Genomic DNA, 124,892 nt, shown 5'->3' on the forward strand with positions numbered 1-124,892 from the left:
TATCAAGCCCTTTTTCTCTGGGTGAGTTTAGCAAATCCTAAGTCTCCCTGTGCACAGACTGGCCATAAAAATAAGTTCCACAAGTTACAACAGAATGCTTTGTGTTGTGTCAGTGTAGCCTCTGTATGGCTTAGGCCTTAATCTTTCCTCCCATCTGCCTTGGACTTCCAAGTAGTTCATAGATATTTTATAAGTCACTTCCAACTCTACCCCTAACAAAAATTCAGTTTTTTAATGATTTGATACATAAGGTTCTGTTGATAAAATTTGTTTAAATTTGTAAAGCTCACCTGTAAGAGAAGTGTGGCTGTAAAAGAAAAATTATATTCTGGTAAAGCTATTTAAAAAGAAAATAAGGTAGAAATTTTTCTAAAAAAGTTGCTGTTTTTACAAGCATATACTCAATGTTTTTATCATGTCCATACAACAGTTATGGTGTGAGTCATAGCACAGGCATATGTTTCCTGACTGATATCCTTCTCATCTACCTCTTCCACAAATGCTAGTGTTCAATGTGTCACTGTAGTGTGATCGCTAGATTACAATGACAATCAAACCAATAACTTATAAAAGCAAAATGTAAGCTCTAAGGACTCAAAATATGAAATAGTTTGAATCCAAAGATATCTTTGATCAGAGTTTGAGTTAATAGCTATTCCTGTAGCTTTGTGATCTGCTTCAACACCTGTGCGTGTGAATCAGATTTGAGACAGCAGCACAAGAAATACTTAGGAGCAGATGATGCACGTATAAAACTTGTCATTGTAAAATTTGAGAAGATGAGCAAGTTTGTTGGCCAGTGGGTTGATCAGTGATCTTCTGAAGTAAGAGCTTTTGGTTTCTTTTCCCAGCTTTGATGTTGACTAACTTTGTTATGTTTTGAATTTCAGCTTTGTAAAGTGCTTTCAAACTTAATAGTAAGGTGTTACTTGTGGTTGCATCCATTACAAGGCAGGTACTTTCCAAACACTTAAGAAATTCATAATTCAAGTGATAAAGGAAGGAAATGGAAAAAAAAATACGATTAAGCTAGATGTAAGTAATACAAGTAACACACCAAGAAATGGTTTGTGAGAGAATTGGGGCTTGCTGATGAGACAAGTGTAAGTGTGCAGTGAGAAAGTGAATATGAGAGCACAGAGATGAAGGGCAAAACATGAGGATTCCTCACTGAAAGTGTTTGTATCAGCTTTTCGTGGTGTGTGGCCAAACACATCTATGTTTCAGCTCTGTACTGACTCAAAGGAGAAAGGGGGAATCCCATTTGTGTCATCTTTCTTTCCCTCCTTCTTCCATGACTGATGAACTGACTCAAGTGGTGCCTGCTGCTCTTGCCCAGGACAGGGCACTGCAGTCTGAATTGGTGGTGGGAGCTACAAGAAGTCAACGGAGAAGGACACTCCAGGAGGAGCAGGAAGGCTGGGTGCCATAATGTGCATCTAGGGCTTCAACACGAATGGATCGTCCATGGCAAATCACTCTGTCTAGTGGTGAGAACATAGGGCTCACTTTCCAAATGCAAGGTATCTCTATAATTCTGTGAGGCAGTATGTGACCTGTAATTATGTCCCTATGCTGTTCTATTAATTTACACTCCTGCTTTGCTTTGCTTGTGTTCAAGCAGATCCATATTATGATGCAAATTTACCAGCAGTACTCCAAAACGAAGGCCAAGTTTCAAGTAAGTGTTCATAAGTGAGTTTTTGTCATACCTGTTTGAATAGCAAGTCAGGGAAAAAAAAAAAGAAAACATGTATTCAAATAATTAATTTAACATGTTACTACAGATCTAGATTCATTAATACAAGCTTGCTGAACACCAAATCTTTGCAGTTTTTCTGGGTACGAACTTAGGTTTCATTCACCTGTATGAGAGTTTTATCCCTGTACCTCTCTTTAGAACAGCTTCTCATGGAATAAAATTCCCAATATAGGCATGGTTCTAATACAAACCTGCTGTTGCCAGTAAGAGCTATGTTTTGCTTCTAACAAATTGACTATATTGCCTGAAGTTCATCTATATAGAGCATATGGCTATTTCCAAATACAATAAACTTTATGTCATGATGTGTTCAGCAGCTTTGTTTCCTAGGAAAGGTGAAGAAAATGGTGTATTTGGACATTGTAGTTCATAGGATTGCAACTGAGGTACTAGAAATCTCAAATATTTTGCATTAAAATATGGTTTCCTTTGTAAGGATAATGATTAACTTCTGTCTCTGTGTCTGTAATTACAAAGGGCATTATCTGCAAATCACTATCACACCTGACATTTGTTCTTCTGACATACAGGCACAGATGTCCTCCGATTTCACAGGCGTGCGCACCAGAGGAGGGGTGGCAACTTTCCCAACTCTGCCAACTTCATACACCATGTCTTTCTGTGGTGGAAAGCACAAGGCATGCAACTGTCCTCAGGGAGCTGAAGGGAAGAGGACAGTGAACTGATAAATGATTCAAAGACAACCTTGCATCTCCAAGGGTGCCGTAGCTATGCTGTAATTGGGGTTAAGAGGGTAAGAAAGGCCTTGGATGAGACCTGCAGCTCACCTGGCCCTGTGCCATGTCTCTGGCCGTGCTCTGTGTGGGGTCACCACGTGTGAGAGGCCACTTCCACAGACCCCCCTGTATTCTGACTCCCCCAGCACAGACTACTGGTGCTCTGTCTGTTTGTGGACCTGTCATCACTAATTTATCTAATCCTGTTTCAGACCAGTTGATACAATTTGCCCCTCTTCTCCTGTGGCAACAAGTTCCTGGAATGTGTTACCTGTTGTGTAAAGTAACTTTTAACTGTTCCAAGCCAATCTCCTACTACCTTGAATTGATGTCTCCTAGTTCCCTATTTAGGGATTTGGCGAGTTTCATGTTTATTTTATCTCCTTCCTTCATGGTAGGTATGAAACAGAAAACTTAATCCTGACTACCGCTGGAGGACTTGGTTCAGCTGGTGGGCATCTGCTTTCTTCCGTGGGCAGAGGCCCTTTAAATCTCTTTCTAGACATTTCTCCCTCTGCTGTAGTTGGTAAAATAGGAATAAAACCGTGCTGTCATAAACATAAGGCAGCCATGAAAACGCTCCAGTTGCGAGGGCAGAGAAAGGGCAGAGTAGTGCCCAAGTGCCGCTTGGCTTTGGCTACTGCTTCAGGGGCGGGCAGGGGGGACAGAGCTGCGGAGGGGGGGGGGGGGCGGGGCCGGGGGCTCCCCGTTCCGCTGCGGAGGGGGGGGGGCTGGAGTTCCCTGCCCGCGGCGGAGGAGGGGGCCGGGGGTCCCCGGCCCCGCGGGGCTGGCGTGGGCGCTAGGCGGGCAGGGCTTCCCCCCCGCTCCCCGGAGGTGCTGTTCTTCATGTTGGTGTTTCTCTGCAGGTTCCTCCCGCCCCCTCCCCACCCCCTTAACGCCCGTGGCAGCCGCCGCTCCCCTTCGCGGTGGGGTGGGAAGGGCCGCCCCCCCGCCCTTGGCTCTCCTCCGCGGCTGCCCTCCGCTTGCGACGGTAATTGAACGACTTTTCCGTAGGAAACTAGAAACAGGGGTGAGAGCCAGGAACGCGTGAAACTTTTCCGCGATGATTTTGGACGTAAACAGCCGGGAGCAGCCACCGCCCGCTCCCCGATGGCGGAGGCTCGGCCCCCGCCCCCCCCCGTTGCCCCTCCCCTCCCTCCCGGTCCCACCAGCCCCCCCAAGGGAGACACAGCGATTGTCCCAGCAGCCCGCCCCCCCCCCCCCCCCCCCCCGAACCCCGCACAAAGCACGGTCGGCTCCGAGCTCGCCTTCGGAAAAGTTCGCTTTATTTACAAGGGAGGTGCGGGGGGTTCCCCCCTCTTTACACACACACACACGCACGTATTTATAAAACTAGCCAACCCCCCCCTGCCAAAAACGCAAAGGGGTGGCCGAGCAATAAATAAACCTCTCCCACCGCCCGAGGCGGAAAGGCTTCGCGGCCAGCAGACTTCTCCCCGCCAAGGCCGGCCCGGGAAAGCCGAGGCAGGGCGACCGTCGGCGGGGGCTCAGGCGATGCTGCTGCAGAACTCGTGGAAGTCCCTCTCCATGAAGAGCTCGCTCTCCATCACATCGTCCTCGGAGGGGAAGTACTGCTGGCTCTCCTCCGGCGGGGGGCCGGCGGCGGGGCGGGCGGCCGGGGGCCGGGCAGCAGGGCCGGGCTCCCCCGCGCACTCCATCAGCGCCCCGCGGGCGTTCTCCAGCACCCCCAGGTAGGAGTCCATGTCCAGCGGGTCCATCTCGCAGTCCGACCCGCCGCTCTCTGTGCCCACCGAGTCCGAGCGCAGGTGCATGAGCTGGTACTTCTCTCGCATGAGGAACTGGTTGGTGTTGCGGGGCGCCCGCATGCCCGGTGCCCGCCGGCCCAGGACGTTGACGGGCCGCAGGGAGAGCAGCACCCGCGGCCGCGCAGGCCGGTGGCAGCGGCGGAAGGCGCGGCAGTGCTGCTGCTGCAGCTGCTGCTGCTGGGAGTGCTGGAGGTGGCTGTGCGTGCGGCTGCCCAGCAGCTTTCGCGAAACGCCGGGCTGCCTCCCGCGCCGCCCGGGGGGCCAGCGCGACCGGCTGCCGCCCCGCCGGGGCTCGCCGCCCTTCAGCGGCGGCGGGAGGGCGGCTCCGGGCAGCCCTTCGCCGCGGGCGGGCTCCCAGGGGGGGCGCCGCGCTCCGCCGCACACCATCAGCTCCGCGCGTCGCAGCATCGCGGCCCGTCGCTCTCACATGCTCCTCGCCGCCGGGAGAGCTGCCGGGACACCCCCGCCGAGTCAGTCCAGCGCCGCCGCCGCCCCGCTGCGCCTTCTCCCCTCCTTTCCCTGGGCTGAGCTGCCGGTTCCCCAAGAGCCCTGCGGCGTCCCCGCTGGCGGGGGCCTCCCCGGGCGCCTCTACCTTTTCACGATCCGCTCTGTTTTTTTCTTGAGCGGAGCCCCTTTACCGCGCATAGCCTGGCTGAAGGGCTGCGGGCTGGGGGGCAGCTTGACCGGCTCCAAGCCGCCGCCGCGGAAAGATGGTCTCGCCCACTCCCCAGCCGGCCGCGACCGGGGCTGGCAGCGCTGGGCCGGGGGTAGGGGGAGGCGGCCGGGGCAGGGCCCGGGAGGCAGCGAGCGAGGGGAGGGCGCGGGGAAGGCGCTGAGCCGCACGCAACACACACCGCCCGCCACCCCACGCCGACTGCTGCCGCGCACCCCCACACCCCCTACTTATAGCGCCCGGCGCAGCCCAACTGCCGCCGCGCCGCGGGGGGGGGGAGGAAGCACGGCTTGTCTTCGCCAAACCTCGCCCTCCCTGCCCGGGGAGCGCGGGCGCTCTGCGCCACCACCAGCCGCTCCCGTCTCCCGCGTTAATCCCGAGATCTTTCCCCCCGGCCGCCGCGTTTTGGTTTGGCCCAGCGCTCCCCGAGCGTTATTTTGTTCATCCCCTATTCACGAACAGCGTTTGCGCTCAGTTTCCCGCGCAGGCGCGGTTGTCCTCCTCTCCGTTGCAGTGGCAGTACGTAAACTGCTTAAGCGGCCCGTGAGGCGCGGAGTGGGGCCGGAGTTGGGCGGGCGTAATGGCTGCGGGGGCGGCCGGCGCTCAGCGGGGCTGCTCGGGCCGGGGGGAAGGGGTCGGCCCGAGCCGCCAGCGGCCGGGGACCCGTGACCGAGCGCTGGAAAGGCGCGGTGCTCTGTGCCGGCGCCTGTTGCCCCCCTTCCCCCGTAACTACTGAGTGGGGCCGGCGCCACCCGCGGGGAAGGGGGCCGTCCCGCCCGTAGCCCCCAGCGTGGTGCCTGGGCCTGAGCGGCGAAGGAGACACGCCCGGGGGGCGTTTTGGCGGGGGGGAGAACATCGCTTGACCGGCGGCGATAACCGGCACAACCCCGAGGCGGGGGCGAGGCCCGGTCCCCACCCCACGGCAGCCGCCGCTATGGGGGCGCGGGGCCGGGCGGGCGGTGCTGAGGCCTGGCCGAGGCCCGGGCGCGGCCTGTACCGGGGAGAGGAGTCGGGGTGTGGGGAGGTTTGAGCTGGCGTTTAGCTAGAGGGGAGGGGGAGAAGGAGGGGAGTCCCCTCTTGAGGCCGCCTGGGGTTTTGTTTCCTCCCTTTAACCTTCCCAGATGAATCGGTGCTTTTTAAACAGAATTTTGTGAAAAATCAGCAGACATATTCATTCCTGAAGTTTAGGGGCTGTCCTAGTTACTCGTGCTGGGCCTTCATCCCTCTGCTACAAATTTCCCCTGGTTTTCTAATCCCTTTTTTTGGCTCTGTGCACTGCAGTACTAAATCTGACAGTGACTTCCCTCTTTACCCCTTCTTTATGGTCAATTTGTTTAAGAAAAACGAGCTCAGTGTTGTGGCCCGAATGGTTTCAGCTAAAGGTGGTGAGCAGATAAGGACAGGAGACTTTCACATAGATAACAGCTTATTATTCTTTACTAGTGAAGGGCAAAGAAGTACAAAATATACAGGGGGGAGTAAAGTGAAGATCTGGATGTGGTAACTGTAGAGTCGACATCAACAACAAATTGTCAATGTTTGTATTTCATTGCTTAATTTTAAGCAGTGTTTGTTTTAAATTCCATTCAGAAATTATATGGTATTTCATTTAAAGTCAACTGGCCTCATCACCTACGTGTTTTACAAACTCAACTCCAACATTGAAGGAGTTGGCACTGCAGCAAGCACAAGTTACAGTTGTCAAAAAAAATGCAACCTCTCTAATCTGAAGGAATGTGAAAGCAGGGGGAGGCTGCAGTGCCTTCAGATTGGATAAAGTGTTTATAAAGAAATTGCTCATGAAGTGGTCTGAACCTGTTTGGGATTTTTTTCAAGTAAGCTTACACTACTTGGGGAAAAAAGTTCAGAGAAAATTAACAGAAGCCACTCTTAAATTCAATTCAAGTCTTCCTGAAAGGAATATCCATCTGTCTGCATAGCAAAGCTTTCTGGGTATAGAAAAGGTCCATAATAGTAAGATGAGTAAATTCTCTGAATTAGTTATTTTCTGCATTTTATTCCTCTCTTACCTACCTGTCTTCAGTCTTGAATCACACTTACTAGATTTTCTTAAAAAAAAAAAAGCAGAAAACCCAGAACATGACAAAATCAAATGCTCAGCTGAAGGAACGCTGCATCAGGTGGTAGAATCCAAGTCCTCCTCTTTTTGATTTTGAGTTGTTACAGGCTTTTTCAGAGCTTTAGATGCATTAGAAAGCAATATGGGTTAAAGACATTGCTGCCACTTCCAGCTTCCCTCCTGCATACAGAACATCCCGGATCCTCACAGGCAGGAATCTCTGCATTGTGTTTGTGCTGGAGATCTCTCCTGGCAAGCACGTGCACCCAGTCTCTCCCTGTCCTGTTGGTCAGTCCTGCTTAGTCTGGGCTCAGTTCACATTGCCTGTGTTGTTTCTTAAGTTGGATGCAGATTGACTTCCCCTTGTAGCTATTCTGGAGTCATGTATGAAATTCAGTGTAGAAAATAGTCTTGTGCTTCTTTGTACAGGTGAGGATTCTGTCTAACATGACACACTTCGCATCGGGATGTGTCCCTCCTCTGCTGACTGAGACACTGCCCTGTACGGACCAGTGAGTTGATCTTGTACCTAGTCCTGAAAATCAAAACCAAAGCTAGCTTTTTTTGATTACCTACATTTGTATTGGTATAGAAGTTTTAAGAGCAATTGAAATTCGTTACATGGAGGCAGCTGAACTGTTTGGGCCATTACTGATCTGACCTTCCTTCCCCACGATCTGTTTTGGTGAGGGGTTCAGGTGAGCAGATGTACGGTCTAGAAAGAGTTACCCATTTCCCTTCATCACATCCCTGGAGTCTACCATTTTCCAGTGTCGTGAGCCCTTCCACAGCAGTTTTCAGTGCTTTCTCTAGGTGGATGGAAATGTTTTGTAATTTCACAATGCTGTGGTTGCCAGCCAGTAATAATATTTTTTTCAAATTTTTAAGTTTCCTTTGACACATGGGAACCCATCTAGAAGGTTTTTTTTCTAGTTGGGAGTGCAGCAGTAAGGAGGGGACTTCTGTGGTATTTAGAGTCTTAAGAATTGGTATCTCGACATATTTAAACAGTATTCCTTTAACGGAGGCAAGGTCAAGCTTCCGAGATGTGTGTGGCGGCGTCTCCTGCCCCGGATCTCGCTCTAGGCAGAGGGCTTAGGCTCGGGGCACGCTGCTGGAAGTCTGCCCTGAACTCAAAGTTCAAGTTTCTGTCACTCTTAAGATTTTAGAGGTTTTTCTTTTTTGTGTGTGCAAGGGGAAATCCTGTGGCCGAGGGAGAATGTTTTCGCTTGCTGCGTTCCAAACCCAGAGGCACCGCAGCGGGCCGGCCATGTCAGCGCGTCCCCAAACGGAGGTTTCCCTCAGCCAGGAGCCGCCTCAGCCGACGGCGCTGCGCTCCCTGTGCGCAAACGCAGCGATGGCAGCCACCGGACATTTTAAAAAGCCATTTTAGTTTGTGAACGGACCGTAAGCCACTAAAGCCGGAGCAGGATTTCCCCTCCCCAGTTACGCTCGGCCAACACGCTCCCCGGCCGAGCGGGCGGCAGCCGCTGCCCCCTCAGGGCAGGGGGAGCCTCAACCCCGCCCCCAGCCGCCTCTGGCCAATGAGAAGGCAGGCTGGGAGGGCGGGAAGGGTTTCCCGGCCTGCCCCGCGCCGCCGTGACCTGGCGTTTCCCAGAGAGCGGCCTGCCCAATGGGAGGCCGCCTTATTGCACCCTAAGCGTGCCGCGCGCTGATTGGCCGCCGCTGCCGGGTGTGCCTGCCGGTGCTTCCTGTCATGCTTTCCCGGGCGCGGTTGCATCATTGCGGGACGGGCGGTCCTGAGGTGAGCGGCGGCGGGACCGGGTCCGGCCCGGCCCTTGGGACTGCTTTCCCGAGGCCCCACATCTCTTCTCCGTCCCTCGCCAGCTGAGGGAGAGTGTTACTGAGGCGGGGCTCGGCTCGGCTCAGAGGCCTGAGGGAGGGGCGGTGCCGGGGCCCCAGGCGGGGCGCGGGGTTTTCGGGGGCGCTTCGTGCGGGTGCTGGGGCCGGGCGGTGCTTTTTAGGGTTTCACAGAAAGCCGGCGACTCGTATGCAGGGTGCCGGTCCCTCTGGCTGCCCGCCCCGCGTCGCTCAGCGGAGGGTCTCCCGGTGCTGTTTGTGGCCCTGCTGGTCCCTCTCCTGTCACCACCCGGAGCTCTGAAGCGCCTGAACGTCCAGCTCTGTGGGCAACCGGCCGGGCTGGCTGCTTCGCTGCTGGGCTTTGATGTTATTGACGCCTTCTCAGGCGTTGGAGCTAATGTATTCCCTATCTCTAACGTTACATTCATGTATAAGATATTTTACTCTTGGACTTCCCTGGGTGCTCTACCGATTCTTTGCTTTTTCTAGAATTTAGTGATTACTTAAAATAGGTACTTATTAAAGATTAACCGATTTCGTTATTGCAGAGTTTAATACCGATCGAGGCTTAATGTCATTAATTAGTTGAACGAATAACCTAAGATGCCTTGCAAAGTGTAATATGTCTTAAGCACTCTACTTCAGCATCCTTTTAATAGAGGGAGATTTTTGAGGGAGGCACACTCTTGATTGCTGTAGCTGTAATGGGTTTGATATTTTGATCTTCAGCAAATGTTTGCTCCCCCACCCCCCAGGAGCCTTCTGGAAACTGAAGAGAGCATATTTTTCAGTTTGTTGCTGACATGCTTAGGAAGTGACTGTCAGGTAATAGCAGAATTTAGCTGGCACATAAAAGCAGTATTTGCCAACTCAGCTGACACTAGTTTCTGATTTTTGTCAAATACATAGTTCAAAGGTATTTCAAAGTAACCCATATTATTTTTTTTTTTGCACAATGGCAAATATAACACTTTTAATCAAGGTTGTATGTAGACAACAGAAAAAATGGCTTAAGACATCATCAGATAGAGGGTAAAACTGAGTTCTTGCATGGTATGAAATATATTTGTGTCTAAACATAGTATTAATTTATGAATCTGCTCACTGTTTTAGCGATCTTTTAATTAGCTTTTTGGCATAAAAAGAAACAGTCCTTGCTGGGGGAGAGGTGGGCTATAGCCCATCTTGGGTAGTGTTTCATCTTGAGTGATATGTTGAGATGAATTAATCTTGGATACACTTTCTGTAACCCATCCTCAAGTATCAGGCTGAGCTTGAGTAGACTCCATCTGTTTAGAAATTAGAAACTGTCTCTGCCTTGTTTCCCAGTTTAGTTTTCTGATTTGCTCACTTGGAGGCATATTTCTCAGTATGAAAAGTCTGTAACGCCTCAGTTTCATGACCCATCAAATAGAGCGGTTATCAGTCTGCTATGAATAACATGTAAATATAAATTTTTCTGGGTTGCTATCACACCCAAAATTTTTGTGAAGGAAAACTATGTTTTTAATTCTTTCCTGAAGTAATTGCGCTTATAAATTGCAGTGTTAGGGAGACTGGCCATGAGGGTGTCAGTTTTATGTCCTTTTGGAGAAGATAACAGATTGCTCAATTTTTGTATTTTTTTTTTTGATTTTTAACTTTATAAGTTTATTCTTGCATTTCCAACTATTTGGTGGTTTATATAAAGTGCTAGTTAGAGTGAGTTTATTCAGTTTAAGAAGAGGTTTTAAAGATAGGTGTGCATGCCTGGTTTGTGTTTTTCTCACCTATTCTCAGGTCTTTGATTAGTATTGGAGTTTTATTACCTGTATAAGGCATTACCACAAGATTTTCAGAAGCAATGTTTGTTCTGTAGCTTAGCATTCTGTTCCCATCTATCCTTCCTTTTATTTTTAACTTGGTTGTTTCCATCTGTTCTAGAAATGGATGCTTTTGATTATCAGATGAACAGTTTAGAAAATTGATCCCTCAGAAATTGCCTTGCCTCAAAGCTCAGTATCTAAAAAGGCAGAAATGGGGAGCCTACTTCTGTGTGTATGTAAAATAATGCATAGTTTAACTTTGGGGAATGCCTCTGTAGATGGAGAAAGGAGGCTCCTCCTTGTCTCTGGAAGGAAGTTTGTGCACAGGTCTCTTACATAGAATAGTTTGTGGGAGAAGGTGACTAGAACAAGGATAAGGCACTGATCATAAACCCCTTGAAATTACGAGACCATCTGTACACTTTTAGTTCATACTGGTTCTTTATCTTTTCAGTTTCTCAGTCACCAAAATGAGTAATGTATTGAAATCCACTTTTGTTTTAATCATTTATCTGTAGTGATGTATCTTAATTCCAATGAACTTCTGAAATACTGGTTTGGTTCATTCATAGCGTCATTTTAATTGAAAAATTAAAGATTTTTTTTTTTTTTTAAAATCTTAATATTGAAAAAACACTTTCTAACTTGCTTTTATGGTTTTAATGCTTGTTTTTTTTTTCCTTCTAGATAAGAAGCCCAGCATAAGTTTGAGACTGCTGTAGTACAATCTACAAACTTTGACACCTTTCCTATTGAATGTTATTATCTTTTAGAAAAAGTGAGTGTACTTTAAAAAAAAAAAAAGTTCCCCAGTGATACATTGTTATAAACTTCAACACTTTTTGTAACCAGAAAATGAGTAGAGAAAGAAGAAAACAAAACCCCCTTGTGTTTGATAATATGTATGTAAATTTGGAGTGTTGTCCAAAAGTATTATTTTATGAGATGTATTTGTATAATAATTTCTGAAACATCATTTGTGATGTTTTCACTCAGTCTGTGTTCAAAGTAATGAGTTGTCCTTGATATATTTTTTTTATTTAAAATACCTAGATTGCTTACAGCAATGAACTTTTTTGCTGTAAGTGTATGGAATTATCATATCTCTCTATAAACTGATTATGCTTTTCCTGAACACAGAATTCTTCACTTTTTTGCTCAGCTGAGGTTGAGCCATAGATAGATTTTTAAATGTGGTCTTCTAAGTCAATCTGTTTAAAATTCTGTTTTGTAACTTGTAACTTGAAAAAACTGACCTGTAGTGATATTGAATCTCATCAGTAATTTTTCTTCCTCATTCTGACGTAAAATAAACTTCTCTTGTAATATTGATAAGAGTGTGTATGAATTTGTGCCCTGTGGTTACTGGACACTGGTTTGTGCATACAGTGCTTCAGTTGGTAGAGATGGGCCAAAAGGGATACTGTGATTTACGCATGGAGTCTGTGATATGTGAGCAGCTTCCATAGCCCGGTCACAGTTACAGACCAAACCTTAAACCTATATTTAATTTATTAGATTATAGAGACTTGGCAGGTGGGCCAGTTGCCAAAACCTTTGCAGTTATCACTAAATTGCAAAGGCTGAGCTTGATCTAAATAAAATGTGCAGAACCTTAGTCCTCAAGGTGACTGGCTTGTAGGAAATAAGCTTTAAGGCTGAATCCTTTTATCATCTCCATTGTCTCTCTGATCTCGGGGCTGTGATCAAATTACTGAGAAATGGCGTGGCTGTTTGAGGAAAAAAAAAGTGTGCTTTGTTGAGTGCTTTGAGATATGATGGTGACAACTCTTGTACATATTGTGTATACTATAACTTGCTGTGCTAAGACTGGTTATTACCTTTTTAAGAATACACCCAGACCATGTTGATATGTTTCTTGTCAGCTCGTGATTTCCCCTCCAGCTGCTGTGTTGCCTGTGTAACAGGTTGTGGGTTTCTTAATTAATTTCTTGTCTTACTTGACAATTTGGGTTTATTAGTGGGGATAATGATCTGTCATTAATACAAAGAGTATGAACGGTGAAACTAGTCTGTAGGTTTCATTATGGGTCACATTTTTTCATATGGGTTCAAGCATTGAGCTAGTGATTTCTATGGTGTTCTGGGTTTCAGTTAACTCAATGTTTTGGAACTGTAGTGCTACCAAGCAGCATGTCAGCTGTAAGGTCAAGTGTTGTCTCCATACATTTGCATTTGTTGCTGCTTGTGGTTACTATTTGACAAACCTGAGTAAGTCAGAAGACTCAGTCCTTGTGCTATTACTAGTAATTCTACAATGCTAAGCAAAACTTGAGGCTAGGCTAGTGCTCTGCTCATTCTGGTGTAAGTGCTAAGGAGCAGCAGCACTAAAGTTAGGGGTGGGGGAGCCTGTTTCTTCTCTGCAGTCACTATTATAACCTTCATAACCAGTGTTCTGTTATGGAACTCCTGTCTTAAATAGTCCACAGAGCTTTTGCTTAGTGCTTGCTGTAGCATTTTTCTGAAATTTGACTTTGAATATTGTAGCAGGTCTGGAACACCAGGCAGCTCTATTGTGTGTTTCTAATGATGTTGAGAATTCTTTTCCCTGTGTTGTTCCTACATAATTTAATTCTGCTTGTAGTGATTTTTATTGTCTTACTCAGAATTGAAGAATGGCTTTGGGCTCTGGTGGCCAAAACCCACCAAAAAAAAAAAAAGACGACCTTTAGGAGATGGCCAGCAAGGAGTAGCCCCTTGTGACTTAGTTCTGACATACTTGTAAAACTGAAGAAAAAAAAAAGATACTAGAAGGCATCTAGTAGTTTTGCCAGTACTCTGGGAGTTAGAGATTTTCAAGATTCACAGCAGAGGTCTTTGAGCTTTTTCCTCATCTCTTTGTTCAAATTCTTCCCACATGTTCATCTTTCATTGCAATGTGTTTCAGTTATGCTATCTGAAGTCTGACTGCTTTCAGGAGCATCTGAGAATGATGGCCTAGCTAGATGGAAAAATGCTGTTTTAAACCTTTAAATGGTAGGAGTAGATGTACAGTGAAAAGGAGCTGCCTCTTTACTAGTTTTAGTTCCTGCACTTAAAGTAACTCTCACTAGTTCGCAAACTGATGCTGAAGGGTCAGGTTGAGCTTGGGAACTTTTCCTAAAGGAAAAAACCCCAAACTTGTAACCGAAAAATAATTTGCCCTTTGACTGTTTTCTATAGGAGACAAAAATAAAACCATAATAAAAAATGAATGACCATAGTTGAATGAATGGAGAATCCTTTTCTTGTTACAAAACTTTGGTGCTAGTCTGTCAAAATTATTGGGCTTTTTTTAGAACATAGTGCTTGCTTCCATGTCTACACTGATTCAAGCTCTTTGAAAAACTGAGATGTGGTTTGGTGATATAGATTTGTAAGACAATGATTTGTATTTGTGAAGTAATTTTTTTTTCCACTTCTGTTCAATACGTATTTTCTTTCCTCTGCTTGGTTATTGCTGGAAAGAATGGTTCAACAAGTTCCAGAAAACATAACTTTTCCAAATGAGGAAGAGAAGATATTGGAGCTCTGGAAGAATCTTAATTGTTTCCAGGAATGCCTAAAGCAATCAAAGAATAGACCTAGGTAAGAATCTCTTAAAAGCTGTAGCAACTGTGTATGACAATGCAAGGTTGGCTTAGCTGGAATTACCTTTTAATTTTTTTCTATTTTTTTTTTGTTTATTTGTTTTGCTTGGTTCTGTTAACAACAGCTGCTCCCTTTCTAGATAGCAGTCCTGGCTACTGTTGCTGTTGTGTCAGTTACTGTTTATCTTTCTCTTGGTGAAGAATCAACAGTGTTCTAACAGTAGTAATAAACCTGTAATTACCTGCTTGGTGGGTTTATAAAAGAAACCTGCAGGTGAGCAAGGACAAGTCTTTCCTATGTCTGCCAGCCGTGGAGCAGCATGTGGGCATTTTCAGTAGTAATCTTGGTAGAATTGGCAATCAGTAGGAACTGAATGAGTTGAGATGTTCCCTTTAGTCCTACTGCCAACATGATAACTGTGCTGACTGATAATAGAACAGGAAGAAATTGATGTTGTCCTAGTAAGACATAAGAAGTACAGGCGTTCAGATATACTTATCCTGTTTGAAGATTTGGTGTTCGGTTTTTGATTTAATTAAGAATGATGTTTTGTGCTGTAGGTTTAACTTCTATGATGGCCCTCCATTTGCTACTGGGCTTCCACACTATGGCCATATTCTTGCAGGAACCATTAAAGACATAGTAACCAGATTTGCTCATCAGAGTGGTTTTCATGTCGACAGAAGATTTGGCTGGGATTGCCATGGCTTACCTGTGGTATGTGTAATAAATCTGCCTACAGATACTTCTGTTGGTTTCTCTTTCCCATGTTGTTACCTGCTTATCAATCATGTTTCTATTGCTCTTATGCCTGGATTTGTTGCTAAAAGAGAAACGGAAGTTCTTTGTGTGATGTATTGCTCTGGCTTTTGCATGAGGGGTGATTTCAGGTGCTTCTACTGGTCACCTGCCCTACTCCAGGCACTCTGTTCATTAATATAAACATGTATTTATTTGATAGGTGTTTCAGAAAATGTTGTTTGGGTTTTTTTCCTCCTAAAGATAGTAAAGAAACAATCTCACCAGGGTTATCTTTTGAAATACCTGCTTAGTTCAGGTGCAATACTCATGAAATATCAAAAGGATAAAGGAGGCCCTTTAAGCCTTATTAGAATGCATAGGACATAAATAAACTATCCAGAGAAATCCTGAAAACTTTTGATGACAGCATGGGTTTTTTGTCTGGTTATTTTCAATGCTCCCAGGAGTACGAGATTGACAGGACCTTAGGCATTAAAGGGCCAGAGGACGTGGCTAAGATGGGGATCAAAGAATACAACAACCAGTGCAGAGGAATTGTGATGAGATACTCGAAGGAATGGGAGGTAAGTAAAGACTCAGTGCATATTCTGCTGTGCATTTCTGATTGTGTGCAGAAGTTTTTCAGCTGGAGGGAACTTTATCCTTCTATTTGATTACCTGCGTAGGTCTCGTGTCTTTAGCTACTGTGTTTCTCACTGGGGATCCTGAAAGGGTAACAAAGGGACCAACATTGTGGCTCAGAACAGGGAGACTGCTGTCATGTCAAGAGGAGGTTACTTTAAGGTAACCTGGAGCTCAAAGTGTCTAACTAGATACATTGTACAAGTTATCTCTTACTTTGTGTCTTTTCTTGTATAGAAAATTGAAAGTAGGATCTGACTTTGGTTTTCAAACGGAACCAATAAAGGAAGTGCACATTAACCGCCCTGCTTTTCTCCCCCACACACTTCTGAGTCTTTTCATTGCCAGAGTGTAGGACTATAGCTTGTATTTCTGGAACAGCAGAAGTGCTAGCATCTGATTTTGTGTCAGAATAGGTGTGGGTAAACCCTCAGTCTTCCAAGAGAATATTCATCTAAACTTTGCATCCTAGGAATATAGTGATAGGGAGAGCACTGATCCGTGCAGACTCTTGAGATTGGAGAGCTGTTCCAAGTAGATGAGTTAGATATTTTCTTGAGATGCTCAGATTTTTTCTAACTCTGAATAATATTCATCCTGTGCATAGGACCTGATGCTCCTTATTTTTGTCCTTAGCAGTGTAGCCAGAATGGAGTATTTAGCCCAGTACTTTGTATTTGCTGTTGGTCTGATGTGTCTATGAAGTGATGACTCTTTTGTATGTTTCTTTGGAGCTGAGGAGTGGCCCAGGTGCTTTCCTAGCTATGTCACTGTATTGCAGTGACAGCATGCAATAGCAACTGCCAAGGAAGAATGGAGGAACAGGTGATATTTTTGCAGCCTTTGTGGCACAAGGCCTTCCTAGCCAAAGGATTTTTTTTTCCCTAGTTTATAATCCCTAGCAGATATATCTAGCTACATTTTGAATATAGTTATACTGATAGACTCTAAACAGTCTGTATCAAGGCCTTCCTGTACATAGTTTGAAGAATTGCAGTTCTTCTATAATATGGTTTCCAGTAAACTTTTATCTTTACCATCATTTGTTTCTTTTTCTAGGCAGAATAGTCCTAATTCTTTAGGTTTTCCTCATGTAGAAGCTGTTCTGCCTCATCACAATCGTTTGTATGTTCTCTAGTCCTGCTATATTCCTTTTGAATGAAATAGCAATTTCTTATTTGAATATCACTTGCCTCTTGCTTGTGGGAGCGTTTTGAAGTTATGGCCAGTATCTGAAGAAACTACAGCTGCCTTTGTCAGAATAGCTGTAGCCTAAATCTAAGTGAGTGGCTGGATGAAAAGCACAGTTTGTTTTTTCAAATATACGATCATTTAACTATATGCTGAAATTTTGTATTTCAAAACCATCATCAATGAATCTATTGCTTTTAGAAATAAAAATAGGAAGATTCTTTCTGGTTCATGTTTTGTTTTCCATAATTGTTCCTTTTAATGTGCTGTGTCTTCGGCAACTGGTATTTTTGCAGTGCTAATTAGTCCAAATGCTTAGTCTTTTTGGGTGGTAAATGGATTTTGTATTTTGTTTTGTGCATATATAATGTGTGTATTTCCACACACAGACATATATTTTAGATTATTAATAAAAATAATGAAATTAATTTAAATAACTTATTTGTGATTTGGGTGGTAATAAATTCAAATACTTTGGGATAGTGTTAGGAGAGGAATTCCCAACATTCCTATTGCAGGTAGTGTTTATTTTCTGTCTGGAGTAGCTAGCAAGTGTTTGAACCTTATGAAAAAATAGAAAAGGTTCCTTGAGTGTGTAGGGTCTTTTAGTGCTGAGACCAAACATAATACTCCACCTTTGTGGATCTTTGTACTAATCAGTTCTAGGCTTTGGGTCTTAATAGTGGGATGTTGGAGTGGCTTAAGGGTCAGAATCAAAACTGATACATTTCAGGAGCTCAGGTGTTATGTGAAAATATAGAGGTGAGAAAATTAATTTGCTTTGTTTTCATTTTACTAGTTTGACATTCAGTATAGTCGGTGTCTAACAGTATCAGGACAGGTGTCTCGGGGCTCGGTTATTTGCAGAGCTAGGGGTTCCGATAGCTGTGAAGCTGGCAAGAGCGTACCACTTGTCCAAGTGAATCCCATAGCTTCTTCATTACTCATCAGTTTTTGTGTTCTGTGCCAATGGACGTGACCATAATCTGTCCCGAGACGGGGACTAACACCTGTCAGTCTTATGGCCTCTGGCAGCCCTGTCATAGCTTTGGGAAGTCAAAGAAGGCAGTTGGCCTTGAGACAGTTTTGATAACTTCTTAGGACATATCAATTTCTTTCAGCATTTCTTTGTCTTCGAATTACATCATGTTTTCATATAACTGAAAGCTGATAGACTGCGTTCTGGATTTTGACTGTCTCTGCAACAAGTATTTTTAAAAATAGAAGCAAGACCACTGTAATCAAAAGCAATTTTCAAGCATTTGAACTTTGTCTGAACCTTGAATGATACACCATTTCTATGTGATGAATGATCCAGATCATCCACCATTTCTGTTTAGTAGTGTTGAACACGTTTGCCTGTTGTATGACCTTGATTCTAAACAATGATGTTCATGGTTTCATTCTTTGCTTATTTTTGCCTGTTTAAATACACTGCTTGAAACTATTGTCAGACTGAAATATTTCATAGATGTGTTTCACTGATAGTGGACAAACAGTGTGCTTAAAAGTCAAGCTGTTTTACGGAATAAATATTGGAAATGTATCAAGATCTTTAATGTTAAGATGCCTTTCAATCTGTGTGTTTGTGTCTTAACAGTTCAGTGTTACCAGATTAGGACGATGGATTGATTTTGAAAATGACTATAAAACTCTTTATCCTGAGTTCATGGAGTCCGTGTGGTAAGTTAACTTATATACATTGCATATACATTTATGAATTTGAAATGTTAAGAAGGCTTCAATTATTGTAAACGTGTTGGTCCATATATCTCTAGAACTATTTTGAAACGTGCCAAATTCAGATAAATAGTGGGCAAATTAATTAAGGTGATGTGAAATCTCTTGATGTTGAATTGAGGGAATGAATTGACCTATTTTTTTTTCAGGGTAGTAGGGTTTTTCGAAATAAAGTTCAACAGTACTGCTTTTAGTGAGCCCTGAAATCTTACTGCTCCATGCCAACTTAAAAGCAATTCTGAAGCTATGTTCCTTGCTTGGTTTACGAAATCACATTATATCTCTACATTCGTGATGTTCTTCACACTGTCAACTGCAAATGGGCAAACTATCCAAACTCAGTTTAGCTCTAAACCTCTTCTTCAAGCCTGAATTTAGAGGCTGGGAATCTGCTGTTATCTTTTTCTTGGCAGCATAGTTTGACAACTGTCTTGGACTCCTGGTGCAGAGCTAAGTAAAGTTTGGGTGTTTTGGCAGTGTATTCAGGGTGACTGTTGGAATTCCAAAAGACAAGATGACCTTACAGGTTATGGATAATCAAATTGACCTAACAGTGAAGAAATGGCAACATCGAGTCCTTCAGGTGATAAAATTACAAGGTGAATTGCAGGGAGAGGTTTAGCAGGGTATATGCTGAGAAAAAGCCATTGAAAAGTAAATTACATGCATATTAAAGTATTATTGATGCTTTTTAATATTAGTTTTACTAATAACCTTTAATTGTATTGTTAGTTACAAATCTTTATGATAAAGCATTGACAGAACTTCTGGATGTCTCAGAAGCTGTTGTAGAGGGCTGAAGTGCCAGTGAGTTTTCAATAAGCATTGAAAAAACGGTGGGAAGGGAACAGATGTTTAACTAACTTAGCTGAAGAAACCCTGCATAACGATAAAGCTAAGACTGACAAGAAACATTCCTTTTATAAGTTATAAAAATACTTAGTGACACATTAAATCCTGTTTTAACTAGTATCTTCCAAGGACTATTTAAAAACCAAACTTGACTTGAACAAGCTGCAGGGTCTCTCTCAACAGCCCAAGGCTCTTCTTGTGGGTTGGGTTTTTTTGCCCCCCTTGAAAGAAAATTTCTAGTCTTTCACCTGGCTTACAGAGGTTACCTCCTCTAATGCTTGCTTTGATTACAGACTCTAAAATGTAAATTTTGGATCTGGAATCTCTGTGGTATGAAATTTTAGGAAGCATGTAGGCAGACAACCTGTTAATTTTGTACTTTTTTTGCTTCCTGATGCTATTAATTTTCTGTGTAATCATGAAATGGAATTCATTTTTAAAAGTTTGTTTTTAAAAATTGGGTCTTCTGGTAAGTCCCCTAAGTTTTGGAGGGGCACCTTACAATGCCATTGCCAGCCTGCTCTCCAGTAGAACAGGAGGTGGAACCACTGGTATTTGGATGTGGATGTGTGGATGGAGAACTGGAATGGGAAAGAAACGTGGGATGCCTGTTTCAAGGCTAAGGAAGATAATGCTTGGAGAGCACTGTAACTAGTTACAGTAGTGCTTTTGGCAGGATAATGTACAATTTTCTAAAACAAATCAGATGGTTACCTAGGCAATCATCAAACTGAAAATCTGTGTTACTGAAGTTACATTTTATGTCCATTAAGAGTGTTCATTTGAATGGTAGATTCTAACGTGCTTCACTTAATTTAAAAAATCAAATAATTTTGTGTTCCTTTTTAAGTTTAAAAAAAGAAGTTTTAAAACTTCAGTGTCCAGCTAAGTACAAAAGCGAAACTGCAGATTAATTTCTGAATTGACTGTAACCTGGTGACCATATTGGCCTGTGGTTTTTATCTTGGTTTTGTTTTGTTTTTTTTATTGCCTGTGGGAGTAGAACACTGCTCTTAGGCCCAGGAAAAAAAAAATGGTAATAATGACGGTAGTGAGCATGGTGACCATGGATTTTATGGTTAAAATACGCTAAGGATTTTGTCTTTAGTCTTTTAATCAGCTAAAACCTATCTGTTTAGTGTGGTGTTTTTTGGGTTGTTCTGGGTTTTTTTTTGGTCTCTAGCTCTTCCTGAGGCTTGCTGTTCTGGAGTGGTCTCAACTGGAATTTCTAGCTTTCTATGAAATGTGATGTTCATGTTGAGTTCAGTGAGCTAATGTAATACTTATGATAAATGTTGTTCCCAGTGGTGGCTGATTTTATCCAAATTATTTAGACTTCAACTAGTTTAGGATTCAGACACCAAATATATCTTTTGCTAATATTGTCTTGTTTTGTAGAGGTACTGTACAAGCTCAGCATGCTAGAGAGTATTCTTTTTCATATTTTATAATAGGTTTGTTGGAAATGGCTGCTTTGTAAGCATTTTGGTGCAGTGCCATATGGTGGCTGACAGAGTGGAATGATTTTTCAGCCTGCTAAATTTTGACTTAAACCTTCATCCAATGATAAAATTGTAGCATCCTGGCAGATTTTTTCAGGGCAACATTGAAGGTTGGTGTCATTAAGAGGTGGTACTGCAGTGGTTTCTTATGTGAAGATATAGTCAGCTCTTCATGTCTTAAATAACTTAAATAGAACTTTTAAGTTCTAATTCTGCAGAACTTGTATATCCATCCTGCAGCCAGCTTGAATCTCAATGAAAATGTGTTCTTCACTGGAAACAGTACAATGATGTTCTTGAGGCACTTTGGAACAAATGTGCAATATATTCGTGCTTTTTTTTTTTTTTGTACAGCTCATGAGACATGTACAGTGAAATTGAGAGCAGTTTGATGTGATCTTAAACTTCTTCCTGATCTACAGTTGGTCTGAAAAAAACATGAGCTTTGGGGGGAAAAAAAAAAGAACAACTAGTAAATTGTTGTCTTCACTACTGGCTTATTCCATAGTTCTCAGGTGGGCGGCGAGTTTACACCTCGAGAACAGTTCTCTGTGGCCGCTGAGGAAACGGCCTGTGAAGTGCTGAGGAGAGGAGGGGAATAGCTCTGCGGTCAGAGTTGTGGCATGTTTCTGGCTCCGATGGCTAGAGGTTTTAATTTTCTCCTTTGCACAACTTTAGGGTTAGTTAAACAGTTTTCTATCACCATCTAGTGGCTAAATTTAGAAATTGCAGCCTGAGCGTAATTCAGTTTTAAAAATAATTGAAAGCTCGTGTATGTTTTGAAGGACTTGCTTGTATGGTGTGAAACCACAGGTGGTAGAAACACTTCTTACTTACTGCTGTACCATAAGAAGATACTCTTGAGTCCTTTTGTGATAATACTAGATAGTGGCTGAGGGGAAAAAGAAAAACATTCCTAGTTACAGTAGGAAATTGGTACTCTATGTGTTTGACATCATGGCTGTACACTGAAAACTCTGCTCTGTTTACTGTGGAAACACAATATGGTTGTGTTTCACCCCCTTTGGTGATGGGGCTTTTTGGCCATTTCTGCCTTCCCTCCACCAGACCCATCTCAGTTGTTCCAGCTTCAGTTTCCCTTTTAGGATTGTTATTAAGAGGGAACCTCTCTTTCCTTCCATACCAGGTGTGGCCTTTGGCCTCACAGCCCTGCTCTTTGCTGTTCTGTACTAGCATGAGGCTCGGGGTGCCACTGCAATCCTCAGCTGCAGCTGAAGAGGGTGTAGGTAGCTCCTGAAACTGGAACATTGGTCTTAGGTTACCTGACTCCCTATGTGTAGCTTTGTTTTCGTTTTGGCATGACGTTTTTTTTCATACTCCATATTCTCAAGATGAGCTCTGTCACTTAGGTCAGTGTCCAGCTGTTTTAGCCCTTCTCAGTGAGAAGGAGAATGGGTACTGCCCGCAGTTGTTTTCTGACTTAATTTTTGTCTGCATGTGGAGTTTATCCATCACGAAACCAGAATGATTTCAGAACAACAGATCTCTGGATCCTAATATCAATCACTATTGCATTTTGTGTATTCCATGGCTGTTCAACGATTCTCTAAAGAGATACTGTTCATAAGAATTATGTTTTGTCCATTTTTCTACTAGCTATCTGCATTTTTTTTTTTTCTCACACTTGTATTTGTGCATTTAGTGCTCTAGTACCCTTGTTATCTTCTTACCATTCCAGTCCTTGTTGTTTTATCTCTGTACTGGTATTTTGAAGGAGGAATACACTGAACTCCTACTTAAGTTGGGTGATCTTTGGGGTAAGTCTAGCATCAGGATTATATATTTATATTTTCTGCTATACAGGTATTTTGCACTTCTGGCTTGATTTGAATCATTCAACACACTGATCCTAAGATTATAGCTTGGAGTGTAGACCTGGAGCAGAATGATCTCTATATGCTGGGATTTTAAAACTTTCACTAGTAGTTGAGGATAAGACTTGACAACTGCTGTATTTAGGATTCCTAGGCCCCAGAACAAATGTTTTTCCTGTCTTTCTGAAGAAGGTGTCTTTCAGAGATGCTATTCGAAAGACAGGCTGTCTGTGTTTGTTATTGGACTTAATGTTCCTCTTCTGCTCATGCTTTTTGACTCATGTCTAGTGTTGTTTGAGTACTTTTTTCTGTTTTTTGTCCCCATGCGTCAGTTTTTGATCGTTGCTTTCCTTTGATTTTATCTCAACTTTCAAGTGTTGCTCATGAGTCACAGGAGAACCTTTTCTTCAAAATCTCTGCTGCTTATGGTGCTGTTTGAATGCAGCCTGCTTGCTGAACTGTGTAGATGACAGGGCTTATGTAGTATGGTGTTTGGTTTTTTTTTTTTGTAGTCGATAGATTCTATTAAATTGTCACTTTTATCTTGACATGAATGATGCTAGGTCACACAGCAATAATTTTGTTTATCTATACTACCATGGACATGTTGAAATCATAAACTTCTAGATCCTGCTGTTGTAATGTTTTGCCCATCTTACTTTTAGCCTTTGTTGGTAATTGAGTTTACAATTCCTGTGTCTTTTTTCTTTAAAAAGAAAAAAAGGGGAAAATCACTTTACATGAGTTCGAAAATAATTTCTCAATGTTAGTAATAAGTACTTTCATTTTCTCAAAAGCTATGAGTTTTCAAACCCTTAGAAAACCCTTAGATACTGAGTCATTACAAACGGAACCACTTGATCACTTGAAATCACTTGATACCCCAAAGGAATGGCATTAATAACTTGAGAAGCTCTAAGATCACATCCTTCTCTTTGATGTGGAGGGAATGTATGTGTTTGAAGAGGGAAAGTTGCTTTTGCATCTGCTGGAGAATACTGTGGGATGTTGGATTTTGTGTGGGCTGCCAAGGGTGTTTTGTGTTGACTGATTGATCTTTGAATCATTGACTGATTCAGTATCTTTTGGAAGCGAAAACTCCCTTTGTAGGAGTTTTATTATATCCATGTGGTGTTTGCATGGTGTATATGTGACTTGGATCAACGAATGTTGTAGCAAAGTTCTAATTTCTTGGCAGTTATGCCTATGGCAGGAGTAACTCGCAGTCTTGGTTACTGACTGGGCTCAAACCAGTTCTATCATTCCCTCGTGACACTTCAGGAACAACAAACTGTTCAGAGTTTGTCATGCTTTTTAGAAGTTAAAGACACCTTGCATCTTTAGGGACCAGATTTGCTGTTAACAAGTGGCTGAAATATGTACCTTGAGTTCACCTTTTCCTAACCTCATTTTTCTTCAGTAAAGGAGTATGTAAGTGCTGCTCCCACAGCCAAGAGGATGCAACTAAATTTATTTATGTTTGCAGAGAAATGTAGCGGAATTAGAGGAACAGGGTTTGATTACTAACTTCTGTGAGTAAATGTTTTCTGTTTGTCAGTAGATAGGAGCTCTGTGGTTTTGTTAGCTTATTTTTTTTCAGGAAGGACTGCAGTTTCAATTTTGGCTTACAAACCCAGAGCCTCTTTCTTGCAAATTGTCAACATTTTGCAAACATAAGGGTTAAAACATGTTTTGGTAGGTTATTGTCTAAAATACCATGTGTTGAGTTTTTAAGCAAAACAAGATACCCATCTGTAAGTGATTCTTATTGTTAGAACTAGGTTCATCTTCAGCAGTTGCTTTGTTTTAGGTGGGCAGTGCTACTAGCAGGAAGCTCTTTGGGAATCATCTCTGGTGCCCTTCTGATAGTCATGCAAAAACTGTTTTGAAAAGTTTTTTTGGTATGGAAACCAATGAGGCATTTTTCAAGATAACGGAAGAACTTTTTGTAGTGATAATGAGGGCTATTGCATCAAACTGCAGTCTTGACTCAATCATAATTCTGCTTATTATGTTGGAATGGTTGTCTGAGGGTAGAGGTTATGCTAAACTACAAATGAGTGGTCATTATGAACGGTAATGAGAGCTCTGAAGAATGATGTGGTTTGAAGGCCCATCTTTTTGCTCAGCAGTGGAACAACTGGGGAGCACTTGGTTTGCAATAGGGCAGAATTACCACAAGAGGGAGATGCTGGCTTGGATTTTTAACTTGGCAGCTCCATCTAGTGTTCACCTTTCCTGAACAGTTTTCTGAGTTTACAGTTATATTTACAGCTGAATTAGATATTCAGTGTTTCTCTGAGTAGTTTTCTTCTATGCTGTTAGTAGGCAGTGTTCTTTAGAAAGTAAAGTGGAGCGTTTTTCTATAGATATTTTACTTAACTGTTTTTTGAAAGGCAAATTGAACACCTTCAGTATAATGCTGTCACTTGTCACAGTCTGCATTAATTATGTTCGGAGATGATAAGCATACATTTAAAATTTTTTTAACTGGCATGAAAACTTCTTCAATTAGCCAGTTTAAATGCATATGCTGAAAGCTGATGAAACTATATTCAGGAATCATTTTCATAAAAGACTGATTTATACTTACGGAAGTTTAAATTGATACAGTCTCTGTTGTAAAACAGATGCACTCGCTGCTATGTTTCAGATTTGGTTTAGGGTTCAGGCAGCCACAACTTGCCTGTAGGTGACATTTATTACTTTAACAAGGTTACTTTTCAGTTGTGTATTTAATGTAAGGCACCTTTGGAGTGCACAGCTCTGAAAGACTTCTGGGTTTGGCTCACCTTGGCAGAACTTGATGTTGCTGAGGGTCTCTTAGGCTTTATCCATTTTAGGGTTCAGATTATTTATTTTTTCTGATGTTAGTGACTACTCATGGGAAATTTTGGACTTTTACTGGAGGCCCATGGATGAATCTGAGTGGACTGCATGTCTTCTCCATATGACAGTCTGTATTTTCTCCAGCTGTCTAATCTGTAGGGTAATAATTATTCTGATTAAGATAACGTATGACTTTCATGACAGCAGACCAGTGCATATCTTTTGATGTTCTTGTTTTGGGCTGTGGATAGAAATCAGTGCAATAGTCTGCTTGTGTTTTGTGTTGAAGATAATTATTTCAAACATAGAAGGCAAGACACTGACTTAAATACAGGTCCAGATTCTCAAGCACAAAATGACAGCCTGCAGTAAAAAGTGCTCCTTGCCAGGATGGGGCTGGTTGCTTAGCAATGAGCTATTTATCTGGAAAGGGACCCAGAAAAGTGATCAGGAAGGTTTGAAAACATAGTTTGAGTAAAGGAGTTTTTTTAAAGTCAGCGGTGTTTGACAATTTGAATGTGGAGTTTGAAATTACTAGACTCTGCAGAAACTCAGATTTTTTAGATTTGAATTTGGCATGATTATTTAAGGCTTGTCCTCTCCTGCTTTTACTTTTAAGGTAGCCAACCTGCAGACTGTACCACTAAGTGCAAGTCAGTGAGACCTGATAAGCTGATAAATGCTGATGATTTGTTAGTAAACTTTCCAGTATTCAGATACGGAGAAACATAGGGTTTTGTCCATTGCATGCACACTTGATGGGTTGCTATGTGAAGTATGTTTCTCTTTAAGCCCCCCTTCATCTTGAGCATTGACTTAATTTGTCATACTATAATATTATGTGCTGTCTTGATTATTTCAAGAAGACATAAGGATCCAAATATGCTACAGGCTGTACTGAAGATTTCATAAGAAGAGTTAAAGCTTAGCGTGAGACTGTGATCTTGAACAGGAACTGAGTCCAGAGTGAGATGAGCTAATAAAGGAGAAGGTTAATGTAAATTGTGGGGCCATAAAACTGAGTTCATTACTTTGCATGATTAGCTGTGCCCTCTTGTGAAGAATGCTCTTCAGGTTGTCAGGATTTACTCAGGGTGGGTTGCAGGTACCTCTGACTTCTATTTGTCTCTCTTCTGTAGCACTGTTTGCTGTAGTAGGTGCTTAAGATCATGTGATAAGTGAGCAGCCATGTTACTACATGTCTTCTCTCTAAATTATGACTGATTTCAGCCTTGTTAATAGTTCAAATTTCAGATGGTCTTTGTATTCAAGAAATTTGAGAAAAATTAATCTGCAATATGGATTTTTGATTCATCTAAATACTACGTGCTGTGCAGTCGGTGCATGGAAAACCAAGCTGGTAGAATCAGCTAAAGCTAAAAATCAGCCAGAAATAGAGTTGCAATCACTCTAGCCCTTTCCTCTTGACTTGCAAATATTGTCCTTTAGTTGATGACTGATTGTTTAAAAAGGTGCCATTCAGAACAGCACTCCAGCTAGAGCAGAACCCCATTTTGCAGTTGATTTACTAAATTTGAAATGCCAGATGCTATTCCATGTTCCTTGTTTACTTCCAGGTGGGTTTTCAAGCAACTGTATGACAAAGGACTGGTGTATAGAGGTGTTAAGGTCATGCCTTTTTCAACTGCATGTAACACCCCACTGTCAAACTTTGAGTCCCATCAGAATTACAAGGTGAGTATATATGTATGTTATATGTTGCAATCAGATTTCTCTATTGTCTTCAGTTTGGATTTGGAAAGCTTCAGTATTTTTTGCTTGGTGGTACATAAGCATATTATTACACTCCAAATTAATAGTAAAAATGTAGATAAATGGGTTAGTTGTTGTTATATTTTGCTGTATTTGTTTGGATCACTTGATCTTAACCTTCCTCCCTGTTACTACTTACAGATACATAAAGTACATACTTTGTTCTATTCTTGTAAATTACTCTCAGTTCCTCTCTGGGCTCTCAAGATGAGCATTGCACTGTGCTGAGTTTTTATGGTAAATAGTTAGAGGAGAGCTGCAGCTGTCCCTGTCTGCAGATCTGAAAAGAGGAAGGTCCTTGGCAGAGTTAAAATCTTCTGTGAGTTGATTAATAAGAATTGTTGAAAACTGTGTTTGGTTGTAGAGCAGTAGGATAGTGGTTCTTCTAAGTAATTTATGTAGATTGACAAATTCCAGGTAAAGTTTTACCTAATATAATGCGTAGTATAGTATGTTTTATCAGATGTTTCTTTAAAAAAGAATGACTAGATACAGTAGGTGCAGCTTCTCATTTGCAACAAACTTATTTTTGCACATGTGAAGGCAGAATTTGTGTCCTAATTTTCCAAAATTCATGTTAGTCTGTGACAGATGTTTTGTGTCCATTCCAGTCCCCACCCAGGCCTCCATATCCTTATGTTACACATCTTTCACTTGTGCTAGCTCTCTGCCCTGACAACATAAATTGTACATCTGGTCTTCTTTACATCTTGCCTAAAAAAGGCCAACTTGCTGGCCAAGAATAGTATATTAAAAACAAATGTTTAATTAGACTTGTAGTACAATGCAGTCCACAGATACTAGAGCTTTCAATATTGCTGAGTGGTATGTGACCATACTGAATAAAGGTTTTGTGATTTAAGAAAGTGAGACCTGCAAAGACATTGTATTATTCGTGACAGTGTGATAACTGAAATAGTTACTTGCTCGTCCTTATTAACTGACATTTCATATAGGTTCAGATTAATGACCTTTCTTTAGAACACTTCTAGGGAGGGGACACCCACAACTTCTCTGGGCAACCTGTGCCAGTAGGTCCTGTTTATTGATCCTCTGAGAATCAGGACACAAATCATGAGGAATAGGACACAAGAACCATGTTTAGAAACTGAGTTAGGTGTCTAATGTACACTTGAGTAAACTATGTCAGCAGCTTGTATTACATTTAGTTGAGGAAGTGTTGTGTTCAGATGGAAGCAGGCATAATTTGGTGAACAGATAAAACATTATACAGTGCCATTACTTGGCAGCCTGGATGTTATTTTTTATGGCTTGCCAGTTGTTTTTATCTACCTGGTCAATGGAGTGCTTCAGAAGACAAAGTGAATAGCCTACAGTGTTGTTTAACAATTGGTAGAGACAGAACTGTAGTGATAGCTCAATCTTTGCTTGGTGTTGAGCACGGTTTGAGAGTTATGTAATATTTATGTTTTACTGTTGACTGCACCAGATGTTCACAGACAATTCCCTCTGGAGCAGCCCTTAGCTCAGACATAAATAGCTGCCTGTCCCATGATGCCGTTAACTGTTCCATGATGCTGGATGGAAACCAGAGGGCTTTGCACTAGACGTGATGAGGAGATAGGACCTATTCATGTGTTTGGGGGCTGAGCGCGTGGCACTCATTTTTCTTTGGCATTTAAAATTAATAGTGGAGATTTCACATTTGCAAGATTAAACTTGCTTTTTCAAACTGCTTTTCATATGTGAAATGACTGAATAGGATTGTACTTGTCAAAAGAATCCCCTGGAAACAAGTTTTTCTTTCAGACTCATTTGAAGGTGAAGTTTTACAGAGTAGCTGACAAAGGTCTCTTTCCCTGAGATTTTTTTTTGGCTCTTAAATATTGACGTACTCTTGTTTTCAAGTACCCAAACTTTTTTTTTTTTTCCCCTTGTTAACAGCAGCTTCTTAATAAGAGATTGCATCTTAAGTGATGGTTATTCTTCCTACTCCCTGATTCTAGAGGAAAAGGTGGCAAAAGGCTTTGTGTAGCACTATCGGAGAAACTGTTGATTTTTTTGGCAGTTGAGATTTATAATCCCATTTTTAAAGTTTATAATCAGAGGTGCCTGAGGGAATTGGCGCTCAGATCTCTGGTGTTTTGGCAGATAATTTCCAAAATCTCACTGCTAATTCAAATTTTTAACCCTGTGGTCTTGTTGGACTAAGTTTGCACTCGTATAATGGAGTCACAAAACATTGTGACTGGTGTTCTCCTCAAACTTTATGCTACCATTTCACCTTCTACCACTGCAGTGATGAATTATGCAAGTTGCAAGACAGGTTTTGGTGGATGGCAGTAGTAGTTACTACTACGTAAATTTGTATTTTCTCACTAATACATGCAGTAAACCTTTTTTTTACCCCCTTCTCTTTTTCCCCCTTTGACTTCATCTTGTTTTTAAGGATGTTCAAGATCCTTCAGTGACTGTGAGCTTCCCACTGGATGAAGATGCAAGTGTTTCTCTTGTTGCTTGGACCACTACTCCTTGGACCTTGCCTAGTAATTTGGCCCTTTGTGTTAATCCAGAATTGCAATATGTAAAATTGAGAGGCAAGTGTCAACTGAAGGTGACATATAATGAATACTTCTTTCTTCAGTGCCTGTGAATATGAACTTATTTTGTGTGTTAGACTGTTTTATGCTAAATTTGTAGCACTTTGGGGTTGGATCAGTGTTATTTTGAAGGATGATAATACTTCCTATATGGCTGATGATTTCTAACTGCTGTGCTCTTTATATTTTACATGCATTGTGAGGACTGTTCCCTAAAAAATACTGACAGATGAAATGATGAACAAGAGCAAATGTTTTATCTGTCTTCTTGAAGTCTCACTATATTTGAGAGACAGGGAAGTGACTGGGTGTCCCCAGCTTTTTTTCTTCCCTCCTTTCTTGGGGCTCAGACTCATGAACAAGTTACTGCTGTATGACAGCTAAATTGCAGTAACTGAATGTCTTTGTACTCTTAACCTGTAACAGACCCAAGATGTCACATGCTAGTCTCAAACTGACTGAAGCGTGTATTTTAGCACAAGTGTAAGGCAAGGTATGTGCTGTGATTTCCAGTGTAAGAGTACATTAGACCAAGTGCCTTGGCTTACTCATGGACCGGTTGGTTGTGCCTGGCTAAACAAGTTGTACTATAAAGTCATCTCTTTCATGAGAGCATCCAGTACTTCAGGAATTGTATGCAACGACCTTGTAGGGTGCCTAAACAATGTAGGCTGTTGCTTCAAGTCGTTTTCCGGGGTTTGCAGGCAGTTCCATTTTTTTCAGTTGGCAATGGAGTATGTTATGGCGAGTCTTCCTTTTTGCTTAGGAAAGGAATTTATTTTATCCTTGAAATGCAGTCGTCTTTACTTCTTCATCTACAAAATCCTTTTTTTTTTTTAACTAATTTAAATAAAACAGTAAGCAGGAATTTGGATGAAAGTACTTCTTTCATGAGTGTTTTCAGATTCTCCTAAACTGCTCACCTTTTCTGACTTTTCAAGGTACATTTAAAAAAAACCAAAAGGGGTGGGTGGGGAAGGGAGATTAAAGTTAATGATGGCATTTAATCTGGAGTAAAAAAATGCCAAAGGTATGATTTCCAGCTCCAACGTAACCACATGAATCTAATGTGTGCCTAAGGTGATGTTAAACATGAAAAGTTGCAGATGCCTTTATGGTGAACTCCACATTTGGATTTTCTTTGTTTTAAGAGAGAACTAAATACATTTTGGTTTTCAAAGGTTTTAACATAAATTTAGTCATCTCAAAAAGAGTTACTGAGTACTTTCAGAAATAACACCTACACCTGCCTGAGATGCTGAGTTGTTGGGTTTGGATTCTTTGGCCTACAGTCTGCTGGTGGGATAGTGAGTTGGTAGGGTAGTAGTCGGAATAAAATTTGTCATTGAAGTTAAAAGATCAGGGTTGTTTGGGGGTAGAAAATGGATTACCTTCATAACATTTCACTTTTTTAATTTGTATTTACTTCCTTTAAAAAGAAATCCAAGCATAAAATTGATTGAAATAGTAAATCTCAGAAAGACAGCATAAAGTGCAATCGTTACCCCTAATGTCAACCTAATAATATTGATTTTATGTAATAATTGTCCATCTTCCAATTGTTTCTCTCTGTTTCAGTTACATATACTGAAACTTTTAAGTTGCTTTTCTTTGACACAATGATAATAGGCAAGATGGGGTATTTCTGCCTCTTGAACAAAACACTGAAGATCAGTGGACTGGGTTTCATCCTGTGGTTTCTGTTTAAACTTAACTTTCAAAAAGTGTTCATTAAGTGGCTGTACGGGGAAGAAGTACCTAGAAAGTAGTGGTTGATCAGCAGGATTATTCAGGGGAGTTTTATAGCTAATATGATACCGTCTTGCATAAATTGATAGGTTTTGTAATGGTGCAAATGAGGGTAGTAAATTGAGATTTATGTAACTTTTTGTTTTGTTTTATATTCTAGATAATGCCACAGGAAAGATTTACATTCTGATGGAATCCAGGCTGATAGCACTGTACAAATCTGACAGTGAATATGAGATACTTGACAGGCAAGTGCATAAATTATTACACACTTGTTAACTTCCACTATTTTCATAGATCAGAAGTTAAATGTTTCAAGAAGTTGGATTTTGTAGTTATCTAAAGATGGATTTCCCTACATGTGTGTGTATCTTGCAAAAATCTATAAAAGAGATGGTAATTTACTAGAACAAATTGGTCTTGTATGTGAGGCTACAAATAAAATAAAAGTTTCATTAGATTGTTCTGTTGTGGTGGGAAAAAAATGGTTCCTTAGTCCTTCCTTTTCCTGTGTGTTTTCTTAGAAAGACATTACTTTAAATTATAAGTCGCAAAAAAACCTGGAGATTGTTCAAATGCTGAGCACTTTCTAAACATTATGTAACTGTTTAAAGGAAAATGGGCAACAGCAAAACCCATTGACCTTAGCAGGCAAATACTGCTTCCATAGGATGGCCTATCTAAGTTATGTAGTTAATGGCAGTTAATGCTTTCTGAAGACTGCTTATTCCTCTTGGTTCGGTGGAAAAATATGAATTATTTAGTAAGTTAGACTGGATAGGGAATGCAGGTATTAAATTCTGTAGCTCTCAAACAAAATATGTAGCTTGGCTTCTCTTAAATCTTTTGTATAAAACATTGACCTGTTAAAAGAGGTAACATACAACAAATATTTATTTGCTCACTTTATTCAGTCCTGTGCAGTGGGTAAAAAACCAAACAGACCCAACAAACAAACAAAAAAAACCCACACAACAAAAAAACCACACAAAACAAAACTACAACAAAACAAAAAAAATCAGAGGCTAGAAAATTTTTTGAGAATAACAACCCTTCTTCACTGGCATCAGTTATTTTTATTTCTATCTTTTTTAACCAAGCAGTTGAAAGGTTTACATGTAAAAAACATTTTAAAAAAGGGGAATACATCTTATTTCAGCTAAGCAATTACATGTAGTCATTGAATTAGGGGAATATGGAGCTGGAATGTTTGCTTAAGATGTTGTCTACACTGATGCCTCGTACTGTGACAGCTGAGTAATTCTTATTTGGTATTTCTGCATTGATGCCGCCCCCCCTACCCCGCCAACTGAATTCTCTTCATCTATCACTTAGTCTGTAGCAATTTAAGTTGGTACTCAGTTTATAATGATGATTTTCAGTGCTCTCATTCTTCAGGGTTGACAGAACTTCTGACCTCCAGATTTTTTTCCTCCCTTCAGAGCCATCAGTAAAAACATTGAATAGTGTCACCGTTACGATAGTCTCTGCCAGGATACCACTGGAAATTTTTTTTCAGCCCAATACTGAATGAAAAATAGCTCTTTCTCAAAGTGGTTGTGCGTCTATGAAAATGTACAGTCGCCCAGTTAAAATATTTGTCTGTGTCAATGATATGTCAAAGTGTCAAAAGTCTTACTAGCATTAAGACTTAAATCTATCTGCTTGCTTGCTATCTAAGCTCGTGAGTCTGCCTAAAAAAAAGTAATTTGGTTTGGTGTGACGTATTCTTGACAAATTCATATTGTATATTCTTTAGCACTTCACTTTTTAAAAACTGTTCAATCACATAAAGTTGAATCAGGTTGTTGTGCTAGTCTGACTGGTTTTTAGGTCCACCAGTACTCCATTTCTCTCTTGAAGCATGGGTGCTATGTTCCTTTCCAGTCTTTTGAAGCCTCTTTAAGAGTGTCTAAAAACTAAGCCTCCTACCAAAACGACTCTTATTTTCTTAAATATTTTTGAATGCATTTCCTTTAGACTTCAAAAAAAAAAGGCAAGGTAGATGTACTAGACTTGTTGATCTATTGTTTTCTGGTTCCAAATTCTTCTTTCAATGGAATACTACAAATTTATTTTCAGTCTGATGGTAGTCATTCTGTATCCAGGAATGCACTGAACGTTTTGGCCTTTTTTTAATGTGGTGTTCTCATCAGAACTGTGAAGTACCTGCTCTTAAAGAAAGTAATCCATGGTTTCAGTTGTCATTGTTTGTGTGTGTGGCTAGTTGTATTTCTAATTTTTTTTTCCCCCCTAATCTTTGATTTTTTTTTTTTTTTTTTTTTTTTACCTCTCTGTGGCTATACATAAGGCTGCTAACAATTTTCATTCTCCTTGCAGAGTGGTGTATTTTTCCTCTTTCTTTATTAGTGCTACAGTCTTCTCAAGCTGATTTTTTTGGTCATGCTTCAGTTTTTGTTATGTAATAACTTAGTTCTCTCATGTGAAATGTGAGATAATAGGTAGCTTGTAGTTGAATGGATCTTTTAAAGATTTCGATCTATAAGTTCATGGAAATGAACTTCCCCATTTCTACTTGGAACTTTTTTCTTTCTTTAGCTCACTTGAAAATTCTCAGGCAGTTAGGCCCTTGAGGGAGAAATTTATGACACTTGTTCTATACCAGGTGGCAGGCTGAGGTCAAGGAATGATCTTACTGAAAACTTTCTGTATCTGAAGTCATGCGAATTTCCTGAGTACCCTCAGCCTTCCCACCCACCCTCCCTCAAACCTGACTTTTCTCTCCCTTTTCCTCCCAGATGTAGATGATAGGTTTTTGTGTGAGAGCAAATGGAAATACTTCTTTGTTTCACTGATGAGATGGCTACCCTCTTTATCAGAATACTTACAGCTGCTTTTTGGTATATTGCTTCACTTCAGGCCATTGAGTGGCTTTTTTATTTTATTTAGCAGTGGTAGATATGAAATGATTGAGCATTTTCCTCCCTTTGTGTTACATATCAGTCTATTTGCGTATGAAACACTTCATTTCTTTACACTGTTTTCCACTGTTGACTCTTTCTGGATTCTAGAGGATCCAAAAAAGAGATTTCTGATCTCTTGAGAGTGAAGGATTACTATAGTGATTTTAAATGAGCCTGCTATTACTATAACTTAGGTCACAAGAAGGCAGCACTGTATAAATTTTCATCTTGAAGTTCAGGACTTTAATAAACAAACTATTTCTGATCTCAAAAGAGAAAATTGGGAATGTGATCTACAATCCTTACCTTTCACTGACTTGCATTAAATAAGAAAATTCTATGACTTTTTTTTTTTAAAGCCAGTTTTTTAGTGCTTCGCACTCTGTGTCTGAGCATTCCCACATCTGTGTGGCTGAGCCCTGGGATGCTTTTCTCTCATCTGATCCTGATTAAGCACCTCAAACATTCCTAAGGCTGTTTGTAATATAAAATATATAAACCATCTGCAAAGCTGTGGCTTAAAATAGAAATCTCCCCTTTTCCTAGTGAATATTATGTATGCTGAGCTGAGGAGTCATGCTCTTTTACTTGGCATTAAATACTGCTTGAGTTCCTTTCTGTGCAATGAAACAGCTTTGAAGAGTTCCCCACTTTGAAGTAGTCAAGTGTTTTATGGTTTGACCATTGTTTTGGAAGATATGGATCAAGAAGAATATAGGGAAAGACCACAGCTGTCACACATTCAGAGAGCTATCCCATCTATTAGATGAATTTGTGTTTTAACTAGACTTTTTGCTGAAATGAACAATTTAAGCACTTTCAAGAGAGTTCTGAGCAGTGAATCCCAACCTAATCAATGTCTTTGTCAACTATTGTCAGAAGTCTGAAGAGAGCCAGATCTACAGGCTCTATCCCTCTCACATTTCTTGTCTGGTTCAGTTGGTTTCTCAGTTGGTCCTGTCTGTGTTGGATCTTTCTCTGAGATGCCCATGGGGAGTTTGGATGCCTAGTTTTAGAATAAGGAATGAGGCATCCAAGCTTTAAATGCTGCAATATCCTGTATCATAATCTTGTGTGCATGTAACTTTTAGGTGTTTTGGATCAGTGCTCATTTAGTTCCGTTGAACATGTTGAGCTCTAGGGCTTGGTTGTTATGATTATTAAATTGAAATTGTGTTTTATCCAGAAGCTCCTTGCCCAGCTGTACCAGAAAGGGGTGGTTGTTATGCTTAATTTCTACATTAATTCACAATGATTGCTTGGTTGAAAGACTATCGGGTACAAGCATACCTGTTGACTATTAGCAGAGATGCATTAAGACATGTTATGTTTTTTGTCCAACTAAATTGCCAAAGATGTGTAGAAATGGGAAGCAAACTATTGAGAAAATACTTTCTGCACCTAATGAAGTCAAATTTTGTTAGGGATGAGGAAGAGGGAAATAGGAAAAACTGCATTCCTACCAGCTGACTAAGAAATTTTCAAGTTGTTAATTTGTGTCCATGTAAATCCTTCTCCTCAGGTTTCCTGGAATTGCTCTTAAAGGCAAGAAATATAAACCACTCTTTGAATATTTTATTCAGGTAAGACGAACAAGTTTAGTGTTCGATACAGGATACAAAGACAAAACTTAAAACAATTCTCAGTATTCCTTGTTTATATTATAAAACTCTTGCGTCCTAATAACAAACCCCAGGTTGTATTAAAGTAGTTCAAAATCCTAGTGAAAGATTGAAAAACAGAAAGTTGACTTTTTTATTGTGTTTTTTTTCCTTAAGCTTTAAATACACCCAGAGTAAGAATTCAGTGATAAATAATAGCTCGATTTCAGATTGCAGAGAAACTTTCAGTACATGTTAATAAATAGGCAGTGTTCTCTCACTTTTCACCTGGTGAGCTTCTGTTGTCTGCCTGTTAAGTCCCCAAATTTTGTATTCACATGAGAATGACTTTGTGGATAAGTTGCAGACACGTAGTGTTTTTCACTGAAGAGTTAAAACCCTTTGTGAAAATAACTACTGATATGTCTGGTTTTTTATGGATGTCCTCCTGTGCAGCACTTAAGCACTGTGTAAGTCTAGCATAGTTGATAGCATCACAGATGATAATAGAATATGTAGCAATAAGAGAGAGGGTAGAGAATTTATATATTTTTTAAAAATTCTCATTAAAAATGGATTAAATTTTTTAAAGAGTTGAAGTGGATTACAGTACTGCTGGACAAGCAGCTGTTAGCTTGTGTAAGGGATTTGGTCATTTTTGACTACCATCTGTTCTGAAGCATGTGCTGGAGTCAGCAAAGGTGAGAAAACCTCTGTAGGGAACAGGACCTGTTATTTCTACAGAAAGGTCGAACACATAGCTGAATCTGAAAAACAGGACTGCGTGTGTAAAGATTTGGAATGGATAAATTTTTTGAGTCCTGCTGGACTTCTAAGGAGAAAATGGGTATCTACATTTTTTTTTTTTTAGAATGGATGTCTTATCTCAAAATATCCTTCTTCAGAACAAGCCCAACCTAATATTTTGTAACATGTTTGGTTCAGCTGTGACTGCAGTAAATTTTTTTATTACTTTTGTATTAAGGAATAGAAAATAGCTCTTTATTTTTCATTATCCACATACTGATCACACAGAGAATTGTCAGATCTTTTCTTGGCAATTTTTTTTTGGTTTTTTTTTATTTTTACTTACCACCTTCTCATTCTCTGCAGGAAATAAAGAAAATATATAACTATAAAAGTGAACTTTTATACAGTGTACATAGTGGACACTGTGTGGACATAGTAAATGCAAGGAGACTTCTGTATATATAATCCTATAGCTTTCATGGTTGTATCCCTACTTACAGGAGTATATTGATTTGTAGACTGTTAAGCACAGAACTGTGTGAAGATCTGTGGCTTGAAGAGTAATTGACTATGAGGCTTTCCGGAGAGGTCTTAGATTTAATCACATTTGACACCATTTAAATGAAGTGTACAGCCTGGGCATCTTAGCTATGGGAAATGATTAAACAGTGTTAGGAATGTCACATTTTACTGTCACTTATTTTTTTGATGCAGTTCTTTGTTCTTGCAGGTGGCTAGTGGCTCTTCCATGTTCTTAAGAATTCTGGTTTGCTATATGTATGTATACATATATATATATGAAAAATATATTTTTGTGTTACAGTGCAAAGATAAAGGTGCCTTTGCTGTGGTAGTAGACAGTTACGTGAAGGAGGAGGAAGGCACAGGTGTTGTACATCAGGCCCCCTATTTTGGTGCTGTGAGTATGAACTCCATATCTGTAATGTTAATTTTGTTCCAACACATGTTGCTTGGCTTTCCAGCTACTGGGGACTGTCAGGGTGACTGTGATATGAAACAATCCTCCCATTTGCTACTTAGTGCAAGAATACAATGTGGCATTGTATTGTAGTGAGTTCTTGCACTCGCTAGTGCCCTTTGGAGGCCAGAGTGGAGATTTTAGATATCCCTTGATTTGGTGACTGTTGTATGTGAAGTGAACTCACCACTGTATCTTCTGAATTTCATTGAACTTAGCTTTTCTCAAAGTCTAAATTTACAGCTTCGAGAAGAAATGATCTGTGGCACTGATAGTCAAAACTGGCTTTGCTAAGTGATAATTTTGGATGGTAAGAGCAGTTCTGCTCAGTACACTGCCCCTCTTCAGCATTTCAATTTCATTACTCATTAGGCTTTTAGAGAATGAAAAAATGCTTTGACTGCTTTTGTACTGAGACTGTCCCTCAGTGTGAAAGGTTTTTGTCGCACTTCATTTTTTTTCTCTCTTTATTGTCCTTTCCCTCTGTCTATTCTTCTGAAGGTTAAGAGGGATAATTTTTCATGGATTTAATCATTTCAGTTTTTAGACACATGAATTAAAGGCACTAGTTTAGACTCATTGTCCTTTTTGTATAGTGTCCTGTCTTCAGCCATTATCCAAAGATGCCCTCAAAAACTTGCAATAGAGCTGCCAATGCCTAGCAATTAGCAATCCCTGGACCATGAGCTCTGTCATCGTTTCCAGAAACTGTTGGCATTAGTAATAGGCTTCTTTGTATTCATGTGAAATATCCCATCCTTTTCTGTCTTTTTTTTTTCTGCATTTTTCTGAAGGGTGCATCCATTGTGGTGGTGTTTCCCTTGTCAAGATGAACATTGGTATGAAAAGACGTCTCAGCTTAATACAGCTGTGAATAAAGAAAGTTAGACTGGCCTGCATGTTAGTAGTTAATAAAGAAAATGATGGTGACTGGTTAAGTGTCTTAAGGAGTCTAAAGCCTGTCACACTGCTTGCACCTCAGACACTCCCCTATAGCTAAATCTTGCAAGGACTTGACTGAGCGGTGAGGGAGCAGGCTTGGCTTTGAGTCGGAAGCTCTTGCTGTTGGAGATGGAGTAAAGGAAGGGAATAGGCTGCTAATAGAAAAGGGGCTTTGGAAGAAACTTGCCCTTGGCTGCTGTATTGTTTTGTTGTGTATTTGCACAATACAGTTGTTGGAAACAGCTTGTTGGAAAGTCTGACTGGCCAGTTAGAGCAAGGATTATCTGCCCTCTTTTATTTGATTTTGTCATAAGCCCACATAAATTTGTGTAAGCACAGGGGAAAAAAAAAAATCTTTTCTTTCTCCTGGGAAGCCAGCAGTTATCTCTAAAACCATTTTTTAAAAAAATGAGAGTATCAGTTAAATGCATTGCAAAGAAAAAATGCATAAAATATTTGTGTGAGGAAGAAGTGCACTAACATCACAAACAAAACTTTGTACTCGTTAGCTAAGGAGTGGATTGACTTTGCACAATGCGTAGACCTGAGTCAACTGGCTGTGCTACCTTTACGTGGAAATTACATAGTATATATTGCACTTAATGCTGCTACATTTTTCTTTTGGGATGCATGTTGTTCAGTTTTGACAGCCCACTAATTATTTTTGTTCAGAAAGGCTCACAAAGGGTTCTGGTTTAGGTTCAAGAATTCATCATTGTATGGTAGGCTCTGTATAGAATGCTGAGTGTTACATGTGTTGGCATTAAATGTTTGCCTTCAGACAAACTTAGATGAAAGAAGGGAGATAACTCATGACTGTAGGCAGGATTGTCTTGCTAACGAACTGGCTTCTCTGCAACTTTTACTCTTGTGTTGAAGGTGAATAGGAAAGGGGTAAGTGGAGCAGGAGGCAAGGGTCGGAGAAGAAATAGAGCACAATCCTTCACAGGAAGCGTCGTATCTTGTCTTTATCCCTTCCCCTCAATATAAGTGAGTGCCTTTGATAAATAGGGATAGAAATTAAGGTTTTTTAAATCCTATTTACTGATACACATTCTGTACTGCTGATAACTTAGAAATGTATCCTTCTCCAACAAAATTTAAACTAGAAATTCACCTTTACTTAGTTCCAGGATATGTAGTTTCACTGTCTTGTGTGATGCTTTTGCCAAATACAAGCTGCCACACAATATCAGAACACTCTATTATTTCACTTCAAAGGCTTCAAAATTAAAGCTCGCAGAACAAGACAAACTTGTATTAAAAACTCTGTAAACTCATTGCACCTCCAGATTAACATGACACAAAAATTCAGCTGCTCAGGCATTTAATCATATGTAGATGTATCTACAGTCAACTTAAAAAGCTTTAGTAATGCTTTAATTTGCATACAAGCCCTATACTTCTACTGCCTGCTCAGACTGAGTCACAGAAGTTTCATAGATGCGTTACTGGTACACTTTCTTTCCAGTAAATTGCAAAAGTATACTTGATTTTTGCTAAGAGGTGCTGAAAGTGAACCTTTTGACTTAATGTTTTTGTTCGTTTGGGTTTTTTTAAAATTTCAGATAGGAAAGCTTTGAGTTCTCCTCAATGAGTGGTTTAATAGCTTCTGCTTCATTCGTTTTGTGTATTACAACTTTTATTTGTTATCTTTTGAGAGATGTGATTGTGGCGGGGTACAAAAGTGAACACTATGACTTCTATCCCAGAAAGAATTGAAATTTGTTTTAGCTTTCCAGTGGAGCTTAGCGTTTGTGGATTTCTGTATGTGCCTGAATATGTTCCTGGGTTGTGGTTACTGAAGCAAATCTTCATTAAATCAAATGACAGGTCAGTCTGGAAGGCTTTTAAATTCAAGTTTGACTTCCTCAAAAGAAAGGAACTAACTGTAGAAAACCAAAATAGCAGGGCCCTTTATATATCTTTGGCTGCATCAGCAATGCAAATCAAACTGAACCACCTCTTGACCTAGGTCCTGCGAAGTGGAAGGTTTGTTATTATGTTTTAGCTAGGTTGTGAGTGTGCCAAGCTTTGTAGTCTTTCCTGGCTGCTTCTTCAAAGCCTTTTACAATTCACTGCCAAATCAGAACTGACGTTAGTTCTGTCATCTGGCCTACATTTTAAACACCACAGTCTGCTTGCTGTATCTCAGCAATAACAGCTGATGAAAGGTCAACTGAGAATGGGCTTATCTCAGTTAATCTATTGACTGAAGAAGCTGGTTGACCAAGTGGAGGCTGAATAATGGTGATGGCTGTCTGCAGCTGCTGGAGGGTAGACAGACACTATAGTCTAGAATAAATGAGTGCTGTAGCTGAAGTGGTTTTTAGTTTCTATGTGTAATGCCTTGCTACACGAAGTAGCCAGCTTCACTATTGCTATGGGTTCATCATTGTAAAATATACTGTGGATCAACAGGCAACATCTGCCAGATCTGGCTTGAGGGAGCTGGTAACTACAGGGAATAGTGGGTAGGGTTGGAGGGACAGGATGAGGACCAGCAAAAGCATCTGGAAACCCTAATCTGTCGCTCCAAAATTGACTTGCCTGTGTCGGTTCTATCTAGGAAAGGAGAATTCAGCTAGCTGTGGAGCACTTGCTTATTTTCTTGCTTCTGGTGTGGCCTCCTTGATCAAGGTGGACAAATTGCTTTAGAGTGCAACTCCTATGAAATAGCTGCTGTGTTTTACGAAAGGTAAATGAGCTCTAGGCATAGAGGAGGGTAACAGGTCAATTACTGCCAGTTTCAGCAGGCAGGGTCACTCTATTTCACACTACACAAAACTTCAGTTTTTGTCCCTGAAGTCTGTGGTTTCCCCCATTTTAGCAGAGCAGCAATACAGGAACCTCTAAGACTCAAAAAAGCAATCTGACTTGATGCAGGCTTAGACAGGGTCTTTTTTCTTTGAGGAAAACAAAGTGATTCTGTGAATGTGCTGAGAGTGACTGATCTGCAACTGTCTCCTCCTTTCGCCTCCCATCCCCAATAATACTCTCTTGCCTTAGAGCAAGAAAGTGGGTAATATGGAGTGATAGTTGGTTAAGACAGGGATTTACTTTGACTTCAGACTTGAAATTAAAATCCAAACTTTTCTATTCCCCTGATAATTTTGTTTTAATTTTTTCTAAGATACTGTCGTTGTTTAGTCATGTTCAGGAAAGTCTGACGTGACCCTCTTTTTCTAATTTTTTTTTTCTACTGCTACAGGAAATTGAGAATTTAAATGGAGTCTGGCCAGGAAAATAAACTGTCATGTTGTCCATGTGTGGTTCTTGGTCAGCAGTGTTGCATACGGGCCAACAAAGATTGAGAAATACAGATTTAAAGGCTTTGGATCGTTAAGACGTTCAGAAAATGGGATTTCTTATGTGGAGTTCCAGAATTAGGTTGATTAAAACAACGTGCCTTCTGAAAAATGCCATGCAGGCTTGTGTGCTAAACAGACACAAGTCTCTGGCTGGTACAAGAGCATGACATAGAGATTGTCAGTTCCTTTACTATGCAACAGTAGCCTGAAGCTGTTGACTACATGTATGTATGTGTGTACACATATAAAATATGTGTGTGTATATATATGCATGTATATGTATAAGCACAGAAGCTCATGCACATAACCCCTCTACTAGGTGAGAGAACACATATATTCTGAAGAAATCATCATTTCTCTGATCAATAAAACTACAATCCTGTAAAATACATCTTTCCTATCCATATTTTGGGTTAGTGAATGCTGAGTATTTTGCTATCCTTGTCCAGTCATCATGTTTTCTATTTAATATTTAATTTTTTTTTCCAGGGATGGATATTTTAAGCAATATTTTGTATTTCTGTAACTTAGCACTTGTCTTTTTTGTAGGATGATTACAGAGTCTGCATGGATTTTAATATCATTCAGAAAGATTCTGTGCCTGTTTGTCCTGTTGATGCGTCAGGGTGCTTCACAGCAGAAGTGACTGACTTTGCTGGACAGTATGTGAAGGTTAGTGGTCTTGGAGAAAGTAAATTACTAGTTTATTCAAGATAAATTTTATATATGATAAAAATGTTCTTTTCTTTCCCTAAGTTGTGTTGTTTTCAATGTGTCCTTGATAGCTGGAAAAATAAAAATTTGTTTTAACATTTGCAACAATGTTGCAACTATTTATTACAATATCTGAAAAATAAATAATTTGAAATATAAGTAATACTGTGTATCTAGTAGTGAAAGGGAAGAGGACTATCTCCTGTTTGCATCCACTGCAGGAAAAGTCTCACTTTTTCCTTGTTTATTACGGAAATGTTATGCATGCAGTGTGTGCAGAGGCCTCCCTTACCTCTGGATGACTTCTGATTTCACAGATGTCATCATTAAGTTTATACCAGCCAGTTAGTGTAACACGACTTGTTAGAGGGGAGAAAGCCAGTCATTTTCCTCACTTGTGGGACGTGTTGCAATGAGAATTTACTTGCCAATAGAAGCAAGAGAATCCATGTAAAAGGAATGCACAGGAACTCCGGATTGCTACAGACACAAATCCATAGAAAGGAGTGCCTGTTTAATGCCATGTGCTAAGAAAACAAATTGTTTTCAGTTGATTGTCTGCTGCTACAGTTAGATAGCAAAGCATATTCCTGTAAACACAATTTACTTGAAAAAGATTTAAAAATCCTGTGTTGAATTTGAACTCAGCTATCATTGCTTCCTGCTATATATTAAGGCAAATAAGAGAACAGCAGAAGCTACATATTCAGCTTCTTGCTGGTAGGAATCTGCACTTAAGGCTCTTGGAAAATATTCTCATGATGCTGAATTCTTAGCTTAGGAATATTACTGTATCATAAACCTTTGTATATTTTTTTTCCCTTCCTTAATGTCATGTTGACACTTGTTTGTTCAGTAGATTGTCTTAGATTATTAATGTACGACTTTCACTTCCAGCTTAGAATGTAAGTCCTGTTTAGTTAGTAAGTAAGTTTAGTTAGTAAGATGTTATAAAAGATGCTTCAACTTCTGTAACTGTAGTCACACTAGAGAGGAATGTGTTGTAGTGAAGTCTAAATATTAGGTAAGAAGGACAATGTGACTTCCTGCCACAAAATCAGAAGACTCAATGAAAGATTTAAGATATTAAATAATATGAGTTCTGGTTTGTATTACTGCTATAGAAAATTTGAATTTGGTACACAGTTGTGTGTATGTGGAAACGGAGTTAAGGGCAAAAAAGGACTGTATAGCAGGATTTGGAGAGCGAATAACTTTCTGAATTTAGCGTTTCACAGTGCTTCTGCAGTAAATGGATGTTTTTGTGTGTGTAAATACTGGATTGTTTGTAGGGGTTTCCTTAATTTGGGTATTGGAGACAAATCCTGTAGTAGCTTACTGAAATAGAGAAATTTGTATTCCAAGGAAAATTTTTTGTTCTGTCTTTTTAGGATGCAGATAAGAACATCATTAAATTACTGAAAGAGAAAGGCAGAGTGGTTCACAGCAGTAGTTTTAAGCACAGCTATCCTTTCTGCTGGAGGTAAGGAGAGAAGTGCATACAGCTTTAAGATTGAGGATTCTAACTGAGTAGTTCTTCAGGTTTGTCTCATTTTTCCCCTCCCTTGACCTACTTAATTTTTTTAACATGACTAAAAGTAACAAGAATCAAGAATATTGAATTAGGAGAGCTCCAATTTTGTTTTAGTAATCCAGTAAATTAATTTTTTTTGGCCATAAATTGTGTAGTGCTGAAAACTTTTTTCGTATTATGATCTTACAGTGTGTTTTTGTAGTCTGAATTTATCTTTCTTCAGTGTTGCATGTAGTACTGCTAACTGCCTTTTGAAGATGGTTATAAGTCTAAAAAAGCTTATTTTCTAAGCAGCTAAATACTGAGTGGTGGAAGAAGATATTTTGGTACCCTTTGAATTGTATCCAAATAACTATATTGCAGAATGTCTTCAAATGTTTGTGTTCAAACTTTCCATGTTTTGGATAAAATGGCTATATTGTAGCTGTTATCATACTTACTTCTTTTTAACCTTGTAAAATTACTTCTTTCTTTGGAGTCTGGTAGAGCCCTGTTGCTTATAATGTGGAAACATCTGTATTGTTGATTAAAAGCAAAGATAGTATTTATTCACTGGAGTGGGTAGTAAGTGTAATACATAAATACGTTTTTCTGCTCAGTCATTCCTGAATTGAGTCCACAAACAGTGGTGATGTCTCTGATCAGAAATAGCAGTTGACATGTTTATAATATCTGTGGGGATGAATTAGAAACGTTTGTGTTTTGTCAACTAGAAATTCAGAATTAGCTCTGGAATGTCAGGTAGGTAGTTCAGCACAGTGGCCTGTCATGAGTCTTCCTTGTCAAACTGGGAATTCTGCAGAGATTGAAGGAGGACTCCGCAAGTCTCTAGTATGGTACACACTAATGTAAGAAGTTTCAGCTAAGAGAAATACAGGCTAGATAAATCTGATCTAGAAATGAAATGTTTTTATTAGTGTCTTCTCTGGTTTTAAATGTATACAATTGCTCTTGCACAATTGAGGAAAAAAAATCACTGAACAATATCAAATTTTAAAAAAGAAACTTTGTAGGAATATTGTATTAAACTTTTATTACAAGTAAAGACACACTTCCAAAAATAAAATACCTGATTTGATATTTCAGATGACTTGAACATTTAAAGTCATATCTGATGCCTACAGCACTTGTACTGAAATAACTGTGATAAAAGCTTTTTTCTCTGTCTAGCTTTAATGCTACGAGGTGAATTGTTTCAGCAGTGTGCATTTATCTTTGATCTATAGTAAGAATAACCCTTACTTGCTCTTGAATAGCATGATTGGTTTGTTTCTAACAGCTACCTAGAGGATGAAGGGGAGTTACTCTTCAAGTGCTACGTCCTTGATGATTTGGGACAGTTTTTGGAAAATGGCAGCCCAAAGCCAAGCAGTGCTTGTGTTCTACTTATGTAGCAATTCAGATGAACAGTCATGGCCTTCTGAGACAAACCAGTAATGTAGAAATGCTGATTCTGTAGAACATACTTAATCCTGCCACTCTGTTGACGTTTTTGTTGATTGATGATAAGTTGCAGGCAGCACCTAGCAGCAAATTATCTGGTGGGAAGAACAGAATAATGGATTCTACTTGAAAAGCTCATTTCACTGCCATCACAAATCAAACCATAATTGGAATATGCTAAAAGTAGAAGAGTAGTTCTTAACTTTGAACATAGTTAAAAGTTATTTTGATTAATGTAAGAAAACTTTGAAGTCAGACTCTTCTACTTAATGTACTGTTGTTCATGGTTTTCCCTGAAACCAGGCAGTTGAGTCCTCAGCCTGTTGAGGTATTTTCCCTCTTTTTACATATCATCAAACTTTAAAATGTGAGAGGGGAAAACAGTAACAACTTGGTAAGTACACAGTAGATAGTTTTCAGTTGGAATTTCCCTTCACTGGAATTGCTGAAGATGGAGATCACTGGCCAAAACTGCTCTATGTGCATGTGATATCTTGAGAGTCTATATGGTTTGGGTAGCAATTTAACAACTGAGATAGCAAAGGTCACTAGCACGGCAGCTGAAGTGTCCATGGCAGCCACTGCATGCCGTTCTATTAGGAAGCAATATTGGGAAGCTCTATCACTGACAAACACAGAGCTTCGTCTTTTTCAGGCCAGTGAAAGCAAAGCCAAGAACTATCTTTCATAGCATGTGGTCGCTTATCTATCATTCATTTCCTAAATTATGAGAAAATGGAATGGGAATAAGATAACAATAACTTGTTTTAAACAGCTGTGCAGTCCAAAACAGATATGAGAGAACTATTGGGAGTGTTTAGTGTCCACAGAGAATCTTTCCAATCTTTGTCTTTTCAAGTATCAAGATTGTATTCGGACAATGATAATTTTGTGGCACTGCTAAGGCACAGGCAATTTGCTCAGATGGTTTGTTTTCTTTGATACAATTCTAAAGGATGTATTTATAAGGGGAACAAAGCATCGTTCAGTTGAGACAGAGAGGAATGTTTAGGCAGGAATTTTGTAAGCATCAGTCTGTGATTTAAGGTCTGTCTGGGTGGTTTTCCCCTTGTCTTGTATTGATGGAATACAGTAATGGGTATTTCTTATTTGATTCTACAGCAAAGAGTTTAATCTAGTTTTCTCAACGTTTTCACCAGTTATGAGGGGCAGAAATGTGTAAGATGTGACTGGTTGGGCAGATTTTTAGTATATTGTTCTCTTTTTGTCTCCTGCTGAGGCACTGCTTGGCAGCATAGCTAGAAGAAAGAACACATTCAGGGAAGCTGCCACCTGCCCTTTCTTAGTACCTTCATGTAGGTGGAAACTGCTCTGTGGGTGCTTTAGAACAGTTATCAAGTATTATAAACTTAGTGTTAGGTTGCAAGCCTTGAGAAATGGTTATGGCGTCATCTGCTTGTCTGTTTTTCATAGATTCTTTCTGTCTGAAGTTACTTTTGCACTAAAACTTGTCTTCAGTCAGCCCCATCTGTCAGCTGCTTACTCCTGGTGGTGGTTGGGTACTAGATTATTGTCCCAGCATTCTTTTTGCAATGTGTTAAGACCATGTGCAAAACTGTTGTTAGCAGGTTTTATTCTTCTTGTTTCCAGTAACTCAAGATCTATTATGTGATGATAATTCATCATTCTTCAGTGCATCTGAAAAACAAGATGCTCAGTGAAACTAAAATACTTCTGGAGTACCTTGTAGATTGCAGAACACTTTCTTTTTTACTGGGATCTTGCTGCTGTGTGAGGAGTTAACTGAACTGTTTCCTTTTTTAGGTGTTGGGACTTAGATTTGAGAAGCAGAACATCCTAGCTTAGTACATTTGCATTTAACAGCTAGAGCACTACTACCTTATTACTTTTGTCTCCTAACCATTTCCTGTGAAGTTACAGATACTTTAACTCTTAAAAGATCCAGATTGAAATGTATAGTTTATAGTGAAAAGGAAATATCTTCTGAAATACAGTATTAAGAGAACGGATGTGTGTTTTATTATTGGGCTTTGTGCAAAAAGTTTGCATTTTAAAACCTTAAAGGCAGTTTTTAAGGTTCGAACAACCGTTGCTGTGGGTTTTCTTTTCTTTTGTTGGTCAGGCAGGTGTACCTTTAGGAAGTGCTTCCACAGTAGCAATTTTAATTTACATCATAATCTCCAGTAGTTTGTGAATTTCAAGTGAGTCCTCACTATGGATATAAGTAAAACGAATTAAACTTTTAAGATGGGTTGTTTACAGTAATGACTGCATGTAGGAGATAACAGTAGTTTTTTGGGGTCTTTGCTTGTGAATTATTGTCGAGCAAGTGTATTTCCAAGGTCTGAGGCAAAGTGACTTAAACAAAGGTAATATTTTAAGAAACATTTTGTGGGATGGATTGATACTAAGGGAGAAGGAGCTTCTTGTCCCAGTGTCATTGAAACTGCTCTGTACCCATAGACAGATTCCATCCCCTAGGGCTCAATCTCCCTTTTCAAGGTAGAATATTGTAATGAATGTGAAGGATTAGGAATGTCCTAATTCTGCTGTAATGACTTTTACCCACTGTTTGATCACTGGATCCTTTAGAAGGATGTGTGCTACTTGAACAACCTATCAAGACCTTCAGCAGTTGTATTATGGAATAAGAGACTGGGTTGAGACGCAGTGCAGTCAGTTGCTTAGAGGTACTAATCTTATTAGGTAATTTGAGGAATTTATCAGTCTGTACACTCTGCCTCATAGTGTTACCATTTCTAAGCAATCCCAAGTTCTGAAACTGCTCCTGTGCCATATGGGTTTTGTTTCACTGAATGTTGAAGTAAGGAATATATTAAGATGTCTTTATATGACTTTTATATGCTTATGACTTTTATGACATGTGACTTTTACATGCTTATCTGGATCTCTTTCTTTCCTTCTCCTCCTGGAATGGGACATTCTTCTAGTTAACCCTGGGTACTGTTACTTCATCTTTATGATCTATTATTATTCTTTTAAATGCAAATAGTGAAACATAACATAATGTTTTCTGGCTTTTCGGGTTGATATACACATAAAAAAAGACACAGAATGAGCTCATGTGGAAGACTTCAATATGACCTCGTTTTAATAGTTGTTTAATTGTTGTGCCGTGTAGGAACATAAATTTCAAATTCAAGTATCATTTGAATGTTCTCATGATTTCTCTTGGTGTACGAATTCCTTAAATTGCTGGGCTTGAAAGCTTTTAAATTTTTTTTTTTGGATTTGATTTTAAAATAGTAGCTCACATAAGTGTAACAGTTGAATTTAAAGACCAGAACAAAACCCAGCCTTTGTAACTGTGATAATATTTCAGGAACAATGAATTCAGTCTGTGGAAAGGGAACTATGGTGTTCAAAAATACATTTTACAGAGTACTTTATAAACAATGTAGCACTGAAAATGTTTTTTGTTTTGCTCCCTTCCCTCTACAGGTCAGATACTCCATTGATATACAAAGCTGTGCCAAGCTGGTTTGTAAGAGTGGAGCATATGGTGGAGAAGCTACTGGAGAATAATGCCCAATGCTACTGGTAATGTCTCCTGCATATATATCTTTTCTTTGCCCAGGGTTGGATGTGTAGAGGGGGGTGTGTGTGTGTGCTGGAACTCTACAAAACTCTATTTCACTGCCAGTGTGCTAACGTAACTTCGTATTTCCATTCTGTCTTTCTGAGCCAGTGTTACTGGAATGGGACTGATAACCAGTTTCAAATAGTGTTTTATCTCAGGTTTCACAAATGTGCCTCCGACTGGTAGAGCAATGGGATAGTTTTCCTGGCACAAGCAGATATAACCTGCTTAATTCCCTGTCATCCCAGTGCTTGAACATGTTTGCACACTGCTTTAGGCATTCTTTGCTTGTGTAAAACCCCAGTGAGAAATATATCTTAGCGTCTAAGTAAGGTTGAATACATACTATCAATTTACAGTAAAATACATTGCAGGATCATTAAAAGTATCATCAAATCATGTTATACCATCCTAAGCAATTCAGCATGAGAGAAACTGCGAGGGAAAATGAATGTGCAGAAGCATGGAAGTGCACCGTTAAGCCTCCCAAAAGGGTCCACTAGAAAGAAGAATTTAGGCAGCTAAACACTGGGCATATATTGTTCCAAATAAAACTAATTTTTAGACGATAAGGTTTTTTTTTTTTCTTTTCATCTAGTTATTACAGATAAGGTAGATTACTTTTTCTTCAAATGCACCTATGACAAAGACCAACACCCCCACCCTGACCCACCCTCCCTGCAAAACGTACACAAAAAATCCCAACCTAGCTGGTGTAGCTGGGGTAATAGTTGTAAGTAAGCTCAGTTTCAGAGGTTTAAATAAAAATTTTCTACTACTGGCAAAAATTAAATATTTATACATATATACAAATTGTGAAAAATATTTGTGTGAAATTTATTTTAGAAACAACAAATAAATTTTAAAGAGTTTAAATACGCTATTAAATTAGCAGTAAGAGGGAACTATTGGTGATGGTAGGCATTTTGTAAGTCAGTCATGGGTTTATGCTGTGTTAGTAACAAAAGGACCCTATCTCCTCCACCTCCATAACCTTTGTTTCCCCTTCTCTCATTAATAACTTGTACCTGGGAAGTTGAGACCAGGTGGGGAAAATGCAGAGGTGGAAGCCTCGTTCAGCTGTACTGTGTGCTGTTTCAGTTGTTCAGTGGTTCTGTACGAGGACTCTAGGAGAGGTGGGATTCCACCACGGTGTGCCTCTCTGCTCAGCAACTGAGATGATGTTAAAGAAGGTGACTCAACCTCCAGTGAACAAGTACAGCTTACGCTGCATTTTTTCGTGGACAGTAGTTAGCAATTAAATTCTCCATGAGCAGCTTTTGCATAACTGCTTACGTGGTACAAGCACTGTAAATATTGAAATATGTGGAAAAAGTTAGTGATCCATGATACAGACTGTTCAAAAATGCTGCAGCGTTGGCTTGCCAATAAGCACTTGCCCAGTCTGGATATGTAAGAAAATTTTATAGATTAGTAAGTGTTGCTTTCTGTTTTCCATAACAGAACATACTGTGATCCTTCTTTTGGGGAAAAATAAGCTGGAGAGGGGGTGAAAGTGTTTGTTCTTAGCTTTAATTAGCCATCTCAAGATGCTTTTACTGTTTTGATGACTGACAGTAGACCTGCATACTTAATTTTCACATGAAGATAAGAAAAATGTAGTGATCCTATTAAGGAAGCGTTTGAATGGTTGAGGTAGTTTTGCTTTTCCAGAAGCAAAGCTTCAGGAAGGAACTGCTAAGTGACCTCCACTCATCCAGGACACATCAGTAAGAATTAGTAAACAGTTTGAACCCTACCTCATCTACATATTTGGGTTTGAAATGCTGCTTTTTCTAAGTGTTGAGTAGTGGGGATAAAAGTGGAACCAAATGCGAGAGCTGCTGGTGCAAAGGTGGTGTGGGAAGATCAGGCGATTGTATTAATTGGCAACATTCAACGTGGTTGGAATTAAACTGTTGGTCATTTAGGCAATTCTTGAGTCTCAACATAATTGTGTAATTGAACATAAAACTGATTCCTCAGGACTCCTCTCAAAACAGTACGGTCTTAGAGATCTTGAGAATCTCTTTGTAGGGACTATGGCAACAAGTAGAGATGTCTTATCTCTAAGTTATTAATAAAATAATATGAATACACATTTCCAGAGTGTGATTTCATAATTACTGGTCTGAATACTTGATGGCCTTTGTTACAAAAAGATGGCTTTTGTAATGTAAAGATGGCTTTAAATCTAACTTTTTAAAAGAAAAAGCTTTTACTTTTAAGGTTTGTTACTGTGTTCTCCACTGTTGTCAGTTTTGTTTGGGGTGTAACTTCTTAAGTTGGAGTTGAGAATGCCAGCCTTCTTCAATATTAATTTATTTAAATTTTGGGAACTCCATCCATCCCAAAACCTACTTTTTTTGCTTTTGAAGAGACTTGATCTCTGAAAGTGTCATAGGAATAATGCCTAGCTTTTTAAAAAATTATTTTTGGACTCTCTGGGGCTTCAGCATGTCCTGAAAATGAGAAAATTGGGGATAAATGCTTTTCAGACTATATTAACCTTTGCAAAATGAGTTTGACTGCATTGCTTTTTTTTTTTTATTCCTATAAATGACTGATAGGTATATTGTCCCTTAAGAATAGCTGCACTCTTTATAGATACCCTTTTTGATGAAGTGTATTAAACATAGTTGGTCAAACTTTGCAACCTGATTGCATTTCTAATTAGTTTTCTAACGAACTAACCTACTGATAAAGCCATAGTTACTCAAAATTTATTAAAGCCAGCAACTGTATCTTCATTTTTCAAAATGAACTTAACTATAGCTTTCAAGAATGATTACATGAGTAATGCGCCAGCATTTTTGAAAAATCAAAAACCAAAAAAACTCTCTTTTCTTTCTCCCAACCTTATTCTGATCGGAGTGGAAAGTAACTTCTGCTGGATGTTGCTGAAAATGCAGAATTGGAACAGTATTTAAGAGGCTGTGTTTCAGTCTTTACTCCAAGATCCCATACTGAATGTTTACCACATAACTGTCAGAAGAGATTTTTTTTTTTTAAAATTAAATTAAAAAGAACAATATCTTGTATTTCATGTTCAGACAACCTACTACTGTGGTACTTGAGATAAAGAGGGGCAAATTTGGTTGCAGCAGAATTTGGGGTTGTCAGACCTTGATTTCCTCTTCCATTGATATGAAGAGTCAGATGCGGCACCACAGCTGGGTCCCTGGTGCAAGTGGTCTGGATTTCAGCCTTAATTGTTGTAACTATCATCTTATGATTTGTTGAAAGAGGGTTTCCTGTGTAATCACAGACAAGCAACTAAACCATGTCACCTTAGGTTGTCTTGAATAATACAGGACTAATTCCTGTCATCACAGAGTTCAAAGTTGGTGTAAATTGCAAATTTATAAATTACTGTAAAGAGTAAATGAGTGCAATTTATATATATATTTCTAAACTGTTGTAGCTCACTCTTCTGGCAGTGTACGTAATATTTTTATACTTGCAGGCTAATAGAAAAGGTTCTGTAGACTGTGTGGTTAGTATTTAAATATCAGCTTTTAACTTTTTTTTTTTTAAACCTCCCGCACTTAAAGTTCTACTTCGGTAACTCCTGAAAGATTTACTTCTAACTGTTGACAAGTTGCTAGTGTTAGAGACTATTGCGCAGTTCTGACGTTGTTTGCACAAGATGTACAGCACTTGATATAGTGGAAAAACAAGCATCTGTGGAAGGAAAGCCGTGATGGAAGACAGTAAGGGACTTGAAAGAAGCCAAGCCTTTTGTTCTTGCATTTTCTTGGCACTGAAAAATTCAAGCATTGTACTAAAGAGCTTGATGTATAGGTCCTTAGTTGCAAGTATCCTTTTTTGGACTTTCATCACTTAAACTGTTAGTTCTTGTTGAAAATACCACACAGAACACATCTGATTGGCTTTTTTTCTAGAAGTGAATTTCCTGGTTTACAAAGTGTGAATTTTGCACACATTTCCTGCTGTTCCTGCATGAGCACTCCAAGACCAAGTGTTTTCACATGTGTCAGTCAAAGACATCAATATTTTGAGGAGCTTTTGATCTTGGTCTTTCTAATCTTCAACCAGCAGCTGCCTTTGCTGAACAACAAACTGTCTCCCACCTTTTGGAAGGTGTGATTTGATCACAGGTGAGGCTGATCTTGTATTATAAACCCTAAGGCTGGTAGGGTGTGCAGACAATGGGTTGTAGAGCCTGTCTGCCATAGAATGCTAATGTTTGTTCTACTAAACTTGGATTTCTCATCTGCCCAAAAATTATGAGTCTGTAGCAGGGGCAACAGACTTTTAAGTCATAACAGAATTGTAGCATAATGAGGAAAATCAGTTATTAAGCCCTTTGTTTTCCTCCTTTTTTTTTTACGATGTCTCATAGGGTATTTTCCCACTTTGTTAGCGTTAGGAAATCAAGTTTTATCTCAATAGTTTTCAAGGCATTTGGGACAGGGGGGAGATTCTCCCCCTTTTTTTTCTTTAATATGACCATGCAATTAACTCTTCTTTTTGAGTCATCGATCACACTTTTATTACTCGGGAAACGTGAATCCAAATTAGGTCTCTGTAGTAGCGATTGAGAGGTGCATAGTAACGTGCAGTCACTAGATGGCAACATTTCCCAAGGAAAAATTCAAACTAGGGTCATTGCCTACAGTAGGAGGTGAAAAAAATTGCTGCAGGGTTCGCCTTGTGTTTGTCTAATTTAGAGCAGTGTAAGTCAGAAAATTTTATTACTGTCTGTTTTCAGACATAGTTGAGGATTAGAAGTGAATTTGAGGCTTGTTCTGGTTGATTTTGATGGCTTGTGTTTTGCTGTGGCCTAATTTTGCTGTTTCCTCTCAAAGCCTCTTGAGCAGAGATTGCCAGTTATGTCATGAATACAGCAGGTATCTTTTCAGTCCCAGTGAATGGTCATCAAAGCTTGGTTTAAGTAATAGCTTACTAAATAAAGACTTCAAATGTCAGTTCACTAAGCAGTTGTAGTACCATGCTCTTAGGCAGCTGATAAATCTAGCTGCACGTGCAGTATGTTGAATGTCTGCCACTGTTATGGGAATGCAAACATATTTATATATATAAATTGAAATGAATCCTAAGCAGCAATGCTGTAGAAAAGTACTTCGTGACTATAAATGTTAAAATATTCCAAAGGAAACTATGCAGAAAGAAGAAAAGTGAAAGCCTTGTTTCTCACTGGCTTCAAGATGCAGGGATTTTTGCTGTCGTTGATAAGATGAAGAATTTTAATAGCAACTAGCATGTTGTCTGGGTCATACAAATAAAACATATCAGGATTTTTTAATATGAGTGTATCACAAAATTGGAGGTTACGGCTTCACTTAATCTTGACTTGTCAAGCAGCTGTACACTGCTGACGGCAGGGTTATGATGCAGTCTGCAGCAGCATTGCAGTCTCACGCTAAAGTGTTTGTTGCTATGGGAACCAGAATAAAAGAGTGAAGAAAAACATTGCTATATCAAAATGATTGAAAGCACTATTCATTTAGCAAATGTAAGCTGCATATAAGCAGAGAATTCTCTTGCACTGGTGGAGGCAACCCGAACTTGTGTGGGGTACATGGTTGTGCACCATGCTAATAAGCTTTCACGAACTGAGGAGGAGAAAGAGTCTGCTGCAGTGGAAATTCTGCGTGCTTTGCAAACAGCTGACCTTTCCTCTCTCTTCCCCTTTCCTCCCTCCTGCCTCCCCCGATGTTTAATTAGGTCTGTGATATAGATTGGCGCTAATTAAAGTGTCAAAAGGGCATGAATAGTTGCTTATTTTATCTCCTTGAATTAAAAACCATTAAAAATCAATTTGAGGGCATGTTGAAGGAGGCTTGTTATTAGAGTAAATTAACATAATGGAATTTAAGACTTTGTCTTCGAAGGGTTGGTTAATGTTTAAAAAGAAAAGCAAATTCTACACCTAAAACAACAGAACCAGCTGTTATGCTATGAATTTAAATAAATCCGTACATATTTAGTTAAATGACATAGCATAACTACTTAATCAGCTTTGGTTTTGCTGTTACAACTCTGCTATCTTCTGGAAGAATAACTTTCCCCTTTCCCCGCATGTAAGTGATTCCTGATTTCAGGTGTTGTGTAAAAAGTTACCAGCTGGCCAAATGGAAGGATACATGTGGGGCCATCTTCTCAGACTCTAACATATCAGGTGCTGTGTGTTAATCTGGTATTAGATTTCCTAATTCACACTACTTAAGGTAGTGTTTTGTTTATCAGCTTATAGTCTAAATCTTACGGGACTGTTTTTCGAATAATTCATAAGCTGAGAGCTTCCTTCAATTAGTAATTATGAAGTGAATCTTACCCAATACATAAAGCTGCTGTGGTTTTTCAAAGAATGTCGTGAATGAAATTAACTGATGAGAAGAATGATGAAGAGTGAGAAAGGATTAATTTTTGTGTAACATCTTAAACAGCTTTTAATGTCAGTTCATGATAAAATATGTGAGACTTCTGCTGTGGCAGTATTTGACAGCTGTTTTATTTCAGAAGTGATATCTGTGTTTACAGAAAAGAGGGACACTACTGGTTTGAGACAGAGTTCCTGTATCCTGTGACTAGGGCAAGGTGAGCGAACTTGCAGAGTCATGCAGAACAGATCTGAGCTTTGAAATGAAATAAGCTGAATTCACTATTTGCAATTGTGTTATGAGCACGAGAGATACTTCAGAATACATGTACAGAAAAGGAACAGATGTCTTAACCCTTTTAATAAATTTCCATCTGGATTATGTAATAATGTAGATTATTTTTTTTACATTCTGCACATTTTTATTCTGGAGACAAAGAGTCAGAAGCAAATACATTAATTTTAATGGATGCTGTTCCTTGGGTGCTCACTGGAGATGAGAAGTCACTGGCTCAGCAGCCATGGTAACTTACTGGTACTGCACCCATTCATACTCTGGGATTGAAGATGGTCACTAATTTGCTAATTTCAAATCCATGCCCGCTCTGCTTGTGTGGCTTGGATGCTGAGTAGTCCATAGACTTTGAAGGCAAAGAAAGCAGTTTATGTTGTGATAAGCTAATAAGTGTTGTTAAAGGACTGGATTTGGTTTTGCTCGTCGTGGGGCTATTTTGCTTGTCAGCTGGACTTTTATTTTAGACACTAAGAAAATGAGTAGCTACCAAGAAAGCATGTGGGAGCTCACTGTGCAGAGGACTTAGCAATGCATGAATTTAGCAAAACCCCTCATCTGCTTCAAAAATAGGAACAAACAGTAAAAAATGGCCATACAAATTTGGAGCTAATTAATAATTTTCATAATCTCTAACTTGTTATGATAGAGTCTTGATGTTGGGAGAGTAACATAGAAATTAGTATTCAAACAGGTTGAAACTGATGTATTTACATTCAAAATCTTTGTAATTTATGGTTTGACAAATCAATATTTATGTATTTGTGTTGTGAAGTTCAGTTTCCTGAACTTTTCAACTGCTGAAATGCCTGCATCCTGAAGTTTTAGTGCGCTATCCTGGGTGCCAGGAAAGTAGAAATAGCCATTGTGCCACACTGTTCTACACAAACGAATCAAGAGCTTCATGACCTGCTGAGGCAGCAGACTCCTTAACCTTGCTAAATGTTTGAGAAAGAAGTATGAAATCCTATCTGTGTCACTTCGCAGAGAAATTTGAAGGTCAAAATCAACACTAATTGTAGGCCAGTTGAGAAATAAAAAAAGTTTCTAACAGCACAGTTTTAGGTGCTGCAGCAGGATTGTGTTAGGAGAGAACTTGTTGCTTTCACTTGTAACGCCGTGGAAGCGTTTGATGCTGGAGCTCGACTTTTTCTGAGATCTGCATCTGTTCAGTGCCATTAGCAGTGGGTTGCTCTAAATGGGCTGTAGCACTAACCACCTTGCTTGTCATACCCAACAGCAAATTCAGTTGTCACCAGCATAAAACTGAAATTTGTACTTTCAAGCTGGAGGGAGTTTGTTATAGATACCTCATTAAACATGGAAAGCATGTGTATTGGCATATGGGGAAGGTCTTTTCCTCATGTGTCTTTGTATTGTAAAATAGGAGTATTTATGTGGGTGGCCTTGCTTTTGTTTTTGTCTTTATTCCATTATTCCATAAATATCCATGCTGTGAGGACAGTTTTGATGCACAGAGGTCAGTGTTTGGCAAATTGTGCAGCCATTAGCTTTCAGGGGACTGTCAGCTTTTGGGTTTCAGCAAGTGGTGTTTAACACAGCCCCAAATTTCCTGAGAGCAGAGGACTAGCATCAGTAGTGATTCATGGTTTTATGACAGTCTTAGCAAAGTCACAATTCTGTTAGCAGTGTGCAGATGGAAAGATTAACGGGGAATTATGAGGAAGACTGTGGGCCGATAGATTAAACTCAGTGTAGCGTAGTGTCAAGGTGAGGCCAAGTTACTTCAGTTACTGCAGAGGTGAAAAGGGAGCAGGATTCAGCAGAGGGTGGCATTCCTCATGCCCTCACTCTTAGTTGTGTAAAACCAGTAATCTTTTTGAAAATGTAAGAAATCACTGCTTTGTGTAGATGGAAGAGTGAAAAATGCTTCCTTCATTAATAATATATACCTGTGGCAGGATATTACCTTTAGTAAAATTTAACTAGAGAAGTATACCAAGAAAATACCCTCACTACAAAAAGGACATTGAATTACTTGAGCGTGTCCAAAGAAGGGCAACGAAGCTGGTGCAGGGTCTGGAGCACATGTCGTATGAGGAGCAGCTGAGGGAACTGGGGGGGTTTAGTCTGGAGAAGAGGAGGCTGAGGGGAGACCTCATCGCCCTCTACAACTACCTGAAAGGAGGGTACAGAGAGATGGGGATGAGTCTCTTTAACCAAGTAATGAGCGATAAGACAAGAGGGAATGGCCTCAAGTTGTGCCAGGGAAGGTTTAGACTGAGTATTAGGAAGTATTTCTTTCCAGAACAGGTTGCTGGGTGTTGGAATGGGCTGCCCAGGGCAGTGGTGGAGTCCCCATCCCTTGGAGGGGTTGAAGAGTAGGGTCGGTTTAGTGCTTAGAGACATGGTGTAGTTGGGAACTGTCAGTGCTAGGTTAACGGTTGGACCGGATGATTTTCAAGGTCCTTTCCAACCTAGATGATTCTGTGATTCTGTGAGAAGAGGATTAAAAGGAAATGTGAAAAAAAGTATAGAAACACTACCTGGCGTTGGTGTAACATAGTGATCAGGTGTTAGTTACAACATTGTTGCAAATACTCTGTCTTCCCAGCCTAGTGAAATATTTAAATAGGTGCCTCTTTTTTTCTTTTTTTTTTTCTTATGGTATGTAGGTAGGTCAAAAGTGTCAGACTGAGATATCTGTAGCTAAATGTAGTGAGACTAAATAAAAGAAATAGGCTCTAGTCTGGAAGAACTGTGTGACTGGCAAGGCTGTCCTTTGCTGCAGATACCTCCTCTAGCTTGTTCCCAGCTGGAGGCTGTATCTGCTGTTTGCTATCTGGGTAGCATCAGTAGGCAGCATCTCTGTGGTGGTAAGAACCAATTGTTTTAAGTAATACTTTCTTTGAGTGATAGGCTCAAAATGTGTTTGAGATACAGGCTCTTTTTATTTTGTTTGATGGCTCTGACAGTGTTATTTCTGTATTGTACCTCTAGAGCCATAAATCATTGTTGTAAATGTGGTTCATAGTAGATGAAGTGGTTTGTGTTTTATGTTCCACTAAAAACTGGCAGCAGGGTCAGACAATTTTACCAGAAGAGGTAAATTACATGCTTTCATAGCTCAGAGAGAGAGAGATCACGCCACATACTTTTTTGTGGTTAATGTCCACTTTGGGGATAAAATTAATTTTTCATGCATGTTTTGAGGAGGCAGAGTCGAAACTCAGTATTTTAATGTAATGGGGGGATTGTTTCAGCCTCTAGCTATGCTAAACAGGACTAATAATTTCAGCTAATCAGTGTCTAACAGCTTCTGAAAAATGGAAACTAGCTTAGGAGTGATGTAAAGAGAAGTTTTCCACATTAGTGGAATGTTAGGTAAATGCTAATGATCTTTGTACAGTTTCCATTTGTGTTTGGAGAGACGGTCTCCTAAGGTCACCACAAAAACTTAAAAGTAATGTGTCCCGCTCTAAAACAAATTGTGAAAGCCTGTACACATTTCTAAATTTCAAAGCAGGGATAGTGATGTCATGTAAAATACTGGTCACTGAGTTTAAATTTTTTTGTGTTACATTTGTGTTTAAGAAATGTTACAGAAGATAACTTCGCAGCTGAAAGTGAATCTAGAAGTAACTAGTGGAGCTGTGGAACTGCAGGCTGATATTTAGGGAGTCTTTTAACAGTGGTTTTTATCCACCTGAGACAACATTAGTGTCAAAAAGTCTTCAGATCTCTGCATGGCATCATCATGGATGAAACCGTTGAAAGACAGTAGCTTTCATTTTCATCAGTAGATTTTTGAAGGATGCTCACACTTGTTTCATAAATCTCCTGCTGCTGGGCCAAGTTCTACCTTAGTGTGTCATGTGAATCCAGTCTTAATTTTTCCATTAAGTGATTCTTTCATCTTTGTACTCTTGGGGCTGATCTGTGATTAAAAATCATTCTTCTTAAAAAATATTTGATAGAGGACCAAGATCATCAAAAAGAAAAGGTAGAAGAGACCATATATTTTCTGTAGTTTGGCTTCTCCTTTCTTTAGAGACTCCGGGTCTCTAAATCCACCTCATACTTTGGGAAGGGCCCTTAGTTACACTGGAAAAACAAACCCAGAAAAACTTGCCGTGGTTTGCTCAATAACTCAATTCTAGAGTTATTTGTGCTATTGTTAGCTTTTCACTCACAGCTTCTGTGCATCTGTGATACTGTCTTAAGGTTATTATTCTTCCTGTGAGTTTCATCTGAGTTTCATCATTTTTAAATGCACCTTTAGGCATGAAGGGGTTATATTGTTGACCTCAAAACCTGTTGCTTTTCCTCATCTGCTATATAATTATTGTATAAATAGTTAATTATTTGTTTACATCATAAGAGAAAACAATTGGTTCCTAATCAAGACATCAGGCCATTTATCCTATCCAGGAAACCTGCTAGGCATCAGATTCTGATGTTAACCTTTTTGCTCCATGACACTTTCATATGATGAAAATTTGTCTTTAACATCCCAGAGCCTATTAGTGCTCAAAATGAGTTTTTAGCAGGAATTGATACGTTTATTTTGTTTGGGGTGGTGTGGGTGGTTGTTTTTTAATCAGAGAACTAAAAGTGGAGATGATCAATAGTGTGAAGAGGCTTTTTTTTGTAGGATATACCAACCTGGGATTTCTTTATTCTCAAAGTCTAAAAGTAATGTGCAGATACCTGGATTCTCATGCAAAATGTAAGGTGCCTTCTGATGCTATTACTCTAGAGTTTTGAAACTTTGTGATTTCATTCAGCACCAAAATCAGTAACTGCCATTTCTCTACGTAAAGCACAGCACAGTAGTATTGTTACCCACCCTTAGCCATAATCCTCCAATGTCAGACTATCCTGAGGATTTTTGGACATTGTTTCATCCTTAATGTATCTATTGTATGTTGCACACATTTTTACTGAGTTATCTGAGAGAAAACTAAACATGGTATTTTTCACTTTTATAGCTTACTTGAAGATCAAAGAAAGGCAGAAGGAATGGTGTTACTTCTTTGGTCTGTAGGCCTTGCAGTAGCCAGTGCAGCAATACAAATGTGCTCTGAGTCACACTGTGTGCTGAAATTAACTTGCTTTGTGGATGAAATCAAATATAAGCATTCTTATTAGCTTTCTTGTAAGTGGAATGTAGCAATTAAGAGAATACTTTTCTTATTTTTGGAACAGGGTTCCAGATTTTGTGAGGGAGAAGCGTTTTGGGAACTGGCTTAAAGATGCACGAGATTGGGCTATATCTAGAAACCGGTACTGGGGAACACCCATCCCTTTGTGGGTCAGTGATGATTTTGAAGAGGTGAGTAAGTAAACAAAGGCTTCCAGTTGACAGAAGAGCCTGGCTGTATATGTTGCTTGCTTATTTGATAGACCGTTGTGTCTTTGGCTGCTGCGGTCTTAAGTTCCATTAATATGTCTTAGCAGTATATGTATATCTATAATAGGTGATAGATACATGCATATGTATGCTTGCATTTGTCTGCCCATACATGTTTGTTTTGCTTTTGCTTGAAAACTGTAAGCAATTTTTCTTGTTTTTTATATTAGAATTAATCTTATCTTTCCTGGAAGAATTTTCAGTGATGGTAAAGCTAATGGAAATAATGAATGCAGTGAGAAAATGGCAAGGAAGAGATTTCTTTTTTTACTCGGTCCTTTCAGTCTGTTTTTGAAATTCTGATGCTCGGTTACTTCAAGCCAAATGAATTGCTGAAGGCGTAAAAGCAAGTCCACCATAGTAGAACAGTGAAAATATATATTTGTAGTGCTACAAATGTGAATGTAACCGGCTGTAAAAATGTGAATCTAGTGGAGTGATGGAAGTGTATAATGAGAATGCTAGAAATGAGTTTTTTGAAGTTGTAAGGTACCCTGCAGTTGGTAGCATAAAGCCAGCTGTGCAAGTGAATGCTTACACAGTTTTGATGACTGCTGTTTGCTAAGTGTCGGAACACCAAGTTTTAAAACAGTTTGTGAAGATAAAATTATTTTTTTTTCTGTGTGGGTTAGTCCCATTAGACATGTATGATAAGTCTTTCTCATGCTGGAAACAGGAAATACTAATCAATATCAGGATGTCTATGGAAGGTGAATACTGATGACAGCATCCCAAGCCTTTGTTTTTTATCTCCCTTGATTTGAAAAAGTTTTCACTTTTCATTTTAGATGTGAAAGACCTCAAATAGGAAAACACACACCAGAAAATTATTATCTTATTGTCTATAATTTGCACTATTGCTTAGATGTGCACCATAAAGCATTTTTTAATTTCCTCTTCATTGGAAATCTTGCTGATAGGCAGGGAGCTACTGGGGAAGGGAGGGAGTTACTCCTTGCAATTATGATTTAAATATCTAAGAAAGCCTTGGCATTTGAATTCTATTTCTGCTATGAGCGTGTTTGTAAACTACTGGCAAACCAAATGCTTCTGTCTCTCATATAACAGTGAATTTTTAACATGTATTCAAAATTTTTAGGTATATAAACTTTCAGTCTTTAGACTAAACTTTGTGCTAAAGTATTTCAAGACTTCATTTTACAGCTGAAAAAGATTGTGTAAAGGTTACATTATTCCCACTCCTTGCCTCTAATAATATTTCATTTTGTGTCCAGTCTTTCCATGTCTGTATTCCTCTGTGTACAGTTTTTTTCACTTTTTTAGGTTTGATTTGTTTGTTTTTAATAATAATATGATGTCTAGCTTGGAAGATTGACCTTTCCTTTGAAATTAGCTGCAAATATTCCTCAGGGCTTGGTGTTCTGAATAATGATAGAAATACCAACAGATCTATTATTTTATCCATAGATGTTATACATTTCTGTTTACTCTAGAGTCTGAATGTCATGGTTCAGTAGTAGAGTATGGCTTCTGGACCATGCTAAATTTCAAGCTAGGTTTTTTTTAATATTCACTCTATGCATGTGGGATATAGCTTAAAAACTAAATACCATTGGAACTGATGTGGAACTTAAGGCCTAAGTGACACCTGCTCTTGTACAGAAATAACATGCAATCCAAATTTCCTGACTTCAGTTTTACTGTAGCCCAGTGCCATGTGAGATTGCAGAGCCTCCTCTTCATGTTTTGTTCTCAAAAGAACACTTTGTCGCATGCAATTATGCTGTGCATATTAAATCCTGGAGAAGTAATAACAGTTCCTTATTTAATATACAGTAAGGTGAATTAATTGGTATTAAAGGGAATTTTATTACAAATCAATATCTGGTTTCCCACAGTTTTCTTTTAGCTTTTATTTTAGCTTTATTTTAGCATAATTAGCAGGTAGAGACACACAATGGAAGTTAAATTCTGAAGCTTGTGTTTATTACCACATTTTTGCAGACAGTTTATCATTTTAAGCTTTCAAATCTCAATGATTTCCTCAGTGGAGGAACGCATCTCATTTGGATTAGATAATAAAATTCCTTAATATAGCACCCAAGTTGATAAAGCGGACATAGGCTGATTTTATAGGACTTACATACAAATTGTAGTATTAAGTATTCAATGATGTTACCAAAATTCTGATTGTTTCATTGCCTGTCACTCATGTAAACTGTTAACCCTCCGGTAGTTTTGGTGCTCTTGGTCTTGCATAACAGATTTGGAACAAGAGGACTCTGTCTGGGCTCTCCTGAAGGGTGAGGGAACTTCTTGAGGTCTGTTTCTGGTTCTGCTTTGAGGCTGCACTAAGAATGCCACTTTTAGCTGACCTTAACAGTCATTTCTTTTACTGATTATTATTCAGAAAATGCTCTCTAAAGATCCCAGAATGTCTTGCTGATAACACTGATGCACTACGTGGACGTATTTCTTTCTATGAACACTCTTTATTCTTTGATTATACATGCTTAACAGCTGAAATGACAAACCAGTACGAGCAAACATTTTTATTTAATAGGGACTGCAGAACTATGTCACAGGACGTTGAGGTCCATGAATGCTGCTGCATGGCTTTATTTTTTTATTTACATGGATAATCCCGGATATAATGCTAATGTTCATTTCATTAGAAGTATTTAACCTTGACCTCTGATTTCACATTAGGTCTCAGTGATGCTGAAACAGGGTTGAACAGCTCCCAGTCCCAGCCTATTTATTTCAGTTTTTGCTGTCTGCTATTAAATGTTGACATAGCTGGTTTTGTAGTTGATGTGGCTGAAAAATGAAATGGGGGAGGAACAAGTGACTAATAGGGGAAGGGGACAGGCTACTAAAGTAGACGTTGCTGTTGAAGAAATGGTATCCAAAGCAATAGCTTTAATTAAAAAGCATAAGCCAGTTTGTTTCTTGCAGAAACAAGTGGGTGTGGCTTAGTGAGAGATTGGATTTGATTAGCATCCACTTGCTGTATTGTTCTCTCGCCTTCAAGTATCTAATGAGCTACCCTTGGGAGAGAGTAGCTCCATCCTCCTGACTTGGACAGAGGCAGCCTTATTCAGTATGGTGATATCTGCATTCCTCTGCTGGTTGTTTGATTTTTCATGCGGATTTGGGGTTATTTCTTCTATGAATATGTTCTGCTGGGTGCAGTTCTGCAGATGCATCCAGTATTTTGAATTTTACTTAAGTATTGAAATGCTTGCTTCAGAAAGCAACAGCTAATGGGCAGCTGTTAATCCAGAGCATAGTGAAAGTATGTTCAAATATTACGGTTAGCAAAGATGAAGTAATCGGTGTATCCAAGGGTATTTTTTACCCATGCTGCTATTAAAACCTTTTTTTCTGCCAGCGGTGCTGAACTAAGCACCTGCTGCTTGCTCACTTGAGCTTGTATGATTGCTTATGGGGCCACATGGTGAATGAAGAACAGATCTGGCTTAAAAATAATTTGTTGATGAAGGTGTATTTTTAACTGAGATCGATCCCCTGGTGTGGTTTGCTATGCAAACTGCAGACTGTTATATTTGAATATCATAATCATTGTAATGCTTCACTTGCTATAGAAAAATAAGACAAATAGAAAAGTAATGAAAAAATTACATTTCAAAAGTACAATAAAAGATGGTGATTAGTAATGCAGATCAGCAGTTGAATCAGACTAGGAAAATCATGGCTTAAAAACCAAATCAGACTGAGTTTCTATCTTCTCTGTAATTCATGACAGTTTTTTGGAATTAAATACACCAAAACCTTTTTGTGAGTCACAATTTCTGTGTGTATACATATGCATAGATTTAAGACTAACTATGGGAAGTGGGCAGTGCTCTGATTTACTGTATCCTAAGAGCAACTTAGAAAGTTATCTCATGTGAAAAACATCTAGCCTACTTATACCGTCTTTATGTTGGTACATTTAACTCCTTCCCTGTCAGATCTGTCAAAACCCATTTTTTTTACCCGTGGCAATTCTAAATTGGACTGATAGCACGTGGGACTGGATCTCCAAAATCCAGGTCTGTGCTGCAGCTTGTGGCTTGTGAATCCTGCCAGATGAGAAAGGGCCACAGGGCTCTGGGAGGGTTAAACTTGATTAAAATGTAAAGCAAAGAAAGCTTTACTTTTCTCCTTCTCTCCTACATAGAGTTTTTCAGAATCATTTGTTGCATCAACATTTCAGGACATTGATCCAAGCCTGTTGCCAAAGCTTTCTGCCTTTTTCTTGGTGTGTTGATGCAATAAAAACAAGAGAAGTCTGTACCTTTCTTAACAACCTGTTTGTTAGCTGTGACACTTTTTTCACTTTAAATAAGGTGCCACTGATATGAACAGTTTAGTGTACCTGGGATGGAACACTTACACTCACTTATGAGCAATGTAGCTGCTTACCTTGGCTTCAGAAGAGGAACCTGGGATCTGAAACTCCTGTCTGTATAAAAGTTAGGATCACGGAATTTTCAGGTGATTGTGTTGTGGGTTGTTTGAATAAAAACCAAGCAACAAAACACAATGTTTTTTGATACCTGACAACATGCTTGTTCTTCGAAGTCTCCAATTATCCTGACATGAATTGCATTAAATCAGGGCAGTTGTCCCTAACATCATTTGCTGCTTTGTTAGATTGGCAAAGGGAATCTTGTACAAAATTTTTGTTGGCTTTTCAGCTATATCAGCTACCTTAGAAGATACTGACTGAACTACAAGTCTCCTGTCTAATGTTGAAACAAATTTTTACTGTGTGCAAATTAACTGACTACATTTCTTGAATGTCTCTTACAGGTAGTTTGTATTGGTTCAGTGGCAGAACTGGAAGAGCTGTCTGGAGTGAAAGTCACTGATCTCCATCGAGAAAGGTTGGTCACAGAGACTATTAACTAGTTATTAAAAATAGCTGAGCAGACATAAAGAATACTGGTTTTCTTTGCCCAAACCGTGGAAAACAGATTTTAGGGAAAACGGAGAAGTAGTAAGAGGACATGCGATTAACATGTATAAATTCTCCTTTCTTGTGTCTTGGACACTGTTAATACAGAAAGAAAATCTCTAAACTAGCTTTAGATTACAAAAATTGTCAAAGGAAATGCTGACCTTTTTGAAGGATCATCAAAATTAAAAGCAAAACTCCTGTCATACCTAATGTGTAAGCATAACGTTGGCTTTTTGTGCTAATTCTTGGTTTTGTTTAGAATTTGTCAATCTTTTTCTTTCCCATAGTATTGATCACCTAACTATCCCTTCACGCTGTGGCAAGGGCTTACTGCACCGGGTCCCTGAAGTTTTTGATTGTTGGTTTGAGAGTGGAAGTATGCCTTATGCACAAGTCCATTATCCATTTGAAAACAAAAAAGAACTTGAAGATGCTTTCCCTGCTGACTTCATTGCTGAAGGCATTGACCAAACCCGAGGATGGTAATTTTCTGCCAGTTAATTATGTGATATTATCACCCTGTGTCTAACACTATTACGTCTGGATGATCCTTTAATGTTGTATAGATAAGTGCATGATTTATTTCTTTCAGTAAAATGCAAGGTGTTCTAAACCTTGGTGGCAAAAGTGTTGCAGAAAGATGATACGTTAGCAAGCAATTTTCCTGGCTCTTGTGGAAAACATCATTAGGTAATAGGGCAGATCTTTGGCCTGATAAGGAAGAATCTCAGCAGCTGACTTATTGTAGAACTTGAGTTGTCTACTAGAAGCAGAAGAGCAATTGAGTCAGTTGAGATAGAAGTCAGTGTTTTGAGGATTTCAAGCCAATGTATAGGCTAGTCATTTTTGCCCCCTAGATTAAATTTGAATTTTGGTTTTATATGAGTTGGGGAAAAAACCAAAGTCAAACCTTATGTTGTTAAGATCTTATAGTTTACAAAAATCAAGTTTTCTATCTGTAAACTTCATTTGCTTATTTGATTCCTCTCTGGATAAATGTTTTTCAATCACTGATGAAAATTTTTCTCTAATCTCGGATTTTCTCTGGGTAATGTTCTCATACATACATAGATGCGTACATATAGTTTAGGCATGTTTAAGTGTTTATTTTTTAAGTTTGAGGTTGGCTGTGAAAACTGACAGATTTTTAAGATGAATTTTTGTGATTTCTAGATTAGTATACTTGACTATGTACAAGTAGAACTCTTCCATCCAGTAACTTGTGTTATTAAACTAAATTCCTCTGGAGCATAGTTGGCACCTCCCTTTGCCCATGCCTCTACTCTCCCAACAAACCAACCAACCAACCCAAACAAAGCAGTAAGAGGTGGGTTTTTGCATGTTTGTGAAGTTGAGAGCAGGGTTAATACATACTCTCAAAGCCAGGAGGCTTAAGCAAGGGAACGTTTGAGGCATGATGCTAAATAAAAAAAAGTTTTATGAATATAGCAAAAGCTGTTTTCATTTTGCAACCCCTTACTTGTGATGCAAAAAATTATCTAGGCCCTCAAAATGGAAGTTACATTTGTAAATTTGGCAGTTAGGGAGGGACCACTTCAGTCTCACACAGTGAAACATGGTCTCCTCATGGCATATTAAATACTTTTCAGAACATAGCTGCACCTTACCTAGTTAGTGCTCTGCATAATGTTTGTAATGAGTCCTCACATAGGTCACAATTAGGGCAACCTGATAAATTTAATTAAAACTGGCCTCTTACATGCATAGTGATATTCCCCCCTGCCCCACTAGTCTTTGTTAGGCTGTTTGTGTTGATCTTCAACTTTGTGGTCTCCACAGTTGTATATCACAGCATATTAGTCATGGTGCTTTTCAGTATTAGTATATGAGTAAGTACTGTTGAGTAGAGTGAAACCCAGCAGTAGAGGGACATACTGATCTCATTTGCAGGTCACTCTTGTGCTTGTTGCTCTTCAAGCAGTGTTGGATCCTGTATATACAGCGAACCCTACATTTCTTCATTTACTTTATTTTCTTTACTGTTGCATGTAGCATGTGAATACAACACTGTTATTTTGACAAATGCTAATTTAGGAAATATTAAATAGAAAGTGGAATGTTATAATTAAATAATACCTGTTTCATGTTGAGGAAAAGTGAGAGGTTTTGTTTATCTGGGAGAAAAACTGCCTACTCTGCAGCAGCTGTGCTTTGGGGACTGGAGGAGGCTAGTACAGTGTTAGAATGAAGAAGGAATGAAGAGAAATAGCTTGAAAAGTTGTAACACTAATGATTCCATGTATTAGTCTTTCTGCAGCATTGTTCATTATGCTCATGAAAGGAGAATTAAAAACTTATTTTTCCTCTTCTTTTTTTTTATTCTATCTGAAAAAAAATAGAAAATTGTGCTGCTTTTTTGGTAAGAAAAGAGGCAAATAAAAGAGCACATGATAAAGACATATAAAATGCATGCAAAAGGTACGGTCAGAAACTGGTTTTTTCCCTGCTACATGTTATAAAGAAACAAGTGCGTTTAATTTAGATGCCAAAAAATGAAAGCAAGTAAAAAAATTGGAACAACACGCGATCATTCTTACAGTGTGCAAGGGAGCTACTCAATTGTAAAAGTTCAAGAGAAATAAAAATGGTTTGGGATTTTTATGTGGATACAAAATCTATTCCTGGTAGTGAGAATTTCAGTGAAAATATAGGAGGAATGATAAATTTTAGGTTTTAGGGTTTAGCTAGTCAAGATTGAGTTGTCACAGTGGATTAGTATGTGTCACACACACTTACTGCTGTGTTTCTTTTAGTGCTGCTGTCCTTTGAAGTGCGTGTGGGAGACATGACAGATGAAAAGATGAGTCTGATCTCATGTGCATCCAGTGAAGCTCTCTAGTGCCATTAAAGAATGCATTTGTAATTTTTACACAAGTTGGCCTTTTTATAGTATGATATTAATCTAAACTTGAATGTGGTGCAACATCCAGATCTGCTAACTATCATGTTTTGGGGTTATAACATTCTTTTCTTTTTTTAAATAGTAAATGTAACCTGTGGATTAGCAGTTTCTTTCCCTTTCCTTAGTAGGCTGAACTGAATCATCTCACTAATTCAACTGAAGATTGACTCTGGAAAAATAACAAGAGAAGTCCAAGCTGATACTAATGCCAGCGGTGACTCTGTGGTTGTAAACATACAGCTGCTGTGCTTTGGTTTGAGCCCACACACTTGGGCTGTGTAATGTAGGCAGTGTGCAAATGGAGACTTTCACGTTACAATCTGGAGTAGTTTGCTTTTTGTTTTTAACATCAGCATTAAGAGTTACTGTAAGTCTTCACCATACCCAAGTCTGTCTCATCTGTGGGTGGAATATCAAAACACTTGCCTCAATACATGATGCTTATACCTTTCCCACTGTGCTCATGTCTGTTATTATCCTGGTGCTTTGATAACAGCTGGTGTTCTGTGGTTTGCAGAAGAGCACTTTCGTGAAAGAAAGATGGAATTAAGATGTGAGGTGGTGGGTTTTTTGGTAAAAGGTAGAGCTGTCTCAGGCTATTCTTAAGAAGAATTCTCATTCTAAAACTGTTAGGCTTTTAGTTACCTTTTCCCAAGTCTTGGAAAAAATGAGGATATTTTGAGGAGAAGACATATGTATCTTTTTGTTAGTATGGCAACGCAATATCATAATAGGCCCAAGTGAACAACAAGCTGGTGAGTTCTGAAGTGTTAAGAGCATAGTATGTGATTTTTTTTTTTTTTTTTTTTTATTTTATTTGAAGCATTCTGTATAAAGTGCTAAGACTCAGAAAGAAGATTGATTTTGTGTCAGGTCAGGCTGCAGCTGATGTGAAGTGAGGACTGGTAGGTGGTGAAAGGCTCAGGAGGTGAAGGTCTGGTAGTTTCTGTTTGACTCAACATGGAAGGGGAGAAAGTCAAGGGAGACAAGGAGAAAATTAATGTGACCAAGGTGATGAGCCAGGAGAGTGATCTTTTTGATGACTTTCTGCATGGATATGAGAAAGAGCTGAATTACATTTGTTAAGGCCAGAGGAAAAAAATCTTATTGTAATTGGGTTGCAAGGCTGGCAGTCCAGACAGATTGGTAGGAAAGGCTCTGTCTCCGATTGCATATAGGCAGATGCAACAAGATTGATAGTCAGGGTCAGAATGTGGTGGCCTAAAGGGAATTCATAGCTGAATGTTTTTGCTGTGAACCGCAGGATTATGAATCTACCCACAATTGTTTAAGAAAGGAGAAAATGGGGAGGAAATGCTTTCTCCTTTTGGGGGGAGTGGAAGAGGAGAGAAGAAGAGCAAAGAAGTGGACTTCTGTCTCTGTGGTGTTAAGGGGTTTTTCTACTGTTGTTTTGGCTGACAGCTATGGATCTGCAAGGACATAACTAGAAGCAGACTGAGATTTGGTGAATGAAAGATGAAACAGCAGAGAGAAGTCGAAGTCAGAAACAAGTGTGTCTGTGGATAAGATAATTCAAAAATAAGGTGCAGAGACACATTCCTTTAAAATATTCAGAGTGAAGCAGGTGAATTTTTTTAAAAGGATAATCTGAGAGAGAACATGAAGAGTTATGTCTGAATGGTGGGTAAACCACTGGATCACAGGATCTCAAAGACAGTCTTGTCACTGTCATCAACTAAGGTACCTCATTGCTGAGGCTCATCAGGTTTGACAATGCAAATAACATAAAATTTGTGAAAAGTTCTTGGATGTATTTTTTTCAGTGCCCATGGTCCATCTGTACAAATTTCCTAATACAAACTACTGAAATATCTTCTAGCTGGTTCTGCTTTCTTCTTTTTAATTGCAAATGCACCTGCTCTAATACGAGACTTTGCAACCACTTTGCAGAAAGTGATGGGAGTTTGTCAGTGAGATACCTTCATACTAAATACTCAAGAAGTACTGCTGTGTTTGTAATGAACGGTCAGTCTTGTAGGCTTGAGGTGTTGATCATCTGAGTAAATGCTCAGATGGTTGTGTTTAGGGTTTTTTTTAAGAAGTTTAAAAATGAAGGCGGGGATTTTGAGTGCACGTGTTTGTGTGCAGGTGGAGGAGTGATGGTTAAAATTAATGAAATTACAATGCAGTTTAATAATGAGAATTTTTATCCTGAAGTGTGAATTGAGGTGATTTTGAGAGTTAAAGGCCTGTCTGAGAGATAAGCATCAGAGTTGTCCTGTAAGCCACTTAATAAATGCAGTAATGCACACAGCAGCCTTTACAGAGCTTTGGACCCTCAAGTGTTAGACAAATGCTTTTGCAATTATAGGCAGCTTTTTGATAAAAACTACTTTAGAATATACAGATGGACTTTTTTTTCCCTCACTAAAGTGTTTCTCTACTAAATTTTCATGCAAATGCATAGTTCTGAGGCATAACCTCCTGTGCCTTATTCTCAATCAATTTTTTATAATCATCTGCTGATTTAAGGTTGCTAAGCAATCGTCAGTGTGATACTCATTTTTAACCAGGAAAGCTGTACCCCACCCTCCAGTAATTTTCTTAGAAGTAATTACCAGCAGTGCAGTTACAGAAGCTCATAGATACCTCCTTCGGTGAAGGTTCCGACTCCTGGCTATGAAATTGTCACATCAACTTTCTCAGATATAACCATATATTGACATATTGAACAGTAGGTCCCTGTGCTTGCTCCAGCACTGATTTCTTAAGTGTCCTAGGTTATAGATAGAGTTACTGAAAACACATCAAATGGAGGTGGGGGAAACCCCCTGCTGCCCTTTGTGGGGAACGCCTACATTCTCATATTTTCTAGTGATGGCTGATTTAACCAGCTAAGTCTGTTTGGTCAAAAGGAGGCTCTGCTCACTTTAGCTACCTTGATTATATGCTCCCAGCAGAAACTGTTCTGTTGTCTGTTAGGTTGAAGAATACACACATTAACACATGCACAAAAAAGCAGTGTGCCAGTCCTGTCTGCCGTGTTTGTTCCTGACTGATGCTGTGTTCTGAGGTTTACAGTGAGCAGATAGGAAGCTTGTTAAGGGACGGAATTTTCTTTTCTGTATTAAAGGTGAAAATGCTACAATTTTCCTCTTCATAACCTTCCTAATGTTTACTATTGCAATATTTCAGCCTTCTTGGACTAGTAGATCACAGCTGAGCAAAGAGCACGATATGCTACAAAGAAGAAAAAGGTCTACTTAACAATAAGCTCCTCTTCTGAGTCTTTGTAACATAAATGTTCTAAATACTTAAATTTTAGCTTTGCTAGAGTAAAAGAACATAATAAAAAAATTATTTTGTTGTGAAGGACATGCAGGCTTTATCTTGGTGTATTTAGAAAGTCCCATTTATGTTGTCTCTTGTTTCAGGTTCTACACTTTGCTGGTGCTGTCCACTGCTCTTTTTGGAAGGCCTCCTTTCAAGAATGTAATTGTGAATGGCCTTGTTCTTGCCAGGTTTGTATGTCAGTCAGTTCTTTCCTGAACAGATTTTTAGTCAAAGAATATTTCAGATAAGTCCCTGTGAATTGTAAACTAAATCTGAAATGGACTTTGAAGCTGTTAAGGCTTGTCAGGGAGATGTCGGTGTTGTAGGAGGTAAGAAGCACCTGAGTGTGAGGGTTACACCTCCCAGCTGTCTGTTGCACTAGGTTCTTTCCAGCAGGATTAGTCCTTCCTAGAGAGAGAAATTGAGTAACAAGTCAGAATAGGGAAGAATAGGAAATAAGTGATATGTGTTGTAAAGGGGATTATAAATGTTGTTTTAAATGTAATTTTACATAAGTTAATTATATTTGTTTCCCATTATTTTCAAATCAAGCTTTGCCAGTGGGCTGGAGGGATTGATTCAAAACAAGTACATCTTCCCTCAGCTTTGGTGGGAAAGAGATTTCCTGCTTAGATTTGTAACTTGGAAGCCTCTTGCATTGTTTTTTTTTTTTTCTCAGTTGCTCTTGTGGGTTCAACAGTCATACTGAAAAGATGTGCTAATATATAATTATGTCTGTGCTACCAAGAACGTAATAGGACAGAAAAATTAAGCTGGATTTGAAGGGCCTTTTTTCCTTTATCCATGTATTACAAGAGTTCTGGGAATTTATGCCTACCTTCTGATATTTTTCTAGTGATGGCCAAAAAATGAGCAAAAGGAAGAAGAATTATCCTGATCCAATGAGTATTGTAAATAGTTATGGAGCTGATGCACTAAGGTAGGATTTCTTTAATTAACATCCATCTGATGTGTTAGCTTTCTGTTCATGGCAGATATGTACCAGGAGGGCTGCTTATGTGTTTTTTACAATTAACAGTAGGAAGAAAGTTAATTTTAGAAATTTCTAGACCACTATGGCAGCTGAATAGCTGAAAGAGTGGATGACTGAAAAGAACTGGTAATAGTTACAGTCCCTGAACTTTCTATGCCCTTGTCTTATCTCCCTCAAGGCTGGTAACAATCAAAGCCGATGTGCTGACTGGGGGCCTTTTGTCAGAAAATGTGTGTCCAGTTTGTACAGAATGCTTCCACTTGAGCCAGCACTGTCTGCTATTGCGGCTAATGGTCTGCATTGACCCAGTGAAAATTGGAATAAAATCTTTGAGAACAATACTATTAGTTTACTGTTAAATTGTTACTTTAGGGAAGGATTACTGTATAATACACAGAAATATCTGTTTGCTACTTATACATTTTTCTAAAGGGAAAGGGTTTCTTTTTTTATTGATGTAAGTATACAGTATAGTAGTGAAACCAGAAAAGCAGACGTAGAGCAGCCTAATGTGTCTATATAAATTGTTCTGGTCAAACAGTTTAAACACAGTTGAAGTGTTTCTTTAAAATTATACTTAATGTATAAACATAATATGCAGTCACCTGGTACTTTGGCTAGATGCTCTAACTACATGCACGAAGCGGTACCTTGAGGTAAAGGTACAATAGAGACATTTTAATAACTGCGGGAGTACACTACTTCCACATTTCTCAAAAGCCCTGTAATTCTTGCTAGGTACAAGAAAACCTTAAGCTATCATCCATGTTGAGTTGTATGTTACAACTATACACGGTAATGATTGGGCTGAATGAAAGGTTAGTGTACTGTGGTTTCTTGTATATTTGAGAAAGATGGTTGTTGCTTGTTCTAGATAAACTAAGCAGATGTGAAGTTCCTTATTGTTTCAAGCTTTAGCATTTAAAAGAGCTAGTAAATTATCTTCTCATATATGTTTACAAGGGAGAGTTGGGTGGATTTCTTAAATTTGATCAAGATTGGTTTTTAAAAATAATCAAGGTGTATTAGCAGAATATCGGTGAATTGGTAGCTGGAACAATGAGTGAAAAGGGTTGGAGTTACTCAAATTGGAGACTTTTAAATTGCAGGTGACATTTCCGTTGAAAAAAACCTGCCTTTTTTATAAAAGAAAACAAAAAATCTCAAACACCAGAAGTTACACTTCCATTATTCATGGTTTTTTGATTTCTGAAAAGCTAATTCATTTTTCTGCCTGTGTAGTCATTCTTTAATGTCACATTTATTTATACATACACCCACATAGAGAGTAAAAAGCATTGCAGGCTAGGTTCATTTATGGAAGGAGCTCTGCAATTCAGTTGTCTCTGCTTATTCACTGAAGCGCTTGATGTGTTCTGTTTATAGAAAAAGCTACAACTTAGTTTTTCTCCTTGGCACTGTTTCCCTGCAGAAATACTTTAGCTTTTGCCGTGTGTATGTGTATATATATATTTTTTTTAAACTATAGCTTTGAAGTATTCTCAGCAGAGAATATACTATTGATAAATAGATCAGCAGAAAATGTAGACGTAAGTAGTTTAAATGAATATGGAATTGAATGGAATGGGTAAACAGAAGAAATAATAGCGCAGTAAACTTAACAACTCAACTTCAGACTTTCAGAAACTTGAATCCTGTGTGAAATCTGAAGAATTGTCAAAGCCAGTTATATTCTGATATTCCTAAAACCTATGACTTGGGTTGGGTAGCTGTCAAAGTTGAAGTATGTCAGAAAGAGAATTTGCTGGTCATAGTATTTATAAGCAAGCCCTCTGTTTTCATGTACCCTGAGGTAAGTATTGCTGTTAGAAGTGATGTGTTAAATTCTCCTCTCAATTTGTTCTTAAAATGCAGAAGAAATAACATAATGCCACACACTACTGTTTTAGCTGAAAAGGAGGTTGCTTTATTGTTTCTCATACAGTGTTAGAAAACTTGATAATACTGGCTTGATTTGAAGAAGGTTTGTCAATGGTGTAACTAAATTGATGGATCTCTTCCTTTGAGTGCCTTATTTCTCTTTCCATATAATAGATGTGACTATCTTTGCATTGGGATAATTCAGGGAATTACTATTCTTTTAACATTTACATATTGTAAGGCAGTGTAGGGCTGCTATGTTAAAAAAAAAAAAAAAAACAAAAAAAACAACAAACAAGAAAAAACCCCAAAAACCAAACCACTCCCCCCAAACTGTAGCCATAGAGGGCTGCATTTTCTTTAATCTCTCATGCTAAGAGCTATCTTAAGACGACTTCTGGTAGATTCTGCAGCGAGTGCTGCTGAGGTGGGTGCAAAGGAGCGATTTAGCTGATACTTCATAGTTCTGATTAGTTTGCATTGCTGTCTCCTGAGGAGGAAAGCAGTGGAAGCAATTTGAAGCAGTCATTATTCTAAGTAAGTCCCAAACTGGTCCAAGGCCTGCAGTATCCTGGTGTACCCTAGGGCCAGACGAGCGCTCGTATTTGGAGCAAAGTTGTGTTTGACTTCTGAAATAAATAATGAGTAATAAGCGCATAAATAATTGTGATGGGAGGTTTGGTTTCAATAGTAATTACAAATTCCAGTTTCATTTAAGGACTTACTAGTTCATTATCATGCTTAATTGTTTTGTACTTTTGTAAATTTATAATTTGAATTTGGTTATAATATTTAAATTTTTTCTTTTTTTTTTTTTTTAATACAGTACTGAAAATACCCATTTCTGTGCTGCGTTACTGTCTGTTTGCTCTGGCAGCTCTATTTTTATGTATTCATTTTCATGCGAGAAGCCCTTTCCTGAAGAATTTATGGTCTGGTATTTTGAATGTGCTGTGTCAAACCCCATTAAGATTTTAAAGCCTCCTAAGTGAACTGCATGTAAAGATACATTAGTTTAGAATCATGATTTGAAAAGTTGATAAACTCTGAGAAAATGAGTTAATAAATTTCTATTGAGAAATGCCACAATCTTTAAAATAAAAAAAATGTTTTGTTGGTTTTTCAGATTTGGAAAACTAAATGAAGTCTATCTAAATCAAGTTTGTATTCAAGTTTTTTTGATACCTGAGTAAGACCTGGTTTCTTTTTGAGTTAATTTGATAGATACCAGTTTGTCTCCATAGACAGAATATTTGCTTAGGGAAGAAGAGCGTGTCCAAAGAAGGGCAACAAAGCTGGTGAAGGGTCTGGAGCACAGGTCTTATGAGGAGCAGCTGAGGGAACTGAGGGGGTTTAGTCTGGAGAAGAGGAGGCTGAGGGGAGAGCTCATCGCCCTCTACAACTACCTGAAAGGAGGGTGCAGAGAGCTGGGGATGAGTCTCTTCAACCAAGTAATGAGTGATAAAACAAGAGGGAATGGCCTCAAGCTGTGCCAGGGAAGGTTTAGACTGAATATTAGGAAGTATTTCTTTCCAGAATGGGTTGTTAGGTGTTGGAATGGGCTGCCCAGGGAGGTGGTGGAGTCCCCATCCCTGGAGGGGTTGAAGAGTTGGGTTGACCCAGCGCTGAGGGATATGGTGGAGTTGAGAACGGTCAGTGTGAGGCTGATGGTTGGACTGGATGATCTTCAAAGTCTCTTCCAATCTAGGTAATTCTGTGATTCTGTGAAGATGGGATAAAGATGATTTTTTGCGAACTTAGAGCCATCAAGGAATCTGCGGGAGATATCTGTCTTTGAAATGAGGAACTGTTAACTTGAGAGAGACTGACCTGTGGAGAATCTCCCTAGGCAGGGTGGATTTCCTGTACAGATTAACCTGCTTGACTGATGTGGACATGATTCTGTGAGGGGCTGCTTCTGATAGAAGTAGTGAGCATCACTTGAATCCTCTGCTTTGCTGTTTCTGGAGCTGAGGCACATTTGTATTGGTAGAAGGCACATCCTTTGTCCTCTTTTGGGGCTGTGGGCTGTTTTTCTCGACAACATTAATTTCTGTTCTTTGATTTGCCTGTCTTGCCTTGGTCCTTAGTGCTGTGTTTGCAGTGGTCACTAAGCTTTCTGAAATTGAGGAAATTAACTAGATTGAGTAGGAAGGTACTGTGTCATTGTTAAGGAATTCAAAATATTACCAAAACAGTAGGTGCCATTCTAAAGATGAACACTAAATCCATGCATCCATTGCTTGTTTTATACTGTGATAGCATCTGAGCATGTGTTATCACTTCAGTTAACTTTTGGTTAAAAAAGAAAACTTAAATTCAAAGTCCATATGCAGTATCATAAAAATAATCCTGTAGCACTAGGAAGTAAATTGTCGTATGTTCAATATGTTACATGCTTACAATACTGTCCTCCTTAGAGTTCCTAGTGTGATACTGCTCCCCTAGGTATCTTTCTCTTGCTATGCAGCTCTCTAGGGTTTACTGTCTCTCTCCAGGGTTTACTGTATGTTTAAGTGCATTTCTATCAGAATATGCAGTTTTAAGATCTTAAGTGTATGTTCTTATTTTGCAGGTTATACTTGATCAATTCTCCTGTGGTAAGAGCAGAAAATCTGAGATTTAAGGAGGAAGGAGTAAGGGATATACTGAAGGATGTCTTCCTGCCCTGGTACAATGCATATCGCTTTCTTGTTCAGAATATTCAGATCCTGCAACATAAGGTACCAGATCTCTTGAGCATGGAGAAGCAAAGTGGAAGGGGCTTTGTGCTTTTTACACTGTTAGAGTGAATTAGCATTGTAGAGGAATTTAGATTGGAAGGGGAGCTCTGGACTCTGACTCTGGAGGTCACCTGATCTTTACCTCCTTGTTCAAAGCAGGGCTGACCTCAAAGTTAGATCAGGTTGTATCTACTTGTGGTTAACTTCTGTGTTATTTGCTGTTTGTACCTTGTTTTGTACAGCTGTAATCACCCTGCATCTTTCTCTTTTTGACCAAGCTTACTATTATGTAGAAGTGCAAGGTAGGGGATTGTCAAGACATAATAGCTATCATTTCTCAGATTAGGGTGCTCTTGATTCCCTTTTATTTGAGATAAATGTGATGCTATTGCATTCATACTCTTGAAATTGGAGAACAAGATAGGGACTTAAGGTTTGTGGGGTTAATACATACTAAGCAATTATCTGCTTCTAGTCACCTTGTTGGGAATACCAGTTAAGAGCCAGGTACCACATGTGCTCCAGGGAATCCTTCTGAAATGTCCACTATAAGCTTTGTTGGTCTTCTGGTAATTGTTTTATCGGTGTTTGTGTGGTAGCTTGGAGGCAGTACGTATCAGTAATACTTGCCTTGAGTGCTGCTGCTGCTTTTCCTTTGCTGTTACCCCACGTCACACAGTCAGGCATGGCTGCATCGCAGGAAGGATGCCGTTGGAGGATGGCATCTGGACTGCAAGTTTCTCTGCACTGAGGACATTGCTTAATAGCATACAGATTTAACAGAAATGGACCTGCATATAAGTAATGAAAAGAAAGTTATTTTCAGTAGAGCCTGCTGTGACAATTTCTTGAGCCAACTCATTTACTGTAACTTCAGTTATGAATCTGCATAAAAATGTTTAACTTGGGAATACTCGATACTGAATACATTAGCCACAGCAAGAAGACTGCCTTCTGTAACATGACAGCTAATTTTTTTAAAAGTTAAATTTAAATACAACTTAGGAAAAAAATAAAGAAATGGAATGGAAAGAAAGGTAAATCATCATAAAAGCAATAATGCGTTTGACTTGTACATTACATTTGAAGTCTACTAAAAATGCTGGTTGAGTGACATGAGTTTCTACACTTTCAGAATGAAAGCAAGATTAAATTTTCTTACCTATAGTAATTTTTCATTTAAATTGAAGATTTTATGTGTATATTGTATAGCTCCTGTTGAAACCAATTTGAATCTTTCAGCTGAGATTAATGATAGAAGGTTACCACTTGTTACTCCAGACTTTTATGGGAGAGTGGGAACTAAGTGAAAAAGTTTAAACCTTGTACTACCCATGAAATTACAGTAGCAGCTTAATCACTGTGGAGAGCTGCCATTTGAAGCAGTAGAGGCAGCTGACTTCAATAAATAGTACAGTAAACAGCTGACTTAAATAAATGGTTTTATCTTTTTAACAACACCTTTTGGGAAGAAAGTCTAGTAACTTCAGATCCTCATATTTAACAAATCTTTTCTTAGGATCCCTAGACAGCATTCATCAGACAAACTTAGGCATTGCTCCAAAAATATGCTTCAGTTTTTGCTGTTTGACCTTGAATTGTCTAAAGTGTGCTTTGCAGCTTTTTGCTGTGATCCCATTAAATCTTGCAAGATCAGACAAATTCGGGATGGAAGACCCCAGCGGAAAATCCAGGTGCTTAAGCAGATAGTTTGGTTAATTCAGCAGGTGTAATTTTTCTTTCTAAATAGGTAGTGAAACCATTCCTATGCACCATATTAGGCAAAAGAATGTGCTATTCAGGGTGATAGTGCTTAAATTAGATGTCATGCACAGTCTTACACAACTTTTTCATTGTATTCTGCTTCCTGCAAGAGAGAAACTACAATCCCACTGTCCTGGATGAAGTCTAATAAGAATTTTATGCTTACTGTAATTACCACAGTAATTGTGGTTGGTTAAATGATTGCTGACCTCACAGTGGGATTGCTGCACTTGTGGGTGATGCATTTCTTCCTAAGAATCTTCTCCTTTATACTGTGTAAATGGATGCATAATTACTGGGTCAAATAATCCAAACATATTTTTTCATCTGGACTCTGAGGGAGGGGAAAGTCCAAAGGCTCTTAAAACCAGATGCTAAATACTGTTTGTAAATCTGAAAAAAAAAATAAACCCTGTTTTCAACCAGTCATAAGAATGTTCACATGGAAGAGTTGGACCGTAGGCGCTGACAAGCATGCTTACTTGTGGTCTTGCTTGCAATGCCCTACAGATTCAGTAGAGTGTTACGAAATTTCTCAGATGGGTGCGAACATCAGTGTTCTGGAAAGCAACAAAGTGCACTATATGCATGTTGGATGCCTAAAAATTCCACCTGTTTTTTAAGGTTGTTACATTCTTCTATGTTTTAATCTGTTGAAATTGTCACATGTTCTTAGAAAATAATTATATTATTTATATGCCCTTCCCCCAAATAGAATTCATTTTCATAGTACATTTCTTGTAAATGCTTTGGATTCTCCTAGATGAAGGAGTTAGGTAAATTCAAGAGTCCTACCCTGTGTCTGGAAGCTATGACATACTGCAAACAGGGAGAGAATGACTGCATACTGTCGTGTGCTGTACTACTTTTTGTCTGGTTTAACAGATCCAAATAACTGGCCTCATTTTGTGGTTGAAGAGACAGTGTGGTGAAATCAGCAGCAGTAGGAGTCAGGTTTTCCTTAGCTATTTCTCTTACATAGATGTTTCTGGAATTTAATGTTCTCCCTTAGGAAACCAGTGTAACACAACGAAGGTGACAAAATATTATTGTCTGTCAGGTGGTTCTATACAGAGATTTGAATATATACCCTTATGATTTCAAAATGTGTTTTGTGTTTTTATGTTGATGATAGGATGAGGGAAGAGAATTCCTTTACAATGAGAACACACTTAAGGAGAGCAATAACATCATGGATAAATGGATTCTTTCTTTCACCCAATCACTCATTAAGTTCTTCAAAGCTGAAATGGCAGGTATGCACATGTTTGATCGGGTGAGTGTATGGGTGTTTAATTTTTGATTAGAGAACTGGCCATTTCATCCAGGGATTTCCAGATTCCACATGAGACTTGCAGTTCAGATAAAAGGAAGGAAATCTTTAACTAGGTACCATAATACATGGAATGCTGCTTTCATGGGTGTTGAATCAGATTTTGCTATGCTTGTTCATGAGATTTCAAAAACTGATGAGGCTTTTTTGTCACGGCTAATCCTATGAGCTCAGTGATGTAGCTTGTTGCTGTAACACCATCTTTTGCAGTGCTTGGAGCTATTAATAATATTATAATAGTAACTGAAAGACAGCAGTGAAAAGGAAACCAGTTGAATTTGGGGAAGCTGTAAAAAAAGGATTAAATGTGCAGTGCTCAAGTTACCTAAATAAAATAATTTTGAGAGGTACATGAGCATGGGGCATACATTTTCCCCTGCATAGTTCCATGGAGAGGGTTTCTGTGTAATCTCATTGGGAGTGTCTGCAGCGGGGCGGAATAGCATTAGGATATTGCATAGCTGTAAGAAGATACTCTCCTGGGTTTTTTTCTTCCTGCATGTTGTCTTTTTCATCATGGCATACCTCTCAATGCTTGCATTATATTAAGACAATATTAATTGCAAAGAGAAGGTGCTGCAGGAGCCCCCTGAAGTAGTTGTTTCATCCAGTAAGCTTACAGACTTGCAGATAAAGTCACGATGGGATTTGAAGAGGTTTTGGTGCCCTTAAGGGCACTAGAAACCTCGATATCGGGAACAAGGTGGCTTTTGTCATGAGGGTTCCTGTTTATGAATAAACAACCTCCCCTATGCCTGTGATCTTAAGTTGCCCTCGGAAGAATTTTTAGAAGCCTTCTGCAGGTGTGCTTAGGCTTGGGGAAGGAGGGTGTTAGTGGGATAATGGATAATGAGGAAACAGCTAAGTGCCAGATCTGAGTTTATGAGGACACGGGACAGTCATCTGCTGTTTCAGCCATGTCTTTTGTTTCCCACTCTCAGACTGTCATGGTGTTCATTCTCACCAAGGCCAGTAAGATGAGTTTATCTTGCTCCAATGGATAAAGCAGGTCATTTTGGTAATAACAAAATTCAGGTGAGGTCATAATTTCATTAAAGGAAGAAAGAATCCTTAAGCTGCCAAACCCAGGAATATGCTAAAAGCTGTCTATTGTGGACAAAATGTGGCTTCTTCCTAGAAGTTTTGTCCTTGAAATTTGATGGTGGTGTGTGTGGAGTTTCATGTGTTGCCAAACAGACATATGCAGAGCCTATGCAAGTTTACATGCTGCACGTAAGGAGGAAGAGACTTTGAGGGACAGTGGAAAATTCATTTGTGAGTACGTACCTGGGATCTTGGGTTAGTGCACAGTTTAAACAGAAATAGTATTTGCAGGAAGATAAGCATGGGGGTAGAAACTTGAATTCTCTGCTCTGGATTTCTAAGGGAAAGATGAAGCTAATAAAAAGGGATGTGTCAGCTGACATCTTTACAAAGCAAGAAGATCCTTCCAAGCAGGAGAAGAAAATTTGCTGTTGGAAGATGACAGGGTAAAGACTTACAAGACTGTGGTGTTGGTATTAAAGGCTATTGTCTTGGGTTAGGTGAAGATAACATGATGTGCTCATCAAATGAGTGACACATCTCATTTGGAAGTGATAAACAAACATGATTATTTTTCTGCTTAAACTCTGAATTCAGTCAGCTGTTAATGAGCTGCAGTAAATTTGTGTACTGTGACATGATACTCTTGTGCTAATCTTTTTTTTAAAAAGTAGTTTGGGATTTTTTAAAAAGATTTTCTACATATGACTTGAAGTAGAATAAATGCCAGGAAGAGGTGAGGGAAGGTTATAATGGTGACTGATAACCTCAAATGCTAGGTAAAACAAATAAATATACCACACAAGCTTCATTTTAGAACCCAAGATTTTGAAAATAATAAAAAAAATGCTGAAGCTGGTGTAGATGTGGCATGATATGAGCAAAAATAAATGATTGTGTTTGCCAGCTAATGCCATACAACTCTGTTACCTACAAGATGCGTAAAAAAAAAAATAAATTGTTGTCTCTCCTGTGTCTAAAACATAGCAGAGGCAGTGATGCTGAGGTGATATTTGGGCACTATCTGTCAAAGAAATGCCACAGTCTGTACTGTAACGTGCTGTTCCTGCAACTGTGTGTGTGATTGCGTGTAAGAACATACAGGCTTAAAACTAAATATCAGGAGACACCCCTAACCAGGACAATGTTGCAGATGAGCTTAGCTTCTTTCATTTTGTCAAGTGCATGTTATAGTGGAGCTAAATTTTACACCGATTGCCTGCCTCTAGAAAAATGTTTCCATTAAGTAAAACTTATGTTAATTCTGCCCCAGTTTCTACCAGTAGCTTGAATAGCCAGCAGTATTTCAGCCTAAATGGAGTCCTTGTCAGTTTGGTATTGACCTCACTTGAATAGACTGAGAGTGGGAAGGGGAACATGCCTGTGCACACTGCAGCTTTGGGATGCTTTAGAGCGCCTGGAAAAACTTGAGAAATGTGTAACAACCTTCCACTAATCCTGGCTTGGGGAGAGCTTTTGATTTCCTAGAATGTATGCAATTGAGAAAAGGAGGCAACGTGTATCAGAAAGCAGTGTAACTTCAATTATTCCTGGAAAATTGGCAAAAGTTAAATGTATTGAAACCACACATGTGTGAGTTTAAGAGGGTTTTTGCTGTTGTGTGTTATCTCTGGTTTAATAGGTGCCCAAAACTGGAGCTGTAGACATGCTCTCTTCAGGAGTGCTGCAAGTTGGGTAGACATATGCTAGTAACCTGTTCAGCAGCAGCTGGTGTAGCTCACTTGGTTTAACTTTCATAATAACATGCTTATCCAAATTAATTATTAGCTATTGAATAGTAGTATAGTTTTTTTCACTAAACCTCATCTTTTATGATAGAAACTTCTGGGATTTGGGCCCTTTGGTAAATAGGGCAAGTAGTAAGATATTGGGAAGATATTATGGAAAATAATAGGGCAAACGATCCTTTGTGTTCTGAGGGGAGTTAAAATTCGGTATTTAAAACCAGTAACCCTTATTATGCTTTTTCTTCTACTTAAGTGCCCAATACAAGCAATTATTTTACAAAACAACTTTTCTCCTGATGATGGAAATTGAAAGAAGTGTGCATGTGTGTCTGTGCACGTGTGTCTGCACGTGTTTCCGTGTGCATGCATGCCGTTTTCTTGAGTCATGAAAAAGTAAGATTTCATGATTTGGTTTATGAACTGGGATTACAGCTGTTGAAGGGAGAAATGCATGTTTCCAGGCTAACTTGAATCTCTTGTTAAAGATCTAAAGTTCTACTATCCCTGAAGGGTGGGTTTTTTTGAGGTTTTTTGTTTGTTTTTAACCAGTCTCCTAACTAGATAATGCATAGCTAGAAGGGAGCTGGGAATTTTTTAGGAATACAAATTCCCACATAAATCATGTCTTCCTCACCATGGCATGAATCTTCTAAGCATTTCCTTTTTAGGTTTAAATACCAGTATTTTGCCTTTAAAACAGTTCTATTTTAGAAAACGCAATGAAAAGTGTGGTGGAGCTTTTAGAGCAAGGATCCATTTTATTCAGTGGCTGCTTGATTAATGGAACTGATTCAGAACAGAGATCAAAAAGCTCTTTGCTTTTAGAGAAGTTATATACAAGTTTTTCCTTAGAAGTCTGAGTCCTATTTAAGGTCTATCCCCACCCCGCAGTTCTCTCATGAACAACTGAAATTTGTTTTACCAGTTGCATAGTGATGCTTATGATGACCTTCTTTTTCATGTTGGCAGTCCTCCATGCTTTTAAGTTACACAGAACTTGAAAATACAGCTATGTTTATCTTCTTACCTCGTCAGGCTTGCTGTTACTTTATGTTCTTCTAGCCTACCGTGTTACTTAGAAAAATAATAAAAAATTACAATTAATTCAGGGACAATTGATTGAAATAGGTGTCTCATCTTAAAACTGGCAAACAAAAAAGAAAATGTTGGCAGTAATTAATAATATTGTATGATTCTACAATAATTTCTGTTAAACTTTTAGTGACTTGGCTGTATTTACTGCATGTGCAAATCTAGGATTTGCCAAATCCTTTGTGATTAATAGTCTCTTATCCACTATCCTCTTTACGAGTCAGATAAAAGCATAAGGCTTCCATAATGCCTGTTTGTGTAGGATTAGGGAAACAATTTAGTGGTAGATGTGTTTGTCCTGAAGCATGAGAGTTGATGGCATGTGCAATTTCAAAATACAGTTTTAACATAATAGCATGTCTAACCACTTTTTTGATCTTAGTAACATAAGTGCTTTTGCTCAAGTTTTATGTTCAACACCAGAGCTACAAATGATAATGTGCTTCTTTAAGTGAGGAGCTTGATGCAGAGGGCAAATATTAACTACAGTAAACATTTTTCCTTCTAGCTTACAGGCTGTACACTGTAGTCCCTCGATTAGTGAAGTTTGTTGATATTCTGACCAACTGGTATGTTAGAATGAATCGCAGAAGACTAAAGGTAGGTATCTGCTTCTGCAATCTTGTACTGTAAACAAAATCCTAGTAGTCTATGTTAATGAATAGCAGCTTCATGGTGTTACACAAAATATTTATGCTGCACTTCAAATTATATCAGTTTGTACCCGATAGTGGAAATGAGAAGTTAACATTTTTCCCTCCTCTTTGCTTTATGAGGAAAAACAAAACAAAATGTCTAGTAATTCTGTTTCACTTGGTGGATGGGATTGAGCAAAACAAATACAGTTTGGAAAACCAGTTTATTGCATTAACATAGGACATTTTTGAAGTTTACCAAAGTGCATTTACTGATCCTAAAATTGCAGTTGTTTTTTTTTTCTTGGTGAATTCTTCAAACAGGGCGAGAATGGGACTGAAGACTGCATTATGGCCTTGGAAACCTTGTTTAGTGTTTTGTTCTCCATGTGTAGACTTATGGTAAGGGAAATACAGCCCACTATAATTGCTTGGCATTTTTAATGTAGTTAATCTAAAAGCATGCATCTTTGTGTCTAAGGTGACCATAGAAACTAGGGGTACAGAGACTGAACACATTGGGAGAAAAAACATATTGTTATTGATCTGTGTAGCATAGTTCATTTTCCACCTCCCCCTTTTATTTGTTCATCTGTTCCATGGTACTAAAAGAAGGCAGATACCACCTGACTGATAGACATTATGATTTGTTATCTGATGCCCAAAAGTAGCATGTAAATATTAGGAAGGAGGTGAATAAGTAGTAGTAATTTCTTTGTTTATTTCAGTCTGCATTTTGAATAACCTCAGTTCTGCATAAAAGACACTGTGTAAGCATTGGTTTTGCTGAATTGTCCTTATGCAATTCATAAGTATTACTGATTCATAATGTACAAACAATAAAGAAAAGATGATGACTGAATGCAACATTACAGGCACCATATACTCCATTTATCACTGAGCTGATGTACCAGAATCTGAAGACACTTATTGATCCGGCCTCAGTTCAGGAAAAGAATACTGAAAGCATCCACTACCTCATGCTTCCCCAAGTGAGGTAAGAGACAGCTTGTTATGTCACAAAACGGGGTTTTGGTTTGGTTGGGTTTTGATTGGTTGTTGGTTTGTTGTGGGTTTGGTTGGTTGGGGTTTTTTTGCTTCTCACAGAACAGTGCTCCTTCACTTACTTGTGTTTAAAACTGTTTTGCATTGCAAGAAAGCAAGCTGCTTTAATAATGTGAATATTCCTTTGCCTCAGGAAGAATTTTAGGATAATAGTTAACGCATTCTTTTCTATAAGCAAAAAATATTTAAGTTTTGATTAAACTCTGATTAATGTTAGTCTCTTTGCTGTAGGAGACCATTTCACTAGCAGTATGCTTCACACCCCACTCTCAATGTTAGCTAGGAATTTTCCTTTCCTTCCACATTTAGGCATTAGACTTGTGCCAGGTTAAAGGATTGTAGATAGGAAGGAAAGCAATTAGGAGGAATGCGTGTTCCCTACTCACAGTGTTTTCTTCTTGTGGTGGGCAAGAAATATCCTTTTTACTCTTCAAAATGTGCACTGGCTAAAAGCTATAATGCCGACCTATGAAGGGCCCAACAGGATTATAAAAGTCTCTTGTGGGCCCTACGTTTGCAAGAACATGTGCATCCCCCCATCTCTAGGCCGTTCTTAGTGAATGCTGATGCCAGACCTGGTGTGGATTGGAATTACTGTTTGGTGTGGACCACATACAGAGCCAGCAGAGTGAGTTCTTTTGGCTTCAGACCAAGAACTTAGACCGTTGTCCAGAGGTTGCCACTTCCTTGTAAGAGGATACATCATATGAGAGAGAGCTTTCCAGACAGATCATTTCTGTGAATGCTGATGGGTCAGGTTTTATTGTTAGTGCCAGTGTGTCTCAGAAAGCTTTGGGTCTGTGGTGGTTGTACTGGACATATGCTCTGGGTTATCCATAGTATCAACTCAGGTAGAACTTGACAACTGAAGTTGATTTGGTTTGTTTTGTTGTTTTGTGTTTTTTTTAAATCCAGCTGAGGGAGGCATTAGTATTACAGTAATCAGTTGCTCATTAGTGCCTTGGTGCTGCATTAGTGGATTAAGTTAGTGCCTGCATTGCACTCTTAGTCACTGAATGTAAGAGAAGCAAACTTCCCTTTTGCATTGCAGCTCAGTCTGAAAAGCCTCAAGGACAAGGGAGCTGACCTTGATACTTTACGTGCCAGTTTAAAAATTTAAACCTTCTAGTAATGGTGTTTCTTTTATGGATACTATATCCTTTGAGGAAGGTGTAGGTTCTTTCTGATAGCTTTAATAGTGAGAGTTATTGCAACAGGGAGTTTGAGATTGACATAATGATGGTGCTGATTTTCTGTTCCCTGGAAAAGTGCTATAAAGAATATGTAATCAAAGAATGCAAAACTCCTCATCAGTGAGCTATCAGAAATGGTTTTGAGCTCCTTTAGAATGGAGTAATGGAAGGATAGTGAGCTATTTGCAGGAACTCAGTTCAGGCATGGGCTTAGCATGAGTGTTTAAAAGTGGCTTAGTCACTTTGTATTCCTGTTAGTGCTGACTTGCTGCTGTATCATGCAAACCTATGATGTATTTGAGTGGCTTGCACGGGTTTCCTCTTTTTCTTGTACTTTGCATTTTTATCTGCTACTCATTTGTGTAATTTACTGAATCCCCTACATATCAATTGTTCCCTTTGTCAGATAAAAAGACATGTTTTCAGAACTAAATTATTGTTGAAGTTTTAGAGTTTCACCTTGAGTTGCTAAGCACATTATTGCATTTTTCTTTGAATATTTTTCTGATGACTGCATAAGGACAATATTGTTAGTTAATAATAAGAGACATTTTTTGATGCAGTTACAGAAAATACTACTTTAACAATATGATGTGTATGTACAGATAAAGCTAAAGGACTTGGCCACTTTGACAGCTGAACTTGACTCAATATCTGCGTTACAAACCCCACTGAGGTATTACTTGGTTGCTTAGGGTCTGAACAGATTGGTTGCACTAAACTTTGTGCATGTGCATGCAACCTATGAAGACTTTTCTCTTTTCTGGCTCTCCTATGTTGTTAAGTTATGGCAAGTAATATTGAAATACTGCCAATCTATAATATATGAGCCTTTCTGGGAGCAAAATTTTCTATCTCACAATTTACATGTTTCCAAGTTTTTGGGGGATCATCCTGGAGACTGGCTTTTGGAAGAACAAAAGCTTCAAAATGGGTAGTAACATCTTAATCAAAGCCCTAGTGCAGAAGGTGGGGATATCTCAGTTTTAAGTTCTGCTTTACCAGTTCTGTTCTGGACCATCCTTACTGGATACATGGTTTTCATCCCTGTACTGTTGTTACTTATATTACAGCAAGCAGCTTTGTTCATTTTATTCACAACTGTCTTTTGAACCAGTATATCTGGTCTTGATATGACTCTTATGCAGGTTTAAAGGAGATGCTCAATTTATGCAGCTACTCAAGAAATCAAGAAAACAACATTTTGGGAACCGTTGGCAGCTAGTACATTTGAAACAATTTGTGAATGTCAGCTAACTCAAACCCCAAACAACCCAACCCTCCCCCTCACCCCCAAAGGAAGCAACACCACCCCCCACCCCCAACTCTGCCTTGCCTCAAAATGGAAGGGTGTTAAAATGATGAAGCCAGGAAAAATGATGAAGCCAGGAAAGATGACAAGACTGTCTAAAACATCAAGCTGAAATATCTAGAATTCGTGGAAAAGATTATACATTGAGATCCAGTGAGTTGGTTGCATTATAGGTATTTCATTGTCATTATAAGTATCTTATTTATAATATCTTTTTGCATCTTCTTATGATATTAATATAAATCTTCCTTTTTATTGGATAGTAATAGAATAGGTAGTATGACTCAATCCATCATGTCCATCTTGTGAGAGGTACTAACAAAAGATGATTTAAAAATAGCTCTGTGTTTTGTTTTCAGCAAGTTATTTCCTCATCATCTTCTCCACAGAGAGAAGAAAAACCTCTTTGTTCATTTTTCAAATTGCCCAAACATGGCATAATTGAATCTCTTGTAGGAAATTTCAGCGAAGGGGGTAAAATGTTTTCAATCTGCTCAGATACAGTGAGGATGAAGCAATATAATGTTTCCTTTTTAATCTAGGGAGGATCTCATCGACAAAAAAATTGAAAGTGCCGTTTCTTGTTTGCAGTCTGTTATTGAGCTTGGACGAGTAATCAGAGACAGAAAAACCATTCCAGTAAAGGTTAGAACTCAACATCTCTTATCAGTACCTTGGGAATGTGCAATAGCTTTGTAACTTTGAGATAAGCTTGGGAAAATTGGATAATTAAGTTTGGAATAGCTAACAGAGTTCAACAGTAACATACTTCAGATGATAAAGAACTTCAGAAATTATTATTTATTTTCAGTTGGAAGGAAAAAAGTTTCTGTTTGTTATTTGTTTTTTTTTTTTCCTTCTCCTTCTTCCCAGTATCCTTTGAAGGAAGTAGTTGTTATCCATCAGGATCCAGAGGCTCTGGAAAATGTCAGATCTTTAGAGAAGTACGTACTCGAGGTAAGAACATCATGAACATGATGCTTAACTGGATTGTCTATGTCATTACCTAAACAAACAAACCCCTAACCTTCCCCATTGACAATAACTCACTAGGTAAAATTAATGTAAAAGAGAATTGTAACAAAAGGGGATATCAGTGGGTACTGTGTACAGAAATGAAGGTAGATGGGTGACGATCCTTAGTCTGGAGGAGTTGTAGTATTGAGAAATACTTAATCGCTCAAACTGACCACACAGGACTAAGAGGCTATTAGAAATGTTCTTTTCCTTGATCAGTGAAAGGAGAAAAGATTTTCTGAATGAAAATAAGACAGTAGTTGACTACATGTTGTCAAAGACATGGGTTGCAAAATTTGTGATCTCCTTCAGTTAAAAGGCATTAAAACCAGTTTGACAGTAAGTAGAAGGGTTGATGGAGAGAAGGAGTTCCGTGTAAGGGAGAGTAGGGGAACAGTCAAGATTTTTGCAGGATGTTGTTTAGGAAATAAAATGTCAAATAAGTAAGGTGTTAGTCTATACAATTTCTTACACTCATCTGCTCCTGTAAGCCACTACAATACTATTTTAATGTGTGTCCATTAGAGAAATGCAGCCTGTCCTACTTCTAAATATTTGGATAAAAGCCCCGTGAATTCAAAAGAAAAGTAACCCTCCTTGGCTTTTTGAGCTTAACTTCCTGAAATTGGCTGCACTTTCTGTTCTTAGTCACTCATGTAAAAATCCATAGTTTTTTAAGAAGTGAAATGAAAAAGGTGGGGTTTTTTATAAATAAACTTCATTTATTTATATGTTTATGCTCTGCATAAATCTTTTAAACTTCAGTACTGCATTTCAGAAGTTGTAGCGATGGCACAAAGCCTATTACTTTTTGATTGCTTAAAAGACTGTTTGTAGAGTGGGCTTTTAAAAGTCTTTATGTTCAATTAAATTTCATTACAAATCAACTTGCATCTTCTTTCACATCTATGATGTACAAGAGAAATCAAACAGTAAGAGAGAACAGTGAGAAGGAGGTGTTTCAGCTACAGTGATGAATTTCGATGAGCCATGATCTTTTTATTCAAAAAGAAAAGGAGAAAAAAAAAAAAGCTATGCCAGTACACCTTTGAACTTTTTTTCTAGGTGCTGGTGCCTCAAAACATCTTGCAAGCCAGTGGTTCTTACTACTTAAATCTGTCATGATCATGCATTTGATATCATGAGCTATGCTATGTGTAGTTCCGCACTGTTAGCGGCCTAGGGGCTTTATACTTGCTTTGCTGAACAGGGAGTTAGAGGTAATATCATCTCCATTGTAAGACGGGAGGCCTTTCAGAACCACTTTGGAAGGCAGTGAGGGAAGAAGGAAGACGGGTTAAGCAATGCTGTGCTTTCTGAGCAGTCTTAATTTCCTCTTGCTGCAGTAGTTTCTTGTTGGGATAGATGATCACTTCTCACCCAGATGTTTCATTGTGTTCCTTGGGGAGATAAGCCGTGACTTCATCTTTGTAACTGTATGTGTTTTGGGGAGGAAAGAATTGCATTTCGAATAGCAGCTCTTTGCTAAGAAAGCAGAATTCTAAAGGAACTGATTTGGTGTTGATGCTGGGCAGAATGCATGCATTAGATGTGAATATAAATTGAGGATTACTTCATGACAACAATTTCTGTGTGTTAATCTGTCTGGATTTTCACTTGAATCCTTCCCTTATGCAATCTTGTTGTATTTGTGTGTGGCTCTTAATTCAACAAGGCAGAATAGATGCCAGCTTTTCTCTTGGATGAGAACTGAAGGAGTGGTCTTGCAAAACAAAACCACCTAGGTGGTTGTTCAGACAATTTTCCCCATTCCAGACCTCCTGATAAAAATGTTCCTGAGGAAGGGATACCAGCCTTGATGCAAAGTCCTTGTTAGGAAAGTTAAGTACAGTGGAATACAAAAACTAGCAGTCCCCCAAATTATCAACTTTCTTAACTGCTTCAAGAGATTTCATTTAGAAGTCTTAATACAATTTCTGAATGTGTGTGAACTGCAAGCTTAATCTTCTCCTGTCTTGCCCTCTCAAATCTACTTGTTTGAAACAATCTCTGATAAATGAGCAGAAACTAGAAGAAAATAAAAATTGAACAGCAATGTAGTTGTATATCTTGAACAGCTTATGAAAGACTTCCCTTCCCTTCCCTCCCGTGATAATGTCACATCTAGAAAGGTGAGCCATAGAGTGTACTTTTCATTATCTTCTGAAGTCTACTCTCTTCCTGTATTTTAAGTGCTTGTAGCATATATACTAAAACCAGATTACTGTTACAGCTTAATTCTTTGTCCTGTTTTACCTCCAGTGTACTTCCCAGCTGCTGTCATATTAGTGTACTGCTTCTATGTGTCCAAGTACAGTAATCGGGTGGGAAATGTAGGGATTCTCTGCAGTTCAGAACGGTTCCTGTCCTTCAGCTCATCCACAGCACTTAAAGCTTTGAATGTGACACTGCAGAAGAACTTACTGTCTCACTTCTGTCTTCAGGAAATTCTTTCCATGTTGTATCACCTTACAATCTCTACACTTCTTAAGAGCTGATATAATACAGGACTGGTGGGTTCAGGAGTCTGTCTTTAGTTTGTGTTTCTGTTTAATGGTCTCTGGATTATTAAATAAAATTTATTTCTACTAATAATTGACCTTTGACCTTCCTGTCATCTTTCCTTTGTCAGAATCTCTCACTTTCCAGATCGGTCTCTACAAGTTTATGACAGTTCCGATGGCTGTACTAGGGGATGCTTCTAGTACAAGAAGCATAAGATTATGCTGCTTTCCATTTAATAGGGTTTTTTTTCTTCTTCCTTAAGTGTGTGTAACATTTGCATTCTCTAGAGCCAGTGAAATGGGTCTTCAGAGATTCTTTTTCTATTATAATAACCACTGGCAGTACAGTATCTAAGGATGTTTTTCCCTTGTCCAGAAATGGCATGGCCCTTTCCATATGCCTATCCTTGGCAGGTTAAGGGTTCTTTCTTCCTTTCAGTAAGGTATCTTCAGAGAGTTCTCTAACAGAAGATCTAGTCACATGCTTAAAATGTGTTGGAACTTTTTTAGTTCAGGTTGTCTTGACAAAGAGAACAAAAATCTGTATCTACCCAAGCAAGATCAACTTGCCTTGCTGGTCTTGGTGAGAGCAACCATGTCAGTCAAGAAATGACCAAAGCAGTGGAGGACCTCTTAAACTTCTAATTATATATTACTCCAGCAATACTGTCTTTCCCCAAGCCTAAATATGTATCTAAGGAAGGCTTCTAAAAATTCTGCTTCTTAAGAGCACTGGCTAAGGGAGTCATAGCTCAATGCGCAAGACTTGTAGATCAGTGATGTGTGCTTCTTGCTTTTAGTTACTGTGGAACTTAAATTTTTAAGAATTGTGCACTAAAGGAATTTTGATTTAAATATCTTTATTGATTTGCAAGTGGGATCATAAGACTTTTCTATGATGTTAACATATTACTTCTCTTAAACTTGGCAGTTATGATGCTTCACTTCAGAATTGTTATTATTAATCATTTCGATACCTGGATCTTTTCAATAGCAGAACTTTGTGACATTTAGGCTAGTGTTTATCACATTTTCTTGATCTGAAAACTGGGTTTGTGGATTTTATAGAATCCAGTTTTAAGGGAGATCAGGTTTCCTTACTCGGATTACTTCCAAAAAGATAGCTGACAAAATTTGCTGTCAACCTCTAGTAAAAGGTAACAATGGAACTGAACAATTCGGTAAATTATTACATAATTGGATTGTACAGAATTTGTTTTAGTTTATATTTATGTACTACTGCAAACAAAGTTATAGTATGTCTGATGGGGAGATGAGTTACAACAAACTCAAATACCTTTATGGAAGCACAAATACAAAATACTGTCTATTGTCCTATTTTTATTATAAATCTTAAAATTCAGCAAGCTGATGTTGAAGCTTAGTATGTGTTGTATTGCACAGCAATCAGTTTAGTTGTTTACTAGTATGGTTCAGAGCTAAAGAGGTCACTGAATACGGGCTGTATGTGCAGCTTTATTCATTAACCTCGTACATATTCAGAGCTTTTAGAACCTTTAGCTATTGTCAGAATTGTGTTTCTAGTAAATTTGCAGGTGCCAGAGGTAATCTGTAAGCAAAAATACACCATTTATTTTCATGCAGTTGCTGACAGAAGAATTTGAAAAATTCACGTGTCAATTCTTTGAAAATTTCATTCATCACTTTTTCAGAAGTAGGTGTAGTCTTTGATCTGCAGTCTTACTCTCTCATCAAACATAGCAAATCATTTAAATAAACAGATTTTAATATTAGAACTGTCCAGAGTATAGGGTTATCATGCAAAAATGATAAACAAAAATAAATCCAGAAGGCTTTTAGCAACTGAACACAGTTGCATTTTATTCATTAGTATTTGAGGCCTTTTACAAGCCTAGTTCAGGACTACTTTTCCTAACTACTTTCAGTGAAAGGTTTTATCGGAGTCAATTTTACTGCATGCACAATCAGAATCTTGTCTGCATGCAACCTTTGCATACCCTTCCACCCCCACGCCTATGTATGGCTATAATAAAACAGAGAAAAGTGACTTCTTCATCAAATCCAAGGTCTAACAGTATTTTGTAATGTTAATGATGTTACAGTGATGTAGTAGACTTAAGTTCGTGAATGGGCTGAATTAACTGACGTATGAACTGTGACACTGTGTGGTCCTTCAGTATTTTGCTTCTTACAATATTACATAATCAATATTTATTTTCCTTTTTAGGATGTTTGCTTAGAGAGCCCAGCCCAGCCAAGCTGAACCACAGCACTGGCACTTCTCTTTCTTGGTTCTGGGAATTGGGAATAGTTGGGATATCGGTCGATCTGATCATGTCTGGCACATGGCACCAACAAAAAGCCGTTGTACGTAGGAATGCCTGACCATACAGGCCTTCCTTCTGGTGATGGGAAGGACTGGTTGCCTCAGTTTGTATGTAGGAGACTTGAAAGATGTGTTAAGGAGCTAATTTTGATTTATTGGGAAGACAAAATTAAGAACTACTTAAAGTCAAAGCACTATATTGAGGAAGATATAAACAGTCCTAGGATACAGACTTTCTTTTTCTTTGAAGAGTTATTCTGGGTTTTTAATTGATACTGTATACAGAAGAATGGTTCCCTAATCTTATTAGTATAGAAAACTTGTCCTGATGGAGTTGGCCTGTATGTAATTTATCTAATCAGGCCCAAAGTCATCATTCAATTTGTGCTATTTTTTGGATTATTATTTCTTTTTCCCCACGAGGTCGTCATCTACCACTTGTGGGCTCATTTCCAACAGCACCCCATTAAAACTGAATTTCTAAAGTACCTGATTTTCATTAGATTTCCTAAATTAGTTTCTGTTGTATTCTTGGCTCCTCATGTCAGTAGGACTTCCTAGGGAATTAGACTGTAGCTCAGAGATTGTATTTAAGCATTACTGCTCAATCTAAATGTTTGGCTACTTGCTAGTCCTGTCATGCTGACACTATCATTTACTTCTGCTTCCTAAAGGACTTGGAGTAGCTTGCTTGCCAAATGCACTTGGTGATTCTATATCATGTTGATGTGAACTCTTAACAACCTTCTAGTGGAGATGTAATGCTTCAAATATTGGGCAGCCTGACAGGCAAAACCTGCCAAATTATTGTGAAATGTGCAGGTTTATACCTGTAGAAGAGTTGCATGTTGGCAGTTAAAACTTTCCAAGATCTGTCCCTGGTACGTTACACCAAAAACAGAGTGACGCTGTGTGAAACTGAAAATTTAGGTATCAAGTCCTGCCTGGTATATGTTTCTTACTTGGCTTTACAAAGCAGAGAAAAACCAGTCTCTCTTGAAACACTGGGATACAGTGCTCTTATTTACAGGAGGTATACCAAGACATTATTTCTTAGTGTTATTAATAACATATCTAATGCATTTGTTCATTGGACAGAATTAAATGTAGAGCAGAGAGGTTTGCTGTGGTACTTCAAATTTGGCATTGTATGATGGTCAGGGTGTGTAATAAGATTTGTGGGGTTTTTTTACTGATGTTTTTTAATGTGCTTATGTGATGAGGACAGTATTTGTCATTAAGAATGTAAGAAATGACTTAGTGGTTTAGACTCGTGGCTCTTCTAGCACATGGTGCTGTCTCCTGCAATGGTAGAGTCCATTTAGTGAAAGCACGAGCACCTGGCCACTTCTTGTAGTAGACTCCTGTCGTAGTCAGCATCTGCAGCTATTGTATTAAAGGTACTCAAGGGCACACACCTGCCTGTTTCCTTTAACATCTTGTCATGTGCCTACCATTATGAGCTTAATTCCTTTTTGAACTTGGTTGTTCACTCCTGCTTACCTCCTCTGAGGCATTACGTTCCAAGGGTTAACTACTTGTATATCTCTTTTAAACCAATCCCCTCCTATTGCCACTGCATGCTCCCTTACTTGAGGGGTTGTTTGGGGATTTAGTGAATAACAGTTTTACATTCCTTACCGACCTCTTTCATAATTTTTTAAACCTCAATCATATCCCCCGTCAGCTTCTCTCCAAAAAGTTCTAGCCTTGGTCTTTCCTCATATGGTAGCAACACTGTTAATCAGTTGTTCTATAAAACTCTCCACAGCACCACTATATTCCCCTTCAGATACAGAGACAAAACCTGCTTGCATTACTTGTAAAACATGGGCACACCCAAGTTTCTGTAGTGGCAAAATAACATCCTTGGTCTGGGGCCCCTCCTGCAGTTCATGCAAATTTTATAAGCTTTTTTGGCTGCTCTGGCACACTGATCTTGTGCTACAGAGCATGGACAGGAGTTTTTCTGAGCAAGGTGGTTTTCTGTACTGTAAGGACCTAGAATAAACACAAAATGAGGCAGTAGCATTTGTACAACCTAAAACGTAAAATTGTTGGTTATAGTTTTCTGGCTAAAGGCATATTGAAAGGACTATTTCAGCAAAATTTTTCTTCCTGAATTTTGCCAGGCCATTTTCTAATGCTGTTGCACACAACAGTAATACTTTTATCTCTTCAGGCAGTTGTAATGGTAAAATAAAACTGGCTGTTGGATAGGGATCTGATTTGAGTTGAGCTGACTGGAGTCTATTAAGAACAGCGAAATGTCCCCTGACTGAAGAGGAGGATAGGATCTTTTGCTGAAGGATTGTTTCAGTATTGGTTGGGTTTATTTGCTCTTGCAGTGTTGGCAAGTTACTTAGTTCATAGAGACAACTGTATAAAAAATTTGCAGCTTGAGACATATGACTTCCCTAGTACTGTGGCCCGGGGTTTTGTACCCTTTCTAGTCAGAGATGACTGCTCTTTAGCTTAAATTTTTTTTCTCTTGGTGTATTTATATAGGAACTTAATGTACGTCAAGTGACACTATCTACCAATAAAGATAAATATGGAGTCCGGCTGAGAGCAGAACCAGATCACATGGTGCTTGGGAAGCGTTTGAAAGGTGCATTTAAGCTTGTCATGGCTGCAATCAAAGAGCTGAAGAGCGAGCAGCTGGAGGAATTCCAGGAGACAGGTACGTAGTGGTACAAACCACTAAATGATGGCAATGTTGCCCCCAAAAAAGATCCAAAGTCTTTTGGCTCATCAGAAAAAAATTAAGCAGTTGCATTTGATTTGTGTATGTTAATCAAGTGTTTGCAGGAACAGATGCAAAAGTATCCTTCTGTGGACTTAAGGATTATCCCTCTTAAATTTTATGTTAATGAGAATAAGAGAAGAGTTTTTATTATTTTGCTGACGGTAGCTTAGAAGTGGCCACGTATAATAATCTTACACGGTTTTTCTGTTTAAGTGCTATTGTAAGGGCAAAATGAGGTAGACTGTGCTGTTCTGTAAGACTGAATCAGATTTGAACTGAGTATATCTACAATAGTTTTTATTCTAAAAGTATTGCTTCAATTCAAGATTTACAAGGGTGTAAATTTTCCAGCTATATCTGTTTAGCTAACTGCTTAAATGTAAACTTTGATTTACTTGAGTATACAGGTTATTTTTAAGTTTTATTCCATTTCATTCAAGTAATACACAGACAGTTGCTGAAGCGTCTGCATTTGAGCAAGTTCTGCCTGTGCTTGTAAGAAAAATCTCACTGTGGGATAGTTCAGTGTTTCTTACTAGTGCTTAACTGCTGTTTAACTGGATTGCAAATACATTTCATGTATTTGAAGTCTGATACTTTTTTAAAGCTTTTTGAATTAAATTTTTTTTTTTTTACCCTGATTGTAAGAGATGCTTTTCATCTGCCAATTCTGCAGGCACCATTGTTGTAGAAGGACACGAACTCCATGGGGAAGATCTTCGTCTCATGTATACCTTTGATCAGGTTGCAGGAGGATCTGCCCAGTTTGAGGCGCACTCCGATGCTCAGGTATTTTAATGGTTATTTCTTCTTTTCTTTTTTTTTTTTTTTTGATTAAGGGAAGAGTTCCTCTAGAAGTAATAAGGAAATGGTGAGGTGAAAGCTGGGGTGGTTTTATTTATTCAGCTAGGCTCCTGGAATTTGTTGAACTATCTTCTGAATTTTGGAGACGTTAAAGTACCCTTCAACCTGATATTTTGTAAGCGAGGAGCTCTCTAAAAGTGTACCTGAGCTTCTGAGTGAGTTAATACTAGCTTGTTTCAAGTTTGTCACCTATTGAACTGTCTTCTGTGCGTTACCTCAGGTTTTAGTTCTGCTAGATGTTACCCCAGACCAGTCCATGGTGGATGAAGGAGTTGCCCGGGAAGTGATTAATCGCATCCAGAAGCTTCGCAAAAAGGTTAGGAAGCAATGGTTTGGAACAAGACATTTTAGTTTAGTTTTAAGCAATCTTTGGGCAATATGCAGCAGAAAGTAACCTTTTTAATGAAACATGAAGCCCTGTGTCATTTACTCCTCATATATAGCTTTCTGATTGGACATAAATAATTACAAATCATTATTTTCATTTTGAATTCCCGTATTACTAAGTAGCTCAAGCTGAACAATGAACTTGCTATACATCATCCATAGTGAATTAGCTACTTTATGTTACTGGGCCCCTCTTGTTTTCTATCTTCAGCCACATAGCAGTGGTTCAGTCCCAGTTAAGCAGCTCTTAGGCCTGCCTGCCTCCTGCCAAGAATTACCTTCTGTTCCATCTCGGTTCTGGTGCAATACGTCAGCTGGGCTGGTGAGAGCTGAGACATCTGAGCCTAGGACTGCTAAAAGAAACAAAGTCGTGTTTTAGCAAATTGTGGGAGGTATTTCTGGCACTAATTTTTGTACCTACATTAATGATTCCACTCTAAATTGTTCTTCTCATACATACTAATGATGCCGTCTGACCTTTACGTAAACCACTTTGAACCAATGTAACTTCCTTCTCTCTGCAATATTAACCCAGACAGAGCTGCACTCACGATCTCCATTTTGTGCCAAGAAAACATGGTCACCATGGAGGTGATGACAAGTCTTCTCCTTTCATCTGGAGAAGACATTAAGTAGTACTTAACTTGGTACAAAGAATTCTAAAGGTTTCAGAACCTGCAAGTTTAAACAAAACCCCACAAAACAAAACAATTCCCTGTCCCTTCGTGCACATACACATTGCAAACATGGAAGATGTTGTTCTATGATATATGTAGGGTTTTCCTACTCAACTGACTTGGTAGTAGTGCACTAGAACTTGTATCTTTTTCAGACTTATGCCTGAGGAAGTCCTGCAAGAGCTCTAAATGATGTGTAGAGAAAACTTTCATGGGACATGTTTTTGGGAAAAGTTATCTGTACAATTAAGACTGCATGAATCTTCAGTATAAGACTGAAAAATGACAAATTTTTACTAAAATAGTTGTGTATATATATGCACAATATATATAAAAAAGCCTGTGTAGACTTATTTCTGTATAAAATAAAAACAGGAATGTGGCCTTGAAAAGAAAACTCTCTCCTAAGTTACTGGATGATTTGAATTTACTTCTGTAATAACATAAGGCCATATTTATTCTCACTTAAATGAATATCAGAATACTTAATCTTGCTTCATAATTAACATGATGCTAATTTGCATTTATTCTGTCATTCTTTCATTCGCACTCCTGTTGTAAAAGTGTACACGTAATAAAAAACACAGTTTCTGGATCCACAGTGACTATTACTGGCATTAGGGTAGTCGTTATTTTTAGCAGATTTTAGAAATGAAGTTTTCTTGATGCTGCTATTTTGTTTCCTTGAAACCATTTTCTTACTAAAGCACAATTTTCCTCTAATTCAGCTTTAATAAGCATACCATTCAAATTAATTGCTTTTTTCCTGAAGTATATGTTAGTATGTGAGATGTGACAGAACTAAGGTGAAAACTTAAAAGTCTGGTTACCTACCACCTTCCAAATGTCTTGGAGGCTGTTGGGTGTTAAGAAAATGTTGCTGATTGAGCAATTGCTCAGTAAAGAGCCAAGGGTTTAATTTCAGGCTAACGGAATATGTAAATGCTAGTAAAATTCTCGTGCATCAGGAAAAGTTTTTAAATAAATTTGGTAGACTTTCAGCTCACTAAGGGGGTGAGTCGGTAAATGAATTTGGAAGTGAGAGATTTTGAGTAAGGTACACCATTTGGTCATTCTCTTTTGAAGAAAAACTCACCATGTTTCAAGCCTCTTTCTTGCCCTTCTGTCAGAAGAATTGTTTAAATCTTTGGTGGAAACTTTTAACAAATGTCTGGTAAATATCTCTCAAAGATACTTTTTTCTTTAACTTAAGTATTCTTCTTTTAGTTTGTGTCTGTGAAAGTCATCTTGCTGTCACCAATAGTGTATTTGGTGTATCCTACAGCGCAATTTGGTTCCTACGGATGAGATTACAGTGTACTACAGATCACATCCAGAAGGTGACTACCTGGATACTGTTATTAAGGAACATATGGATTTCATTTTTGCAACAATAAAGGCTGCCCTGAAGCCTTACCCGGTGCCTACCTCAAAAGAAGTTCTCATCCAGGAAACAACCCAAGTAAGAAGGAAAAAGCATTGACTGCTTAGTTCATTTTGTTATCTGCTCTTAACTGAACAAAGTACTTTAATTGCAGAAAAATTGTATGTCAATATTTATTTGTGGGATATAGTGGATGTTGTTTCATATTTATAAATTTCCATATTAGTCTTTGTACTGGGTCTGGCTTTAAAAAATAAAATAGTTCGGTATTTTATGTAGTATTTTTGAAAATGAAGCCACTTAGGTAACAAAATAAGTACCTTGGGTAGTTGTTCGTGTAAGCTTAATACACATAATTATTTGTACTTGGCTTAGTACATTGTTTAGACAGCAAAAAAAAAAAAGGCTCTGATTTCTTTAAGTTAATATGCTTTTGTATTAGAAACGTTCTCCTTCGAGGCTAAATTTTGCCTTTTGGCTTAAGACCAACTTCAGTTATTAATGTTTGAGGATGCTTGTTTTTTTTTCCCGTGTTGCTGAAGTTCAGTCTTTTGTAACAATGCAGTTTTGCAGATTGCTTGTTCTTTCAGCAGCAGATTTGAACCATTACTTTTGTTTTCTTCGAATGTTTCTTCTGACATGTTTTGAGAATGCTTTTGCCGTGGTTTTATTCAAACTTACTATGTTCAAAAGGCATTCCTAGCAGAATTTTGGATAAAGGATCCTTCGATCTAAATGTCTTGATAGACCAGAAAGACAAGAACTTAGGATATATCAACCTTAAAATTTGATTTACAGAATGGCTGGTGGGTCTGAGAATAGCTGAAAGGAAAGCGCATACTTTATCTATCTTAACAGTGTGTGTAAAGTAAATATTTTATACTTACTAATTACACTTCTAAAGTTGTACAGATTTGAAACAAAGCTCTGTTTGGCCTTTTTCAAAACTGTTAGTTTTATCTACTGACCAGCAAAGAAAAAAACACTACATAAAAGTAGAGAATATTGTGGTTGAGAAATAAGTGAAAATATCTTGCTCTTTCTTCTAAGTACTTGTTTGATTGGGATACTGCTGATGGACAGTTTGATGTTAAATCATCATCAAATCTGAATTAGAATGTAAAAGCAGCTGGGAAAAAAAAAGTATAGTGCTGGGTAACACTTGTCTCACTGCCCACCTCTGAAATTGCCCAATACATGAGCTTTAATGTTGTCACTGTGCCTTTCTGTGAAAGCTTTCAAGTATGGTTTCCCCCCCACTATTGTTTTTCTGTTTTCTAAATCTTAATTTAGCAGACTCTAGTGATGAAAAACATTGTGGTAAGATGAAAGAGGAGTCTGTTGGATTAGTTTTAAATAATGCTGTCTACATAAAGATGAAATCTTGCCCTGACGGAGGTGCTGGATATTACGGAGATAATTGATAGCTGTTGTCTGGATGTCAGCAAAAACCAGACATCGCTCAGTTTTGGAAATGATGAGCTAGCGTGTAAACCGGAGGTAGGAGGTTTGTGGGTCAGGCTATGCGTTTGCACAAATGTCAGATTTCAGACTGGGAAAACATAAAAAAATTTTAACTCAAATAACACGATATATATGACTGACAGTTCTGTGGCTTTTGCAATTGATGATTACGTCTATAGAAATGTAATCCTCTTGTACTGGTCATACTGCAGAGAGTGCCTCCCTCTCAGTTTAAAGTCTTGGGCAGAGACGTTTTTTCAAACAAAACCATTATCAGGGACTTACTGCAAGTTCTTGTACCAAAGCTATACAGTTTACATACAGTAAATGGAGGCAAAGAAAAACTTTGTAAGTAAATACAGAGTTGTTTATTATTATTTTACTTTACGGAGTCTCAATCACCACAAAGTACCTCCCTACAGAGTCAATCTGTGGTCTTTGCTGCGTGGGTTGTCTTCTGCACATTTAGATGGTTACTGTGCTTACAGACTTGATGTGCCTCTGAATTGTTAGTCACATACTTAGACTTTAAAATAGAGGTTGCAGAGAGAAACAGATGACTGAGATTTTAGTGCAACTTCAAAGTCTTCCTTGGAAGTCTCACTTCCTGGGACTGCAGAGATGGATTGCTTGGAGCAGATGTTTGACTCTGTTCTGCTGCAACTAGCTTGTCGCATTAAGAGCAGTGAATAAAAACATCTGAAATGAAAAAGCTCTTTTTAGAAATCCTTTCAGTGCAGAAGTTTGGCCCTTTGTGGAGAGTTGATAGCTGCAGCTGTGTGCAATGAATTTGCAGTGTGGTGCATCAGCCATGGCTACGGTTAGTTGTCTTTATTAGTCATAAGTGCATTGCATTTTGCACGAGCAGTTTCAGGCATAAAGACTATGAAGATGTGAATTCAGATTGAGTTGTGCATCAACTGTCTTCTGTTGGTGAGGGCTGATACGGACAGCACTGGTGGGCAGTACTGACATGGGAAATGCTTCGGTGACCGTTACACACTTTCAGCTATAAAAGCAGATGCAAGTTAAAAGAACAAAGTGTGTAATTCCACATGAGTGCATAAGTTAACTGCTACAGGATCATTGCACCAAATTTCTGGAAGTTATTATAAGCAATAACAGAAGTCTTCATGATGTTGAATATATGTGAAGACTGAGACAAAAATGAAATGCAGTCTATCTTCTCTACAAGTGTTTTGATTACATTCAGGATCATTATTTCTGTGCAATTATTGTGGATCAATTTTTGATACAAGGCCTTAATTATGAACTCCTCCCCCAAAGACCTGCTCTGAGACAACAATAAAAAAAATCAGCAGTTGCTCAGAAAATACTGGGACGGAAAAGCAGCTATTTGAAAAATGAATTTCTAATTGGTGTTATAATGGATAAACACGAAATGAGATTTGCTGCTCCCTAAGTATCTTTCCCTACTTGGTAATTAGGAGCTCAGTAAAGCGTGGCACTTCCAAGTTTGTCTGCTTACCCTTTGGACTGTGACTCTTACCAAAGACCATCTCTAAATTTACAAAAAAGTTGGCTTGAATAGCTTCTTAGTACTAGCTGTTCATGTAAGTGATTTCTAGATGATATTTGTTTAATTAAAAATTTTAATTAAGAGATCTTTTAAAGTGTGATTCTCATGAAAGTTGGTGTAGGCGCAGGAGTAATTCCAGCCCGTACTTAGTTCAGGAAGAGACCCGTGCTTGGAAAAAGCGTAGTCTTAAAGCTGTGGTTTAAGGCCTCTGAAAAATAAGTCTCTTTCTGTAGTATTGCTGCAGATTCTCAAGTCTCTTCATCCTGTCTCTCATTTGCACAGGAAGATGGATGTTCTATTTTTTGATGGAGTGTTTCAAGTTTTAATTGATTCACTAATAGCTCATGGGGAGATACTCTCAAAGGCTGGCTTGATAGCAAGGCAACTGCTACCCCTGGTTGTTCTCGGTAGCCCCCTGGAGACGGATGAAGGCTCCTCCAGGCAGTGACTGAGAGCGTGGTCCTGTCTTCAGATACTTTGAATTACCTCTGGAAGAGTGTTCCTCTCAACTAAATTCACTTTTGGATTATATTTTGGGAGACTGTCATCACTGCTCATCACTTGTGAAAATTAGGCTGTTTATTCCACTCTGTTTTTCTTATGTGTTAAATGCTGCTTATCTTTAGCATATATTAAAGACAAATTCGTATTTGAAGCATTCTGTCTCTGAAGGAAGATGTGACAAACGTTGCTATTTTATTGTAAGTCATGTTTAGTATAATAAGACAAGATCTTAATGTTGTTTATTTAAGGAGAATGTTTTGTTGAGTTTGTTTAATAAAACAATATTCAAATAATCATAATACTCCTCTTTCTTCAGCTGAAGGGATCAGAGCTAGAAATTACACTTGTCAGAGGTGGTTTGTGTCAGTGTGTTGGTCCAGCCTGTGCCTACGTCAACCTCAGAGTTTGTGTTAATGGGACAGAGCAAGGTAGGAACGTACTGGGTTTGATTTGTCACTGGTGGTGTTAAAAGTTTGTTTGCAAAACTGTGATGAATGTTGGAGCCATGAATTTGTTTGCAAGATGGTGCGAACTCCCTTCCCATAGTAACTTTAAATAATTATTGAAAATAAGCTTAAAAGCAAAACCACGTGTTGTCCATGATGTCTTCTGATGTGGACCTGAAGTAAATACTCAGGTGTGCACATGAATTATTTATATTCTGCAGAAGGGTTTGTATGTGAATGTCTATATAGAGTGTGGAGGATGTGTGTACTTTTGTGTGTGTTCACCCACGCTCAGAGTGCATACCTTGAGAATTTTTAATTCTTGACGTAGTACTGTAAATGTAGGTGATGCCTTTATGTGGAGGAGATACTGCTTTTGAAAAACTTCGATGTTGAGTATAGAGCTGAAAAGAATACTTAAAACTAGAGAATATGATGACTGTCTTGGATAATGAAAAGATGAGTGCAGTGATATTGTTACAAGTATTAGAAGGTTAAGTTATAGATAAAAAAGGAGAGAAAACTAAATGTGCTCTCTGAGATCTTTTTTTTTTCCTACATGTGTTTGCAGTTTGTGTGTCAAACTAAGTGCCGTGTTTAATGTGTTTACAAAGCTGCTTACTGAATAATAATGACCGTAGCTATATGAGCTGGTGAACATCTCAGAGGGCATGCAGTCTGTCAGTTTTTAATCAATATAATACTGGATTATAATTCAGTGACATAAAAATTTGATTGCTTTGTTAATAAAAACAAATATAACTTCTGTACTCTAAATCTGAAGTACACTTGAGTCCATTTCCCTGTTTTCTTTCTTTTTTTCCTTTCTTACTAAGAAAATTTCTGGAAGATGCAGTGTTGCCAGTTTTAAGTTAGCTGAGAAACTCACTGGAAGTAATTAGAAAAAGTCATTAGAAAATCATTGAAACATGGATGTTGCTTCCAAACTGCATTTTAATTTCATAACTTTGGTTTTAGATGGTGTGTTGCTGCTGGAAAATCCAAAAGGAGATAATACCTTGAACTTCACTGGACTTGTAGATGCTGTCTCCTGCATTTTTGGCCTTAAAAATTCAAAACTGACAGTTTTTAATGGAAAAACAGGTAAATGGAGTATGACAAGGAAAATTGAAAGTCTTTCTAGCAGCAGCTAGGAGTTATTTACTGTATAATTATTTACTGTATAATTTTTCTCTATATATACAAAATTGACAAGAAAATGCATAAGGAAATATTCTATTTTATAGTACTTAGTTTGATGTGACTATAAAAACAATCTCATAAAATGTTTCCAAAAGCTGCTGCTAAATGATGCTCATCTCTTCTGTTATCTTATTTCCATTGCAGTTCTCATCAGGACAAAATCTGATTTATTTCAGAAAGCGTTTCCATTGGGTCCAGGCTGTGCTATATATTGATGGCGAGCTGCCATCAGCTTTGGCATGCTTTTTTCCCTAATGTCTCAGTAGGCAGAGTGCGAACTTAAATTGAATGCAAACTGCTATATGTAGAGGAAAAAATGTTACTTTTTCACCCTGGAGAAACTTGAGGATCTCAGAAGGATCTATCGAATATTTTTGCAGCTTGAACTTTGCCTCTGCTAAGGCATGAGAATGTAAAATATCTTCTATGGATTACACATAGACTTACAGGCTATATCACAGTTTGGTTCATTACAAAGATAATATAGTTGAAACAGAAAAGGAAAACATTGTGAAAGATGTTGCAATTAGTGACTGTGAGACCCTACCAGCACACTGGCATCCTCTCCCCTGAGATGAAGTTGCTGTTTTTCATTATTGCATTATGTATAGTATTTCAATACATCAGAAAAAGTTACAACTTAAAAATCAGCACACTGAGAACAGGATTACACTAATCACGAAGTGCTTTAGTGAAGAAACACAGGGAGTACTTAACAGTGGCCATGCTGTGATATGACTTTAGAGATGTTTCAACAGTGGCAGTAAACTCTTTGTCTGTTCTTGGTGTTCAAACTTTGTCTGTTTCCACACCATTCATCTTAAGTCTAAAATGAGTGACAAAGAAATGATAAAATACTGCAAAAATGGTAATTGGACACCTACAGAAACTATTGCTAGTGTATTTTCATAGAAATATTACTGAAGCAACATCTAAGGGGGAGATACTTTAACTGACTGTTGTGAAAGGCTGTTTTGGGGTGTCCACAGGACTGCCAGGGATCACCAGTTTATGTCTCCCTATGACATCAGTAGGGGTATAGTCTTACTTGTGTCTGTCATGTTACTGCTACCATCTCTACATCTTTAGTTTTCTTGCTTGTCTTTTCCTGAAAGTATTTCTAGAAGAGTGTTTTGGGGGGTTTCATATCTGATGTAATCTTACTGCGATAAAACCTCTTTCCCAAGTTGTGCTCAGCGGAACTGAATAGTTCTATCATACAAATTATTATTCTTTGCTTTTAGTTATAGGTGTTTTATAGGAAATTTTGGATCCCTCAGTATCTTCCTCAAGTTTCAGTTATGTTTTAAAGGAGAAAATAGTTTTCCTTGAAATCCTTTTCCAAATAGTAGTGATATGCTTCATAGCAGTGTGGTATGTGCCTACAGAGGTGGGTATGTACTCGTGCAGTTCATTACCATCACAGATACTAAGAGATGACCCGCAAAAGGCCAAGAACAGTTGAGAAACTCTCATCTAAGTAAGATTATAAGGAGTTTGACTCCTTATTTGGTTTGTTTTCTGCCACTAACAGGACAAAATGATGCAGCATAAATCTATTAATGCTGAATTCCTGAAGGAAGTGGTAAAGAAAATCTAAACCTTTGCTTTTCCTCAAAGGTTCTTTTCTGCTGTCGTAACAGAGGTTTTATTTCTTTCCCTTCCATGTTGCTTTTGCTCCATAGGTATCATTTGGGGACTTCCCATCTTGTCGTGGTGATTTTAAACTTTCACTCTTTGTGTTTTTTGCTGCCCGCTTATGAACAACATGGAGATTCCCTTTGAAAGATTAGATTATCAAATTCACTTTTGTTGCAGTTTGGCAGAGATCTCAAATAAATATTGATCAGCAGAAGATATGGCTCCCTGAGGAGTCAGGGTTGAAGGCATGTACAAAGAAAGTAGCTGGTAAAGATGCTAGAGGATAGAACCGAAATTCCAGGTGTTTGCTTTGGATACAATCTCTTTGCTTTATCTGCCCAACCTTCCCACAGGTCTCTTTAGGTGAGGCCTAATGGTGATTCCAGGGTCTCTTTAGGTGAGGCAGGGGGTTGGTATCAGCTGCTCTGAGAGGAATGGCAAAGAAGGGTCACGCACTCCAGACAAATTGTTGCTGAATTGTTCCTCTGTGTGTTAATAAAATTGTGACCCAGTAAAACCATATTTCTGGCTCCTTATTTTCCTTCCTGTGGTTTTTAGGGCTGTCCACTCTACTTGCAGTAATTTATTATCTTGTTTTCTAATTGTAATGAAGATTTACTTAGGGTTGCATAATGGCACAAAATCAGGCAGTTGTTGCATTAAGACAGGCTAAAATATGTCATGTCCCTGTTTTTCAGTGCAACGTTGAAATAATGGCATAAACATTTCCTCCCCAACAGTGTTTCAATGTGCAGTCACTCAAAATACAAACACTGAGTAAGGCTCTGGGATTGGTACTGACCTTCAAAAACTGAGAATAGAATTTGTCTCTTCTTCAGTGATTAATTTTTTTTAACGTAAGGGATGTTCTTTTTGCTCTAGATTGCTGAAAAGCTGAAAACTTTCTGAACTTCTTATTGGGAATGCTTTTTGACTTGGCACTTGGCTTTTATGGAAGTAGCCCATATTGAAAAAGACCTATTTAAAAAAAATTTCAATTTGTTTATCCTTATGGGAATAAATGAAGCTGTAAATCATGTAGGGCTTAAAAAAGGGGAGGAAGGACAGGTGAGGCAAAAATCCTCTTACAAACTTTTTAGTCTGTCTTATTTCATCTTCATGATTTTCAGATGCCTAACTTTTTTTTTTTAAATTCTACTCTGAGCACTGTTTTCTGAACAAGAATACAAAAATATTTTTGTTTTAATATTTAATTTTTAAAAATCCATGAGGCTGTAAGACACCTTAGGAGAGCATTGCCACTTAAATCTCAGCTACAGGGAGAACTGACTTTAAAAGTGCTTTTAATATTGATGAGCACTTGTAATATCTGCTTGTTTTCAAGTGTAGTAGTAGATACGAAAAAATGATCCCCTTTTTCTTGCTCTTATTAGAGGGTCATATGAACTGACTCCATTGACAGCACTGTACATGAGCTCATCCTTGTGGAAATGTCAGTGGTCTTGTAATGCAAAATGCTAGATTTGTTAAATACGCAAATCACCATTACTGTAGCTCACGCCCTGCTGCCCTGCATAGATCTGCACAGATCCCAGCAGCTGGGCAATGTCCAACTCCAAGTTCCTTGGGCTGCGTGTTTCTTGCTCTGCAGAGCATCCTGCCCACCGGTGCTGGCTCCTACCCGTGACCCATGGGTTGTACATAAATGGCAAGCAATGCTGCTTTAGGGTTGTGCTAGGGAAAACCTGCTGTGGATTCCCTTTCCATCTGATGAGATCTTGTTAATTCCTTTCCACTTGTTAATTTAGTCATTTTCTTGCTTTTCTGTAAGTAAAACCCCTCCTGTGCTTGAGCGTGTGCCTTGCAGCTCAGACATACCAGAGAAGTGCTTGGGTAGCTGGCGGATGGCCACCATCATCCTAAAATCTTCATTCTTGAAAACTGAATTTTAGAAGCAGCAATGAAGCTTTGCCTTTTTCCTTAAAGCTTTTTATATATGTGTGTGTGTATATATATCTAAAAAATTATAAATATAAATTTGATTTTTTAGAAGATACCACTTTAGAATCTTAGATGCAGCCTGAGGTCTTCATTCTTCCTTAGGGCAGTCTCATAAGCCTTCCACCGTGCATCGTGCTTTGAGGTTCTGTGGCAGTTGGCAAAATTTTGAGAGCTTGTAGCCTGTGATTACTTTTCATCGCTTTGGGGATTTTGTTTTGGGTTTGCTTTTTTTCTTTTTTTTTTAATTGGTTTGGGTTTTTTGGTTTTTAATTTTTAAATTGGTAAACATTGCTGGAAAAGTGCCGCTTTTGCCCCTGTGAAATTCATTCAGATGAACTAATGAAAAATAGGTATCGTAAAGCTTAGGGTCTGTGACATGCGAACAGAACGGGGCTTATACGGGATGAAAACTTGTTGGAAAGAGATGACAGATGTGCCTGTTCCATATGTACAGGCAACACACAATTCTTACAAGAAATTAAATTTATTAATTCTTCCTGGATTTGGTCTTTGGGGTTCTGTTGTAGCTGCAAAAACTTTGTAGCAGAGAGTGATGTTATTGCTCTGTGTCTTCAATGTTGTGGCTATCAGCAGCTTTTTTTTTTTACCTCTGTGGTAGACAGGCTCATGTAGACAGTGCAGAGGCAGCCCTGCATATTTCATTTGCCTCACAGAAACCTCATTAGCTTCTCATCTGAGTGCTTTCAGTGTGCTGATAGTACTTCTAAAATCCTTTGATGCATGGGTTCTATTTTGGGTCTGATCTTCCACCATTTTCTAAATATGTATGGCGGGAGTAATCGGCTGAATCATCAGCTGTTGTTGAAACTAAACACAAATATTAATGCAGAGGGCATTATTCATGAGCTAACCAGCCACTGATTCTATGTTTATTGTCATCTGGAGTTTAATGAGGGGAGTGTCCTGATGTTGCATAGTAACACATATCCAGTGCTGCTTCAGCTAGGGAAGTCAGGGTACAGGCAAAGATTATAGGTCGTAATTTAATGAGATAGAAATGGTTGGCTTAAGTGAATAATTTCTGGCTTGTTTTAAGTTATTTAATTATTTTTATTGCATAGATAATCATGTTGTATATTTATGTGCATAAGAAATGTTACGTAGGAGCTAATTTCCATAGCAAAGTACTCTGTGGTGTTAAAAACCCAAAATATTTCTGCACAAATTCCACTTTTCAAAATGGAGAAATGCTCGTTCTTGAGGAAGGAGTTGTGAAGAGGGAAAGGCTTCCACAGTGAAATCAGTAGTGAGAAAGGCTCATTGTCAGCTAATCGAGTGAGAACTGGACCTCGGCTTCCCTGTAATGGCCTGACTGGTCTCATTTTCTTTTTCAGAACTGATAAACAAAACTGACTTGCTGAGTCTCAGCGGAAAGACTCTACATGTGACAACAGGGTCAGCACCTGCTCTGATCAACTCTCCTGATGCTCTGCTCTGCCAATATATCAACTTGCAGTTAATGAATGCAAAACCACAAGGTGTGTAGGATACTGATCTCTCCTCATTTACAGGCTGAGCTTTTTGTGATATGAGTTTTGGACACCGTCGCTTACTGATGAAGATAAGTACATATGTTTTCATTGGTAGATGGTGATTTTGTTTATTTTTTCCTAGTATTTGCTTTCTAATAAACACACTGTTTACGTTTAGCTTTCCTCCCTCTTTTCATAAAAGAAAAAGGAGAGCCAGTGTGAGATAAGGGACAGCATTTAAACATGAGCCCTTCAGCATTGTTTTCCTATTTCTGACCATCAGCTCACCTGTGCAGCTTATTTTTAAAAGGCTGAGTTTAAAACTGACCAAAATGAGGGAGGAGCTAGCTCTTTACCAAGACATGGTAAACAGCCTGTGAAACATTTCTTAGTGCTACTTAAAAGCCAAATGAATTGTATTATTAACCTGATTTGGAGTATAGATATGTGCATGTAATTCTGTTTCACAGCTGCTAATCTTCTAACTTCTGCTCTGAAACCTCACGTTGGAACCGAGATGTTGTTCGTAACTTGCTCTTAATCTCTGCCATGGTATGAGTCTTTTCTGGACTGTCTGTGTGGAGACTTACTGACACTATTGGGAAACTACTTGGAGCAAAAATGTATTTTTAAGTGCAGATTTGATCATCAGAAGGTCCTTTGTGAGCTTCTGCAGTTCTTAGTGGTTTGTGTATCATGTTGAAATATTTCATATTTCCCAGTCTCTAGGTTATCCTGTTGACCCCCATGTAAAGAATTCTGCGAAGTTTTCTTTTGGTTGGCAAGCTGTTAATAATCACTGATACTTCTGATTCTAAAATTCATGAACTTATTTAGTGAATACCTGTGAGTAGGTTGGTATTGGTAATTACTCAGCACTATGAAGAACTAGAGATGAAATGGTAGAAGAAATTGTAAAATTTCAATTTACCAAGATAAATGAAATAGTATCATTCCTCACCAATAGTGATTCAACTGTTGATCTTTTTCAGAATGTCAGAAAGGAACAGTGGGAACTCTGCTAATGGAAAACCCTGTTGGCCAGAATGGATTAACGTACCAAGGTCTTCTGCATGAAACGGCAAAAGTTTTTGGGCTCAGAAGCAGGAGGCTAAAATTGTTCCTAGATGAAGCACAAACTCAGGGTAAGCACAAACTTAGGGTTTGCTTGTCCAAGGATACTTGGAAATTTTTGTTGAGGAGCAGCTAATGTAGCCTGAGGTCTGGTTTAATTACTAAATGCACGCTATTTACACATTGGTTTCTAATTTTGCCCAGTAATTCAATATTTATTTAATGAAATCCTTTAAGCACACATACACATTTAGAAATTCAAAGCTCTAATGCATTCCCTTGATGAAATGGGCCAAGATAAGTTCTGTACACGTTTCTTCATTTTGAAATAGAAAGGTCAGTCAGCAATGGAAACGGTAGCTACATGCTGCTGTGACTAAGCAGAGAGAGTGAATCTCCTCTTAGAAGTGAATGAGTCTGAAGTGTGAATATTTTAAGAACCTGTTCAAATTGTTCCTCTAACATTCATATTGTTGCAGATTTTTTTTTTTTCTTCCCTTCCTTTTGGAGAATGGGAGTGGGTGGAAGAGAGTATCGGATCTATTTTAGAGTTGTGTGAGTAGGACAGAGTTGGTAGGGTATGGCAGCTGCAATTCATTCAGAATACCTGGGAGGTAGGAAGCTTTATCACATAGTCACGTATCCGAAATGTTAAAGAATCTTCCAAAACCACGGACAGATGGTGAGGCTTAGAAACAAAAATCTCTGATTCATAAGAAAGATAAGACTAAAGATGAAGCCACCTGTAGTGCTAAAAAGTTGGAACTGAGAAGGATTTGGGACTTTATTTGACAGGAAGAATGGACTGGAAACTATATGGTAAAAACCCCAGGTATTTCTGTGTGTTCAGGAAAATTCAGCTCTTCAATTGCAATGATGCAAAGGATTCTGTCTCCAGTTTATCACAGTGGCATGATTTACAAGCTGTTGGGGAGGGACACATGACACTTAACCTTGACTTACCACATGTTAGGTTACCTGTCTGGAAGTTAGACATCTTGGTTAAAGCAGTTATCTAATCCTAGGATGGAATGAATTTCCTCGGGAGGTGCCTGCCAGCTGATGGGGGGAGGAGGAGTGCAGCACGCTAGTGTAGCTGGCTAAACTGGGACCATTTGGCTATCCACTGGGTTGAAGGGATTCAAGTAGGATAGATTAGAATCAAAGCAAGTAAAGTGTGGGGTTTTTTTGTTGTGGATTTTTAGTTGCTTTTTTATTTCATGTGACCTGAACTCTGTTCATTGAAAAACCATTTTTCTAAATAAGATGATCTCAAATGTTGATGAGACTTTCTAGTGATAGTTTGAGTTAGTGCTAAAAATAATGTGCTGAATGGTGTTAACAAACAGAGAGAACTGGAGATGTAGTGTTTAGAAACAGAACAAGGTGTAGGACCCAAGTATATCAACTACACTTCATTTGCATAAACAAAAGATATATTTATGTGTGAAACCTTGCTGACTAGGGATTTAGCCACTCAGGAGCAACTGATGTTCTACACACTTCTTTTTTGGTTTCTATCACTGTTACAGGGCAAAAGGGGCTCACAGCAGCATATGATTTAGTTAAGATACTAAAATAACTATTGTAGAAAACTTTTGAGCTTTGAAAGAGGGAAGTAACTGACAAAGCAGGAAAATGTATAGCCTTAAAGTCTCAGCTTAAGTAAGGATTTTTAGAATACCTTTACCTAAAAGGGAAATCAGCTGAATTGCTTTCACATATTTGTTGTATGAATTCTCCAGAAGTATTTGAACTTTAAGTGTATAAAGTGACAATTCACTATGATGTGAAAGATGAGATTTGATAACTTTTCAAAGGCTAAACCAACTAATTTGGTCTTTTTTAGACTCAGAATGTAGAGGACTTGGTCCTGGAGGTGTATTTGTGTAGCTAACATGCTTATGCCAGTTAGCTATGCTGCTGCTATCTCAGATTTAATTCTCACTGCAGCTCTCTTAATAACTTTTTTAATCATATAAACACTGACATGGGTGTACTTTATCTTCAGATCTCTTTATATGATAAATAAGTGCTGCATATAAAACAAATATTTTGATGCCTCTGGAAAACATTAGGTCATTAATGTTTGTGTATTGTTGCAGCTTTGTAATCTAATCCCCTTTTCATCTTTTTATCAATATATTTCAAGGTCTTACCTTCAAAACAAAAAAAGTTCAGTCTCTTGAGTGGGTTCTTTTTATGGTTTATTCTAAAAATAAAAAATTATTTCCTGTTAACAGTTTGAAACATTTGATGAAAATGACCCATGAATTGGAAGACTGATGCCTGTTTTATAAAAAGAAAATTAAATCACTTGGTAGAAAATGAGCTATCGGTTCTGAAAACATTATTTTTATAAATGTTGTCAGGTACAGGCAGTTGGGCATCTGCTGCCTGTTGTACAAAAGCTTGCCAACTTTTCAGAAACAAATGTGCTTTTCACCCCCCTTTGTAATATTGGAAAAACATTCTATAAATAAATGTCAGAGTGGTGATCGTTGCTTATTCATGAGATGGAAAGAGGAGTTATAGGTAGCTGATTCAGAGACACATTCGGGATGAAGGCAATACTTCTTAATGTGCTAACTTCAAAGCCTTCCTTTGAAGGAATTGGCACAGAAAGGAGGATGTCCTTACATTTTGTTGATAAATCAAGTTTCCAATTTCTAAAAGTAATTTTTGTGTTAAATACTGTTGAAAATAGTAGCTTCACGTAGTTCCTAGTTTTTGAGGATTTTAAAAATAGATAATTAAAAAAAGACTTGAGACCAAGTTCGTAGTTTGGCTGCTTCTGCAGAGCAAAATAACTCTTCTACACGCTGATGTAACATTTTCATGGGGAGGGAAGGAAGGTTAATGAGGGAATAAAGCTTTAATTGCTGAATTAGATTATGCCTCCACTCTTTTAGCTGTGTAGATGGGTATTCAGCTGCTTAAAGCTGGAAGAGAACTCCTTAAAAACTGTACCATCATGGTCCATAAGGGCTTCTTAATTCTTTAATTAATAGATGGCCTTTAAACTTGGATGCAGACTGCATCTGCTCAGTCTAAAACTGAAATATTTTCCACTAAAGATGGGGGCCTTAATGTTAGGAGTGTGCATACTGTTACATGGAAACACAACTCCTGGCTGCCATTTCTAGAATCGGTTTTCACTTGGACATCATGTTACTGAAAACTAAGCTGCTTTTACATTATCTCCATGGATGCACTTCAGACTTGGCTCCCCCCGCCCCACCCGCGCTGCCTTGGTCTCTCACAGCTGGAGGTGAGCCCAAGTCAGAGCAGCGCGAATATCGGACGTCAGCTCTGGGATACACTGCAGTACACTACAAAATTGTTTGCACTGAAAAAATACCCAGCCATTCTGAATGTTATGAAACTGTCGTTTGTGCTGACTCCAGTGCTAAAATTTAAAATTGTCTTTTATTTGCTTGTGTTGTCTATAGGGATTCTGGTGTGCAGAGTAACACCATAACCCCCGATGTTCTTTTGCTTTGGTTTCAGTGGATGTGTTTGTGGTTACCACTTGGAAGTTTCTTAGTAAAGAGACCTCTGGTATATTTGTTATTCTGATTACTTTTGTTCCAAAGCCGTTCCTCCCGGTATTCCAAACAATCTGCTCTGTTATTGGGGTAGCTTGCCACAGCTGACGGGTGCTGGAAAGCACTGAGCTAGCAAGCATCTAACTTCTTGGCAAGAATGCTCTGTAAGGTGGCAAGCATAGTGACAGAGATTTCCAGTTCTTACCAGCTTTGCAGGTGACTTTTTACGTAGCCACGAAGTGCCATTACTCTGCGTTTGTGTTTCATAAATAATTATAAACCCTGAATCAGCCTACTGGAAATACGCTACATCCTTAAAAGAGGTTTGTGGCTGAGACTTTATCCTATTACTGTCCCAAACTGTGTGCATATAGCTATGAAAAGACTTCAGGAATTGAACTGGTATGGTATGAAATTCTTTAGGCACACTCAACAAGATTGCAACATCAGTTTTTCAGCAGACACTACTCCAGTCCTTGCTTTGGGTATAAAACTCAAGTTAATGTATGCATGTTCTTCACACATGTGTTTTATATTCTGTTGGAGATGGGATGCTAGAGGAGATGGATCTCTGTATGGCCATTCTTACATAATGTCTATAATGGGCTCTGGTTTTCAGTACATTGTGTTGTATTGTTAATATTGACTTCATGTCATTGCATTATAAAATAATTTTCTGAACTAGGTATTATTCTGTGTGGATGTGAAGCTGGGAGCTGTGGGCTGACGCAGGCTTTCAAAAAAATTTTACTTTGTAACCTAGAACACTGTCTTCTACTCTTGCAGTGGCAATCCTGACATGTGGTGACCCTTCCTTTAATAGGAGGGAGTTTTGAGTTGAGCAGTTTCTGTCCTAGTTGCATTTTGATTGAACCAGCAGAACTGTCTGAAAAAAGGAGAAAAAAAAAAAAAAAAAAGTGTTCATAGTTTCACCTGTAAGCAAGAGCACTAACTGTGTTCTGTTTCTCTCTTTTCTTGGTTCAGAGATCACAAAGGACGTCTCCATGAAGAACTTGAACATGAAGACTGTGTATGTTTGTGTTATACCCACCACAGCTGAATGTTGAGAATTCCATTTTTATGAATAAGGCCATGTAGACTTTTTTCCACAAAAAATGAAGTCAAATTCAACTAGTATGCTTTTAGATTAACATCCAAGTTGTGTATGGTACTTTCAACACCTGGAATTGCACACAGGATGTTTTCTACCAGTGCACGTCTAATATGCTGCTCTTTGGTTTGAAATACAATGTATTTTCATTATGTTATCTTAGGGTAGTGTAAAAGCTGTTCAGAAAAATGGCAGAACTCCTTAACCTTAGGTATCTATGCAGTAATTTGCCTGAAAGAAATGGGACTAGTACCTCAGTGATGCTGTTCTCTGCCTGTGCTTTATGCAGAGGGCATCTTTGATTTTCTAAACCGTGGGTTACCTACAAGGCTCTATGATATATGTACCGTGTTACAGTAGCTTTGAAACTTATTTAAGCGTTACCCGGATTTGTTCATTCGTACTAGCTGGATCTTCATGAAGTGTGTGGCTGTTGATTTAAAATACTCCCTAATTTCAACACTTGGAACAATAAATTTGCTTCATCTCCAAACTCTTGTTTCCCTGAGTTCAGAGTATTTTGCTTCCTTACATTTTCTACAGAAGGTAACGCTTAGCACACCATACAGATCAGGAAAACCTGGAGAAACTTGAAACCTGAAAATGTCCATACTGAATGCCAGTGGCTGACTGGATTGTGATACTGAACGGGTTTGGGGGTTTTGTTTGATTAGGGTTTTGGGGGAGGGTTGTTCGCTTTGGTTTCAGACTTAAAAACAGCTTTAGATTGAAATTAGTGTTGGGTTTTTAGAATAGTAGTCAATATAACCTGCCAAATGTTAGTGTGAACTTGTGTATCTGTAGGCAGGTGAAAGAACAGGCAACCTTCTTCCAGTTTGAGGATGTTTTTTGACTAGTTAAACTAGAAACTTAAGCACGCTGAAGTTTCACTGCACTTCAGCAGTGTTGCTAATCAGTGTGGAGGCTTGCTATGGTACAGCATGCTGAGCTCGGAAGGTGTGTGTGCACGCGGCTGCCTTCGCTGCTGGGCCTTTATTAGCTTCCTGAGAACAAGATTACGTACACTGTGAACAAGAGTGCTAACAGAGAGCAACGTTTGTAAGAATAACAAAGTCTTGCTTAGCATGTTTTTCCATTGCTCTATGTTTTTCATCTTTACACTATGAATATAAACCAAAGCTTTTTTGTGATAACACTATGTTAGTGGGAATAACTATAAATAAATGTTCTGTGTAACTGCTGTGCTGTAGTGGACCATACCAAAATTGTAAGTAGTCATTTGAAGTAAATCAAGTCTCTGGCATTCAGCTTACGTAAAACTATTTTTATCAGTATTAAAAATGTCAGTGCCTGAACCTACTGAATCACTGGCCTGTTCAGTTTAATGAAGATTAGACATTGCCTTCTACCTTTCCCTGTAAGTCAGCTTGCTTATCTTTTTATTGACATAGTGACATGGAAATCAAATTTGTATCCGGTCTTTTTCTGTCACATTAAATATGTCCAGGCTATGTCTTCTATGAAGGTAAGATTGCTGTTCCTAAGCTGAGTAACTTTGCTTTATTATTTATGGAGAATAAATGACGATGGCAAATGATTGTAATCTAACCTCATTCTTAATGAGACAATCTAAGGGGAGAACACTACTTGAATTTTTAGAGAGTGATTTGAATTTTGTGTATGTGTATTTTTCTTTAATTCTGAGGATGTTGGCTGGCCAAGTTCTGTGTAAGGACCAGATTAGATTTTATATGTATACATACCTATATATTTATATATATGTTTTCCAGTGAATTAAAAGCCCAGCCAAGATTTATGAATTCACTCTGAGTTACAGGAAAAGATAATCTGCAACAGAACATTTTTTTCTTTTTCAAGTATATTTATAGGTGCTTAATGTAAAAAATAATCTGCCCTTAAGAGAAGAGATACTTCCTGTAACCTTAGTCCAGTAACGTCATACTTCACATGAGGTATAGATGAATTGGGTTTCCTGGATTTTTGTTAAGTAAATGAGTGCTTTATACTGAAAATAAAAACTGGCCTTTCCCTTGAAGTGAGCTTTCTCTGTGAAGATACTCCGCAAAGTAGCACTGCCTGTGATGCACTGTTAAAATAGATGAAGGCATGCTGATAAAATTTAGTCAGAGGTAAAGGATTTAAATAATTTACTCACAGGAAAGGGGTGACGGAAAAATATTGCTGATAATTCTGTACGTGTCCTTTAGTTCTAGGGATGATAGACTACAAACTAGACGTGAAGCACAGGAGTGTTTTCATCCCATTTAACCACAACTTCATGTGCAAACTGGAGGCTGGAAGAAGGCCTTCTTGTGGGTTTCTAGTCTTACCATGAAAAATGAGACAAAATATGGAGAAAAAGATAGTGGAATGTTGAACCGCTTTTACAGTGTCTCCCTGGTGTAGGTACAGAGTGCACCTGTAATGCAACACGTGCATTCAGACACCGCCTTCGTGGAGGGATGCTGCCTGCCTGGCACTTCATATTTGAATAGATATGGATGTCTCCTAGATTTGTCTTAATGTTATCTGGATGCATTTCTTTCATTTTAGTAAAATACAGATATATATATTCATATTGCTTGAGCTGGCAGTAAATGGTACCACACCTTGAACAGCATAGGAAAGTACTTTCACTTGCCTTCAGTACGTGAACAGGGAATGGTGAAAGTCTCGTTCCAAGTGGCAGTGTGGCACGAAGGATTGTCTTTTAAAGAAACGCAAAACTCTCTTCCTTGTCAAGCAGTATGTTGAGCTAGCCCTCAGCCTGTCTTTGGAGAAGTTGACCCAAGAAATCCTCCAGTAAGATCTGTTGTTTCCACGTGAGGCTTGAGCTTAAAAATTAGAGGAGGAACTTTTCAAGTAGATGTACTCTGTAGGGCGTGTAGTGTAAACAACTAAAAGCTGTTGTCTCCATGTAGCTTGGCTGTGCTTTTTTCCCCAAGGTATTGATTCTTTAAAGTGAAGTGGGTGTCATATGGCACAAAGTTACGCTATCTGTTTTTTGCCAGAATTACGGACTTAATTTCCAGGGTCAGAAATATTGTGTGGTGCTCGTTGGTGCTTCCGTTCCCCTGCTTCACCTCAGTCTCCCTTCATGGCACATGCTTTTCATTCTTTCTTTTTCCTTCTTCCTTTTACTTCGTGTGTTGGTTTTGGGTTTTTTTTGGTTGGTTTGGTTTTTTTCACCTTGTTGCTTTTAGTTTCTCAGCTGTGCCTTTCTGTCCACATCCACGTACTCCTCACAGGTTGTGATGACTGGAACAGGAACTGAAGTGTGCCCTTGCACTCTCCAGTCTGATCGTATCGTAAGGATGGAAATGCCCCTGAATGCTCTTTCTGTCTTTGGTAGGATTGGGAAAAGCTGGCAGAAGGGAAAAGTCAATATGTTTAGGACAGGTAATGGAAGAACGAGACCAGAGTTTATCAGAGGACACTGCTGAAAATGCTTCTGGGGCAGTTAACTTTACATCAACCTTTTACATAAGTAGCATGTAATTAAAAAACTAATTTTGTTGCAGAATTATAGTTTAATTTTACTTTCAGCTGCCGCTCTGTTAGTTGGCTATGATCTCTTATCTCTAAAACATACTGACACTGAATGTTAGGAACAAATTGTGACCCATTTGGGTGAATGTGTGCTTTTTCTACCTTCCTTCTCCATATCCATTTTTAGTATTCTTTTTTTATTATTCTGGATAATATCTAGTCATTGCTTGAGAGAATTTGTCTCATGGGATCTTGAAGTAGGGAATGTTTCCTACTAATTTTTTTTCACTGAGGTTTTTTAATGCAATTCTGTAACCTCATCTAGGTTGGGCTAATAATAGTATCTTGGCTTGACGTGATACTCTTCAGGATTTATATACTTCAATTAGCTTCCCTCTTAAATAGCTTGTTATACAAATTAGGTCCCAGACCACTATTGCCTCTCTCTGCATAGAGGAAAACACTAGCTAGGCACTCACAGAACTGTTAGGCCAGTTACTGTACTCTGTAGGAGTTTGTATCCTTGAATCTCGATGCAGTCAGCTGACCTTCCGCTGTTGCCTTTCACCTGACGGCAGTACAGCACCCTCAGACTCCTTGAAATGTGTGCAGCATCCAGGGATCTGCAAGGGCTGGATGCTGCTGAACCAGCTTTTACTGTCGGGGGGCTGTAGGCACCGGTACAAAATAGATCTGTTATAGCTCTAACCAGAAATCATGGTGCTGTGGCTTAAAAAACAAAAATGGAGACATCTCCCCCCGCCCCCTGCCCCACATAGAGCTGTCTGTCTCCCCCCTGCCCTTTTTCCCCTCCTTGTTTCACACCACACCCCATGGAATCTGTGGAGGCTGGTGTGGGCTCAAAGCGATCTGCAATCTGTCCCACTTCTACCAGACAGGAGATCAGGAGCTGATCCTAATTGGCATCCTTGACAGGGTATTTAGCAGAAGGGCCTGGCGCTGGCCGAGGCTGGTGACAGGATGACATCCCTGTCAGGCTTAGCCGACATGCACCGGCAAAGCTGCGCGGACAGTGTAGCAGCAGGGCTGTTTGTTCCCTGTCAGCCCAATTTCCATCTTTCCTCAGAATAAATCAGTGTACTGGTGGGTCAGGCTAGCTATATACCATAGTATTTTTATTTCCTTTTTCAGCTGAATGTACAACAGTCGAAAACTTGCATTTCTGTAATGCTTTCATGCAGTAAAGAAGTAGTGACTGTTGATATCCTTCTGCAAGTAACTTCCTACCAGAGAGAAGAATGGTTGTAAGGAGAAAAAAATAAATTGTTTTTTCCTCATCCCTTTATAAGTTGTATAGCAGCTGATCAGCTGTATGGCCCTTTTGCACTTAGAATCTCTTCATTTCTTGGTCAGCAAAGGTGAAGTCTAGATATCCTTGGCATTACTGGTTAAGCACCAAGCAATTATTCAGTATGTCAAGTCATTTTTTTTCTCGTTGTCTGATTTCTTACGGGATAGACTTGGCACTGATTAAACAGATTGAAAAAATAATGTATGCAACTGCATAACAAAAGGTGAACTTTAATATAGTCTCAAATGGTTTCCATTAATGTTTTTCTGTCAGAGATGGAATGAAAGAGTGAGCAGCACAGCGTCATCCGCGCACGGAAGCAGCTTTACAGTATGAATGCTATTTGCTGAGTTAATTTTACTCTTGCTGTGCTGTGAGTGGTGGTTAACTGGGGTTGGGGAGAGGGTGTGTCTTCAATTATCTAATGTTTTCCCCAGTTAAAGTGTTTATGTAACAAATATAATTATAGCTTGGGGGGGGGGGGGGGGGGGAAGCTTCCTATTTCAGTATGTCTGGGTATTTCAGTTAATTTCCAGTCTCTGTCTGTACAAAGTTCTAATTAGGGGGTCACAGAGCTCCTCAGAAGACTTTAAAGTTCCTTGTAGATACAATTAGGATAAAATTGCCCCTAAAGATGTTTAATTCTTTTAAAGACTTTCTTGGGTCAGAGGTATGGGAGTTCTGTATACATTATCCTAATTTTGCAGTGTGTTCCAGTTCTCTTCAGTGTTCAAAACAGAGCAGTTGAAATCTCCCAAATAAGCAAAATACACCCTGGCACTTAATATTTGCTGTATTTGATCAAGTATGACAGCTGTGCATAAGGTGCTTCCATGGAATATCATTTGTAGTATACCTGAAGGGCAAATTGCCTTTACTTTTCAAAGTCAGCAGCTTTGCAAAGGTGAAGACTATCAAAATTTAGAGATGGAGCATGTGTTCTGTGATTAACAGTGCTGGCAAACCCCAAAATCCTGGCGTCTTTGGGACTTAAGTTGCTTATGGATCTCATACACCAGGCACTGCAGGTGGGAGGAGGGGAAGATAGAAGCAGCATGGCAAATCTAATTTAGGGGATTTTACACTGCAAATCTTGCTTATGGACATGATATCGTCTAAACAAGGATGAAGGATCCTGAATATTCGTTGAAGGTAAGCGAATGTTTGTAAAATGGAAAAGTTGCTTACTGTGTCAACTGAACAAGCCAAAAAATAGGCTTTTGCTCTTAGAAACCAAGAGCTTTACAGTAAAGGGAGTTGCGATGGATTAGTAATTAAACAAGAACTAATAATTTCATACTCTTGCCAGACAACGCTGAAAAAAGCAGGCACTGGGTTGTATAAACAAGACTATCTGTAAGATGAAGAAGTAATCTTTCCACTCAAGTACTGATAAGGCTCCTGCTGCAGCACTGTGTCCCATTTTGGGAACCATGCTGTGAGGAAGATGTTGACCATCTGGAGGGAAGCCAGTGAGGAGAAGCAGGAATAAGGTCTGGGAAACATGACCTGTGGGGAGAGACTGGAAGAATTGGCATGTTTAGTCTACAGCAGAGAAGACTCGGGGTGAGACATGCTAAGTATTCCAATAAATAAATAGTAATTGCAAAGAGAAGAGTAATGAGTTTTCAGGAGGTTTGCAGTTAAATTGGATGGGACTTTAGGCCACACAGGATGAAAAGCTGCCTGATTATAAGAATAATCTGCCCCTAGAATGGGGTGGCCTAGGAAGGAGACATCATCAAGAATGGGTTTAAGAAGGGGTTATGAGAGGGTCTCCAAGGAGTAGCTTGGATATAGATTGTTTTTTCTGCAGCTGGGGACAGACTGGAAAACCTCTCAAAGACTTTTCTGACCCATTTTTTAATATTTTTGTCATCTAAGGAAAGACGAGTTTACAAAAAACTGCTGACAAATGTCAGCCTGTCATTAGGTAATCTATGAAAATTACCTTGGAAAGAAGAAAATAAACTGTTTATTAGTTCTAAGGTATGTTTTTCTATTCAGATGTCTATAATAGTGTATCCATAATTCTGACATCTGAACACCTCTATGGCACCTTGAACTGCTTTTACTGCACTTGGTTTGATTTTATATTGAACTACATCCTAATGGCATCTGGAAGAGGCATGCCAGCACAAATGCTGCTTAGGTGAGTCCGACCTGCATTGGAACATACATCGTAGGCTGTTCTGTATGTGGTTTGTCAGCTGTTGTATGTACAAGCCAGATGCACTAACAGGTTTTGCTGGCAATATTTGGGTACCTTCAAGAATCTGTCATTCACCTGATGTTAAACAACTGGCATCTAACTTAAAATATCCGCTCTGTCAGAGGAATGAATATTTATGTACGTGTGTGATGGCTACTTGTCCCAAAGGGCAACAGAGAGAACAAACTCCAACTGGAACATTTAGCTTATACTGTAAATCATTGCGTGATGCTATTGTCTTGTGGACTTGGGAGGAGCTTCCTCCTGACTTTAAATCTCCAAATGAAATAGCATAGAAAAGTGTCTTTGGGTTCCCCTTTACCCTAATGGTCTTTTTTAAAAATGTTTTTCTTAGCTGCTTTGCCCTCCTCTCAGTGGCATGAATTTACAGTTCAAAACTAACAAAGCAGATTAACTGGTAAACAGCCACAGGAGTTTGTCTTCCCCACCATAAAATGAAGGAAAAATTGAGTAGCTTCTTGAAGAAAAAAGTCAAAAAGCAGCGATGGAATGTCTCTTACATTATGCAAGGTGTAATCACTGATGATGGCATGGCATCAGAACATCTATATTTGTGGTGTTTCAAGTGTGCTGGTGGTCAATAT

At 38.7% G+C, this 124,892-nt stretch overlaps 1 protein-coding gene and 1 non-coding gene across 2 annotated transcripts; both read left to right on the plus strand.

The window, feature by feature from the left end:
• Positions 1-5,006: 5,006 nt before the first annotated feature.
• IARS1 (isoleucyl-tRNA synthetase 1) lies at positions 5,007-117,785 on the plus strand. Its single transcript, XM_074879684.1, has 36 exons — positions 5,007-5,478; positions 7,469-7,551; positions 11,353-11,443; positions 14,134-14,253; positions 14,817-14,973; positions 15,462-15,581; positions 18,431-18,513; positions 27,166-27,283; positions 29,772-29,919; positions 31,832-31,919; positions 36,118-36,178; positions 37,770-37,865; positions 42,728-42,850; positions 44,284-44,375; positions 49,314-49,412; positions 61,281-61,407; positions 66,268-66,341; positions 66,703-66,897; positions 72,734-72,820; positions 73,489-73,572; positions 78,083-78,230; positions 81,130-81,250; positions 85,720-85,811; positions 86,171-86,248; positions 86,722-86,843; positions 89,959-90,061; positions 90,290-90,373; positions 97,754-97,928; positions 98,671-98,783; positions 99,079-99,174; positions 101,208-101,384; positions 105,131-105,242; positions 106,239-106,364; positions 111,422-111,565; positions 112,552-112,704; positions 117,166-117,785. The coding sequence occupies exons 4-36, from the start codon at positions 14,135-14,137 to the stop codon at positions 117,246-117,248; spliced, it is 3,798 nt and encodes a 1,265-aa protein (XP_074735785.1). The 5' UTR covers positions 5,007-5,478; positions 7,469-7,551; positions 11,353-11,443; position 14,134; the 3' UTR covers positions 117,249-117,785.
• LOC141948002 (small nucleolar RNA SNORA84) lies at positions 12,019-12,153 on the plus strand. The gene has a single exon (XR_012630335.1). It is a non-coding gene; the product is annotated as a small nucleolar RNA SNORA84 (small nucleolar RNA).
• Positions 117,786-124,892: the final 7,107 nt, after the last annotated feature.

The sequence above is a fragment of the Strix uralensis genome, chromosome 10, assembly GCF_047716275.1.
Source record: "Strix uralensis isolate ZFMK-TIS-50842 chromosome 10, bStrUra1, whole genome shotgun sequence".
Taxonomy (NCBI): Eukaryota; Metazoa; Chordata; class Aves; order Strigiformes; family Strigidae; genus Strix; species Strix uralensis.

What these genes read in the sequence shown, in the direction of transcription:
- IARS1 (XM_074879684.1), top strand. Translation starts at nt 14,135, where the DNA reads ATGGTTCAACAAGTTCCAGAAAACATAACTTTTCCAAATGAGGAAGAG. An exon ending in AATGGCCTTGTTCTTGCCAG is followed by an intron (nt 72,821 to 73,488) that starts GTTTGTATGTCA and finishes ATATTTTTCTAG; the next exon opens with TGATGGCCAAAAAATGAGCA. An exon ending in AGTTTTTAATGGAAAAACAG is followed by an intron (nt 106,365 to 111,421) that starts GTAAATGGAGTA and finishes TTTCTTTTTCAG; the next exon opens with AACTGATAAACAAAACTGAC.